This window comes from Capricornis sumatraensis, chromosome 8, assembly GCF_032405125.1.
Source record: "Capricornis sumatraensis isolate serow.1 chromosome 8, serow.2, whole genome shotgun sequence".
Taxonomy (NCBI): Eukaryota; Metazoa; Chordata; class Mammalia; order Artiodactyla; family Bovidae; genus Capricornis; species Capricornis sumatraensis.
In genome coordinates, this window is record NC_091076.1 from 21,343,208 (window position 1) to 21,464,949 (window position 121,742).

Below are 121,742 nucleotides of genomic sequence, written 5' to 3' on the forward strand. Positions count from 1 at the left end.
CTTTTAGGACAAGATGAAAGCGACCTCTAGAAAATTTCTGGAAAATTTAAATGAGTGCTTAACTAGAAAGCATTCTTAGGAACCCAGAGGGGCACCAAATACTGTAGTTTCTGTTTTGCACATGTGGAAATAAACTGCCTCATACTCTAAGTTATATGAGAAGGATGGAGAAAACCTGTTTCATTTCGTAAAGACGTGCCCTGGGTGTGTGTTTGGCAGCGTGTGGAGCAGAAACATTTATATTTCTGTAAAACGCACGCACGCATGCACGCACACACACACACACATGTGTATATTGTTTAACTTTCATGCAAAAACTCGGATATAGTATTTGGGAAATCTGTCTTTGTTTGAATAGTTTAGTCAACCAGGAAAATCAGTTACTGGAGGTACTGTGCTATTGTTTGTGTAGTAACTCACTTGGGACGCCTTGATTGATTGCCATGGTTCTCATCAGCCTCCTCTTCTGTGGAAAGTACTTAAACAGCTCTGCCTCTCCAGCCAGGAAGCACAGAGAACCCTTAGGACTTGGAGCATACAGATCTACCTTGTGTAGGTCGGCTTCTAAATCAGTGTTACTTGTCTTCTTTGCAGGTGGCTTGACTGTGCATGGAAGGAATTAAGTTCATTTTAAGAAAGGACACCCCTCCACCGTCCCATCTGTAAGGTATATGTAAAGAGGAAGTCTTTATGTTGGAGTAAGAACTTCTGCCATAGGGCTGGGCTCCAAGAATTTCAGGTAAAACTTGTTGACTAGTTCTCATGCTTTCTTTTTCTTTCCCCACTTTTGCCCTTATGCTTTTGCGACTTTCTAGATGATTTCATTAATGGTTTTGTCAAAATGGAAGTTGAAGTATAATATTGCTTTCAGAAATGTTTCTTGTGCAGACGTTTGGACTAAAAATCTGTTTGTAAGATATTTAGGTACTGTTTGTAAGTGGATCGGTACTGTTTTTAAGTAAAATACTAGAGAAATGATCTCAAGAATTAAGCCTTATTGTAGCAAAATCAGGCTGGAGATCAGAAATTTAAAACGATTAAGTGAAAAATTTGTTATTTTTTAATACATTTGTTACATTAGCTATTGCCTTGTAGTTAGCATTTCTACTGTGTAAGAGTGTAGCTAAGGCAACACATCAGAAGAGAAGCCTTGACGTCTACAGATAGTCTTTCTATAGACATATGATCTTACTACTTAGTAGAAACTAATTAGATTAGAAAGGAAATTTGGAGTCTGGTTGGTAAATAGATTGCTCTGAAGGACTTGATTTAATGTGGGTTTTGATGGGTGCTTTTTTTCAAGAAATTTTATTAACTTGAATTAGAGAATGTTTTATTGTTTGTATTTTAAATTTTACATTATACATAAACATTTCATTGATTTATAAGCACTCCATTTATAAATGTTGTATGTATGATACTGACTCATTTTTCAGGAGAACAGAAAGGAGATCTTGACTATCTTCAGTTACAATGAAGAGATAGTATATGGGATATATTTAATTTTACTTTAAATATATTGGATTACAATTAAATGAAAAACTGGTTTGTTGGTTTTTTTTAATCCCTCAAGTTCTCCCTCATTGTCTGTGCTCTTTCTCCCATTGTCAGGCTTAAAACATACAGTATCATTGTCATCTGTCCCCTGAATAATGGTCCTGAGGTGATATTATTAATGTGGCTTTTTAAAATCAAACTAATTATACTTGCCTAAAAGAGCCACATGTGTGTGATTCTAGCTGCCTGGTGCCTTTTGAGAGCCCTGGAGACAAGCTAGTGAATAGAGCTGAAAATTCATTCTGTATTTGATTAAATGGAACAGACTTGCTGCTCCTTACCCCAGCAGGGGCGATGAGATCTCTTGATCCCCGAAGCGGCTCCAAGACCCTGGGAATTCCATTAGCGAGCACCTGAGGAATTTCTGCCCTGCAGTGCCTTTTTTGTATGTGTGTATGTGTGTGTGTGGAGAGGGAGGGGAGCCGAGTGGTGATGGGGGAGGGGGGCGGGTGGGGTGGTAGTGGGCGTGGGGATGGAGAGAGGCTACGTTAGAAGACTCCATATGTTAGCGGATCTAACATCAAGGCAGGACTTAACAGCTTATCTTGTAAGAGAAGAGCCCAACCCATAGGCAGATTGCTGGCCAGGACTTTCTTACCAGCACGACTGTGGTGATGCGTCTTTACCCTGAAGTGCACGCCACTGTAAGTACAGAAAGTCACTTTTCTGCTTTCCCTCTGAAGCACAAGCATATACACGTTGCAGACCTGGTAAGTTTTCTCTGAATGATCTTTTGATAACTATGTAAAATCATGGTACAGTTCGGTCTCGCCTGTAAGGGCCGCTTTATTGTTTTAGTAACTTTTTCAGCCAAGAGCAGAATCAGACTTTTCTGTGAAGCAGAGTGTTTTGCAGAGATGAAATGCTTGTTTGAATAGGCATATTTGAGTTTGCTGTCTTGTTTTTATATGACTTTTATTGTGTTTTTGTAACATTATCACAGAATTTACCTTCGTGCAGGGTATGTCTGTCTCTGTCTGTTGTTTTTTTGAAAAATTCTCTCTGATTGCTAGGATTTTTTAAGACATCACTTTACACACTTGCCAGCGGCCACAAATAAATGAAAATATATCTATCAGAAATGTTCTGTAAAATCTTTGGAGCAAAATTTTTGAGAAACATCAGCATGTCTCTCCATTGCACCCCCGCCCCAGCCCTCACCCCACCCTTCTTCCCCTGCCCCTGAATGATTTTTGAATACACACGCTCTTTCAGATTATGAGCCCAGTTTGTTTCTTGTGTGTTTTTCAAGGAAGAGCAGTTCTGAATCTTGGACGTTCTACTTAATTAATTTTCATCTTCCAAGAATAGTTAAAAATGAGTGTGAATTCCAGTGTTTGTAGCTTTCAACTAGAGCAGAGAGCAGTAGCCTATTTGATGGTTAATTTGATAGATTTTGTTTCTGATTAAAATCTTGTTGTGTGTCACAGATCTCTCCATCCGATTCCTGTGTAGTCCTCTGCTAGAGCCTCCTAAATGTTTAACACTAAGTGTTTAAAAAATAAAGAAGTCTTTTAGAGAATATGTTTAACTTTTTTCTCTACCTTCTTCCTGGGCTTGCATTCTACTAGTATGGCCGGATTGAAAAGACTCTGGAATGAATGGGAGTAAACACTAAAGTTAGCTTTGGGCCCCTCTCTGTGCACAGTTGTTCAGGAACTTTGCTGTGTGGTGTATTTTGATGGCCAGAGATAATAAAAACTATCCCAAAGCAGATTTTGTTTTGCTACCTGTCAGTTGGAATGTGAGTCAGGACTTCGGTTCTTGAGAACCAGTGCTGTGCTTTTAACCATAAAGTTAGGAAATTGTCAAGTTCCTTACTACTTGAGAGGGGGGAAAATACACAGGTTATGTTACTGTACTGAGACATATTCTGCTTACATTTGGTTACAATATTTTTATATTCCTCTTGTGTAAACAGAATCAAGAAACTGACATATAGCTTGCTTTTCAGCCATTCTTAGATTAGCTCATCTCTTTTGATTTGTGTGAGTTGGGAAAGTGATTTTGATCGGAGCCTTGATTTCCTCATCCCTAAAATGGGGCTAATAACAGTAGTAACTGTTAGCGTTGTTTTTTGGATTACATGAGATACTGAAAGTAAAGCACTTGGCATATAATAAGACCTCTATGAATGTTAGCTGCTATTTTAGGTAACTCCTCCTGTACGCATTAGTCTGTTACTTTGATCCAGAAGTGATTTCTTTTGAAGATTAAATAATGAGGAATTCTCAGACATTAGTAATAGTGGGGGCACATGGAGCTGCTCTAGTTTCAGTATGCTACACTTCTCTTCATTTTGCAGTTGAGACTTAAAAGGCACTTGGAAACAATGTTGCATCCCCCCACCCCCCGCCGTTGAGGTATAATAGAAAAATGTACACAAGTGTACCGTTAATGTATACTGAGTGAACAGCCAGATGAAGTTTTATATATGCACATGTGTGGTAACCGTTACCCAGAACAAGATGTAGAACATTTCTTCATCTTGGAAGGCGCCCTAGTGCCCCTTCACGGGCTTGTCTGCCGCCCCCAGCCGAGGACAGCTATTTTGACTAGTCTCAACCATACGTGAGTTTTGCCTGTTCCTGAACTTTATAAAAATAGACTCGCATGATAAATATCCTTTATATCGGGTTTCTTGCACTGTTCCTTATGTCTGAGAGCCATCTCTGTTACTGTGTATGGTAGGAATTCATGCTTTTAAATTGTTTTAGCATCTTTTGCCTGTTTTGAACTTCATAGTAGTTCATTTTATTGGCACATTAGGTATGTGGTTATTGGGAAAACAAGAAAATAACCAACATCTCTTCCTCAGTCATTAGAAAATGAGATCCTAGTCACTATCTTAGAAAGAACTTACATTTGTACATGAAGTTGGGTTGAAGGTTCCGTCACCTCCAGTGACAGTTCCATGAACCAAATCCTTTGATAACTGCCTTCATTTGTATATGTGTTTAGAAAAGGAGAGAGGGAGGCTCAAAATAAGGACCATCTAAGGTAGCTAATAATGTTCATGCTTAGGCTTTAATGTCAAAGTCAATACTTAGCATGGTGCATTCAAGGAAAGCAATAACTAGCTCAGCATTAGTGTTATGTTCTCTTAGGAGAAAGCGAAACAACACAGTGGATTCTTGGGGGAAAAAAATCCACCCATAGTGAAAGAAAATGGAGCAAGGATATTGTTATTCTGCAGGAAATTTTTGAAGAATGGGACCCCACAGTTGATTCAGGAAGAATTTTAGTCACTAACGTTCTGAACAGTTGCTGTCAGTCTCTGCCTATATGTTTGGAATTTCTATTGGTATTGTTGGAATTCCCTATTACAAAATAAGTAAAATTGATTTCACCAAACAGTGAAATAAGAATACCAAATGATATGGATGAATCAGAAGTGTGTTTTTTGTTTTTAAACTTTGGAAGGGGCTGCAGCTGAGGTTAATAGTGTGTGTTTCTGTTCTTGGAAATGTTGATGAAGCATTTTCTGGGTGTTCTGCTGGGATGCAAGCCACTTCTCTCTCTGGAGACATTGTCTTTTTCAACATTTATAATTTTATTAAATCTTCTTTTTCATAGCTCCTTGACACCAGGTCCATCTTCACATACAGCCGTGTACAGGATGGGTTCCTTTGGACTACAGGGGGCAAGTGGTCCCCTTTTCTCTTAAATCAGAACCCCAGCAGCCAAGATTTCACTGGGGGTGGGGAGAGTTGAACTAGTGATATATGATTCATCTTTTGTCCCAGAGGGGCACTCGAAAGATGCAGATTTTGTTTCAAAAGAACTATTGACAAATAAAGCTGCCTCAGGATAGAAAATGCTCTTTTAAAGGGCGTGAGCTCCTTGTTGCTAGACATGTTGTAGTGGTGTTTGCAAAAGATGCTGCAGAAGAAATCTCTCCTGAGAGTTGGGACCTCATGACCCCCAAAGGCCTTTTCGGTGTGAGCCCATGAGACAGGCTTTCCTGAGGGGGCTGTGCTACTTAACCACCACATTCATTAGTCCCCCCTTACCTCAGGGATCACTTGCTGCAGTTTCATTTCCCTGGGATCAATCACAGTGCAAAAATATGACATGGAAAGTTCCAGAAATAAATGATTCACAAGTTGCAAGTTGTATGCTGTTCTCAGTAGTGGAATGAAATTCTTTCCCCCCACCGCTGCCACCCAAGGTCCCCAGAGCTGCAGTGCTGTCCTGCCGCTGACATCCAGCCATTCACTTCATCACGCCTGGGTGATCCAGGCTTATCAGGAGCTGGTGATCGTCCTTCTGACGATATGTCAGAAGGTCAGTACTAGATAATTCTACATCACAATGCCTGTTACTCGCCTCACTTCATCACATCCGGGTGGGCACTTGGTCACCTCCTACCGTCGTCATCATAAGAGCAATATTTACAACAGTGCGATATTTTGAGAGAGAGAGCCCACATTCATGTAACGTTTATTATAGCATATTGTTAAAATTGCTCTATTTTATTGTTAATCTCTTAACTGTGTCTAATTTATACATTCAGCTTTATCATAGATATGTATGTATAGGAAAAAACAGTATAACTAGGGTTCAGTACTATCCACAGCTTCAGACATTCACTAGGGGCCTTGGAATGTATCCCCTGTGGATAAGCAGGGGTGGGGGGAGGGCAACTGTACATAATTTTGGAGGGAAAAATTGTGTAAAGTTCCAAACAACCATTGGATAAATAAAATTTCTCAAACCAGCCCTAGTTTAAAGTTGAGGACTGCCTCTTCTTGTTGACGCTTTCACTTTAAATGTAATTTAGTTTATCAGTAACAAGTAAATGTCAAATATTCCTTTTTACTTAAAGAGAAAACGGGGCCCTTTCCAGTATTCTAAGTATCATTAGCAGAAATGAGAACACTTTACAAGTATCTACTACCTTTTTAGGTAGGTACACACCTGGGTTTACTTGAAGCTCCACCACTGGCCAAGTTAATTCTCATTCCTACCGAGAATTACGAGGCTTCCCAGATGGTTCAGTGGTAAAGAACCTGCCTGCCAATGCAGGAAACACAAGAGGATTCGATACCTGTGTCGGGAAGATCCCCTGGAGAAGGAAATATCAACCCACTCCAGTATTCTTGTCTGGGAAATCCCAGGGACATGCAGAGTCACTGATCTCACTGGATTTTTAAGGGCAGAAGTGTGTAATTAAGATTGAAAGAAAGCTTTGGATAAAAAAGAAAAGTTTAAAGTTAGAGATATTAGGACTTCTATCATCACATTATCACTGGGATGCTTGTCAAACATTTAAGATGTTTAATTTTGTTCTGTGCTGTTATTTTGTGCCCAGAGAGCTGATGTCAGATATTGTCTGTGTTTTAAATACGTAGTATTAGAGGAGTTTTCCCGGATTTCTGGCACTAAAAAGTACATTCTGCCTTCTGTCTCTTGCCAGGAAAATTTATAACAGTTATTGGCTTTTTAGGTATCAGAATAACAATAATTAGTATTTTCTCTTTTACTATCATTTGAAATCTGTTCAGTGAGTAATTGCATACACTGCCTGGTTGGAGGTGAAACTGGCAAAGGGGACGAATGTCTAATGGATAAAATACTACTTTTATCAGGCCATGAAATTACTGTAGTGACATCAGAACTTGGCAGCCTCTTGTATTCCAATAAAAAGAAAAATAGCATCATAAGCTAGGGATAAGATTTTTCTTGCCCATTTATTTTGGATTATTTTCATAGTTTTAGCCTCAGGGCGTGTGTGCAACAAAATAGCACAGTGAATAACAGGCAATAAGAAGCAGTGAACGTAGCTTCAGCTGGAACGGATATTCTGTTCTTCACTCACCTCTGTTTCAGTGGTTTAAAGTTCCGCCTAGATTGGTGAGTTTTAAGTCATGAGAGTAAGTATGAAGAATCCTCCTCTATGAAGTGAAGTTAAGCTTCATTATATTGAAAAAAGTTTGATAATTCGCTGTTGAAATGGTCATATGAGGGGGAATGTCTAAATGTGATTATGAGTGGGATTGTGTCAGACAAGTGCTGTTTACTCCAGTAAACACCAGTAAAGTGACATTGTTTGAATCTAGTGTTTCCTCCTGCCTGTTCATTCTTGAAATTAGGCTAATTAGGCTTTTAGATATTGCCATGATTTAATGACAACCGATGCACCAGGATTTCAAGTTGGTTTCCATGCATCTGAACGTGTTCCAGTAGATCTTGGGACTGCTGAATCCTGGGAAAATAGTTTTATGTTCCTTAATAGATTATTAAACACCCAAGTAGAACCACACTGGTCTTACCATGTGTTGTGTCCATAAATTACCATGTGGGTTCTCCTATTCTGATCACTTTTTAAACCAGGTCATTTTATTGTTTCTTCCATTAAGTCTTAGATGGTCTTCCAAAATGAAATTACACACTTTGTTTTACAATAAAAGAAGGATTATAGTACGGATGGGTTAGATTTTGGACCTAATTCTGCATTTTCACTCCTCCTGAAGAACATACTTTCAAGTCATGTTATAATCTGATTAGAATTGGTCCTGACCTCTAAATCAGTTCTTTTGATTCTATTTGTTGAATATTAGGCATACTTCCTTTACTACGGTCAAGTCCTTTTTGAAAGTAAAACAAAAACAGATCAAACTTCTACTCTGAATCCCTAATTCCAAGCTCTAGTTATTAAGTGATTCATGTTTTGACTGTAGATCCATATAAATGCCTTTCATAGAATTTTCTTCATACATTTTAGAGCCAAAGTTGTTTTAGCCTCATGGCTAAAGCCAATTTTGAATCATTCTAAGATGGGTTGTTAACTGTGGTCTCCTATTAGGTTAGCCAATGAAATTGTCATTATTTGTTATTCTTTTATGTTCGAGGATGCATTTTAAAAGAGCTGTTGTCACCGTGGTTAGGCCTTAAAATGATTTTATGTTTGTCACTGTGACAGAAGCTGCGGTGGGATTTTTAATTGTAAACAATACAGCTTGTGCAGAGATTTGATAATCTTTTTTTGCAGTATCAAATAAATTTTGGCTCAAGGATTTGACTCAGTACATCTTGTTAATGTTAATAAGGTCTTATAGCTAACTCCCAAAGTGAGTTTCTAAATATGAGCTTAGTAAGTCCAGGTTGTACCCTATCCCACAGGAAAGTAACCGTAGAAATTATTTGAAAGAAAAATTGTCAAGGTTTTACTTATTTGGAGATTTTCTCTTCCAGGTAGGCAGATTATTAGGAAAAATATGAGGAAACAATTGACCCTGTAGAACAAAGACAACCCTTGACCAGATCCATGTTTTCTCAGCTCGGTGTTGTACACATATACTGAATACTTAATGAGTTGTGACTGTAGATGTCAGCTGGGCATGGAATCAAATTAACAGACACCACACACTAAACTCCGGAGGCCTTCAACGATCAAGAATGAGAGATGGAGTTCTGGGTTTTTCATTTGTGCAATTAAGATTTTTTTTCCCCCTTCATGTTGAAATGTGAGTTTTCTGGAGAAAGAACCCATTCACTTGCCATTTCCTAGACAAACAGTCCCCAGTTGCTTTAAAAGTTCTTTCTAATTCACTGAGAAATACTAGCATCTTTGGTGCCTGAATCATCGAGAAGGATTTGTACTACAGGAATACTTGGGCAATTTAATAGTAAACAGTGTGGGGACAAAGGAGCAAAGTATTGCTTTGGTTAAGCCAGGGGCCTTGATTGAGTGAGTGCCCTGCAGACTTATCAGAGTGATGCTTCCAGAGGATTGGGGGGCGAAAGACGGTCTTGACACTGCATGTACAGACAAGTTGGGTGGAACCAGGACCCCCCTGGGCTCACTCAGCTCCGTGCTGAGGAATTGCTAGTTCAGTTAGACGCCTGTCCTGTGGTTCTTTTTATTCTATTTACAGAATATTTGTCTCCTGCCCTCTATTTATAATGGTCGTTATTTCTTAAATAATTCTGTAGAGTCCTTTGTACTTTGCAGAGTGTTTTAAAATCTTTTTTTTTTTCTGTTTGCAATAATGTATGAAATAATAAAATTTTCATAAGAAGGGAAGTCATGAGGAAAATAAAGATTGAGCATTGGTTTCATACACAGGAGTTTTTAATGTAGTTCAAAGTTGGGTTAAAATATCTCTAATGTTGGAAGAGGAGATTATTTGAAACTGCGGTCTTTGTTTCTAAGCTTAATTTAGATGATAAGTGCACGTTTGTCTGATTAGGAATAGAATGAAATAGTTAAATTTTAAGGGTTTGTTTTTTTATTTTTTGGTTGTACCATGCAACTCATGGAATCTCAGTTTCCCCACCAAGGATCGAACCCTGGTGCCCTGCAGTGAAATTGACTGCCAGGAAGTTTCTTGTTTTGTTTTTGTCTTTGACATTTGTAAACCACAAACTGCATCCTAGATTCTATTGACCTAATGGAAGATACTAAGATAGTGAGGTAAATTTTGCCCAAGGTAAAATTGACTCCCAGGTGTTTTGTATTTTTTTAAGCTCTTTCCTTTTTAAAGAGGTCTTTTAATTTTTATTTTTCCCTCCTAGCAACAAGGATCCTTACTTTCCAACACATTTTTTTAGAGCAGGTACCTGGATTCTTAGAAATTCTTTAATGGTATATTCCAGCTGAAAATGAAGTTTAAAAGCCCTTTCCAGTTACATGCCCAGTAAGGAGAATAGCAAAGGGGGCTTTTAGAAATAAATCTCATTTTACGTATACATTTTTGGTTGTGGAATAAATATCAAACCAAATTGAATGCTCTTTTTCTTAACATTGTTTCACGGTACCCCTGTGTTCTGAGCATGACAGATGAGGTCAATGCTTAATCTTATTTTCTGTTTCTTGGATATGTTAGAAAATGAATACAAACTTTGTAACTTTAAGTGATTCTTCTCATATTTCTTTTGCCAGTCATTAACTATTTCTTTTCTTTTTTAATTTATTTAAAATTGGAGGTTAATTGCTTTACCATATCATATTGGTTTCTGCTGTACAATAATTTGAATCAGTCATAAATATATATATATCCCCTCCCTCTTGAGCCTGCTTCCCAATTATTAGCTATTTCTTTTCTGTTTTATATCATTGTATGAAAGAAAGTGAAAGTGTTAGTCACTCAGCCTTGTCAGACTCTTTTGCAACCTCATGGACTGTAGCCCACCAGGCTCCTCTGTCCTTGGGATTCTCCAGGCAAGAATAGTGGGGTGAGTAGCTATTCCCTTCTCCAGGAGATCTTCCCCACCCAGGGATCAAACCCAGGTCTCCTGAACTGCAGGCAGATTCTCTGCCATCTGAGCCACCAGGGAAGCCCCATATCATTGTATAATATTGGCTAAAACAAGTGTTGATGCTATAGCATTTAAGGATAGCTTACTTGTGTTCTTTCATTGTAGATCAAACTAGTGTAATGAGATAGTTTAAAAGTTTTGATGACCAGATGGAGAAGGAAAGAAAGAAAAATAGGTAACTTACAGGCAAATCTTGCCCCTCCCCCGGGCTGGAGAGAAGCTGAGTTATAAGAGTGCGGAGTCCAGCTCCTAGTTTGAGGTGTGAGGCTGTTTATTTTCACTCTGGAGCTGTATATACTACAGAAGGAAGACTCTGGCCTTGCTTAACCTAAGCAAGTCATTACTTATCTACGATCTGGCAAGCGATTTGATTAAGGTTGACAGAGCTCATATAATATCAGAACCAGGCCCTCGTAATGATTGATGAAGCTTGTCTGTAAGTTTTTTTTTTTTTTTTCTTGAAAGGACAAAAACAGAGCAAGAATGAATACTTGTTCAGATCTCCAACTGCCCAGTATCAGCCAAGTCTATAATGTAATGTAGTTTTATCTGTCGGGGTTAATAGGTATTAATTTATATGTTATTTTTAATGGTATAATTAAATGGCTTTAAAAGAATATTTTTAGGTCAGTAGGTTAATTTGACTTCTACATGATTAAATTCTTGAAATTTTGGAGATCTTGCTTCACACCTTAACATTTTTCTTATGACTTTCTTTAATGTTATATATATATATATATATTCTTTTGTCTAGTGGAATTTTTTAACCTGTAAGGAATTTTCTTATTTATTTTCTAGTGAAATTTGAGTTCTTTGCAAATTTTTGGCTTTAACCTAAGGCATTTTTACCCTCTTGCTGTCTTACCATACAACCATGATTTAGAAATTTGTAAGAGTGTCACTGAGTGTCTCTGCTAACCTTTGCTACTTTCTTTGTTCCTTATTCTCCTTACCAACAGGTTCTCTGTATGACTGAAATGTGCCAGATGTTCTTTTTAATTACTGTTTTAAAATTTTTTAACTTTTTATTTTGTATTAACAAACAATGTTGTCATAGTTTCAGGTGAACAGCAAAGGGATTCAGTCATAAGTATACATGTATCCAATTCTCCCCCAAACTCCCCTCCCATCCAGGGTCTTGGCAACACTTTAAATCATTAGTCTACAGATAGTTCTGTGTCCAACCAAGATTTCTTGTGTTTTAATCCTTCATATGTTGCTTAGTAGAAATGAGTATAGGACCAGAAGAACTCTCTCCACCTTATTTTAAGTAAATTGACCATAAGGAATTTCCAGATGAGTGAAACAATTGAGTTGAGAATGAATTCATTTTCTGTAAATGGAATTTTCATAGCCTGGGAGCTTTCAGGCTGTTGATCATACAGGTTTAGACTACGGTAAACTCTGGAGTCACTGTGAGTGGGATCAAAGCCTGACCCCACCATCTTCTCTTGACAAGGCCTCTATATGCCTTCTTTTCCCTGTCAGTATAATGGGATCACCTCAGTTAATCCTCACAGAGTGATAGGTGCTTGATAGGTGTTTCTTGCATGTGAGCTGTTGCTGCTATTATATGATCTGTGAGCTCTGGTCTAATAGTGACAAAATATTATTGTGATGTTGCTGAATTCAAGACTGTCATGTCAAAATAAAATGAGTTGGGATTAAACTTTGGGACTGTAAATGTGGAAAGAAACTAGAATTGATTATATGTTGCTGTTATTGAGTTGGTTAGGACTTGACTTCCATCGCAGAGATTAGGTGAATAATAAAATAGCTGGCGGTGATTTTCCCACATCCCCAAATAGTTGAACGCATCTTAACTTTCTTACCCTAAATTTCAATTTTGTTTCCTTGCGATCTCCCCTTTCTCCTCATCTCCCCAGATTCAATAGAAACATACTTTAGTACCAGGAAAATAAAATTTTAGGTATGAGATGAACTTCTTACCTAGTCTTATTGACACGTTCTTAAAAGCAAGAGCTATCTATGGTTGAAACCCTTTGTTAATTCTTCTTGATAATTTCCCCCACCAAAGGTACAAATGTTCTTATCTGTGGGAAATCCCAGTGCTTTCTAGGATTTTGATGTATACGTACTTAATAATGAGTTTGGCTCTTACTTCTCTTTCAAATTACTTTTTTTCTCTTGGGCTTAGATATGGTCAGAGCAGATAAACACTTAACTGGGCTTGATAGCTTTGAAGACCACCAATAAAGTATCATTCCCAAGTTGTTTCTAAAAAAGAAATAGAATAGACATTCGATCATCTGATGCAGATGTTTGATTTGGAGGGAGGCCAGTGATGCACAGTCAGCCCCACCCTAGCCATGCCCTTGGGTGTTTCTCCCTGGATAAGCCCTCAAGTGACTGTTGAAGATTGAGATTTAGCAGTAGAGGGGAATCCAAAGAATTGGAGCCAGAAGTTGTGGAATCAGAACATGGAAAGGTGGGGGGCTGCAGGCGTCACTTTCTACCTGATTGTGGCCTGTCTGTCCTGGAGATCTCTTCTGTCATCAGCAGTGACAGTACTAATGCTTCAGGAAGGACATACTTTTCTGTCTTACTTTTTTGTTGTTGTTTTAAATACTCTTTTTAGTTAAGCTTTGAGAATTCATCTGTTTCTTCTACCTTACAGGTTGGCCGCATTATTGTATTTTTATTATATCACTGGAATCCGGGTTTTCAGGGAAGCACAGTAAATTTTGCAGCAATAATGAGCCTGTTTGCAGAAAAAAACATTGTACCATAACCCTAAAATGCACAGATGGGATAAAGCTTGGTTGAATTGCATTTATAGAATTTTCTTAAGGTAGTAGTCTTGGTGGCTATGGAGGTGGGTAGCATTTACAAGATTCTTTTAACCTTTTTGATTTGGGGGAATGTGAATCTAGTATTTGAAACTATAATTCTTGTCTTGTCACCCCCATTCTCAGTTGAGATTTGCAAAGATGTATATAATCAAGGAATAAGCTTTGTGTGTGATTAGTTAACGTCTTAATGGAGGTGATAATGTCCTATGTTTTGCTAAAAAGGAGTGGACACTTAAACTTGAATAATGTGCCACTTATCAAAGGGAAAAATTTTTATAAACCTCAATATTGTTTAAAAAATGTTATTATTAGCCCCATTTAATTATGTACAAAAGAAACTAGATGCAAACTTCTTATAAAACTAAATTTGCACATTGTGACAAAATCACAAAACCAAGGTAATTCGAAAGTGTTAAATCTGAAAGACTGTTTTGTTACGTTGTCAGTATTGAGTTGAATAATAGGAAGATGCACGTGTGCTAAGTCGCTTCAGCTGTGTCACTCTCTGCGACCCCTGTAGCCAGCCAGGCTCCCCTGGGATTTCCCAGGCAAGAATGCTGGAGTGGGTTGCCATGCCCTCCTCCAGGGATCTTTCCAACCAAGGGATTGAAGCTGTGTCTCTTATGTCTCCTGCATTGGCCGGTGGGTTCTTAACCACTAGAGTCACCTGGGAATCCCTAATAGGAAGACTTGACCTTTGATTTGATTCTTTGATTTTAAGCATGTTTAACAGTATTTTTCTTTTCTTTTTTTAAACCTTTCATTTTTATTTTAATTAATTAATTGATTTATTAATTTTTGGCTGCACCTTGAATGGAGAAGGCAATGGCACCCCACTCCAGTACTCTTGCCTGGAAAATCCCATGGATGGAAGAGCCTGGTGGGCTGCAGTCCATGGGGTCACTAAGAGTCGGACACGACTGAGCAACTTCACTTTCACTTTTCACTTTCATGCATTGGAGAAGGACATGACAACCCACTCCAGTGTTCTTGCCTGGAGAATCCCATGGACAGAGGAGCCTGGTGGGCTGCCGTCTATGGGGTCGCACAGAGTTGGACACGACTGAAGTGACTTAGCAGCAGCAGCAGCACCTCGAAGCTTGTGGGATCTAGTCCCCTAACCACGAATCACACCCACACCCCCTGCATTGGAAGCCTGGATCGTTAACCTCTGGAATGCCAGGGAAGTCCTCATTTTTTCTGTTTAATAATGAATTTGTTTTTAACTATTGGTCCAGTATTTTGTGGGCCACTTTAAAAGTACACTCTGATACATAATACTGAAAAAAAAAAAATTAGAATTCATTTGATGAAGTGCATGTATGCATTCTTATTTACTTATTGTTGATGAGCCATCATAATGTGGGATCTTCGTAGTACACGTGTTTCTAATGTTATACCATCTGCGATGTCATCTGCTTTTCAAGTTTGGCGCACTTATGCTGCCATGAGCTGGAAGATGATTTACGGTTCCTACTTTTCTTTTCACCTGTTTCAGAACTTTCTTTGAATGGTATTAGGTAACATCATTTGACCTTCACATGTCACGGATGTGATCCAAGAACACAAATGTAAACCGGGCATGGAAATCTCATGTCATGTCTTAATCGTTTGACTGATGACCTGGAATAAGATAACAATAATTCAAGTTTCAGCAGTGCAGAAACACAATGAAATTAAAAAAAAAAAAAAAAAGATTTTCATGCCTTCAGAAATTCATCTTCAGATTAAAACTAAAATAGAGAAAGAAAACTAAAACCTGGTAGATTTAAGCATCCTTCCAGAGTGAGAGGTGGCTGTGGATTCACAGTGAATTCAACGGGCATAAAAAAGAGACCTATACTCAAGGCTCTCCTTTTATTTAAGAAGCTGTGTGTAGAAAGGGTGAAGTGGAGGCCTGGGCTCACCCTGGGTTCAATCTCACCCCCATCATTTATTAGCTATGCAATCTTGGGGAAATTATCTGAGCACTCATTTCGTGCAGGTTACTTCGCAGGTGTTAAGACACACAGAGATGACCAAACTAGATGTGGTTCCCTTCCCTCATGGCCCTAATATTTAATCCAGTTCTGGTAGAAATTTTTTACATTTATATGCCCTATAGATATCTAGCTTAGTTCTTTATTTTCACAGTGTAATGAGTCAGGTAAAACCAGCTTCTGTGCATTCCCTTCAATATTGTTTCTTGGTTACCATTTTTTCTCAGGAAATCAGATACAAATGAAAATCAAAGCCATTGCTGAAGAAGGGAAGAAGTTTTTTATTTTATCTTTTTTAAAGATCTTATAGACAGGACCATCTTTATTTGATGTAACATGATGGTACATAGAGAAAATTGCTTTATAGAAGATTATAATAATTTATTATGGAAATGCTACAGATTCAGGTATGTACTTGTTCATTGATTAAATTTAATGTGCATTCAAGGAGATGTAAGGTAAGGTGAAGTCGCTCAGTTGTGTCTGACTCTTTGTGACCCCGTGGACTGTAGCCTACCAGGCTCTTCCATCCATGGGATTTTCCAGGCAAGAGTACTGGAGTGGGTTACCATTTCCTTCTCCAGAGGATCTTCCCGACCCAGGGATCGAACCCAGGTCTCCCACATTGTAGGCAGATGCTTTACTGTCTGAGCCACCAGGGAAGCCTTAGGGAAGTCAAGGAGATAATAGGGCTTCTATAACATAGTATTAGAGTGAGATTCCTTATGTTTTATCTCAGTAATTTCTTAAAAAAATTTTTTTTTTCTTTTTTGTAAAATTTTAAAACAAAGTTTGAAAATAGTCTGCAGAGAAAGTAAGAGGATAACAGGAGTTATGCTTCCCAATAAGGTCTAGAAGGTTGGCCTATTTTGGAGAGGAATATTAATAATGAAAAGTACAGGTGGTACTGGGACCAGTGGGGTCTTTTTGAGTGGCAGAAACCTGTCAGTACTGAGTGAAAATGCTGCTTTCGGGAGATTTGTTGGTTGACATTCAAGATGAAAATCTGAGGGGTGTGTGTGCTTAATGCTCCATTTAGAGACACATGATTTAACCTATTTTATAACCCAATGTTGGTGATGAGCTGTTATAACATAATCTACTGATTTATAAGACTGAAGACTTTAAAGTCCTGAGATTACTGTTTCTCAACATTGATCTTTAAACCAGCTTGATTTATAATGCAGATTTTATATTCATCTGGAGTGAAATGAGAAACAACCTACTGAAAGACATGGAGTGATTACTTCCTAAAGCCAAATTTATTCTAAAATTGCTTTTTGGCTCAGGTTTTGTTCTGTTCCAATGAACAATGATTGTAGATGGCAGTTCTTTTTTTTTTTTTTTTTTAACTTGGTAAATGGTTGGTATTCTTACATGGGACATACTGGTGTTTTGTTTTATTTTTAGGTGTCTCTGGTTATTGAAATCCAAAACTCTGGGAACCATTGTTCTAGATTAAATTTGGTAAACTATCAGTGTGCAGTTTTCCAAATTGAATATGTGGCGTCTTTGCTGTGTCTCATGCCGAATGTTTCTCCATCCGTAGTGTTTACGGCCATGTGTTTATGATGCATTAGCATCAAGTCGGATTCTCCCTCTGACCACAGACTTGAGTTGGCTTTCATCCTTCTCCAGCAGAAATGGCAGTGCCTCCCTTAGTTTTCATGTTCCTTCATTGTTCCATATACTGAGGTCAGGAGGCAAACACTTAGAGAGTCTCTCTCTATATAAAAGTTGCTTTTAGATGTTTTATTAGTCCTGCTGTTGGTTATTTTAATTACTTGTATGTTTTATTTGTACCCTGAGGCTGTTCAAGCAAAGAATGTAATTCAAATAAACAAAATAATATCTGAGTTTTGGAACACCCACACCTGCCAGCTGGGCCTTTCCTCTTAAGTTCTTACTCAGGTTGGCATGGAAGCTGGGCAGAGAAAAAGGAGGTGATTATGTAGAGTTATGAAATGTTTTCTTCAGTGTAAGCTCTTGGAAAGCTTGATAACTTAGTAGTTTTCAAATCAGCGGTGCTGCGTGCTTCATGACGAGTCTTTCTTTTGTAAGACAACCCTGAGTTTTCACAAGAAGGTCTGTCTTTTCCATTGAGTATATGTTTCTACCAGTGTTCCCAGAATTCTGTGAAAACCTCACAGATAATTTGACTGTAAAATAGTGGATGACACTTTCACAAAGCAGGGAAAATTTGCTAGGGAAATTTCTTCAGTTTCTTCGTTATTATTGTTCAGTCGCTAAGCCGTGTCTGACTCTTTTGGGACCCTATGGACTGCAGCCTGCCAGGCTTCTCTGTCTGTGGAATTTTCCAGGCAAGAAAACTGGAGTGGATTTTTCCTTCTCCAGGGGATTTTCCTGACCCAGAGATCGAAGCCCTGTCTCCTGCATTGGCAGGCGAATTCTCTACCCCTGGGCCACCAGGGAACCTCAGTTTCTTTACCCGAATACGAAGTAAAGGGTCAGCCTCTTCAAGTTCTTACAATGAAATCATAAACTTGTCTCCTGATTTTTTTCAACCTGTTTTTGTTTTTTTCTTTTTAAATAAAAGTGAACACAAGCAGTCTCTTTTTTGCTTGCAAACTGGAGGGCTGAACTATATGCTTTTGACTTAATTTTTAGAGCTGAAATTTTGTTGATTTTGGATACCTTTGCTGTTTTTTTTCCCCCTTTCCTCTTTCATTAGTGCAGTCCTGTTTGGAGTCTGCCAAAGATGAGGCAAAACCAGTGTAAGAGGTGCACACAGGCTTTTAAGTGCTTTTTCATTTAAACATCGCACTTGTAAAATGTTTGTCATAGAATTCTAAAACTGAGAGAAAATTGTGGGGGTTTTTTTCCCCCTCTATTTGCAGGCAGAACCTAAGCCACACTAATTTATTAAATGTTCTACCTGACTGAATCCTCTAGGAAAAAGAAATACATCACTGTAGACTACCAACTGTTAATTTTTTAAAAATACATTTTGAATATTCTTATTAAATACTTCAAAAATATGTTATTAAAAAATTCAGACTCTTGTCACTTTTGGAAGCTTTTTTTTACATTAAAAAAGTTTTAAATGCTGCTGTTCATATGTAATCCAGGAGTTAAAGATGTCAGAGATTTAAGAAATGAGGTCAAGGTCCCTGTTATCTTACTCTACTTCTGTGTCATCTCCTCTAATCATTTTTTTCCCCAACTGCTTCGAATATGGACGCTCAATACATTTTTGTTGCATAAATGAATTGAGAAACTGCTTTGTGTGTTTTAGGCTACAACTTTCAACTCTGCTCATAATGTCTTAGAAAATGGGTTAAAGGAAGAGATTTTAGAAAATTAAGCAAAGGATCCGACCCGCAGCATTCTTATACTTAAAAAATCCAAATTAATCAGCTGTCATTATATGAACAATCAAGTTAATAATTCTCTTCTACATCTCACCAAAAAAGAAAACCAAAAACTCCTCAGGTTGTTCTGGAGGCCAATAATAAGTCCTTAAGAGTTCAGCTACAAGGTATATGCCTGTATCAACATGTATGTTCTACAAATGTCAGCTATGATGTGAGTATAGTGTGATATGAAAAATATATATATCAGAACTATACCAGAACTTAAAATATCTAAATCAGAACTATGTCTTTAAAGAAGTCTGTTACCTTGGGAACCTGTATATTTATATTTAATATCGCATTGCTGTTATTGTACCGAGAAATTTGGTGTTCTTTTGGAATTGCCTTTACTGTTTATGGCACTTTAAAAATTTATTTTTATGTTCTTGAGTATTTTGGAACTAACCATTAATAAATTAATTGAGTGATGTTGATGGAGTTAAAACTATATGGGGTTAAAAATCAAGTGTAATCATAATCTAATGAGATTATTTTTATGCCTTGTTTATACATGGACACCAAAAATAATAAACAAGGGATTTTCAGAAAAGTTTTACACGGAGGAGCGTCACTGGAACAAGTTTATCTGTCTTCCTGGTCGGGTCTGTTCGCTGTTCTGGATTTCCGCTGTGGACTGTGGATGTCTGTGTGTATCTCCTCTATCAGTGTGTTCTTGAATTCTTTCTTTGGACCTTCCTGTTTCCCATTGTCCAATATGATGTCACAAAGCAGCTGCGGCTCTTTGGTATACATGCGTGCAGCCCAGCGGAGTTGTTCCAACAAGCTTTGTTTCATTTCTGGTGGGCACGATGGACCCACTGCTAAAACGGTGTCTCAGGCTCTCCCAGTTGGGCTAAAACTTCATGCAGTATTGTGTTGTGTTTAGAAAGATATCCCAATCTTAATTGATCCATTTTTCTATGTTCACTTCATCAGGACGTTGTAACTTGATCATTTCTTTGAATTTGTCTGTCTGTCAAAGCTTCTAGGAACGCAAGGTTTTTCCTACAGGCCTTTGTGCATTTTTACTTATCTCTGTATTTATCAGTCCATTTGTGGTGACTGTGCTAAGTGCACAGGAACCTGTGATTGACATGTAGGCCAGCCTGTGGAAGTGCTCGAAGGGCCCCATTCTCAACGCCTATGCACAGACGTGATGCTGCGACAGCAGCAAAGCCGTGTCTGACCATATCCCGTCACCAGCTTGAACAAACTGGGCCTCCTAAGAAATGTAGACCCCTTCTGTTATTTTATTCAGCTAGGTTTATTTATTTTTGGTTATGTTTATTTTGCTTTTAAAAATTTTTTTATTTGGCCATGCTGGGTCTTAGTTGCAGCATGTGGGGTCTAGTTCCATGACCAGGGATCAAACCCAGACTCCCTGCTTTGGGAGTATGAAGTCTTAGCCACTGGACCACCAGGGAAGTCCCTATTTTTTTTTAAATTGGAATATAGTTGTGTTACTATGTTGTGTTATAGTTTCTGCTGTACAACAACGTGAATCAGCATGTATGCATATATTCCTTTTCTCTTGAGTCTCCCTTCTACCCTCTTTCATCCCACCCTTCTAGGTCATCACTGAGCACCAAGCTGAGCTCCCTGTATTTTACACAGCCAAGTTTAAAGGTGGAAGAAAGTACTTGGAGACTAGTATCACTAAGTTCCAGGTCTCTAGGAAACTCATAATTCAGCAGGTCATATAATATAAAGTCATCCTGGTGGAGGTCCAGTGCCCAACCATCATTGATTCAAGTTTGTTTGCAGCCAAGATACTTTTTCTTAGATCTCTAATATATATTTTTTTGCCTTTTCCTCAGTATTTTACTGTGTACATTAGAATATATTACAGGGAAATGAGTCTCTCCTGCAGTCCTTATTTCCTCATTATGAAAACGAAATCTAAACCAAAACCCCATGAGGGTGTCTTTCATCATGGCCAAGGAAAATTTCATTCCATTTGGTAAGGTCTGAGCAAGGCATTGTCCTAATTAACAACTATGTTAATTGTTGTTAACACTTATCATCCAGAGCTCTTTTTTAAATGGCTTCACATTCCTCCTTCTCATTCTCCATCAAAGAACATTAGCCTAGTGTCTGTCTGGATCTTTTTAACATCAGCCTGTTCAAGTTCAGCTAGTTCTTTGCAAACTTAAAATTTTGCTTTTGGCCTTTTTTTTGTGGTTACCATTACGGTGTTACGTTTTCCCACGAAGCCAATTCCAATGACAAACCCAAAAATCGACTGAGAGTTGGATTTGTGGCAAGTGTTGATTTTGTGATGCTTGCAAGGGATTCAAGAATAATCTCCTTGAAACTTGCTGTATTTTGTGTTTTTAATGATCCCTCCTAAGTCACGCTTTAGAATTTCACTTGTCTGTATGCAGCTATGCTTTTAAATATTTGGAACACTCCTGTACAGCTTACTGTGGATGCCAGAATTATCTTATCTCCACAATTCTTGGTTTCCTGTGCTCTAGAAGCAGGAAGAAATAGCCTCTTTGAAAGAGAGTGGAACAGGAACACTTGACTTTAAAAAAAAAAACACACACACACAAATATGTGACTAGAACCCAACTCGGCCCCGGCTCAGACTCCTTCTCTTTTGGTGAGTAATTAAGACCACATTGGCCCCCATTGCAGCTGGCAGCCCCTCACTGGTGCCTTTTTCTGCTCATGACCTTTGATCTCAGTGACCTTTCTTGGAGTTAGTCCTAGGCCCTTTTCATTGTGTCGGAGCTGAAGGGGCTCATGTGCAGTTGATTATTTCTTTGCTCATTTGGCCTTTTTGGTGCCATAACTCCAAGTCACTTCCATTTTCTTCCTTGACTTTTGATGGTCCACAGTGAAAGGAAATGCTTGTGGAGGCAGCAGGTTGAGTGTGTCTTGCTCGGCTGACTTGACTGAGGCTCTGGAGAAGTGGGGGAAGGGCTGTGAGGTCTGTAGGTGTCAGTGGTTTAAAAAACTAGAAGCTCATGACTGCGTGATCCTTCCAAGCTCATGGAAGCAGATACCACCAAGAGCTGCGTTTCCAACAGCAATGGAGGTAGGGGAGTGGGAAAGGGCGGGGGGGAGGTTGTGCTGAGTTCTGGTGAAAAGAGAGGTCTGCCCATTGTTGACCTGGCCTACATGCTGGACATCCTGCATCTCTGCTTGCACAAAATTTATACACTCATTCTGCCCTCGAACTTTGCAGCAGGTCGCAGAATGCATCCTTGTCAACTGCACATGACTGCTGAAAAGGATGCTCTGGTTTCTAAAAGCACTGATTTAGCCCCCAGAGAGGAACATGCTGACTCTTACAGGCTGCATTTGCTGCCACTGGACTTAGGAGAGCTCTTTTTTCCCTTCTCCTTCCCTCCCCCTCCTCCTGCCCCTACCCACGCCTCTAGTCAGACCACTGAAGGATGCCTGCCAGCTGTTACTCTCATTTCTTGGGACCCCATGTGGGCAGCCTGAAGACTGTCACTGATCAAAGGCTCCAGGGAAGGAATGCGTCTGGTTACCCTAAACCGTGGTTGGTACCTTTGAAAGGTATACGGGGGCATGAAAGTCCAGGGATATTTGGAAACTCATTTTTAAGAAGTCTTGAGTGTCTGATTCCATCCCTGGAATATAATTTTCTGTCTTTTCCTCTTAAGACAAAAACCTTTTAATTAGTAGCATTGATCATGAGCGTTATTTTTGAGAGAGGAATGGGTACCCCTTTAAAGTTGATTTTATTTCATTTTTAGGCTTTAGCCTGAGACTCCTTCCCCCTTAGGGAATCACAGTTTCTCTGTCTGTCCTTGCCTCCCTCATCTCACTTAAGCTTTTCAGCTTGCCTGCTAGGTCTTTCCTAGAGTTTCTGTTAGCTCCAACTCAGCTTATTAGTTCCACACCTTAAGATGCATCCTTTTCATTCCCTGCTAATTCCAAACAGCAACAAAAAACCACGGAAAGCCCTGTGGTTTCTCATGCGATTCCTGTCTTAGTGAAGGCAGACATCCATATACTCACTCTTCCACGTCCGAAATCTGGACAGCAGCCTCAGTGCCTTTATTTATGGCCGAAGCCAAAGGGAAACAGAAGTGAGCGGATGATGGATTCCAAAGATGTCTAAGAGATATATTCCTTCCCAGGTCACATCGTTCACTACCCAGGTTCCATCAGTCCCACCTCCTAAATAGCTTTTGAACTTGTCCATGTCTTAACATTAAAAAAAAAATCTTTCACATGTATCCCCTGTTATTTCTCTAGTGCAGGTCCCCTTTCTTTTTCACAACAGCCTCCTAAACCCTCTTCAGCCTTACTCCCCATGGCAGGGTCAATGGTTTGTCAAAGGCACAAGTCTGATCTTGACTCTTGCTGCCTAAAAGCTGTTAATACTCGACTCGGAGGAAAAAAGCCAAATGCTATAACCTGATTTATTTTGTTTTTGATACTCTGGCATCTACTCAACTATGTGGCCTCCTTGTCTCCCTGTCCTTACTGTCCACTCTAGTCTATTCTTCCGAACTCTGTGTGTCTAATTCTGTGCACACACTCTTCCTTCTGCTAGGAATATGCCCCTCCCCTTGCTTTTTCTCCCTTCCCCCAAACTTCTCCATCTGACTCACCTAATCATTGTCTCCTCTGGGATGTCTTCTCAGCCTCTGAGTCTTGATTGGGTGACCCTTCTGTTTTTCCAGAAACACCTGTGCTTGCTTTATTTTGTGACTCATCTAATCCCTCCTTACCTACTTTAATATCCTAAAAGCCTTACTCCTTTATCTCCTTCTCTTTGTTTTTGGCCACACCCTGCAGCTTACAGGATCTTAGTTCCCTGACCAAGGATTGAACCACGGGCCCCAGCAGTGAAAGCACCTAATCCTTACCATGGACTGCCAGATAATTCCACTGAAAGCCTTGCTTCTTGCTGAAAACCATTTCCATTGATTTTGTTGGAGAAAAAAGTCATGACATGTTCCATCCCAAACCAGCAGAGCTAAAATATTTTCTTTGTGACCCATGGAGTGTAGCCCACCAAGCTCCTCCGTCTATGGAATTCTCCAGGCAAGAATACTGGAGTGGGTTGCCATTTCCTTCTCCAGGGGATCTTCCCGACCCAGGGATCGAACCCAGGTCTCCCACATTGCAGGCAGACGCTTTAACCTCTGCACCACCAGGGAGGCCCTTAAACTATTTTCACGGATAGAAAAGTAAATCAACTTACCAGTGAAAACCAGTTTGTGCAGGTGATGAACAATATTTTGAAAGCAAACAGGTAGTGTCTTCCTAAATATGTTGCAATGAGTTCATTTCACTTAGCAAAGGAGAGAGAGACTTGAGGGTGCTGGCTGGTGAAGGAGGGCTGGTGAGGCAGTCCTGCCAAGGTGGGGCCGTCGGGAAGTGGACTTGGAGACAAGAAGTCCTTTAAAGCATGTAGTTACCTTCCATTCACTTGGCACTTTAAAAGTCAGAGCACACAAAAGCACCTGATGGGAGAATAAAGGCTAAGCGTGTTCCACAGTCGTGAAGATGATGTACTCCTGCCCAGGCAGAAGAGTAAACCTTCACCGTCCTTTCTTGGTGTCTGTTCACAAAACATCCAAATAAATATAGCAGACCATTCAAATCCTCTAGATATTCTCTGATAAAACTGTGGCATCATATAAACTGGTGGGTCTATCTTTGCCCACAGCTGCCCAAGCCCCCTTATTTAGTTTCTGATTGTAAAAGTGATATAAAAGTTTATACCAAATAAAAAGAAGCCATCCACTTCTTAGATACAGCCATCATTTAAAACTGGACATTTAATTTCCAAACACATGGGGGTTTTAAAGTGTCTTTGGTATTAATTTCTCATTTAAATGCTTTCTTCTCTGCAATCACCCTGTGTTTTCTCACTCTTCTAACTTTATTGAGGATTTCAATGGTCAAGTCAAAGATCCCTCTTGGTAAATGTCACATCGCACTTGAAACTATGTCGGGTATTTTCAGATATCTTTTGATACTGACTTCTAACATAATTCCACAGTGATAAGAGGACAGACTCAGTATGATTTCAATATTTAGACCATGAAATTTTTGGATCTTGTTTCACATCCTTGGATATGTTCCAGTGTCTCCTAGTTTACAGTCTTTGGAAATTTGAGTAGAATTTGTATCCTGCTGTTGTGTGAAAATTGAATAAATCTTAATTCTGTTGAATTGGTTCATGGTGCTTTTCAGGTCTGCTGTATCCTTCTACTTTTCTGTAATTTTTGAGAGTTTGATATTGAAACTCCAATGAAAAATCTTAATACTTCAAATTAATCAGAATATATAGTGAAACTGTATGTAACTCTGTTTCGTCTTTTCCAAGTCTTCCGTAAATGTGTTATCATACTTTCATAATTTAAAAAAGAACGAGAAAACAAGAAACCATCCAGAATATGCAGTAACCTTGAAGCAGCAAGTTTATTGCTCTGTTGGGCGAATCGGTATTGGAGGGCTTCTTGAGTTGTCACCTGTCCTTACCTGATTTGAAGCATCTGGAAGGCAGTTGTCCTGCCGGTTTCGCCCCCGGCTGAGTTCGCAGGACAGCACAGTGCCTGACGTGGAGAAGGGAGGCACTTAGTGTCTGTCCAATGAAGGGTGGATTCCTCTGCTTGGAACTCTTTTAATACCTTTTACATTCTCATTTACTTATTATATTTTTCTTTATTTCAGAGTTAATTAATTCAAGCCCTCTTTTCCAAATTAGGCTGCAGTATCCTATAGCTCAGAAATTTTGCCTTCCTCATCTTTGTACCTCTCACAGAATCTTGCCCCAAGTAAATACCCTCCATATGGAATTAATTGATTGAATGAATATTTCTTGGAAAAAGTAAGATTCTCTGAGAAGTCTGTGCAGGAAATGTTGTTTGCTTAGCTAAATTACTCAGATATTCAGAATGAAGAAAACTTGGAGAGGAGATTCACAGTTGCTTGTGATTAAGGTCAAGGTGATTCAATGGGTTTAAGAAAAGGTTTTTGACTTCCGTAACCGAAATTGTGCAGAAGTAAGCAGTATCTAATAAAAAAATTTTAAGTAGACTTGCTTTATTTTTTCTTTTGTTTAGTTATTGCCAAAATACCATTTTTTTTCTCCACAGTTCAGAAATAGGATGCTTTGAAATAGTTTGAAAATAAGAATCTATCTTTTTTTTAGAAGAAGGAAATTATTATTTTATGAAGAAGAAGATGCCTTTAAAAAAGAAAACTAAGAATATTATGTTTTGAAGAACAGTACTGATCCCAAAGCCGAATTTTTTGTTCACAAATTAATCACAGTTATTCCCTAAGCCTCAAAGAAAACTCTAAGAACATCTGATATAGGAGTCTAGGGAGGGGATAATGCAGAGAGGCTGCTTTGATCATCCTTAGGAAAGCAGAGGCGTTCCTTCAAAAACAGAGGAATCAAATCTAGAAATTCAGGAAAGACTTTTCCCAAAGGATTATTCTGGCAGTGTGTTGAAAAGGGGTTATAAAAGCAACAAGTTCACAACCTGAACAATAAGTTAAATAAATGTTAGGGAACTGTTTCCTTTCTTATTCTGAGATGAGGCATACCTTTAGTTTTCCCTTGCCCACAGAAATTCTCTTAAGCCTGGGATGGCTTAAAAGTACAGTTTGTAATGCAAGACAAATCGCCTTCTCTGTAGGCATGCGGGAAGGGCTTAGAGAAAGCCCTGAAACTCAGAAGGTACCAGCTAATCTTTAGGTCAGGACTCAAAGAGCAGCACTGGGCTGTCTGTTACTCTTCTTGTGGTCAGGGATGTTTGTGAGGTTGGACCTAGGTTGCCCTTGGTGGCTGTTGAATATAATTTCAAGCTACCTGATGAGTAGGGCAACAGAATCTAGGTCCTTGTTCTGAATATCGCAATTCTCTAACAAGCTGAGCAGGCCTGCCAGGGATAAATATAAACCAAGTCAACAAATACTTAGTAACTGTTAGGGTTGTAATTCCTTTCCAACCACCCAAATTAACTGACAGAGTGTTAGCCTCATAGAAACATGGGCGTATTCCTGTGTGATAGTGTTTAGGTAGCAATAATGAGCTGTGACGTTTTAAAGGACAGCTGTAAAGTAACTCACTAGATCCCATGCTGGGGTTAAAGTTGACTCTGGAGTTTGTTTCACTGCTTTTCAATAAATAAATAGTTGAGGAAAGATTTGGCAAAAGGAAGAAACTCTCCTCCCTGTCCTCATCGTCTCAGAAAAGTGTCTGCTGTTAACAAGTTGTTTGAATGTTTACTTTGCCTTGACTGCTTAGCAGCGGTGTGTCAGTTCTTGCCCTTGAAACAGGGGAGAATTCAAATAAACCAAAAAAGGCTTTCACACAGCTGGCCCTTTCTGCCAATGCGTGGTACTGTAGTATTTTCTCCCACTTTTAAAAGAGCTCATCAAGGAAACATTTAAAAGGCAGTCCTTAAAAAAAAAAAAAAAAAAAGGCAGTTCTTGAACTGATAGTAGATGAACTTAAGTTTGCAACTTGGAGATTTTGGAGTCCATGGTATAGAGAAGAAGCAAGCAGATCCTGAGAAGTACTTGATTTATTCAGAGACATTCTTAAGATGCTTTGTATTGCTATACCCAGTTTTATTGATGGTTAGACTTAACCTTTCTTTTCGCAAATAAGTATGCATGTAGAATTCTCACTACTGAAATGTCATTAATGTAGCTTTGGCCTTACATTTTGTTGTGTTTTGTAGTTACAAATTCTGTGTCCTGGCCAAGGAGGAATATGGGAAGTGGAATTTGTCATCAAAATAACCACTCTTTGGATCTCTAGCATAGCAATAGTACCTGGTATACAGTAGGTACTTACTGTATGTTTGCTGATTTTTGAAATCATATCTATGAATGAATAGGCGAATGAAAGAATAAAAATATAGCTAGATCACATGGAATTCAATTGATATAACAGTTCTCACTAAAAAAGCCTCTTGATGAAAGTGAAAGAGGAGAGTGAAAAAGTTGGCTTAAAGCTCAACATTCAGAAAACTAAGATCTTGGCATCTGGTCCCATCACTTCATGGGAAATGGATGGGGAAACAGTGGAAACAGTGTCAGACTTTATTTTTGGGGGCTCCAAAATCACTGCAGATGGTGACTGCAGCCATGAAATTAAAAGACGCTTACTCCTTGGAAGGAAAGTGATGACCAACCTAGATAGCATATTGAAAAGCAGAGATATTACTTTGCCAACAAAGGTTCGTCTAGTCAAGGCTATGGTTTTTCCAGTGGTCATGTATGGATGTGAGAGTTGGACTGTGAAGAAGGCTGAGCGCCGAAGAATTGATGCTTTTGAACTGTAGAGAAGACTCTTGCGAGTCCCTTGGACTGCAAGGAGATCCAACCAGTGCATCCTAAAGGAGATCAGCCCTGGGATTTCTTTGGAAGGACTGATGCTAAAGCTGAAGCTCCAGTACTTTGGCCACCTCATGCGAAGAGTTGACTCATTGGAAAAGACCCTGATGCTGGGAGGGATTGGGGGCAGGAGAAGAAGGGGACGACAGAGGATGAGATGGCTGGATGGCATCACCGACTCGATGGACATGAGTTTGAGTAAACTCTGGGAGCTGGTGATGGACAGGGAGGCCTGGCGTGCTGTGATTCATGGGGTCGCAAAGAGTCAGACATGACTGAGCGACTGAACTGAACTGAAGGTACTTCTGGGAATTACATTCTATGAAGGTATTCCTTTCATTTTCAGAAACATCAAGTGCCTCTTTTCTGCTAGGGATTAGAGTTTGCAAAGTTGAGTATGACATCATTCTTGCCTTTAAAGAGGTAGCAGCTATGTGAGCAGATAAATTGCAGAGCAGAGCCGTGAGTGCAGCGGTAGGCAGTGGCCAGGGTATAGACTTAGCCCAGAGGAGAAGGAATAAAACGTATCTGGAGAATAGCGTGGGCCTTGTGAATATTCCTAATTTATTTGTTTGGTTTATTGTTCATCTCTTACACAGATGTAAGGTATACATTTTTGTCTGTTATTTTTTACTTATATATGTACTTAAGGTACTCTGACCCAAGTTCCTAGAATAGTACCCAGCATATAGTAAACATTCAAAGGGAGGTTCAAAAGGGAGGGGATATATATGTATATACCCATGGCTGATTCATGTTGAGGTTTGACAGAAAACAAGAAAATTCTATAAAGCAATTGTCCTTCAATTTAAAAAATAAATTTAAAAAAACTGTAAAAAAATTCAGTAAATACTTGCTGAATGAATGAATAATTTTCCTTTTGAAAAGAGTTTACCGATTTTATTTCCGCCAATGAGATATTATAGTGATTTTTACCCACATCTTTACCAGTGCTGGGTTATGTGAAACTCCTTTTTTAGCTTTGTTAATGTGTTTTAGAATTTCTATATTAAAAAAAAAACAAACCCACAAAACCCAATATTTCCATGGCTGTCATCCATCTATCCTTAGCAGTTCAGTTTTTCTGCTGCCATTTATAGCAGTGGGCTTCCCTGGGGGCTCAGACGGTAAAAGAATCTGCCAGCAATGTAGGAAACCCAGGTCTGATCCCTTGGGTCGGGAAAATCCAGATGGCCAAAGCATAGCTATTGAGCAACCTCTTCTTCATTCCCCTCTCTAGTCCTCCCGATTTCAGGAAATAGAACTTTATTCTGTTACATCAAAGGCTAAGAGTTATCCTTGACATCTCTTTATCTCGCCTTTTCTAGCCAAGCCCTTAGCAGATTCTGTTGGCTTACCTTTAGAGTCTGCTTTGAGTCTAGTGATTCAGTGGCTGCCTCTATTGTATCTGATGCACCCTCTAGACCGGTGAAAGGCAGTAGGCCCTTATTACATCTATATGTTTGGGTCCTTGGAGCTTGTAAAAGTTCTAGAAACAGTCTTATATTTTGAAAGAAATAAGGCAATGTCCTGATATAGAGCTTAACAATTAGGGCAGTATAGATGAGAGAATGCTTATGATATAAATGAGACAAAACACTAATTCTGTAAATGAGAAATGGGAAACCGCTCTTTGAATGAAGCAGCTTGGTCAGTTGAAAATTCAGTTATTCAGATCCCAGTTCTGAACCCTTACAGACACTGCCGTATGTTCCTCTCCCAACTCTGCTCTTCTGTGAGTCCAGGTGAGAAGAGAGAATGGCAGTTTGGGGGCTGAAGCTTTTCTTCATCTTAATCCCGTGAATCACTGGATTCAGTGGCTGCCCACCATTTTACACGCTTTATATAGAGTGCCCCCGATACAAGGCAGGCAGCCACTAACGCAGTGCTTCCACCAGCTCGTCCACACTCTTCCCTTCCTGCCCCACTTCAGTCTAGCCCATCCTCCAGTCAGTGACCTTAAAGCATAATGAGACCCCATTACTCCCTTCTCTAAGTCCTCCAAGGGCCCGCCGTTGCCTTGAGAATAAATGGCAGCATCTTCACCGTGGCTTTTGAAACTGGGTGGGGTCTAGCCTGGCTTTCCTCTGTGCTCTTTTTCTGGCTCATCCCACTCTCACCACAGTGATCTTTGGATGTTCTGCAGGAGGCTCAGTCCCCACCCAAGTCTGCCCTTAGTTTTCTCTGTGCAATCCATGAGTCCCCATCGGAAAAAAGGACGAAAACCAGGAGTCCCTAACTCAGAGTGTTGTTGCGAAGGTTCAGTTAATATGTGAAAACCACTGAGATGGTGTCTGGCCCGTGCGAAACACTGTATAAACGTTAGTTAAAATGTTGTTGTTTTTGTTATTGTTTGTATTGTAAGGAACGTAGAGAAGGAATGCGTTTTGGTTGAGTTTTAGATGGTTGTGAGTTGTACCAACAGAAATGGGCGAAAGGCCATAATGGATTCATTTGGAATGATTGGGTCTGTGTAAAATAAGTATCTTAGTATCTTGGAAGAATAAGTGGAACTTCTAACTTTAATGCCTACAGATTATTTTCTGAACTGGGAAGATGTGGATCATCAAATGCCTTGTATTTGATTCAGTCTATATAAAGCTTGGAAAAGGCAATGGCAACCCACTCCAGTACTCTTGCCTGGAAAATCCCATGGGTGGAGAAGCCTGGTAGGCTGCAGTCCGTGGGGTCGCTAAGAGTCGGACACAACTCAGTGACTTCACTTTCACTTTTCACTTTCATGCATCGGAGAAGGACATGGCAACCCACTCCAGTGTTCTTGCCTGGAGAATCCCAGGGACGGGGGAGCCTGGTAGGCTGCCGTCTATGGGGTCGCACAGAGTCAGACACGACTGAAGCGACTTAGCAGCAGCAGCAGCGTATAAAGCTTGCGAAATTGAAGGCAGCTATCACGTGCAGGACTCTGGCTCTTCAGAGAATAGATTTCGACTGTCTTTGCACTTTAGAATTTCCTTCTTCTTTTTTTTTCCCCCCTATGTCTCCTAGTGAGCCAAAGCCTGGTTTTTGCCTTGGAAGTCTGCCCTGGCCACTTCTGTAGTCTGGCGCTATGCATCCAGATTCTAGACCCTTACAGATGCTGTTGTATGTTACCCTCCTGATGCTGTGCGCTTCTGTGAGTCCAGGTAAGAAGAGAGAATGGTAACTTTCTGAAGCTTGGGCTGAAGCTTGTCCTCATCTTAATCCTATGAGAAACTTCAACTTTAATGCTTTGCCAGTAGTAATGGTTTATAAAGCCATTTCTAAGATTTGTTTCACCAGCGGAACAATTTTTAAAACTTTAATAAACAATTTAAGGATTTCTTAGTAGTACTTCTAGGCACTCACAGCCCTTCCCATCATTGTCCTTGTAATTTATTCCTTTTGTTGCCTTGAAAATAAATATTTTCTGATCGTGCTTTTTTTCCAATGAGGATATGTTACAGATTTCTGAATTTGGAAATTATAATAGGAATAAAGTGCTGACTACATACCACCGCAGAGGAGTTTTAGAATCAGTATGTAATAATACTCAACTTGAAATGAGAGAACTTGGTTTGAATCCCAGGTCTCATGACCTCGCCTAATTTATTATCTCTTTGCATTACTGAAAAGCTTTAATGTGTTTATTGTTAAATGTACATATAAGCCCAAGGCTGATACATGGCCCATATGCATTTCTTTTTATTTTAAATTTGTGTGAAGATTTATGTAGAAGTATATACAAATACAGTGATGTTTATTTATTAATGTCTATTTATTATCTTTGTTAAAAATACTGTATAATTGTGTTTGACTTAGTAAGGGAAAATTGATTTAGTGGTTTTATTTCTGGTTTTTGTTGGGCTAAATAGCAACCTCAGATTCAGTTGAGGCATTTCCCTTAATCTTTATTTCTGGTAAAATACCCTATAAAAGTAGATTCAGCAATTTATTGTGTTTTTTCTTTTAAGTATTTTATTATACCAGATTAACAGGATTCCTCCCCCATCCTCTTTTATGGGTGGAGGAGAGGGATCTGTTTTGATACTTGAGTACAAGAACCTCTCTCTCCCAAATTCCTGGAAGAACAGACATAACAAATGAAACTATTCCAAACACCAAATAAAAATGTTCAGAATGATACCCCGTTTATCCTTACATCCCAGAAAGGATAGGCTTTGTGTTTCAGTGTGGCTTCTTAACTTTCTACTTCTGCTTTCTTAGAAGTTGAACATGATGTATATTAAAGAGAATTAGTCAAGAAGTTGTTGTTATTGTTTAGTCGCTGAGTTGTGTCTGACTCTTTCGCAACTCCATGGACTATAGCCCACCTGGCTCCTCTGTCCATGAGATTTACCAAGCAAGAATATTGGAATGGGTTGCCCTTTCCTTCTCCAGGAGATCTTTCCAACCCAGGAATCGAACCCCTGCCCCCTGCATTGGCAGTCAGGTTCTTCACCACTGAGCCACCAGGGAAGCCCAATCAAGAAGTACCATAATCTTTATTGATAAAATAATTTGCTCTTAAAAGTCAAATCCTGTTGGTAATATGGAAGAGAATTCTCTTTATTTTGAAAGTCATCTTCTCTTTTTCAGATGCCTAATTTCCAGTTTTTAAAAACTGCTTCATTCAAAGAGCAGCTCACCATTTCTCATTTGCAGAATTGGTATTTTGTTTATTTAGATCATAAGGATTGTTATCTGTACTGCCCTAATTGTTATGTTCTATATCAGGACATTGCCTTGTTTCTTTACAAATGTAAACCTCTTCCTAGAACTTACACCAGCTCTTAAGGACCATAGCATATAGATGCAGTAAGGGATTGCCTTTTGTTGTGTATATGCTGATAAGTATATTAAATGTGCTCTTTTTCTCTCTCCCCTTATCTCCTCTTCTCTCCCATTCCCTCCCCCACCTCCACCCCTTTGTATACGGGGAGTGTTCCCTTGCAGACTTGGCACCTTATTTTGTTTCTGAGCCTTTGTCTGCTGTCCAGAAACTTGGTGGACCTGTAGTACTGCATTGCTCTGCTAAACCTGTGACTGCTCGTATCTCATGGTTGCATAATGGAAAAAGATTGGACAGAAACGTGGAACAGATTAAGGTTCATCAGGGCACATTGACTATCCTTTCTTTTAACCCCTCACTTTCGGGTTATTACCAGTGCGTTGCCAACAACAGCATCGGTGCCATCCTGAGTGGTCCTGCAACCATATCCACTGCAGGTGAGTTTAATTATTGTCCCTGTGATAGATGCTTTTTCCTGAAATTACTCTTGGTACCTGCGTTGTTTGAGTCGTGGAAGGAGCATGGGCTTTGGAGTAAGATACATATAAATTCTCATCAGGGAATGATACTTGAACCTCTGTGAGCCTAGCTTGGTGTCTTCCATTGTAATGAGGGATGTGAAAATTATTTTGTGCAGATTTAGGACAATTTTCTAACGTGAAACTGAATTTCCTTGTATTTTAAAATTCTTAATATCAGCAGCAACAGCTGTTGTCTGCTTTGATGCAGTTATTTCATGCAGTCCTTTATCTTTTTCTCAAATCTAATTGTTTTATTTACTTTGATTGCAGAGTGGTTTTCGTTTATTTAATTGAAACCAAGTTAAAGGAGTGGGGAGGGGGGAAAATAACGGCAAAGAAAGGAAGGTTGAGTATTGAACTTATGGAAAATCTAGACTGCGTGGTTTTCTTAGTACGTTTGAGCCATCTGCCTTTCAAATGGTGATGGCTTCCAGTAATGGAAAACGTCTTTGTGAGGGCACCCCTATTTACAGAACAAATCTGGATTCCCCAGGAGTAGTGAGTTTGTCATAACTGAGAAGAGTAAATGTTTTTGTAGAGCTGTGACCCATGGACAGTTCCAAGTCACTCGCTGGAGGGCTGAATTCCTAGGGGCAGGCTGCAAGTGCTTTCATCACTGGCCATAATAAAGAGCACTTCCATGCTGGCTCCATCTGCAGTAAGCTTAAACAGGGAGAAATTGAGACCTAGTTAGGGGACTTCTTTGGCAGTGGTTAAGACTCAGTGCTTCCTCCGCAAGGGGCCTGAGTTCCATCCCTGGTCTGGGAAACTAAAATCCCACACATACACACAAAAGTTAGAAAAAAAAAAAAAAAGAATTAATAGTATATTGGGGACTTCCCTGGTGGCTCAGACAGTAAAGAATCTGCCTGCAATGCAGGAGACTGGATTCTCTCCCTGGAAATTCAAATGATACACAGCTTTTTTTTTTTTTTTTCCCCCTATGTCCTAGGTTCATTCTTGTAAACCATTTTATTGCCATGTGAGTAGCTACAAACAGAATAAAGACGCATAGGGAAAGTGAGCTGTGATGAGAGACTGGATTAAAAAGGATTCGTCTTGATAGGATGGGGAACAGTTATGCTTTGTAGTCCTCCCTAATGTTTTAGGAACAGTTTGCTTGTCTTGTAGTCTCCTGGAAGCACTGACTTCTTGAAAAGGGCGCCATGACTAAGCTTCAGCCCTCAACCGTGCACCTCTATCCCAGCTGCTTACTGAGATAAAAAGATTCTGCTACTCTGGGAACTGGGATTAGCTGCCACACACAACTGTTGTGCCAATGTTGTTTCTGGTTTTAAAATGTCCTTTGGGGAAGAGAGTTCAAATTCGCATTTATCTATTAATCTGTCTACTTATTTACTTATTTATTTCAGTTCTTGGTGATTTTGGTGCATCCAGAAAACATGTTATTACAGCAGAAGAAAAGAGTACTGGTTTCATTGGCTGCAAGGTACCAGATAGTAACCCCAAAGCTGAAGTACGCTATAAAATCCGGGGAAAGTGGCTGAAGCAGTCCACAGGTGAGAACTCTGATGAAAAGCCAGTGGCACCCACGGAACAAACGTCATTCACCAGCTTCCTTTAAGCTCTGTGTGCTGGGGGCTGTGGACACAAAAATACTTGAGATATATTGTCTCTCCTCTTGAGAGTCAAGTGGAGGAGACTAGATCAAATAGTTACAGTAGAAGACAGAACGTAATATAGAGCACAGGATAGAAATGATTATAGGGAATTCCCAGGTGGTCCAGGGGTTAAGACTCTGGGCTTCCAACGCAGGGGGCGAGGATTCAGTCGCTGGTCAGGGAACTAAGATCCTGTGTGCTCAGAGGTGCAGCCAAAAAGTAAAAATTACAAAGAAATAATTGCAACCCCGCACCTCCAAGGCTCACTCCTTCAACCTGTTCGGGAATCTACTCAGATAATACTTCCTCATGGTCAGTCTCCTGGCTCTGTCTAAAGTGATAAGCCGTGTTTTCTCTGTCCCCCTTGATTCAGCTTCCTCTTTTCTGTGACGCTGTATTATGTCAGCGCTTGCTTGCTTTTTATTTGCCCCTTTCTTGGCTACCCCATCCCTGCACTGGAATGCTGGCCGTGGGAGTGCAGGGCTTGCTCTATCTGCCTCCTTCATTGTTGTATCGCTTGGGCCCAGGCGGTTGTTGGCAGAAAGTAGGCTCTCGGTACATGCTGTTGAGACGAAAGGAATGAAGATGTGAATGAATACTGGGTGGTCAGTGCTGTAGGCAGAGGTTTGCCCAAGGTGATAGCTGCGGTCATTGTGTCTTTGTCCAAATATGTTTCTTGTGCTTTCGATTTTTGCAATGACTGGTCTGTAGTCATGGGCTTGATTTTGTTACTCAAGTGCTGTTGACTGTTTTTTTTTTTTTTCCTGTCTTGGCTTTCCTTTTCCTTCATTTAATGTTCTTCCCCTGATTGCTTATCGGCTGCTTGTGTCATGTCTACGTTTAAAGCGTAACTATCAACCTTTGTAAATTTTAACTGGTGTCCTTCATAAAGAGAGAAGCCTAACTGCATTCCCCTTCCTTCCTCAGAGAATTATCTAATCCTTCCATCAGGAAATCTTCAGATTTTGAATGTATCCTTAGAGGACAAGGGATTTTACAAATGTGCAGCTTTTAATCCTGTCACACACGAGTTAAAAGTTGAACCCATTGGCCAAAAGCTCCTTGTGAGTCGTAAGTATTTGGGGGAATCATGGTCACTGGGGAGAGTCCTTGGAAGCATTCCACGTGAAGAGTTGGGAAATGGGACTTCATTTATCTTTCACATCCTGTTTGTTTATCATGAGAAAGTCTTATAAAAAATTACATGCCTAAATAGCATAATTCTATACATGTTTTATTAATACAAATATAATGGCTTTCCAGGAGAGAATTTTGGTTGAATTGACAGAGTAGAATTCATGTGGGGGACTCTGCCTTTTGCTCAGAGAAAAAGAAATTAGAGAGACTTCCCTGGTGGTCTAGTGGTTAAGACCTTGCCTTCCAATGCAGGTGGGGGGGCTAAGATCCCATGTGTCTCAGAACCAAAAAACCAGACCATAAACAACAGAAATTTATTGTAACAAATTCAATAAAGACTTTAAAAACGGTCCACGACAAAAACAATCTTTAAAAAGAGAAAAAAAAGAAATTGGAGAGCAAGTATCACTGTATATCAGTGGTAATCAAATTGGTGGCTGACTGTGAATTATGAAAAAATATTTCTCAGTTCTCTTTGAGATATGGTAAGTCATAGCTGATTTTTAGCTTAGGGTGGTCAAGTTGTGAGTAGATCAGTAGTCAAAGCACAGTGAAGGAGTGGTCCATGTGCTTGGTGTGAATTTGACATTTCAGAACTATTAATTCAGAAGTAGCACTAAAAGGTCCCCAAGTCTTTTAAATTTAATTCTCAACTGACAATGGCTTCGTTACCAAATAGGACCGTGTAGTGTTAAAAAGAGTAAATGGGAAGATGAGGACGCTCACAGCTTTGCTAAGGAAGAAAGTGGAAGTGGATACTTAATGATTTTTTTGCTTTGCTTCTTTCTCCAGGTCCTTCTTCAGAAGACTTTCACATTCTTCACCCCACCTTTTCACAGGCATTAGCCGTTCTTTCTCGTAGTCCTGTGACCCTGGAGTGTGTGGTGAGTGGGGTCCCGGCTTCTCACGTGCACTGGCTGAAGGATGGTCAGGATGCTGTGGTGGGAAGCACTTGGAGAAGGCTGTATACGCATCTTGCCACGGACAGCATCGACCCAGCGGACTCCGGCAACTACTCCTGTGTGGTGGGAAACAAGTCTGGAGATGTCAAACGTGTGACTTACGTGGTGAATGTACTTGGTAAGACGTTACTTGTTAAGTGTGTTTTCAAGTCAGGCTATTTTTCTGATCTAACTGATGTTTGAATGGAAAATCTATTTGTGAGCACTAAATGGAATAGAGACTATCTAGAGACTACCCCAGTAGCCAGAACAAGCTTCATTTCTCTAAACCACCACTGGAACTTCCACGGGGGTCCCTTGGTTTGAGACTTGGCATTCCCAATGCAGGAGGTGGGGTTCAGGCTCTGGTTCGGGAACTAAGATCCCACCACATACTGTGTGGTGCAGCCGCGGAAGAAAGAGGACTGCCGAGTTGGGCAGTATTTCTGTGTGGCACAGAGCCTGGGATGTTCTTGGAACCTCACCCCTAACCCGGTTACACAAAATGGAGCTGGTTCTTCCTTCTCAGTGACATGGAGGGAAGAGAGTGGAGCTCAACAGGATGAGGATTCTGGGCTGTATCGGTGTGTAGTGTCCAGCAACAGTAAGACAGAGTGCACGCACGCTCAGTTGTGTCTGACTCTTTTTCGAGCCCTGGACTGTAGCCCACCAGGCTCCTCTGTCCATGGCACTGCCCAAGCAAGAATACCGGAGTGGGCTGCCATTTCCTCCTCCAGGCTATCTTCTCCACCCAGGAGTCGAACTCACGTCTCCTACGTCTCCTGCATCGGCAGGTGGATTCTCTACTGTTGAGCCCCTGGGAAGCCCAACTAAGACAGAGTACTGACTAGAAAATGTCATCTCTAAAGGAAGTGGGTTTCATTTTATTTTCCCTTTTGGAATGGTTTCACTATCGCCGACTCATAAGATTTGTGTCATTTTCACTCACGTTCTGTGTGTGTTGTTTATTTCATTGACGTTCCTTTCTTCCAGCTACCTGTCTCACTGTCGTGTGTAGCAGCAAAAATGTTTTATCAAAACAAATTTTCATGAAAACCAGAAAAAAAGTTTCATACTAAATATAGTTTTTGTCAACTTTCTGTACCTGTTTACGTGCAACAATGGCCTGACGCAGGTTACCTTGTCATTAGTGTAAGTGTATGGCAAGCAGGCTTTAGAATTTAATGATAATGAGGACTAGATTAATATACATAATCGTTTAATATTGGCATATGTTACAAATGCCGATACATGATTTACTTTGTCCAAGTAAAACATGGCCTGATGGATACTAAAAGAAGATTTTTGCCCAGAGTACTCCTAACCTCAAAGCAGAATTCACCAGGAAAAAAAAAATTTTTTTCACTTCCAAATAAGCATTCTTCTATTTTGGCTCTTGTACAGTAAAGGAAACTATTATTTCAAAACAGATCATCTGAAACTCTGCATATGTGCATGTGTGTGTGCACATATGTTGGCTTGGGGGCTGGTTAATTGGGTGGAGAGATCTATTACTTAAAAAGGGACTGCAACATATTAGTAACATATGGTTTGTCCTATTGGAGGAAAGTCAATACATTTCTAATTTTTTGTTGATGATCACAGTGGATGGGAGAATATGAGGAAACAATACATTTTGGTTTCAACTAGTTATCGGTAGAGAGAGTTTGTATGACTTGTGTGAGGGCTAACTTTATATTTTTATTTTCATTTTTTATTAATTTCTATTGGAGTGTTAGATGATTTACAACGTTGTGATAGTTTCAGGTATATAGCAAAGTGAATCAATTATACATATATACATATCTCCACTCTTTTTAAGATTCTTTTCCCATATAGGTCATTACAGAGGATTGAGTAGAGGTCCCTGTGTTATACAGTAGGTCCTTTTAAATTATAATATGTTTTATTTTTAGAACATGCTTCAATTTCTAAAGGACTGCAGGATCAGACAGTGTCCCTGGGTGCGACAGTACAATTCACGTGTGAAGTTCATGGGAACCCAGCGCCCAACCGTACCTGGTTTCACAACGCCCAGCCCATTCGCCCTTCCCCACGACATCTAACTGTGGGAAATGGATTGAAAATCAGTGGTGTTACCATGGAAGATTCCGGGCTGTATCAGTGTGTTGCAGATAATGGGATTGGATTTACACAGTCTACTGGAAGACTTGAAATTGAAAAAGGTAGGCTTTTAGGTCATGTCATCCTAGGAAATTTCACTTTATAGATGGGACTTTGTTTTGATTAAAAATTAAATCATCTTTACAAAAAGAAAGTAATCCTATCACCATAACTGAGAACTGTGTTCATTTTCCACGTTCCTTTCTGCTTGCTGGTAGACTTTTCCATGAAGAAGCAACCTTATTTAATCAGGCTCATAAAAAAATTTTTGTTCAATATTTTTTAACAGACACATCGTTGCTTTAAAAAGGTATAATTTTAAAAGTATGTGGTAAAAATCTCATTCGTGTTCCCTAGCCAGTCAGGTGTCTCTTAGAACTAACAAGTTTTATAATTTTCTTGACTATTCTTGTATGCATGTATATGGTTAATTACATATAACATATGAGTTTGTGTGCATTTAATAGCAATATCAGTTTTTTTTTACACAAATGATGTTGAATTTCTCCTTTAAAAATTTCCTTGGATTTTACCTTAAAATTACCTTGATTTTTTTCACTCAACTTGTATCTTGGCCATCTTCACATATGGTACATTAAAGAATATTTGCATTTCCCTTAAAAAATGCCTGCTTATTCTTCTGTTGCATAGCTGTGAAGGTCTGACTGATACCTCATGGATGCCTGTTTCTAATCCTTTGCTATTACAAGCAGTCTATGATGAATGTCCTTCTACATAGATTATTTTGCACAAACGTGAATATCTTTAAAGTAAATTCTTAGAAATAAACTTGCTAAATAAAAGCATATATGCCTTGGTAATTTTGACAGATACCTTGCTCTCTCTCTCTCTTGTTATCATTTTACACTCCTACCAGCAATGTTTCCTTATACCCTCACCAAGGCAGTGGTTTGTCAGAAGTCTATTTAATGTTTGCCTATCTAATAGGTTTTTCAAAACTACCTTTTCATCCCTGTATTTTTTATTATTATGAGTGACGTTGAGCATCTCATCATGTGTTTCTGAGCCATTGAATTTGCTTTCCTGTGTATTGACTGCTCGTTGTCTTTTGTCCATTTTGTATTAGGTGGTTCATCTTTTTTATTATTTATAGGAATTCTTTATATATTATAGAAATTAAGCTTTTGCTGAGAGTTAGAAATATTTCAAAGAATCAGTATGACAGAGACCAACTCTCTGAATTTGCAGTTACTTTAGACTCTGAACTTGCTACTTTGATGAATTACTTCAGATGTTAATAATAAAAAAGAATTGTTAAATGGCATGTATTTGGAAATTTAGAATTATAGTTCTCAATGGATGGGTGAAAAAATTGTAATGGAAATTTAAAATTCAAAATGATAATAAATGTCAAAATCAAATTGTGTGGGATATAGGAGAGCGGAATATAAAAGGATTTATACCCTTAAATGCTTATTAAAAAAAAAAGCTTGTAAAACTAAAAATTAGTGGACTAAGTAAAATAACAGAATAGATTTAAAGAAAAGGGATAATAAAGATAAGGACAGAAATCAGTTAAATGGAAAATTAAGATAAAATAGATAGGATCAGTAGGGATAAAGATTAACCAAGGAGTTAGCCCCGTAATCAGTCAGAGAATTTAAAGTATTGTTTGGTTCAGACGGTAAAGCGTCTGCCTGCAATTCGGGAGACCTGGGTTCGATCCCTGGGTCGGGAAGATCCGCTGGAGAAGGAAATGGCAACCCACTCCAGTATTCTTGCCTGGAAAATCCCATGGACAGAGGAGCCTGGTAGGCTACAGTCCATGGAGTTGCAAAGAGTCAGACACGACTGAGCGACTTCACTTCACTTCACTTCTTCATCCAATTTAATGAATAAAGGAGAAAAATAATATGATGATCTCAATAGAAGCAGAAAAACCATTTGATATAATTCAGTATCCATGTTAGACACTCTTGGAAAAATAGAAATAGAAGGGAACTTTCTTAACTTGATAAAGAATATCCAATAAAAAACTTATAGGAAACTACTTTTAGTGGCAAAATGTTAAAGCATTCCCTTTAAAATATCTTTTAGTTGTCATCATAGTGCAGATTCTAACCAGCACAGAATGATAAGAAAAAGAAATAAAGATATTAGGATATAAGAAGGCAGGAGAAGAAGGGGGCGACAGAGGAAGAGATGGTTGGATGACATCACTAAGTCCATGGACATGAGTTTTCACAAACTCCTGGAGACAGTGAAGAACATGAAGTCCTGGCACGCTGCAGTCATGGAGTCGTAAAGAGTTGGACAGGACTTAGTGACTGAACAGCAGTAAAGATAAGAGAGAAAGAAACCCAGCTGTTATTAATGTTCTTAATTCACAGCTCCTATGGTTGTCATTGGAGAGAATCCTCTATAGTTTGTTGGCAAATTATTAAAAATAATAAACGCTTTAGCACGGTGGCTGATGAAGACCAATAAACAGGAATCCATTGCCTTTCTATGTACCCGTGTGTTAGCAAGTTTCTCTAGAGAAACAGAACACAACAGGATATGTAAGATACACATCAGAGGAGATTTACTGTAGAAACTGGCTCACACAGTTAAGGTGGTCAAGTCTGTCATCTGCAAACTGGGGAAGGAGGTAAGCTGGCGAAGCCGTTCAGTTGTGGGAGAAGTGATGATATAAGTCTCAACCTAAGCCCCGTAGCCAGAGGTCCAGGAGCACTGAAGTCCAGTGTCCTCAGGGCAGGAGAAGGATGACTGGGCTCAGAGAGAATTCGCTCTTCTTCTGCATTTTTGTCCTGCTGAGGTCCTCATCGGATTGGATGGTGCCCACCCACACTGGGGAGGGCCATCTGCTATCCTCAGTTTACCAATTCAGGTGCAGATTTCTTCTGCACCTCACAGACACACCGAGTTATCTGGGCATCCTTTAACCCAGTCAAGTTGACACATAAAACTAACCATTATTACTAACAACAGAAAATGTCATTTAAAAGTCACCTTTTTATATTAGAAACATCAAAAAGTTCCAAGTACACAAATATATAACAGTTCATGGATGCCAAAATTCAGTATCAACATACTCCTCAGGGCTTTCCAAAGGCTTTCTACAGACTCGTGCAATTTCATCTAAATCCTACCACTAGTTTGAGGACTTAGACAAACTAATTCTAAATCATGTGGATGATCAAAAGCCCAAGAATAGCTAAGGCACTCTAAAAGAAGAACAAGAATGTGGGGGGGCCTTGCTTTAGCAGATGTTAGAACATATACAAAAATGTATAGTAATTAAGATAGGTCTTCCCTGGTGGCTCAGTGGTGGCAAATCCGCCTGCCAGTGCGGGAGACTGGAGTTTGATCCCTGGCCTGGAAGGATTCCACAGCTAAACCTGTGTGCCACAACTCTTGAGCCTGTGCTCTAGAGCCTGGGAGCCTCAACTGCTGAAGCCCGGGCCCCCTAGAGCTGGTGCTCTGCAGTAAGAGAAGCCACCACAATGAGAAGCCTGCACACCTCAACTAGAGGGTAGTCCCCACTCCCCGCAACGAGAGAAAAGCCTGAGCAGCGCTGAGGATTCAGCACAGCCAAAAATAAGTGAACAAATAAATAAAATTATTATTTTTTAAAAAGACAGTGATGTATTATTGGTGCAGGAAAAGACAAGTATACTCTTGGAACAAGACAGAGACCGTCATGAAGGATATGCAAGTAAGGATTGGACCTAGGTGGCCCTGCAGATCACCAAGGGAAGGATATCCTTTCCAGGTTTCCACGTGGGATAACTGGTTATCCAAATGGAGAAGAAGAAATTAAATCTCTGATGCACAAAGGCTAATTTCCAGTGGGTTAAAGACCTATATATGAAAGGCAAAATAGTGAAGTTTTTCAAGAAAATATAGAAGAATATATGATCTAGGTAAAACTTTTTAACGAGAAATTTTAGGCTAATTTTTTAAGAAAAGATTGGTGTGACCACATTAAAATTAAAGCATTCTTATTATTAAAAGATACCATTAAAATGAAAAGAAAAACAGAAAATACTAGTAACAAATGTAACTCACAAAACAACAGTATGTAGTTACAAAGAATCCAGAACCATTATGAAAAAGATACAGGCCCCAGTAGAAAAAAGGACCAAAGGTATTTGACAGAGGAAGAAAACATGATAGCAGATAAACACATGAACAGATGTGCAACCTCACTGGTACTGAGGGAAAGGCAGGTTATGACCCCTGAGAGCATTTTGCATGTTCTGCTGCCAAGTCACTTCAGTCATATCCCACTCTGTGCGACCCCGTAGACGGCAGCCCACCAGGCTCCCCCGTCCCTGGGATTCTCCTGGCAAGAACACTGGAGTGGGTTGCCATGTCCTTCTCCAATGCATGAAAGGGAAAAATGAAAATGATGTTGCTCAGTCATGTCCAACTCTTAGCGACCCCATGGACTGCAGCCTTCCAGGCTCCTCCATCCATGGGATTTTCCAGGCAAGAGTAATGGAGTGGGGTGCCATTGCTAGGTGGACAAAAATTCAGAAATCTGGTAATTGTTGAATGACTTTGTCAAACGCAGGAAGTAGGACTAGAAAAGGAGAAAGATGTGCTGGAGAAAATGTCAAATGTCAATATTCTATTGTGAGGTTATGAAATATATGCCTCCAAAATATCTGGGACCAAAAGAAAGGAGGTGGTGCCACCTTAGTTTAGAAACAAAAATTTATTCATGTATATGGGCAGAAATACATTTATCAACTATAATTCAGAATAGGTTTTTCTCCCAGAATTTCTGTGATCAGATTTATGCCTCCTGGAACCAACTTTTCTTTTTTGAAGGCCTATTGCTTAGTCTTATACTTCTTTACACCTTTTTCATGGTAAAGTCTGAGGCTTTGGCTTCACATGTTCTGTGTTGGCAGTGATGTGCTGAAGATACCTGTGGGCAAGCTCTCTTCAGATGTTCTGTATTTACAGTGGCAAGCTCTCTTCACAGTTCTGTATTTACATTTATGCAATAGGATGAAATTATTTTGCATTGTAGATACTGTATATAATGTGCTTAATTTTTACATGTGAATCATTTTTCTTTAATAGGCAGTGGACTCAAGCCCATTATAATCAGAGCGCCAGCAAGTGTAGAGGTGGCCATTGGTGGCTCTCTGACTTTGTCCTGCAATGCCACTGGGGTACCAGTGCCCGCCATCCATTGGTACGACAAGCACGGGCTGATAACCAGCCATCTGTCTCAAGCTCTTAGATCTAAATCCCGAAAACCCCACTTATTAAGACCTGGGAGTTCTGACCCGGAGCCTTTCACATCCCGGCCAGGCTCAAGCTCTCTGTACATTCAGGCTGTTACTCGGGAACACGCCGGGAAGTACACCTGCGAAGCTGCAAACGCGCATGGCACCACACGGTCGGAAGCCGTCCTTACGGTTGGTGAGTTGTCATTAGTATCTTTTCCCAGGTGAATGGGTTTCTTTGATAGTAGGGGATAAAATAAAATATACATTTTTTAGAGATTATTGAACTTATTAAGTGAAAGTTGCTCAGTCATGTCCAACTCTTTGCAAACCCATGGACTAGAGCCTGCCAGGCTCCTCTGTTCATCGAATTCTCCAAGAAAGAATACTGTAGTGGGTAGCCTATCCCTTCTGCAGGGCATCTTCCCAACCCAGGGATCGAATCGGGGTCTTCTCCATTGCAGGCAGATTCTTTACCAGCTGAGAGGTACCAGGGAAGCCCAGACTTATTGAGATATACTTCAAACCCAAGTCTCTTGCATCTCCTGCATTGGCAGGGAGATTCTTTACCAGCTGAGCCCCCCCAGGAAAGTCCCCATCTATATATTTGCCTCATCCTTCTTCAAAGTTATTTTTCTAACAAGATGTATACTATTCTTTTTATTTTTACTGATGTTGGATGATAATGACTTAATTTGGAGTACTGGTATTTAGAATATCAATATTATTCAAATTAATTCAGATTTGACTTAATTCACAATCAAATCTAATATCAGTGGGCATTAGAGAAGGTGCCCTACTCATAGGGCCGGTGTGAGAATTCAAGGAGATTATATCTGTAAAGTGCTTAGAACAGTGTCTGGAAGTATTAATAGAAAGCCTTCAATAAATACTAAGTATTGGGTTATAATTATTGCCATCTGATTATTTTTAAGTTATAATTATCCCTTGTGCTTCCCTGGTGGCTCAGATGGTAAAGAATTTGCTTGCAAAGCAGGAGACCCAGGTTAGATCCCTGGGTTGGAAAGATCCCCCGGAGGAGGGCATGGCAACCCACTCCAGTGTTTTTCCCTGGAGAATTCCATGGACAGAGGAGCCTGGAGGGCTACAGTCCATGGGGCTGCAAAGAGTCAGACACAACTGAGCAACTAACACTTGGTGGTCGTGTTTAAGGAATGAAGAAATAGTTTCTGATTTTAGTAAACCTTAAAAAATCCGTAAGTATAGAAAAGTAGTTAAGTGTTACATAAATTTATACACACTTAATGGATGTGTATATGTATATATACCTGTGTGTGTCTATGTATCAGTCTGCCAAGCAAAAATAGGAGTGGCTCTGCTCAAAATTGTTAGCTGCAAGATGTATAATGCAGGCACTGCTAGGGTAGAGCATTTGGCTGAAGTGGTTATTTTATGTAAATAAGGGGAAGATGGAGCTATAGACATCCCAGTCATAGCTGTTGGGACACGTAAGTGGCTAGTTGTCTGAGTGCCTCACTTTACTTACTCATTTATTTACTTTTTAATTTTTTTGGCCATACTGTGTCTTGTGGGATCTTACTTCCCCCACGCGGGGATTGAACTCAAGTCCTCTGCATTGGAAGTGCAGTCTTAACCTCTGCACCATCAGGAAGTCCCCCTAATTGCCTCACTTTAAATATGAGAAATCTGAAGTACTTTGAAGATACATAATTTGTTTAGATAAGATATTTTTAGATTTTGAAGATCCCCCTCACCCCCAGGATTTTATATCTTGATAAATATTATTTTTTAATGTATAGTAACCCCATGAACCACATCCTGCCCGAGTGGTCCTCCATTGTCCCTTTAACATGCTCTACAATAATTATCAAAGTCTAGCTGAGTCTATCAAAGCTCAAAACAGCACATAACAACCCAATTCTTTCCCTGGAAGTCTGAGCCTATCATTAAATTCTAGCGTGCTGACAGCCTTTACTTTGTTTATTGTGAAGAGAGCAGTAAGCAAGATGAATCACTCCCTCACCTTTTTTTCTTCCCAGAGACCTTGGGTTTTTGAGGTTCTGGATGTACAAATATTTGTAGAGTGAGTTGTAACTCTTCAAAACTATAGTGAGAATTGGCCTAGGGTCCTAAATAGTTTGCGGTGGGGTTGCTGGTTTGAGTGGTCACAGTGGGAACCACTTAGGCAGATTTGGTTCTGTTCCCTGTTGAGTTGGTTTCAACTCAGAGTCATTTACTCATAAACATGACCACTGTCATAGTACTCAGAAAGCCAGGGTTTTATCAATCTCTTTTCCAATTCAAAAAACATTCTACCATAAAAAATGCTACATGTCTCTTTTAGATGACCATTTCAGAGTTGTTTTGAAGATAAAAAGAGTTGTTGTTCAGTTGCTATGTCCAGCTCTTTGCGACTCCATGAACACCAGGCTTCCCTGTCTTTCATTGTCTCCTGGAGTTTTTGCAAACTCGTGTCCATTGAGTCAGTGATGCCATCCGACCATCTCATGCTCTGTGGCCCCCTTTTTCTCTTGCCCTCAGTCTTTTCCCAGCATCAGGATCTTTTCCAAAAAGAGCTGCTTTGAAGGTAAATTGAGATCATGGATGTGAAGAACCTTTGGAAAGTACTGTGAAGGCTTAATGCATTGTATCTGGCATCTTGTGAGCACTCTAATTGTGCTGTTGGGAACAGTAGAAGAAAATTAATTGAATCTCCTTTTCAATAAAAGTTATGGAAAAGTCTCATTGCAGCCCGAATAACACAAGTGGAATTTTGATACTCCTGCAGCAGACACAGGCTGTAACATTGCATTCTTCTCATGCCTCTGTATAAACTGCGGCATCTGGTATTCAAACTCTTCTACAGCCAAATACCACTTCCCAGTGGTGACCTGCCCAGAGGATGCATGAAACACTAATGATAAAAAGGTCCTTCTCCACTACCCTAAGCCACAACTAATTGCCTCCACTTGCTAGAATCCATCTCTGCATGAGCAGGCTCCCAGCCACACCCTTCACATCCAGCCCTCATTCTGACTCACTAAGTAAACACGCCTGTTCCAGGAGCAATATTTGGAAGTTGTCTCAGTGAACTTAATTAATTTTCTTCTATCTTATTTTTCCACTAGCTTCTTGTTTTCTTTGATGGAGAAAGCTTCTGGGACACCTTTTCTCTCTTTTAAACAAACAGAGAACTGACCTCCCACTGTTAGCCCTGTTTTCTGGTTGGTTCTCTATGAAGCTGCAGTCATTCTAAAAATACTCCCCCCTTTTACCAGGAATCTGACTTCATTGTGGAAAAGAGACTCTGCTGTTGTTTCCTAGGCTCCCTTCCTCTGCAGAAGTAGGAGACCTTTCGTTGTCTGTATTAATAGCACTTTAGAGGGACCAGGCTGTCAGTTCTTGGGTTTTATTGTGTTGGCAGTTTATTTGTTTTCATAAATTGCTCTCTCGTTTTTTTACAGCAGCACCACTAACATTCTTCTGCCAGCTGTTGTCGCTTAATCTCTCAGAACACAAATTTCTTCATCTGTAAAATGGAAGTATTACTATCTTCCTAAGAATGTTGTTTTGAGAATTAAGTGAGATGATGGTTATTGAACGTCTGGCTCCATGCTGAGCACGTAATCTGTGCTCTGTAATTCTTTTCGGGTGTAGGCGACCTGTTTATTTTTTTCAGCACAAATAAATTATTTTTACCTTCCTCTATGTATTGTGTACACTCTTAGTAGTGAATATTAAGGCGGTTTTTAGATTGGCAGTTTTTAAAAAATTTATTTTTTGAAGGATAGTTGATTTACAGTGCCTTGTTAATTTCTGCTGTACAGCAAAGTGATTTAGTTATCCATATAATACTTTTGTCATATTCTTTTCCATTCTGGTTTATTTCAGTATGTTGAATATAGTTCCCCGTGCTATACAGTAGGACCTTGTTTATCTGTTATATATATAATACTTTGCACCTCGGCTAACGCCAAGCGGCTAGTCAGTCCCTCCTCCACCCCACTTTCCCTTTGGCAACTGCAAGCCTGTTCTCTGTGTCTGCAGATAAGTTCATTTGCGTCATATTTTAGATTCTGCATGTAAGTGATATCCTGTGGAATTTGCCTTTTTCTTATTGCGCTTACCATGATATAGACTGGCAATTTCTTAAGCCAACCTTCCATTTTATCCAGAAAACAAAAAAAAGGAAACAAGTAAATTTTTCCTTTACCTTTGCTAGTCTTGCTTCATTTCCTCCCTCTTGTCTAGGACTTGTCTTCCGAGTATAGTCGAGGTACTTAGTTATCTGTATGTTGTATGCAGTCAGTCTTGTCTGACTCTTTGCAACCCCATGGATGGTAGCCCACCAGGCTCCTCTGTCCTGAAATTCTCCAGGCAAGAATACTGGAGAGGGTGGCCATTCCCTTCTCCAGGGAATCTTCCCGACTCAGGGATCGAACTCAAGTCTCCTGCGTTGCAGGCAGATTCTTTGCCATCTGAGCCACCAGGGAAGCCCAGGTGTTAAGTTGTTCAGCTGTTGCTGTTGTTCAGTTGCTCAGTCATGTCTGACTCTTTGCAACCCCATGGATTGCAGCATGCCAGGCTTCCCTGTCCTTCACCGTCTCCTGGAGTTTTCGAAAACTCATGTGCATTGAGTCGGTGATGCCATCCAACCATCTCATCCTCTGTTCTCGCCTTCTCCTGCCTTCAGCCTTTCCTAGCATCAGGGTCTTTTCTAATGAGTCGGTTCTTTGCATCAGGTGGCCAGAGTATTGGAGCTTCAGCTTCAACATCAGTCCTTCCAATGAATATTCAGGATTGATTTCCTTTAGGATTGACTGGTTTGATCTTCTTGCTGTCCGAGGGACTCTCGAGAGTCTTCTCCAGCGCCACAGTTCAAAAGCATCACTTCTTCAGCATTCAGCCTTCTTTATGGTCCAACTTTCACATCCATACATGACTACTGGAAAAACCATCTTTGGGGGTAGTTATATCTGATGAACAACTTAACAGGTCCTTTATTATCTTACAGCTCAGTGGGTTAACTGGATAAAGTGGGCCATTCTGTGGGCCTTGCTTGGGGTCTCTTAGACCTTTGTAATCAGAGAGCACCTGGGGCTGGAACAGCTGAAGTGGCTCCACTCACACGTGTGGCATCTTTGTGAGGGCTGGACTCCACCCGCATGCCCTCCTCTCCCTCCCGCCCCCCTCCATTTCTCTCCCTTCCTCCCTCTGTCCCTTCCCTGGTCACTCCTCTCCGTGGCTAGCTGGGACGTCTGTATGTGGTAGAGCTCTGGTAGGCATGCCAGACCTTCTGAAGGCTTAAGCCTGAAGACCACAGTCTCTCCTGGGCTTGGCATTGGTTACAGCCACTCACGGGTAGCCCGATTCAGCATAGGAGGGGACTGCCCAAGGGTGCTGATACTAAGGGACCTTTGGGGACTAGCTACCCAGTAGGTAATGGTCTAACTCTTGATCTTTTCTTTGCTACTTACGTTATTTTGTTCCCAAGGGAATGCATTACTCAGTGTGTTTCATTTACCAATTAGAGTGAAAGTTCATCGTTTGCCAACTTAAAATCTTCAGAGGTTATACTAGCAAGTTGTTGTTGTAAAAGAGGGACTGCTAGCGTAGAGAAGGGGAAAATAGCATCCTTTCATATCAGAGACCTGGGTTCGATCCCTATGTTGGGAAGATCCCCAGGAGGAGGGAATGGCAACCCACTCCAGTATTGTTGCTTGAAGAATCCCTTGAACAGAATCTGGTGGACTATGGTCCACAGCGTCTCAAAGAGTCAGAAACAACTAAAGCAACTTAGCGCTAGTACTAGCTGCTAAACTACTGCATTGTAGAACTGCTTTTTCAGAAAATTAATTTGCTCCTTCGTGAGTAGTAGATAGCTACTGGAGATCAAACCCGTCAATCCTAAAAGAAATCAACCCTGAATATTCACTGGAAGGACTGATGCTGAAGCTGAAGCTCCAATATGTTGGCCACCTGATGTGAAGAGCTGACTCCTTGGAAAAGACTCTGGTACTGGGAAAGATTGAGGGCAGGAGGAGAAGGGGATGACACAGGATGAGATGGTTAGATAGTATCACCGACTCAATGGACATGAACTTGAGCAAACTCCAGGAGATAGTGAAGGAAAGGGAAGCCTGGTGTGCTGCCGTCCGTGGGGTTGCAAAGAGTCAGACATGACTTAGTGACTGAATGACAGCAATAGCAACTGGAGATGAGATGTCTCCACGAATTATAAGTTGAAATGTTGCCTGTTTTAACTACTAGGGCTCAAATTGTGCTAACATTGTGTTAGATGACAGCACAATGTGTGAGAGACCCTGAAATGATGAATTTCTTCAATCTCCTCTTTCTTTCTCTGCAGTTCCTTTTGAGACAGACACCAAAGCAGAAATAGTCACATCTTCTGATCCCACTCAGAATGATAAAGGTGATGATTCAGAAACTGGGTTATTGAGCTCATTTCCGGTGAAAGAACATTCCAGTGCCAAGGAATCATCATCAGAGAAAAACGCTAGTGGCACCTCTGTCCCTGATGCCCCCATCATTCTGAGCCCCCCTCAGACACACACACCAGATACCTACAGCCTGGTCTGGAGGGCAGGGAAGGACGGCGGGCTGCCCATCAATGCCTATTTCGTGAAGTATCGAAAGGTAATGTCTTGCCGTTTATGATCTTTCTCTTCTCACATCCTCGCATCCTGTGTGTAACACATGCTTGCTGTCTTTCACACTTGTGGAGTGGCAGGAAGCAGAGCAGGAGTATGCCAGGGCGATGGGTTTGGGAAAGAGTCAGCAGTCATGCTGGGTTCACCAGTCTTATAAAGACAGTAAGAATAAAGTACAGATAACCTCCCCCAGATTGGGATTTTAAGAACCGAGTGACTTGACAGTTGTTTTGTTGACCGTTCCTTGGGGTTTGAGGAATCTTATTTCCCCAACCAGGCATGGAACCCTGGCCCTGGCAGTGAAAGCCCCAAGTCCTAACCACTGGGCTGCCAGGGATTCCCTGCTTCCTGACCTTTTTAATCAAACATTTTAACCCCTTGGGTGTAAAGCTTTATAAACTGCTTTTTAAAAAGTAATTCCTTCCCTCTGTGAAGTGGCAGAAGACAGTTTATTTAGCAAAGAAGCAATTTCTTATTAGAAACCACTGTTTGAACAAAGTTGTCCATTATAATCTCTGATTAATATTTTCATTTCCAGTTGTCTTCCTAATTGTATTAATATTTTTCATTGTTTGGTTATTTGTTATGGTAAACGTTGGTCTGTCTCAATTGATTTTTCAGATGATATTTTTTATCCACAGGCTTATATTCAAACAAAATGAAAATCCTCCCCTCTGTTTAATGAGATTAGTAAATGAAATGGGAGGAGATGTACTCGTATTTAAAATAATTGTCTATATTCAGGATGTTTTGGTATCCATCATTTAATAGGAATATGTTTTTATCCTTTAGGTATTTTTTTAATTGAAGTATAGTATTCACAATGTTAATTACTGCTGTACAGCATAGGGATTCAGTTATTCCTATATATACATTTTTAAAAAATATTCCTTTCCATTATAGCTTATCATTGGATATTGAATATCTAGTTCTCTGTACTGTATAGTAAGACCTTGTTGTTTTTCCATTCTATGTATCAAAGCTTACATCTGCTGTTCCAGCCTCCCACTCCATTTCTCCCCCTACAGTAATATTTTTAATATCTGGAAAAATTGACATAATGATACTTGGAAGTTTATTCACTGTTTTTAACTTGATGATTCTAGATGAAGGAAGTTTCACTGGTAATCCTGTCCACATGGAAACTTCCATGAATGTTGGCTCTTGGTTTTATTAATGAAGGCATAACAGATTGGATATCTTTTTCTTTCCTTCAACTCAATAAACAGTATAAAAAAGTGAAGCAAGACTGTTAGAAATATATAATGCATAATTGCATAATTTATTCAGATGTAAACATGAACTGTGATTTATCAGGTATTGTGTATATTATATATTATCATTAATACATATTATTGTTTACTTATTTAATTCTCCCATTAATCCAGTAGGAAAGGAGCAACGTTTCCATTACCAGGAAAGGAAATGACTGGGTAATCAAGTAACTTCCTTGAGGCCATAAGTTAGTGGCAGCTGATGAGCAGTAGACTTTTTCAAAAACAGTGAGAATCCCAAACTTCTCACTACAGGTCACCTTATAGTTCTTAATTGGAAGAGGCACTGTCTCTTTCACTTTTGACGGTGCATCGCTTCCCCAGATTCATTTTGGAATTGAAGAACTTCTAGTTTTTATCCAATTGAAATGGAAAGGTTTTTCTGCCCTATGTCTCCGTTTTTGAAAAATGCCTTGTTTTTGCTTGGGTAGCTGGAGGATGGTGTTGGTGTCGTGGGAAGCTGGCATACAGTTCGAGTCCCAGGAAGTGAGAATGAGCTCCTTTTAACGGAACTGGAGCCATCGAGTCTCTACGAAGTTTTGATGGTGGCGAGGAGTGCCGCCGGGGAAGGACAGCCTGCCATGCTCACCTTCCGAACCAGCAAAGGTGAGTATAATCTTCCTTAAGAGGAGGGAGTTGGCTGTATTGATGTCACTTTTTAATAATTAGTGTCATTTTAGGGTAGCAAAATTTCTTATATATAAATTTAGTAAATAAACCTATTATAGTACCTCTTGGGGCCACATTTAGATGGTTGTATTCTTCTAGTCGGGTTCAATCCCTGGGTTGGGAAGATCCCCTAGAGAAGGAAATGGCAATCCACTCCAGCATTCTTGCCTGGAGAATCCCATGGACAGAGGAGCTTGGTGGGCTATAGTCCACGGGTCGCAAAGAGTCGGACACGACTGAGCGATTTCACTTTCACTTTCATTCTTCTAGTCCGTCTAGCATTTCACAGGTATTTTTGAGAGCTTATGATAGGTAAGGCATTAGGGTAAGGGACACAGGGAAAACAAGGATAATCAAGACAAGATCCATCCTGATAGAGCTTCTACTTTGCTAAAAAAGGTAAGACATATACATAAATGCCAACTCAAGGCAAAATTTCAGTTCAACTAATATTTACTGAATGACTTCTCAGTGCCAGGCTGTAAACAAAATAGATAATACTCCTTTGCTGTCATGGAGCTTCCATTCTAGTTGGGAGAAGTTTACACATAAGTTATCAGGACATTAGTAGGTATTGAGTGTTAACAAGAGAAATAAATTAAGGATGGGTGTAGCATGGGCTTCTCAGGTGGTGCTAGTGGTAAGGAATCCACCTGCTAATGCAGAAGACCTAAGAGCCGTGGGTTCAATCCGTGGGTCGGGAAGACGCCCTGGAAGAGGAAGTGGCAGCCCACTTCAGTGTTCTTGCTTGGAGAATCCCATGGACAGAGGAGCCTGGTGGGCTACAGTCCATAGGGTCACAAAGAGTCGGACATGACTGAAACGACTTAGCAGGCAAGCACGTGGGGTAGTAGCGGTTGTCACAGCTTGAACAGGTGGCCAGAAAACTGAGCAGTTGACAGCAGGGCAGAACTTTAAGGAGCTGTATGGAAACCCATGTGAGTATCTGGGGCTAGAATATCCCTGTAGAGAGGATAGCAAACGGGTGTGCTTGGTGTTTCCAAGGAGCACCGAGGGGCCACAGTGATGGGAGTAAAGTAAGTGGGGAGGGAGAATACTCAGGGAGATGGATGATCATCAGCACATTGTCCAACCTGCAGGGACACCCACTTCGACCCTAAGTGAAACTGGGAGCATTGGAGAGTTTTGAGCAGAGTTGTGACGTTGCCTCTTGTGTGTTTCAATGCTGGCTATAGGGCCATGCTGACTGTAGGGTAAGGATAGATTGGAGGAGGGCAAAGGGATAGGGAGGGACCAGATCTGACATGGTCTAGGCAAGACAAGATGCAGAGGACAGTCTTCTGTGGGGCAGCTTGTGAGGGTAGTGCTGGTGGTTTAGTCGCTCAGTCATGTCCAATTCTTGAGACCCCCATGGATTGTAAGCCTGCCAGGCTCCTCTGTTCGTGGGATTCTCCAGGCAAGAATACTGGATTGGGTTGCCATGCCCTCCCTCCAGGGGATCTTCCCGACAAAGTAATCGAACCCGGGTCTCCTGCATTGCAGGCAGATTCTTGACCGACTGAGCTACAAGGGGAGCCCACCCAGTTTGTGAGGGTAGCTTGATTGGAAAGATGCCATTTCAGGGTGTCACTGGTGGCTCAGTGTAAAGAATCCATCTGCCAGTGCAAGAGACATGAGTTCAGTCCCCGACTGGGAAGATCCCACATGCTTCGGAGCAACTAAACCCATGCACTGCAACTGGTGAACCTGTGCTCCAGAGCCCGGGAGCTGCAATTACTGAAGCCATGCACCGCAACTCCTGAGGCCTGTGTGCCCTGGAGCCATGAACAAGAGAAGTCAAGTCTCCACACCTACAGAGTAGACCCTACTCGCCACACTAGAGAGAAGCCTGTACAGCAGCAAAGACCCAGCACTGCCGTAAAGAAATTAATAAAATAAGCAGTTTCAAAAAGATGCCATCGCAGGTTGGCCATAAGTGAACAAAAAGACTTCTATGAGCAGAGACAGGAATTGGATACAAGAGTTTTTGGTGTGGCACAGTGTTGGCAAGGAGTTCTGATGATTGGAAAGAAATTGTCTATTGACTTTTGAAAAAGATCCTTTTATTTAATGACTGTGTCTGGACAAAAAAATAGTGAGTATTTCTTATTTGAAATGTATTTTGAGTTATTACCCATAATTAGTCCTTAGTTGTTTATACTGTCTGACCTGCAAATACTGAATAATGAGCATGTATTTCAGTTCTAAAATAATCGCTCAATTTCATTTTTTGCCCCTTGAAATTTTAAAACAGCATGACAGCTTTCGCATGAAGAAACTTAACCGAAGCCCTTAAATAATGAATTTTCTGCATCAGAATTAAGAAATATGTACAGTAAAAATAAAAGTGGGTGAATAGTTTGAAAACCTTTAGTCATTTGGCCTTTTCATTTGTGTCACTTTTTATGTGTGTAGATTAAAGCTATCCTGGTGAAGAGAGGCACATTTTTGTTATAGGTACTAGGAAAAGACAAAGTACCTTTTCAAGTTAATTCCTTATATTAGCTAAGTAATTACAATGTAGATTTTAAATTTAGACACTGTAACAGATAAGTTCATATATTTATATGCCAGTTGAATTTCATAGTATCTTTTCTAACTTACGCAGAGAAGCTGATTTGTATTATATTATGTTATATTATACCTTTCTAGAGAAAACAGCATCATCCAAAAATACCCAGGCCTCCTCTCCACCTGTGGGCATCCCTAAGCGCCCTGTTGTTTCAGAGGCTGCAGACAACTTTGGAGTGGTACTCACAGATGCCTCTAGGCATAGTGGAGGTAAAGAGAAGATTCTTCACTTACTCATTCTATTTGTTTCCAAATGTAACCTGTTTCAGGTTATTAGGGGGTGGAGTGGGACAGGATATTTATTATTCAAATTATATCCTACCATATAACTCTTTTAGGTTTTATTTCAACCATTTTAAAATGTCTTGAATTTGAAATCTTGAATACCCAGTACCATGATTGATATTCAAAGTAATAAACTCAGATTTCAAATGTTATGATACTAAGTTTTTATAACTCACAAAAAGGATTTTTCTGTCTCCTCTCTGGCATGGGAACCAAATTTACATTGGAACCCTGAACATCTGACTTTTTTTTTTTTTTTTTAATGATTTGTCAAAATATGTTACGGTACCTATAGTATGACTTACTTTTTTATTGAATGATTACATGTCATTCTCAGCTTTATTGTTGTGTCATGTTGATCTTAGAGTGTTTAGATGTCATAGCAATAAGATTTTTAAAAGACTTCTTTTTAGTATTTAATCATACATGAATTCTCTCGTTACAACATAATGTGGTTTTTGTGATCTAGGGAAGGCTTAGCATTTTATTTCTGAGCTCTAAGAATTTTCAAGCTTCTCTTCCCTATTTTTATAGTCTTCCATGAGTTGGTCTCAGACAGAAGCAAGTCATAACATTTGAACGCCTCTGTGGAATGCCTCTGTATCTTCAGTATCATGAGCTGCTTTTTCTTGAGTCCTTTCGCCTCTGAGATCAGAAGAACAAAAACCTCATGAACTGGCACGCAGTACTAAATGCTGGAGCAGCAGAGATCAAATGAATCTTGCCCTTGGAGAGGCTTACAGTATAGGAGATGATGCAGACAACTAAGCCAATACCAATATAGCAGGGAAGATAGACAGATCAACCAGCAACGATGGTTTTGATTCTACTTTGGAATCGAACATTTCACAAGAGGTTTATCTAAATCACTTACTTGATAGGAATGAGGCCCAGTGGCTGGCGATAAGAGATGTTCCCTAAGCTAAGCTTCGAAGACAAGAATGTTATAGCTGAATGAAGAAGCAGGAGAAACAGTTCTGGGCAGAGACCTCTCATGCAGAGACTGATGAAGGACATGTTCTATTTCATTTAGAGATTCAGAGATTTTATTTAGTCCTGTGGGGAATCATGCTCCAGTGGGGGAGGAAATCAGTTGCCTTGTTTGATGTCCTTAAAGATTCAGTCTTCCCTAAAAGCTGTGAAGAAGCCTGAAGGATTTTAGAGATGGGACGGGGGAGTGGCATCAGATGAGGCTTGGAAATACAGACAGTGACACTGTGGATGGAGAAGGACACAGACAAGAGATGAAGGGAACTGAATCCTCACTGAACAAAAGTGAGAAATACGGTGACTTGGGCAACTTGAACCATTTACCAAGATAGGTGATAAGAATTTGTTGCTGAAGGTTATGGATTCTGTGCTGGCAGTCAGGAGTTTGGTGTTATCCAAGCAGAGATAACCATAAAGAAAGGATTTATTTAATCTTCACAATAACCCTGTGAGGAAGGGAGCATCAGCATATTACAAATCAGGAAACTGGGACTCAAGGGGGTTATGGAACTTGCCTAAGATCACCCAGAGAGTGGTGGAACTGCTGTCCACAGTCAGATACTTAGACTCCAAGAGCAGTACTCTTCATCTCCTTTCACATGCTGTTTCTTTTAGGTATTGATGGTATTCTTCTCTTTAGGGACTTTCCCCTAATAATGTCCTTTTTCTGCTTGGTCTGTGGTATTCTTTGAGTTTTAACCTCATGTGAATCAACAGAGGAAGTTGTTATCTTCGTATTAAAAGAGAAATTCACTAACTTCTATTCATTCTGTTTCCATTGCTTTCTAACTTGAAAGGAATACAGTAAGTATCACGCCAAGTTGCCTGCTTTGAATGTGTTCATCTTTTCATCCATTAAACAATTTGTTTTCAAAATGCCACAAATTCCTTCATACAGGCACCATATGCAACGTTATTTTGTTATGTGTTTGTATTCAGATTGAAGAGATGTTGAGACAGAGAGGTGTTGGCGGAGGCCAGACCCAGGCTAGACAGAGACAGGGCTTCCTGAGTAATTCACTGAAGTAATATAACCATGGGGGCTTCCCTGGTGGCTCAGCAAAAAAAGAATCCACCTGCTGTGCAGGAGATATGGGTTTGATCTCTGGGTTGGGAAGATCCCCTGAAGAAGGAAATGGCAACCCATTCCAGTATCCTTGCCTGGGAAATCTCACGCACAGAGGAGCCTGGCAGGCTATAGTCCATGGGGTTGCAGAGAGTCAGACATGACTTAGCAACTAAAACAACAACAATGGAACCCTGGTCCAGAGCTGGTCTTCCTTGTTCTAGCTCTAGAAACATGACAGCGTGTGGAAGGGCAGTCGGTCTTGATAACCAGCTCATTCTGGAAAAGCTCACAGGTGATTGCTGTAAAGTGGGTGGCAGTTCACGACTTCCGAACTGTCGTACAGCCCAGGTTGTTTCTATCAGCACCCTTCTCTGTAGGGACCAGGTGGGAAGCCAGTTATAACCACCAGATTGCTTGGCCAGCAGTTAGGGACACGTGTTGGCTACACAGTTTGAGTGGCTGATGAACTTACTCCTGAGGTTTTCTCCTGCCATAGAATCGAGACCGTCTCGTCTGTGGGCTGGGGCATCCCTCTTCTTGGCCATGCTAACCGAGAGCTGCCAGGTGTTGGGTTCACGTGGATGATCACGTGGATCATCTGTTTCCTGAAAACACTTGTCTTTATTTAACTGTGAATCTGTCTTCCCACTTTCATCCTGAGCAGTGGCTCTCCCTTCCCATTTTTATCAGTATTGATTTTACTGTTTCAGTTTATCTCTATTTACTGCTTGCAGTCTGTTTTTTGGACTAGCATTCCTGTAGCCTTGAAGTGTGTTAAGATACTTAACATAATAGTAATAGCTACATTGCTGATTATTGACAGGCTGTGATCATAATAGGTAATAAACAGAACAATCTATAGACTGCTGGCTGAATATGTTTTCTATAGCTCGGTTGGATAAAGAAAACCATTTAAATAACACATCATTTTGAAAATTTACTGTAAATTATTACCACAGTCAGACTTGAAGCACCAAATAATAATTACTTATATTGTTTTAGCATGCCTCAGTGATCATACTTACTAACTTTCAGACTTTCAGAGATACTTATCAAGTTTATAAATTATCTCACTTTTCCTGCTACTTCCTCTATTTCATTGCACATTAACTTTTCAGAGGACAGAAAGAAAGCCATAATGTTATTAACTCTGGGAAGAGTTTTGGTGAAGAGCCTTTAATAAAGTGATGTTTGGGATTTATCCCTTTCAGTTCATTTGAGTAATTCTTGTCTCTGATGCTGAGGGTTATCGAAATGAATGTTTCCATTTTCAGTCCCAGAGGCGCCTGATCGGCCTACTATCTCCACTGCGTCAGAGACGTCTGTCTATGTCACATGGATTCCTCGGGCGAACGGGGGCTCTCCAATCACTGCCTTCAAGGTCGAATATAAACGGATGAGGACTAGTGATTGGCTGGTGGCAGCTGAAGACATCCCTCCTTCTAAGCTTTCTGTGGAAGTTCGTAGTTTAGAGCCAGGTAGTAATATTCAAACATTTTGTTTTAGGCCAGCAATGCTGACTTTAGATGCATATTCGTCTTTTTTTTTTTTTTTTAACCATGCCTACTGCATGCAGGATATTAGTTTCCTGACCAGGGATCCAATCTGTGTCCCCTGCATTGGGAAGTCTTAACCATTGGACCACCAGGGAAATCCCTAAATACATATTTGTAATAATCATATATTCTTCTAATTGTTAAAGTAATGTGAGCTTATTGTATAAAAAGCAACATTGTATTTGAAAGCAAAATATAAGAAGAGAATAGTCACCCCAAACCCGCGCATCTAGAGATAACCATTGTTTATATTATGTTGTATTTCTTTCTAGTCTTTTTTCCTTTCTAATATAAACTGGAATCACACCATAAATATTGTCTTGTGACCCCCCTTTTCCCATGTTATAGCATAATTAACAATTCTTCAGAACTCAGTGTTTAATAACTGTGTGTGTACGGTGGAAGTATACCGTGATTGACTTAACCTAGTCTGTATTTCTAGGCTTTAGACTATTTCTAACAGCAAATGAATGGAAGTAGGGTTGTGGCGACATCTTTGTGTGTGGTTATGTGTATGTTTTCTGCTATGAATGAATGTTTTAAGAGGAAGATTGCTTGTTATTTGACTACAATTGATCTGATGATGCCTCTTAGCGTGGTTAAACCCACTGCTTTGTTTTACGAATATGAGACAACATTCAGCACCTCTTTGTTCTGTTCAGTTTTGTTTCAGCAGCAGGGGAGCTTCTCCAGACCTCCTCTGTGCTTAGTTGCTCAGTTGTGCCTGACTGTTTGTGATCCCATGGACTGTAGCCCACCAGGCTGCTTTGTCCATGGGGATTCTCCAGGCTAGAACACTGGAGTGGGTTGCCATGCCCTCCTTCAGGGCATCTTCCCAACCCAGGGATCAAACACAGGTCTCCTGCATTGCAGGCAGATTCTTTACCGCCTGAACCACCAGGGAAGCCCATCCAGGCCCCCTAATATATGAAACCACCCATAAAAGAGAAAAGCACTAATCACAAATCAACTTTCTTTACTTCTGTTTGTTTGGGTTTCATGACTGTTTTTGTTGATGGACTTTTAAAATGTACTTTAGCAGCAAAAACCCGTGTTTATCTGACAGGTGACAGGAGGAGCTCAGGAATATGTAGGTACAGTTGGGAGAAGGTGGCTGTTTTAAATACGGGCAAAACTAAGTAACATTTTCTAGATAGAAAAGACTGTTCTCAGAAGCTCAGGGGTTATTTTTGAGCTTTTGGGAAACTTGCTTTAGGGGTCTAATTTATTCTTTACATTCGGATTTTCAGAAACTCACAATCCTTAGAGTTTTTGTTTTTTTTTAAGTTCTTAATATCTAAGCCAAACAAATACCTTCTGTTGTAGCTTAAATCTGATCTTTCTTATCCTCTTATTAGAGGGAACAGAGTGACATCTGTGATCAGCCACACAGTGCCTCTTCATAGCTGTATTCCCTGTGTTAAACTTCGCTTCACTTGTTTCTTTCAAAGTGAAAAAAAACCCTATTGGGATGGCCACAAAGTTCATTTGGATTTTTCCTATGTTCTTACAGAAAAACCCAAATATTCTGGCCAACCCAATAGTTTCAGCAACCCACTCCAGTATTCTTGCCTGGGAAATCCCATGGACAGAGGAGCCTGGCAGGCTGCAGTCCATGGGGCTGCAAAGACTGGGACACAACTTAGTGACTAAACACCACCATCATCACCACCAGCTAGTCCTGTATTTGATGGGTCTGACTTTAGAACAGGATGTTGAAAGAGAAATGTGCTCTTTCCTCTTCTCTCCTTGCTTTCTTCCATGAGGAACAGCATCTGTCTCTCCTAGGGACCCCTAGTAAGGTACTGGAATCTTGAACACACGTAATGAACACATGTAATACCAGTGGAGTGGCAAATGGGTTGAAATATATTCACTATCTAGGCTTTAGAGCGTGTCATTGTTATTGCAGAGAGATGCTTAAGTACGATTGTTATATTTTGAATATTGTCCCTTAAATTCTGTTTTTCTTTTCCCTCCCTTGAAAGGTTCAACATACAAATTTAGGGTAATTGCTATCAACCATTATGGTGAGAGTTTTCGGAGTTCAGCTTCTCGTCCATATCAGGTGGCTGGGTTCCCCAATCGCTTTTCTAACCGTCCAATAACTGGACCTCACATCGCATACACAGAAGCTGTCAGTGATACTCAGATCATGCTAAAGTGGACAGTGAGTAAAACATCTTCTCTAATGACAAAAGTTTCTGATGTGGCCATGTTAATTTAATATCAGGACATGATACTATGAATGGGAAATTTTTGAACTTTCAAGTAAGAGGAAATTGAGGGACACAAATTTGTGTAAGAGCATATATTATAAGAGGGGCAGGTTTGGTTTTGTTTTGTTTTAGTTTTTATTTTATAATGGAGCGTAACAGATTAGAGCTTCCCAGGTGGCGCTCTAGTGGTAAAGAGCCCACCTGCCAAAGCAGGAGACATAAGAGACGTGGGTTCAATCCCTGGGTTGGGAAGATCCCCTGGAGGAGGGTATGGCAACTCACTCCAGTATTCTTGCCTGGAGAATCCCATGGACAGAGGAGCCTGATGGGTTACAGTCCATGGGGTTGAACAGAGTCAGACATGACTGAACTGAAGCGCCTTAGCGCACACACACTCATAGCTGATCAACAGTGTGATAGTTTCAGATGCATAGCAGAGGGACTCAGCTGTACATACACACATATCCATTCTTCCCCCCAATTCCCCTCCCATCCAGGCTCAGGGGGCAGGGCTAAAAATAAAATGATTGTCTCTTCAGCTCTCATCCAAGTATTAACATAATCACCATTTCATGTGTTCTTGGTTTTGAGCCCAATGTACTTTTTTGTCTTTGAGCCTAGTGAGACATAGGGCTTTATTTTTGTTTAGCCCTGCAGTAAGCTAAAATGCTCTCAACACCTTTGAATACCTTTAAATTAAACTTTAAATGGCTATCAAGTATTTTTATAAAATGAAGCTCAAAAAATACTGCCACACAAATAAATCTTAATGGATGGAAAAGTTACTTTTATTTTGTCTTTGACAAGTCTTTGCTTCTCTTTTCTAGTACATCCCATCGAGTAACAATAACACTCCCATCCAGGGATTTTATATCTATTACCGGCCAACGGATAGTGACAATGACAGTGATTATAAGAGGGATATTGTAGAAGGTAAGTGTCGTGGACAAGCTAGAGTCTTAATAAGAGAGTTTTGGAGGAGAGGGTTTATAAATATTATGAAAACCATCCCAGGGTAAAATAGAGTAAAAAATGAAATGGTGTATAGACCCCTACTTTGAATTTTTTCCAAAGAAAGTTAATTTGTCCAATTTAATACAGTGGACCCTTGAAGAGTGAGGGGTTGGTGGCTCAGTATGTAAAGAATCCGCCTGCAATGCAGGAGCTGCAGGAGACGGGTTTGACCCTTGGGTTAGGAAGATACCCCGGAAGAAGGCATGGCAGCCCACTCCAGTATTCTTGCCGAGAAAATCCTATGCACAGAGGAGCCTGGCAGGCTACAGTACATAGGATCACAAAGAGTCAGGCCCAACTGACAAGATTTTGCAAGTATGCATCCTAGTTCAGTTTTGCGTGTGTGTGTGTATATGACATTATTTGCTTAACATTTGCTTTTCCCACTAAATGTTACTCTCCTAGTGGCAGAGGGCCTTCTTTCCCATGGCTGTATCCTAAGCCCTACACTGTTGAGTTGTTCGGTATTTATTGAGTGAATGAATGGGTGAATGCTCAGAGTCCAGAAAAGAATAGTGGAGTGTCTAGGGTGATCAGGTTGGAGAAAAGGCATCTATGGTAGCCAGCAGCAGAACAGCCGCCTTCAAGTTTCTGTTTTTTTAAATTTATTATCTTGGCCGCTCTGGGCCCTCATTGCTGGGCTTGGGCTTCCTCCGGTTGCCGCAAGCCGGGGCTGCTCTCCAGTTGTGCCGGGCAGGCCTCTTGCTACGGTGGCTTCTCCTCTTGCAGGGCACAGGCCCTCGGTGCTTATGGGCTTAGTAGTTGCGGTGCTGTGCTTAGTTGCTTCACAGCATGTGAAATCTTCTTGGGTGAGGGATCAATCCCGTGTCTACTACATTGGCAGGCAGATTCCTAACCACTAAACCACCAGGAAAGTCCTGTCTTCAATTATTTAAGGACTAGAATGTGGAAGAGGTACTCAGTCTGTTGAGGGAGGGAAGCTAGAAGGAAATCGTGTGAGGAAGAACCCTTTCATACCATATATCTCTAACATGGGTTCCCTCACAAAACAAAAAACTCCCTAATTTAGGAGTGTTCAGTAGAAGCTGGATACCTGTTTCTCAGTGGTAAGTTGCAACAGATTCTTGCTTTGGGAGGAAGGCTTCTTCTGAGGTCTTTTTTTCACTCTAAGATTCGTTTTTTTTCCGAAGTATTAATCTCCTAATGAATCATCTCACAAAATTGTCCCAAGCCAAGGTGACTTTCTTCTGACTTTTCCACATCCAATAGTTTTTTGTCGTAAGTAATCTTATAATAAGTTACTTTTAATAGGTGGTACCATGTTTCTTTAAATATTGTGGTTTTCTTTTTACTGTTCATCCATTACTTTTGTGATGTGATGAAAAATTTGTTATCTAAGTTTTCATACCTGGCACAGAGAAGGTGCTCCCTAAATATTTTTTGAATGATAGAGTGATTGTTTCTCTTTTCTTAATCTGGAAAAGTAGGAAAGAAATGAATTCCCCAAACCTGCCTTCTTCATAAGGAGTTGGGGAAGTGTGGAAAGATCATTGTTAGTGGCAAAAAAGGTTCAGGGAAGTCAGGATGGTAGCTTCCTGGAGGTGGCAGTGGCTGGAGGGAGCATGAGGGGACCGTGGGGGGCCAGGAACACTTGCTTCACCTGGGTGCTGGTCCCACGACTGCGGTCTGTGTGTGAACATTCATCTCTACAGTGATGGATTCTTTTTCATATGCATGTTCATGAAAGGAAATAGCGTCGTTAGTGACCGATCCACACTGTAGTCCTGGCTCACTCTTCATTTTAGTTTTGTCTGGGTTAGGCAGGTGGAGCTGTCTGGTTTTTAGTTTTAAACTCTTTTGAGAGAGGTTACACTTTCGTTAGGAGGTCGTTCTAAACAAGGCAAATATAAATAAAACAAACGTCCCTCTCTGTTTCCGTCAGTATCACTCCCTCCCCTCCCCTTCCCGGTTCAACTCTAGAAATCCGCTGAGAAACACTTCTCTAGCTAAATCTTTGAACATTTGCAGACTTGCCTGTTGCGCCTGTGGGGTGTGGAGCAGGGAAGTTCCTCTAAAGGAGCTTGTGTTTGTATTACTAGCATCTGTACATGTGAGCTCTGCCTTGTGGTTCACAGGGAACTTGTTTATGAACGTAATAGAGCAGTTAGCTGCTTAAGTGGGCTTCACTGTGCTGTGTAATTTGCTTATTCCTTATTTTCAAGTTTATGCACTTGAAATTCTTTTTGTGGCAGTTGGAAACTATTGGCTTGCTCTCCCGAGCTGAGAAACAGAAGTATTTATCCTTTATATGTAAAGTTTTCTTTAAAGTTAGATTACTTAACGTATATCAACGCAAAATTGTTTTAAGCTTTGAAATGCAATTACATTGTTAAAGAATACAGTAAGAGAAGAGCAATTATACTGGTACCCTACCTTTTGAATTAAGTTCCACGTTTAGATAAGCTGTAAACGTTTTGAACATACCAGTGTTTTTGTGATGATTATTTAATCTTGTACATTAATTGAGTTCCAAGAAAATCAGAGTATGTCATCCTGATCTTTAAGCCTGTGCTTTCATTTTTTACCTTTTCTAAAACATTCTTGGTGAAAAAAACTGCTTGCTGAGCAAACAGCATCCTGGTTGGTTGATTATAAACCTAATAATACACTTAGGTGTCTTATTTGTCAATGACCTATAAAACCTTTCCGGTGATATTTCCTATAATTGGAATAATTTCAATAACAATGGGATATTATTCTAATAAGATATGTGTTAGTTCATTTTCTCTTACTAGTAACTTATCAGAAGCTTAGTTTAATTCCATTTTTACTAGTGCTATGAAAGGAAAACTTCAAATCTAGTGCAATAACTATTCAAGTGAATGTTGATAAGTGAGTGGGGAGCTGGGCCAGGAAAGAACTAAAGATAGAGAAAAAAGTGGAAGTCTTTTAGCAAAGTTTTTGGAATTTAAAAATAGATCTGTTCCTATCTCAAGTAGATTTTGAGTCAAGTTTCTTTTAGGATCCTCTTTACACTTATAAATGGGGGCCTACTCACAAGTGGGGAACTCACAAGAATCCCCCACTTGTGAGTTTTTCCTAGTCCTTCGATCCTAAAGTAAGCAGATTCTCTTCCTTGTAAAATATGGAACTTGTAAAATATGAATGAGGGGCTTTGTGTTGGTGGCCTGGAAAGGGGTATGTTTCTGGGTTGAGATGTTTTTTGTCTGTGTTGAATCAGGAAGAATCCCGGAGCCATTGGTTCTGTCAGCCAAGTCGATTTGACTTGTGTGGATGGTTTTGTTTCATTTATTTTTTTTCTTCTCTCTCTTTAATTGACTCTTAAATCAGTTGGTGGTATAGTTGAGTTTCTAAGAAACAGTGAAAACAGTTTGAAGAGGTATTTTCTAAGAAGGATTAAAGGTGCTTGAAGATTTCATTGAGTCTGGCAGACGTGTCCCTGTTTATTAAAGTTTGTCACAGGTCCACGGAAGTAAAAACAGAGAGTGATTTATATTGAAGTTGCTCACTTTAGAAGTGTTTCTAAATGAAATGCTGGCTGTGTGCCACGGATCGCAGCCTTATTCTTTACTTGTGTGGTTTGGAGACCCGGATTCAAAAGGAAAGAAATGGCAGGAGCAGTAGCCAAGAGCTTCCCAGAGTAGATTTTGCTCTCTGAGCATTCATTTATACGTTGGAGGGCTTCCCTGATGGCTCAGGGGTAAAGAATCTGCCTGCAGTGCAGGAGACACAGAGACACGGGTTCCATGCCTGGGTCAGAGAGATGCCCTGGAGAAAGCAATGACAACCCACTCCAGTATTCTTGCTAGGAGAAGTCCATGGACCCAGGAGCCTGGCAGGCTACAGTCCACGGGGTCACAGAAAGTCAGACATGACTGAGTGCGCACGCGCGCACACACGCATTGTGTCCCATTAGAGTGGAACTGAGAGTTTTGCTGAGGTCTGTCTTGTAATGGTCACTTGTTCTGGGTAAGACATTGTTTTCTGACTTCGTACATGGCATTGCTTTCTGGTGGATGAACAGAGTGGGTTGACTTGCTCGCTGAGGTATAGGGTCAAAGGACTTGAGGGTTTTCTTTTAACTTATGCATAAAATTAATATGTATTTTATGAAAGACTTCCTGCTAATTACTTGTAATGAAACAAAGTCTGAATCCCCATAGACAGGTTTAGTTTAATTCAATTTCTCTCTTCTCTTTACCATTTCTTTTCATACTATGCAATAGAAATGCTATTCATCTGTCACGTATTGCTAAAAATATAAGGACATTTTTATTGCTCAGACTGACTATATGGTGATGGCTCCTGCTCCAACTTCATTTTGAAATCACTAAATAATTTTATTGACTCTGTTGTTTAGGTTGTGGGGTATTTAAAGCTTGTCTTCTATTTTTCCTTTCTAGGTTCAAAGCAGTGGCACATGATCGGCCACCTGCAGCCAGAAACCTCCTATGATATTAAAATGCAATGCTTCAACGAAGGAGGAGAGAGCGAGTTCAGTAACGTGATGATCTGTGAAACGAAAGGTAGGAAGGGGTGAGAATTAGTAGTTCTTCCCTGCACAGAGCTAGGATTTTGAACTCTGGATTCCTTCTGACTATCGATGTGCTTCCAAAGATACTTTGGACTGTTTTCTAAGTACATCCACTTAGACTGTCTCAACAGTCTAGCCTTATGTCAGCTGGAGCAGCAATCCCCAACTTCATTGACACCAAGTGCTGGTTTTATGGAAGACAGTTTCCCATGGACCAGGGAGGTGAGCAGGTGGTTTGGAATGATTCAGGTGCATTACATCTATTGTGCACTTTATTTCTATTATTATTACATCTGCTCCACCTCAGATCATCAGGCATTAGATCCTGGAGGTTGAGGACCCCTGGGCTAGCAAACTTGCCTTAAAAGTAGTTTAGATAAGTATACCTCGTAAATTTCTACATGCCTCTGGGTAGGTCACTTCCCTTTTTCTTTTTGGTCCTCCATGAAGGAATAGAAATATTTGCTGACTAATTTCTGAGATTGCTGAGAGAGTTAGAATGCTTCCCAAGAGAAGGCGCTGCTTATGTTTAAAGTGGTTTTTGAATGACAGATATGTATACTACCTACCTGTTCAGTTAAGTGTAGTAGTTAAGTTCAGAATTAGTTGATAATTCTAAAATAAGATTTCAACTGCTTGCAGACATAGATTAGCTGTAAAATACTACAAGTGTTGAAAACAGAAGATACCACACTTGAGTAACAGAAGCAGCTGAAGTGGAAACTGAGGCTCAGAAAGGTTGAATTCATATGCCAAGACTCAGCTTCATCGTTTAATTCTGAATCATGTCTTTCTGCTTCAAAACCCACATGTTAAATTCACGTTTAAACGTTTATACACACAGACCTGTAGACTAACCTTGAATTTCATTTGTTTAGCAATATATTTGAGTACCTTTTTGTACTGGACACTAACATATTAATGAACATTTCTCACTTGCCTCCAGATGCTGTGAAACTCAGAACACAATTACATACAAATGAAATTTCTTGTCTCTGCTCCCAAGACTTTTAAGAATCTAGCCAGGCAGAACATAAAACACAGACAACAATGTAATAACTATATTGTTTTTAATAGTCTTATAGTATACATCATTAATTGACTCCGCTGGGGAATCAAAGGTTCCAGCTATAGACTTTCAGATCAGAGAAAAACAAAAACCTTCTTTAAAATGTTAATTGGCACTTCCCTGGTGGTCCAGAGTTTAAGACTTTGCCTTACAGTGCAGGGCGTACAGGTTTGATCCCTGGTCAGGGAGCTAACATCCCACATGCCTCGTGGCCAAAAAAACTGAAGCAATATAAAACAGAAGCAATATTGTAACAAATTCAATAAGGACTTTAAAAAATGGTTCACATAAAAAAACGAAAAATCTAAAAAAATAAAATTTTAACTGTTCACGCTGAATGAGTTTCTAAAATGTATTACACAATCCTCAGCCTGTTTAAATAGAACGTTGGATGCATGAGTTCACCTTTTTAAAGAAATGACTCAAGGTTCTTATTGTGAACAGCGATTATCTTATCTTAGCAATTCAGTACAGTTTTCTCGGGAGTGACACAGGGCTGGAGGCCAGCCACTTCCCCCCACTGTTAAAGATGTAGACCATCGTGATTTTTATTTAGTTCTCTGCTTCCTCTTTCTGTTTTGCCCCTTACCTTGCTCATGTCACGCTCTTGGCTCTCTCTTCTCATTCACATCCGTGGGACCGACCGTCTCACCCACTGCAAAAGTTTTTAAGTTCAGCAAGAGGTTGGCAACCGCTCATCAAGCTTGGTGGAATTATGAATAAATTCAGAGTAAATGAAGAGTGAATAAACCTGAAGGACTTCCCTATGAGTAATTGTGGTCTTTCATGTACAATCTGTAACATCCATTTTGCCTCAGAAACTTGTTTGTTGTCTTAGGAATTGGCAGGGACCTTAGAATTGTATAATCCAACATACCACCCAAAGTAGAAATTTCCTTTAGAGTCTTTGCCAGGTATTCTTCTAGCTTTCAGTGATGCAGAGCTCTTTCCTTGGAAAGGCAGCCTCTCCTTGACTGATTTCCAGCCCTGTTCTGTAGAGTTGAAGTTGCTAGAAAATGGAACCCCAGTATAATATTCGTTGAAGTAGGTTTGTTTTTAAAGATCACTCTGCTCCTGTAAGTAGTTAGGAACCATAACAAAAAATGTAGAATAATAATTAATGACAGTAACAAAAGTGATTGAACACTACCACGTGCCAGGCTGTAAGCCGAGAGCTTTTTTACATGGATTAACTCATTTATGCTTTTATGATTTTATGTATTTATTCTAATTTTTTAAGAAGTGTTGGCTGCTCTGGGTCTTCCTTGTGGTGGGAAGTCTTTCTCTAGTTGTGCGCGAGTGCGTCTCTTGTTGTGGCACGCGGGCCTCCCAGTGTGGTGCACGGCTTCTCTCTCTTGTGGTTCGCAGGCTCTGGAGCACACAGGCTCAGTAGTTGTGGCGCATGGGCTCTCTGCTTGTGCCATAGGCCCTACAGCCTGTGGACTTATCTAGTTGCATCTCGAGCGCTCTCTCTAGTTGTGGCCTGCAGGCTTAGTTGCCCTGTGGCATGTGGGATCTAAGTTCTCAGTTGTTCAGTTGCTGAGTTGTGTCCAACTCTTTGTGACCCCACGGATGGCAGCACGGCAGGCTTCCCAGGCCTCCGCTATCTCCCAGTGTTTGCTCAGGTTCATATCCATTGAGTTGGTGATGCCATCCAACCATCTCATCCTCTGTTGCCCCCTTCTCCACCTGCCCTCAGTCTTTCCCAGGATCAGGGTCTTTTCCAATGAGTCAGCTCTTTGCATCAGGTGGCTGAAGTATTGGAGTTTCAGCATCAGTCCTTCCAATGAATATTCAGGGTTGATAGCCTTTAGAATTGACTGGTTTGATCTCCCTGTTGTCCACGGTGCTCACAAGAGTCTTCTCCAGCACCGCAATTTCAAAGCATCAGTTCTTTGGCGCGCAATCTTTTTTATGGTCCAGCTCTCACCAGAGATCAAACCGACATCCTCTAATTGAAAATTAGATTCGTAACCAATGGGCCACCAGGGAAGTTCCCTCATTTACTCTTCATTACAACCTTATGATGAAGCTGGCATTATTACGTCTATTTTCCACATGCAGAAACTGGTTTATGGAAGTCCAGTCATATGGCTAAAGGGTGAATGGTGGAACAGGATAGAAACCCAGACAGTCTGGTTCTAGAGACCAGGCCATCAACCACTATGCTGTCTGCTGGTTATGTAACACGTAGAGCATGAAGAGCATGTTTTCTGGGGACAGAGAAAGTGGGGTTTATGTGCCACCTGTTTTTAGCTTTTGCTCTTGCCGTTATCCAGAATACTAGTGAATTAGGTAAAAGGACTGTGTTTACGTAGACCTCAAGAGTTCTTGGTTTTGGAATGTTTAGTATTCTGTGTGAAGTTTTTGGAATTGTATATTTTGTTCTAGTAGTTCAGAGTCATGTCTTCTAATATGATTTACAGGCAAAAGGCATAAAATATGTAATCGTGAGTCTCATTCAGCTCAATGTGTATCAGACAGAAAGGAGTTTTTGTCCCATCTGTAGGTTAAAATATTTTTATTTCAGCTCTTTGGGAGTCTTCCGCCAGTGCAGCTGAGCAGATCACCGTATGGCAGCTTGGGTTAGACCAAGTGCATCTGTGTCTCTGATCTGATGATTTCTCTGGAATTTGTGGCCTAAAACCTTGGCACATTAGACTTTTAAACTTTGGATCCCTCTTTGTGACTCATTGCTGGTCAGATCATCTCAGTCACAAGTGTAAACAGACTGGCTCGCGTTCCTAAGCAGACCTCCTTCGGAGAGTAAACCATTTCATAGAGACTGTCTTCACCCTGACATCATGTTTTCCTTTCTGTTTTTCAACTAGTGAAACGGGTCCCTGGAGCTTCTGAGTATCCCATCAAAGACTTGAGCACCCCTCCGAATTCCTCGGGGAGTGGAGGGAACGTGGGCCCTGCCGCCAGCCCCACCAGGAGCAGTGACATGCTGTATCTGATTGTCGGCTGTGTGCTGGGTGTGATGGTGCTCATCCTCATGGCCTTCATTGCCATGTGCCTGTGGAGGAACCGCCAGCAGAACACCATACAGAGTAAGCCATTCACCGGCATCTCCTCCTCTTTTTTCTAAAGATGGGTAGAAAAATATTGTCAGAATAAATATTGATTTCTAACACGTTTGTGCATGAGTGTTACGGGATAGAACACATCAGATGCTCTTCATTCAGTGGAGATGACTTTAAGATGGTGCTAGCTGTCAGCCAAAATAAGTGGAGCATCCAATTAAATTGCCCAGGAGAAATAAACAGCAGAGCCCAAACTAAGCAGGTCTCTAAGTAAATAGCTGACTCAGTGTTGGGAAACTCTGGTGGTGTTGGACCACCAAAGAGGCTGAGGAGTCAAAGCGTGGAGCTTTGAAATTGCTTCAGGAATCCCTCTGTACTGCTCCAGATCTTGTCAACAAGGAATGAAAAAGGCATGATGGAAAGGAAGCTAGTGAAGACTGTTCTAAGTCACTGTCCTGGGATGACACAGATGAAGACACCATGCCCCCGATTTGGCACTTCATGTACCGAAACAGCTCCAGAGTGGTGTCCCAGCCCCTCAGACGTGTCCAGGCGCGCTGGAGCTGTCAGTGATGGCGCTGTAGTAAAACATGTAACCTAGAACACTCTTCCCTTTTCTTTCCTCTTTTTTCATCCCCTCACCTTCTTACCATTCCTCTTCCCCCAGCTATTATAAAAGAGGACAGTCAGATCAATCAGAGGCTTTAGTCTCTGCCGGGAGGAAGTATTTCTGTTTCCTCTTTGGCCCCAGAGTAAAGAGATGAAACAACAGCAAAGACGCCAGCAGTGATAAGCTCTCAGCAGCTCTTAGCTGGTTCCTGCCTCTGGTCCCTTTTTAGTGAACAGCTCATGGGGGAGAAGTGATTTATTTTTATCACCTTGTTGCCAAGAGATAGGCAAGGTGAGAAGTGGTGGAGATGCTGATGGTGGTGCCAGGCTGGAAGAGCTGGCTACCTTTTGGGTCTTTTTCTAAATGTTTCCGATGTCATTGACTTTGGTTGTGTGAGAGTGTGCTAAATCACTAAGAGTACTGATGTCTGAGCAAAATTAATCTGGCTAAAGTTACTTTCCTTTGTGACTTGATGATACGTTGAAAGATGGGGAATGGTAATGTTCATTGATGGAAATGTCCATTGAGTCATTGATTCAGAAGACAGTCCTTGTGGCTGTCAGCTCTGTGCCCCACACTGGTGGGCAGTGCAGGCTTCATGCCTTCTTCATGTGGTTTAGTGGAGAAGAGAAGCACTGACAGGACACGCCTGTGCTGTTAACACACCTGTCACGGGAGGAGGGACGGCCACTCCAGCCTTGGCACTCTCCCCCAGTACCTTTGAAGAACTGATCAAAACTCTGACAACAAATCCGGTGCAGTTTAGATAATATACATTCTAAAGAACAGTTCACGTTTTCCAAATATATCTGGTAGGTGTGCTTCTGGAAATCAGATATTTGAGGCAGCTATGGAAATACTTTTAATGTAAGGAAAGGGAATAATTAGCCTTTCATGCCCCGCAATTTCCAACTTGGCTGTAATAACCAAGGACCTGTATGAATAGTGAATGTTTCCCCAATCCTATCCTTTTACTTAAGTGGTGTTTATTGCTTTTTGAAATATTCTACCTAAAGTTAGCCTTTTGCTGGCGTTTTATACAATTTCTTTCAGCACTTTGAAGCATCGGGGAATTTAAACACATTTTCTTAGTGTTGCCGGTACTTTGATAGTTGCAACTTGCACAGTTTATTCATTCTCTTTTGAGCAATTTCTCTCTGGTTGATTTCTCTTCCCATTAAAAGAGTTGTAACTAACTCATAGTTCCTGGCTGCCTCTACACCGTTAAGGAAATAACAGTAATAACTTGATTAAAGCAAATCTCACAAAGAAGCTGTAAGTGAACACTTTTTAAGAGTGTATTTTAGTACAGCTATAGTTTATTAGGGATTTAATTAATAAAACTTCCCAAACAAGAAGAATTGTCTCTTTCAGTCCCTTACCCTTTCTGTTTGTTTGTTTGCTCTTTTTGTTCTCTCTCAACAGAATACGACCCACCAGGCTATCTCTACCAAGGGTCAGATGTCAATGGGCAGATGGTGGAATACACCACTCTGCCCGGCACAAACCGGATAAATGGAAGTGTTCATGGAAGCTTCAGCAATGGCTGCTCGCATCTGCACCATAAAGTCCCCAATGGAGTCAGCGGGAGCTTAAACGGAGGGCTCTACTCCGGGCACGTGAGCTCTCTAACCAGAACACGTGTGGATTTTGAACATCCTCGTCATCTAGTGAATGTAAGAGACCTACTTATAAATAAAAGCCTCCCTATGCCCCACAATGTCAGGGTGCAAGAACATGGTCAGCCCACGTGCTTTTCCCAATAAAGAAACCTTACAGGCTCACTGGTGTACCTTGTGTCACCGGTAGCCCCTTGATCCAGTCATCTTTGGAAGCTTTCTGTTATCAAGCAGTAGTTGTATTCATCAGTCTGAATTATATCTAGAGTTATTTAGCACTGAAAGTGCAGGGCCAATTATAAACAGACTGGAAGTTGTTCTTGAGATGAAGCGGAAATACTGTTGGCCATGGACCAAGCCACATAGTTTAAATTTGATTTATTTGTAGTCTAAAAGCTTATACGCTTAGAGGAGTCAGGCAGATCGGGAAATTGAGTGAAACGAGTTGGAGATGAGACGGAAGTAGTGGAGGTATGGGAGAGCCATGTAGAAGCAGCCCTGGGGGGCTTCCCTGGTGGCTCAGTGGTAAAGAATCGCCCTGCCAATGCAGGAGGCACAGGTTCGATCCCTGATCTGGGAAGATCCACATGCGGCTAAGCCTCTGGGCCACAACTGTTGAGCCTGTGCTCCAGAGCCTGGGAGCCGCAACTACTGAACCCACACGGCCTAGGGCCCGTGCTGTGCAACAAGAGACGTCACCGCAGTGGAAGCCCACACATCACAACTAGAGAGTGGCCCCTGCTCGTTCGCTGCAACTAGAGAAAAGCTCTTGTAGCAATGAAGACCCAGCACAGCCAAAAAGTGAATAGATAAAATTTAAAAAAAACAAGAAGCGGCCCAGGTTCAGCACCTGTTGTCCACACACCCTGTGTGGCCAGGTCTTCTGAATTTTCACATCTGTAAATCCAGGTGAAAGCTAGATTTTTTTACATGTTGGCAACTAATTACGCTTTTAGAAAAAAGCCTTGTATGGGCCATACATAGCATGGCTGTGTACCACCAGATTTTCACTTCTGACCTCCTATGAGGTTTTCTTGACTTGTTTTGCCCCACGTGTGTTTTGTGGTTGCCTGTAGGATTTTTATATTTTATAAGATTAGTGCCCTCTTGCCACAAGGAGTGATAAACCTTTAGTACTACTTTATTTCAGTACAGTGTAAGAGACCCAGGCTCGATCCCTGGGTTGGGAAGATCCCTTGGAGAAGGGAAGGGCAACCCACTCCAGTATTCTTGCCTGGAGAATCCCATGGATAGAGGAGCCTGGCAGGCTACAGTCCATGGGGTCACAAAGAGTCTGACACGACTGAGTGACTAACACTTTCACTTTCAACCAGCTGATACACTTTCATTTTTGAAGTGGGAATAGAATGACTAATGTATTTTAGGTTTGTACTGGTTTAAGAGATTCTCTGCACCAGGAAGCTTGATTTATTACATTGTTTGGATAGTCAGCCACTTTATTTTCAACCACATAAATAAAATGTTTAGTTGATCAAATTAAACACTCATTTACATTTTTGTCATTATTTCAATTACAGATAAATTTGCCATAACCTACAATGTGCTAGAAATGAAGAAGTTTATAGAGATTTTTTAAAAAATCTTAAACAGTAGTAAAGATTTATTAAAATCTTACCTTTGGAGACCAAAACTATGATATATATTTGTATCTTAAAGCTAGAAATCTAATGGCTTTCCTGTGACCTAGCTTTAGTATGTTGTAGAAAAAATATTTAATTTGCTTCAGTACATCATTACCAAAAGTGAATAATGATTTCATTATTTTGTATGGAAAGACATGGCTTATATTCAGACTTTCTAAACTTTTTTTTTGTCACCATTCCTAGTCCAAACTACTAACATTGTCTAAGAAATTGAAGGAGAGAGCATTACCGTTTGAATAGCACATGCTGTTTCCATAAGAAAAAAAAAATAAGTCTGATCTTTGCTTTAGTATTTGAACACAGTACTTTGCGTTTTTTGAACAATGAGTTGCTATTTAAATAATAGCTGCCCCAGTAAGTGTGCAGTTTTAGATGTTATCCTCTGTGATATTAGCTCATTCATTTTCTTACTCTTCTGGATATGTGGAAATAAGGGCATTTTTAAAACGGTTTTGATCATAAAATGATTGAATTAACTTTAATATGTTTGGTGAGTCCAATAAATACACTATCCTGTAGGTTCTTAACTTCAGGTTTTTCTAAAGCTTTGGAGTTTATCCTCCTGGACTGAATATAGCATAGGGATATTCTTTCTCTCAATGTTTTCTCAAAAGCTCCTGTTGCTAGTTGGGTCAGGAATGTTGGGAGAAATTTTCAGTACTTTGGGTTTGCTTAGATTCTGGCTGTTGTTATGAGATGAATGGAAATGGAAAGTATTCTGGGAAAAACAATTGCCTGAACTTTTCCTAACCTTGAGGGCCTGTTCTGGGCTTGGGGAGCAGTGTAACAGCCTCCTCCACCCTTATCAAATTCAGCTCTGCTGTTTTGCTTCTGAAAGCAGAATTTTGACTCAGACCATAAGGTTGACTCAAGTCTTAAACCATTTTGAAGAACTCTCGCCATTGTATATGTGAACATTTTACAGTGAGGTATGTGTTAATCTGGGCATTTTTCTTAATTGCTGGGCAGTTTCCGCCAAAAGCAACAGCACAATATTAATACTCCCCTCCAAGTCATCGCTGGCTGAGAATCTACTCCATCTGGAAAAATATAACATGTTTTAAGACTTCATGGAGTCAAGTGAACAAACCTAATCGAAATAATTACAGGAAAATGAAGATGGGTTTATCTTGTGACATCATTCAAACAGATTTCCACCCTGTTTCTCCAGCTAGCATCCCATAAAAATTTTCCATGACTGCTAGGAAAGTAAAAATGAATAGGAGGTTATAACGTATAGTGTATTTTGGGCCCATTAGATTTGAAACACTGAAGGGAAATGACTAACCTTCTCCCTTCATTTATTTCCCTCTTTCCAGTACAAACATACATGCAAAAACCCATGGTAGTTGAGTTTGGGGAGAACAGTTTTAGTATTATGCACAACTCCTGTGTGAATATAGGTAAATAGTGATAAATAGAACACAGCTCAAGGAGATGGTTAAAATATCCCACGTAACCATTTATTGTAGGTGTGGCTTTACTTAACTTTAGAGATGATCTGATTACTAGTCTGTGACACCTTCAGCACTCTCTTTTTTTCTTTTTCCCTCTGCTTCCTTCCTGACAAGGGTGGTGGCCTGTACACAGCAGTACCTCCGACTGACCCGATGGAGTGCATTAACTGTCGGAACTGTCGGAACAACAATAGGTATGTTGGTGTGCGTCTGCGAGTTATGAGTAGGGGTGTGTGACTCCGTTTGTTATCCTGTGTTCAGCAGCGAAAGCTCTTGCAGTTTTACCTAAGTCATGTATAAATCTCAGAGTATGGAGTCTTAAGTTTAATGTTGTTACTCAGTTGTTGCCCCAGCTTTACAATTTTTAAAGCTTCGTGCTTTGGTTTCTTTTGATATATTGACGACATAAAGGCTTTATTTCTCACTGAGATAGTGTTAGAAGGTTTGATCTTTTTGAAACCTTTAAATCAGTGTCTTTCTCTTTAGATAGACTCTATCTTTTCTCACATATTCTATTTTCAGTAGACTTTTCTGTGCTGTGTAGACTTTTCTACTCCTTATTGTAGATGACAGCCTGTTTGAATGTTAGGGGGGAAAAACCCTGTGTGTATGGTAATGTTTTTTCATGGTGACATTACTGAAATTTTCTTATCAGGTTGTTAACCTTAAGATAATTAATAATTAAGTAGCACAAGCTGCTTTCTTTTAATTTCTGTTTTTTTTTTAAATTAAGAATTATATGTGCTCATAATATTTCAAACAAGATAGGAATATGCAGAGTGACATATACATTTAATTTTTGATAGAATAGTCAGAAAGCTTTCATGCTTCTTCTTTGTATATTAATCCTGAAGGATTATCAGATATTTTGTTGTATTAAAGTTACGACTGTCGGAAACCTCAGTTCTTTCTTTTTCATGATGATGGTGTTTGATTACATGGTCTCAAAAGTCCTTCTCCACTCTAAAACTCTGCCATTTAGAAATCATATTACAGTTAGTACATAAAATACCTGGAGTATTGGACTAGAGTTTGGATATTTCATTATTGAAATAGGATTTGGCCCATATTTTAAAAATGAATTATGAAATTAAAAGTTGCATCTGGGAGCTATCAAAGCCAGAACTTAAAGAAGGATCCAGTCAGTCATTGAATTAAAATTACATTGTTTCATCTTGTGTTTTGAGAGTTGCCGAGCAAAAGCCATAAAGCTTCCTAGAGATTTTTTTTTTTACCATTTGCTTAACCCATTTTAGGGTTTCTGTATTAGCAAAAGCCATCTGCCTGTTTTGTGTACCAAGATTTGCTTGTTATATTTTAAAATGCTGTATGACCTTAACTAAATTTTAAGATGCTTGTACCAGTAAAGCCACATTTTTGTCCTGAGTTTGTTAAAGGCTTTATCACAACTTGTTAGGAACATGCTAAAGAATCAGTAAAGATAGTTCATATGCCCAGTAAGTAATCAGATGGATTTAATTAAAACATATCCTCTGTGGCTCCTGTGGCCAGCAGCAAATATGATTCAACCCAGACATTAGAATGATGTAGCAAGAAGACCTCAAGTCCAAGAAGAAATCAACATAGGCTTTGCCGCTGATTAAATCTATGCTCTTGGGAAAGTTATGTAATCTTTCTGAGGCTGTTCCTTATCTGAAAAATGGTGAATTGTCCTAGATGGTGTAAAATTGCTCGCAGTGTACTCTGATTATAGCTTTTGGTAATTTGCTGCTAATCATCTTTATAATGAGGTATCATATCCTGGTACCAGAAATATATCCCATTCCTTAAAAGAATTTGAAAGACTTCTGCCATCTTGTATTCACTGCCATTTTTGTTTGTGTGAGCTTGTGTGTGTCCGTGTGGTCTTTGGGGTTTTATTATACATGGTTTTCTCCTTTAAGCCAGTCAATATTTCTATTGATTTTCAAGTTAGTGACCTCTTGTATTTCATGTTTGGGGTTTTACTTTGATCTGGAAACACAGATGAGTTCTCTGCAGCCTTAGAAAGCCAGCTTCAGTTTCTCCCTGGCCCAAATATTCTTCCTGTCTCAGAATCTCCCTATTTAGGGCAAACCTTCAGTTTCCTGCCTGGGCTCCGAGGTTAGCCAAGTGGCTCACCTGGCTTCTTGGAACACTTATGTGATTCTGATACAGATTAACATCAATAAGTACCTGTCTTCAACTCTGCAAAATTGGAATCATTAAATCTAAAGGTTTCTGACTCTTTTTAAGATTGTAATTGAAAACAGGCATCTCCTCTCAAGATCCTCAAGATGGCAAAATTTGTAATAAGCTTCAAATACTGAGAAGTAGATGATATATCATTTATTCCCCAAAATATGCACAATTTTAGACAATTTACACTTCTAAAATATTGACATTATTGCTAAGAATAAACTTGCATTTCCTCATGCCAACTGAAAAGAGTATGTACACAAAAAGAGGCATAATGTCAGTTCAGCTATATGAGGGTATCAAGAGGGCATTTTGGAGTTTTTGGCTGTTCAGGCAAAATGAACATTTATTGAGTCCTAGCCAGGCACTGGAGTTTCCAGGCAGAAGGAATCAAGTCATGGAAGGAGGAAAGATAACACTTACATGAGGGTAAATGGTCTAGTTCAGTGGTTATCAGGCTTTTGCATGCTCTGAAATTGCTTGGAGCACTTGTAAAAACAAAATTATGAAGCTCTATTTCTAGAGTTTCTGACTCAGTAGATCTAAGGTGGGGACTGAGAATTTGCTTTTCTAGTGCATTCCAGGGGTGCTGATATCTCTGTTTGTGGGATCATGCTTTGAGAACGACTGGCATAATTTGGCTGGAGTAGCCAAGTAATGAGTACTCATGAACCCCTAACTCATTTTATGAGCCTCTAAAGAATCCCCCTGCATTGCAGGAGACCTGGGTTCAGTCTCTGGGTTGGGAAGATCCCCTGGAGGAGGGTATGGCAACCCACTGCTGTATTCTTGCCTGGAGAATCCCCATGGACAAAGGAGCCTGGTGGGCTACAGTCCATGAGGTCACAAAGAGTCAGATATGACTGAGCGACTAAGCACATGCTGCACATCAGGGGCTGAAATTCAGCCCCTCAATAAAGTACGGTCCTCGTGCTCAGTCATGTCCGACCCTTTGCGACCCCATGGACTGTAGCCAGCCAGGTCCCTCTGTCCATGGAATTTTTCAGGCTGGAGTGGGTTGCCGTTTCCTCCTCTAGGGATCAAACCTGCGTCTCCTGAATTAGCAGGCAGATTCTTTTGCCATTAAGCCACCTGGGAAGCCCATAGCAGGCCATAAATCTGAAAAACCAGACTGAGTTTATATCATGGACGATCCTTACTGTCAGGGTTTAGTAGTTCATTTAATCAACATTTATTGAGTGCCCACCATGTAGTAGGCCTCCCTCCAGAGAGCTGACAGTTAATAAGAGGGATTCACAGACAGAACTAGAAGTATGGTGAGTAGAGTTTGAAGAAGCACGTTGAATCTCATCGTTTTATATTTAAGGAGTAGGAAAAGTCCCCTTGTTTCTGTAATGTAAAATATAGGAGAGATATGAGATTTTTGCCTTAATCAAAAAGGGGGGACATGGGTTAAATGTTGAGACACACTGGGCTTAGTGGCATCGCGATTCTTTTGAAGATGTTTGAGAAAAGGAGCCAGCTATGCAGAGATGTGTTTAGGCTGGTTAATGGTGGTGGGATTGGAGGAAGACCAGTGTGACGACTTGTGTAACGAAGGCCTTAGCTTCATGAAAGGAATGAGGCTAGAAAAGGAGAGCTGAGTTAGATTCTAGAGTTAGAATTTTGGGGATTAGCCATTGACTGGAATGCACTGATAGGAATCTAGGAAAAGGTTCTAATGAATAGAGAGTTTCAAATGTGAATGGCCTGGTAGATGCCATGGTGATAGTCATAGAAACGAGAAACTTAATGAAATGATATATTGAGGGAAGGTGATGATATTGGTTGGATGTTTTTAGAGTTTCAAGTGCCAGTTAAATGTCTAAGTCAAGCAGACAGATGAAAATGCTGGTCTTGGGTTCAGGGAGTAGATTGGATTAGTGATCTTTATATTTACAAGTCATTTGTATCAAAGTAATAGAACTTAAAGATGGGTTGGACATTTTGAAGTTCTCTACCTGCATATAAAAGTCGACCATTTTAAAGATATCTGGTGGTGGGGCAGCGGGGGGAGGATTTTTGTTTTATTAATAAGACATTTATTTGGAAATGCATAAATATGTGTATATGTATACACAGATATATATAGAAATTGCTATTTTTGTAGGATAAAAGTGTTTGAATACCACCAATTCCATATTGCCTAATAAAACAAAGTTTGAAAGAAAAGCAAGTTTAAAAATAAGTGGGAATACTAATGGAGACAGTAACTTTGGCTGATTGTTTTTATATATTTAATTTTTAAAGGCTTTTATTTCTTACATATTTGACGTAATTAGACATTCTTTTCATAATCCTCTCATATTATTATTTTTTTGCTTACTGCCTTGATATATTTTCAAAGAGATGAGGCAAAGGGAGTGATAAAATCAGGAGAGCAAAAATTAAAGAGGATTCAACCATTCATCATTCACTCAACAGACATTTTTTTGAAAGTCTTCTGTGGACCAGGTGCCAAGCTAGGTCCCAAGGCTACAGTTATGAACAAAACGGGCATTGTCCTTGCCTTCACTGAGCTTATAATTTGATGGGGAGACACATCTTTTTTCAAAATGGCATAAATAAATCAAAAAAATGAATAAATAATTCAAACTGGGTGCTTTAAAGACAATGTAAAGAATGCGTTAGAAAGGAAAGACTTCACTAAGCAAGTGGCACCTTACGTGAAGAATTTGTAAAATTAGGTCAAAGAGAATGGGGATAGGTTTAAAGCTTTCCAGGCAAAGGCAAGGTACTATTTATGCAAAACCTTTAAAGCAGAATACTGAAATCCTGGGACTTTCCTGGTGGTCTAGTGGTTAAGACTACACTCCCAATGCAGGGGGCCCCGGTTCAATCCCTGGTCAAGGAACTAGATCCCACGTGCCATACTAAAAGATCCCATGTGCCCCAACTGAGACCCAGCACAGTCAAATAAATAAATATTTCTAAAAATAAATAAATAAGTAAATAAAAAGGGACTTCCCTGGTGAACCAATGGTAAAGACTTTATCTTCCTACGCAGGGAGTGAGGGGCGTGGGTTTGATCCCTGATTGGGTAGCTAGGATCCCACATGCCTCGTGGCCAAAAAACCAAAACATAAGACAGAAGCAATATTGCAACAAATTCAATAAAGACTTTAAAAATGATCCACATCAAAGAAAAAATCTTAAAGTCATTGGTAATAGATACTATAAGCTATTAAAAGAACGCTGGAATTCTTACAGAATCAAAGAAGGCTAATGTGGCAGGAACGTAGTAAGGGAAAGGGCCAGAGGTAGATGAGTGATTTAAGACCATATGGAGCCACAGTGAGTCAGCGAAAGCTAGCATGATAGAGCACTCTGGAGGATTGAGTTTGGAGACTCCATTGGATGGCACAAGAAAGGATACAGGGGATCAGTTGGATGGCTGTGGCAGCGGTCCAGATGAGAAATAATGCACTAAGAGAGCTGTAGTAGATGCAGAGAGAGGTAGGTGCTTTGGAGAGACTTAGGTGCAATTTTTTTTTTTTTGAAAGATATGAGTAACTTATATCTTTTTTAAAAAAGATATGAGCCCACAGAGGGGAAGATGTCAAGGATGGTGTCCAGGTAATTGGATGTACTCACTGAACGAGGAAACACTTCGGGAATGCACTTATGCCCATCCACCCCTCACACACCTGGGAGTCATCCCCTTCAACCCTAGTGGTGCCTCATCAAACTCACCTTGACCCAGGGCAGGTCTCTTACGCTGCAGGTTACTGATGAGTGAAGAATTGGTGAAGGCCTTTCCCCTTGGAATCTACCCGCCCTGTATCTTGCCGCCCTAGCTTTTTTTTTTTTTTTCTCCCCTGCCTTTTTAGATTTAAACTAGAATGTATTTCTTGGAGTGGCCTTTTAAAAAGCAAGTCATTGCCATCCTTAAGGTCCTTTTATCATCTTTCTATTTCAGTAATAGAAAACTTTGCCTTTCTTGTCCAAACTGGCATATTGACGTGAAAATTTGAGAACAGGTCAAAGGGGAGTGGACGCAACAGATATGCGTTTGAGCAAACTCTGGGAGATAGTGAAGGACTGGGAAGCCTGGCATGTTGCAGTCCATGGGGTCACAAAGAGTGGGACACAACGTGGCAACCGAACAACAACAAAAGGGGAGTGCACACTCTAGCAATCGAGAGTTTTATTTGCGTCTAGGGCTTTGGTAGCATTTGTAGAGGACTGCCTGCCTCACTGCGTTCAGTCCGTTTGAACGCTTTTCAGGTTTAAGAGCTGCATGTAATGACTCACTACGAACAGCTGGAAAGAAACATATTTAATGTAGCTTTGGGGGAGCCAGCCCCCTGCATGAACGACTCAGTTGAGAAATCCTTGTGCGTTTCAAGAGTTAAACAGATTTTAATCAAATAAATCAATAGCTTTCTACCCTTCTCTCTTCAATTCAGAACACAGTAGTGCCGTTCTGGATATGTCATTAAATGGGGTTTTTCAGTTGCTTGGCTAGTTTAATGGGAAGGGATTGACATTAAACCTGCTCTGTTTACCATCAGTCTTGATAATTTGTAAGAGAGGACACTGATGAAATTCACAGATGAATGAACTGAGAGGTCCCATCAGGAAGGAACAAAAATTAACTTTAAGTGTCCTAGAGAGATTGGAAATGGGCAGGAAGTTGCCAAGTAAAAATCAACTTGGAAAAATGTATATAATCCATCTGGGGAAAAAAGTATGAGCTATACATGGCTGGTGGTCAAGAGGAGAAATAAAACTATGGGGAATAGTGCTTTAGAAAACATAGATATTATAAATGACCTCCAAGTTTTTATGTAGTGATCACCTTAAAAGTCTGAGTATTGTTGGGTTTGAAGGTACTCCTTCACCGACTTGAAACCTTCCACTGAGTCAGATATACTCAGATAAACATAAGTGTGTAGAGATGAATATGAAAACATTCTATTATAATAGTAGATCTTTTAGGTGGAGGGTTTCGTTTACCCAATTGGTTTGTGAAATATGAAAACAACTGCTTATCTAAAGACAATTAGACTCTGCTCCACCAAGATTTCCCTGGTGGCCCAGAGGTTAAAGCGTCTGCCTACAATGTAGGAGACCTGGGTTCGATCCCTGGGTCGGGAAGATCCTCTGGAGAAGGAAACGGCAACCTGCTCCAGTACTCTTGCCTGGAAAATCCCATGGATGGAAGAGCCTGGTAGGCTACAGTCCGTGGGGTCGCGAAGAGTCGGACACAACTGAGCGACTTCACCTTACCAGCAGGTTAATTGGTTAGGATTCAACCCATCTCCTATCCCTGACCACTCAGCTACTTCAAAACTAGCCATAAAACCAAAGGAAGGAAATACACAGAGCCCAAGATTTGGATTCTCTTCCATCTATGGTAATCTCCCTGATTCTCTGAGAAAAACATTCAAAAAACTGGGTCTAATTTCTTCAATTGATCGGTTACCTTCCTTTTGGGGGGAAGTTACTTATATTCTACTTTTGATATGGAGACCTGATCCTGTTGTCAAGGAGTAACGTGGTTAGTATACAGCATGCTTTTGGTCTTTTATTTGTAAGATTGTGTGTGTGTGAGAGAGAGAGAATGAGCTTGCCACATTCAGTAATGCATTCTGTCATTTATAGTCACCCAACATATATTTAAAGGGAGTGTTAATTGCTCAGTCGTGTTCAATTCTTTGCAGTTCCATGGACCATAGCCCACCAGGCTCCTCCATCCATGGAATTCTCCAGGCAAGAATACCGAGTGGGTTGCCATTTCCTTCTCTAGGGGATCTTCCCAACTCAGGGATCAAACCTGCAGCTCCTGCATTGCAGGCAGATTCTTTACCGTCTGAGCCACCAGGGAAGCCGGAGACGGCTGAGTGACTGACACCAACATGTATTGTTGGCTGTTCTGTGACGGCCACGAATAAACTAGTTCCCAAAAGGAAACTTCCCCTGTGTGGCTCGGGTCACTGCAGCCTACAGCAAAGAGTGTATGGTGAGAACAGGGGACCTCCGTGGCCCCAGAGGAATGTCATCAGGGTTCTGTTGCAGGGTAACTGATGACCTCCTCAAGATAAGGGCCAGGTCAGCAAAGTGACAGACACAGTGGCAAGAGGAAAGAGCAAGGGTGAGGAGAACATTAGAGCAAACCGCCACCGAGATGAGACGGTTTCAGGAGATATTCGTGGAACACATTCATGAAAATAAGTATCACACATCCAAGAGGTTTGTGGGTAGTTAGTCCCTGCCCTCCAGGGATAATCAGAAGAGGAAACTTAAGGCAAAATGTATACAATTATCTAATCACAGAAATTCTGTACATAATCATGCTTAACAAATATTCAGCTATGTAATCAGAAATTGGATACTTCTCTGCAAAACATTTCAGAGGTGCTATGTAGTTTTGCTGGAATGTCCAAAATACGCTTAAGTAAGTAAAGTGGCTCAGTTGTGTCCGACTCTTTGCGACCTCATGGACTGTAGCCCACCAGGATTCTCCATCCGTGGGGTTTTCCAGGCAAGATTACTGGAGTGGGGTGCCATTGCCTTAGTCAAATACTAATGCAACATATTCTTCCAAACACAATGCTGCGCTACTATTGCAGTTTCTTATTTCTTAGTGTGTGCTATTCAGATGGCTGCTTCAAGAATATTTTATTTTTTATGACACTATAAGAGTCATTCTCCTATCTTCTGCTTTGGTCAGACAGCCCTCTCCTGTTTCCTGAAAGATACCTTAGTGATAAACTGACAGGTCCCAGAGCACCTGAATTCTTGCAAAGCAGCTCAAATCTGTATGTGGCAAGATGCACGGAGTTCTGTTTACTCAGTGTTTTCAAAGTTAGGCAAAGTCATTTCATTGAGCTAGAGACAACCCATTGAAAACTGTCATTCCACCTTAAGCCAAGAATAACTGCAACTGAAAGATTATTTGAGAAGCCTGAGACAGATAAGAAATTACAAACTATGTGTATTGTATAAACTGTGAAATGTGCATTGTAAGAGCATGTTAATAATGTTATAAATATGCAGACATTTGCCCTTTTCTCTCTCTCTCTCACTACTTGTAGATTTGGGCCTCTTACTTATATACAGGTACTATTTTTGTAGTTACCTGGTTGCTTTAGAAATTTTAATTAAAGCATCAGTAAAAGAATTGTGTCACTTGTTACAGGCTTAATTACATTCAGAACAGGTATCATGTTTCTTTTCTGTAGACTATGTCTTCTGTGTTTATATCTTAGCATGTAACCCCCAGGTTAAAGCCATTTTTATGCTGACCCATGCAGACAACCAAAAATGAGCTAGAAGTAGTGTGACTCAATTACTTATATTTGGTTTTCTACATCAGTGGTCCCCAGCGTCTTTAGCACCAAGGACTGGTTTCACGGAAGACAGTTTCCCATGGACCCAGGTGGGAGGTGGTTTTGGGATGATTCAAGTGCGTGGCATTCATTGTGCGCTCTATTTCTCTTGCTGTTACGTCAGCTCCGCTGCAGATTGTCAGGCATTAGAACGTGGTGGTTGGAGGCCCTGCTCTACATGGTTAATTACTGACGATTATGAGTCAGAGTTCACTGTACTAGAACATTTAAACGAGTTTGGTTTATCGGGTTGAAATTTGGGTGATCATCACTTTACCAGTCTAAGTCACATGATGATTTTACTGTAAGCACCACCCTGTTAACTGAGACTCAAAGTTTGGAATAAAAGTATGCACTGCAATGGTTTTCTATATCACTTAGCTGAAAGATAGATGCTAAAGAATATCCAACAGGAAATTGCACTTTTCTCCTGCTAAATATCTGTAATTTCTTTTAAAACATACGTATTTACTTGTTAACTCCCAGCTCATAAAACCAGATGACAGTATCAGCCCTCTAGATGCTATTCACTGTAATTGGCCCTGGCGCCTCTATCTTCACCATCCTCTGGTCCTGTCCCATCCATGTCGTTCACCTTCATTATCACAAGAGTACTGTATTTTTTTTTTTTTTCCCACTATGAAAGAAACTAGTTTATTCATTTGGAAAATGTGAAGCCTTGCCACTTGTTTTCATCAGTGAAGGCGGCATCAGAACCACATCTGCCATATTGTAGCAGCTCTCAGGCTGGTAGCCAGTGTAGTGATCAAACATCTGTGAAATAAAATGTTCGCAAAAGTGCTGTACACTCAAACTGTTAGACTGCCCTTAGAGGTCCTTTAAAAATCTCATCCGTTGCTTTAAATTAAAGAAATGAGCAGGACAGAAGAGAAACGAAAGGGGATAAAAGACAACAGAAGACCTGAAGGCATCTTATCTGGTGAGTCTTCATTATTTTGTGTTCACATTATGAAATTTCATTCCTGTTAGCTCTGTGAAAGCCAGTTATTAACTTACAATATCTTGTTTTTTAGGGAACTGCCCTGGTGTTTCAAAGTCTGGCAGGTATATTTTTTTCCTACACCTTATCTTTACTTCTTTAAATGAAAGTATCTCTTTCTGACCTGATCCTTCCTTTTGTCTTTCAGGTCTCAGGTACCTTTGCCTTACTTACAGATTCCTGCAGAAGCTCATTTTGTTTGTTTTACGTCATGATTGGGGATTTCATTAAGTGCCTGACTGTGCTCTGTGTCTCACTGATCTAAGAGCTTTCTCTGACACCAAGAACAGACATTGCCCATCCTCCAGAAGACTGACATTTAAGTCAGATAACTTTGAAGCCAACAGATAGAAAGAAAGCTGAACAACAGAGCCAGTATGAACGAGGACAGAGACAATTTCTATTGTGGTACAGAAATCTTCAGGGGTAAGTACATGATTCGTTCTCACTTTTAATCTATGTGTCTCAGTTTTGGGTGTGATCTATTATGAGATATCTTGACCCATTAGTTTAGTTGTTGCTCTTTGATAATAGTTTTGCTTGCTTACAGAAAAGCTTATTTAAAAAGTTTGATGTTCGATGTTTATTATGTATCCATTCACCATTTTTGCTGAGGCCCTACTATATGCTATTTACTATGTGCTTGGCACTGGACGTTATGACCTTCAGTTCAGTTCAGTTCAGTTCAGTTCAGTTCAGTCGCTCAGTCATGTCCTACTGTTTGCGACCCCATGAATCGCAGCACGCCAGGCCTCCCTGTCCATCACCAACTCCCGGAGTTCACTCAGACTCACGTCCGTCGAGTCCGTGATGCCATCCAGCCATCTCAGCCTTGGTCGTCCCCTTCTCCTCCTGCCCCCAATCCCTCCCAACATCAGGGTCTTTTCCAATGAGTCAACTCTTCTCATGAGGTGGCCAAAGCACTGGAGTTTCAGCTTTAGCGTCATTCCCTCCAAAGAAATCCCAGAGCTGATCTCCTTCAGAATGGACTGGTTGGATCTCCTTGCAGTCCAAGGGACTCGCAAGAGTCTTCTCCAACACCACAGTTCAAACGCATCAATTCTTCAGCGCTCAGCCTTCTTCACAGTGCACCTCTCACGTCCATACATGACCACAGGAAAAACCATAGCCTTGACTAGATGGACCTTAGTCGGCAAAGTAATGTCTCTGCTTTTGAATATGCTATCTAGGTTGGTCATAACTTTTCTTCCAAGGAGTAAGCGTCTTTTAATTTCATGGCTGCAATCACCATCTGCAGTGATTTTTGGAGCCCCCAAAAATAAAGTCTGACACTGTTTCCACTGTTTCCCCATCTATTTCCCATGAAGTGATGGGACCTTAATTGGAGTCTAACATGCATTAGTACTTTTATTAGTACTAAAACAGCAAAATATTTTAGAGCGTTTTAACTCTAGGTTCTTCTCCAGTGCTTTGTTATTTTTTGTCATGTAGTTTAATGCTATAAATATTTAAAAACTTTTAAGACAATACAGTTCCTGTTTTTCTGCAATGTTTATTCACAATTCCCAACATTATCTTTGTTGCTATTCTCTCCTGTCTTTTTTTTTTCAGTTAATTTGTATTGGAATGTAGTTGATTTACAACGTTGTGTTAGTTTTAGCTGTACAGCAAAGTGAATCAGTTATACATTGCTCTTTGATAATAGTTTTGCTTGCTTACAGAAAAGCTTATTTAAAAAGTTTGATGTTCGATGTTTATTATGTATCCATTCACCATTTTTGCTGAGGCTCTTTTTCAGATCCTTTTCCCCTATAGGTCACTACAGTGTACTGAGTAGAGTTCCCTGTGCTATACAGTAGGTCCTTATCAGTTATCTGTTTTATATATAATAGTGTGTATATGTCAACCCCAATCTCCCAGTTTAGCCCTCCCTCCCTGTCGCTTTCCCCTTTGGTAACCATAAGTTTGTTTTCTACATCTGTGAGTCAGTTTGTGTTTCGCATATAAGTTCACTACTACCTTTTTTTTTTTTTTTTTGATTCCACATATAAGTGATATCATGTGATATTTGTCTCTCTCTGACTTACTTCACTCAGTGTGACAATCTCTGTGTCCGTCTATGTTGCTGCAAGTGACATTATTTTGTTTCTTTTTATGGTTGAGTAATAGTTCATTCCGTATATGAGCTTTTCTGTATGCCTCTTATGTCTCTTAAGCTTCTTTATATATTTTCCATCCTTGTGTGTCTTCAGTCTGAACACACTTCACGTTCAGTAAACCTCTGGTCTTCTGTGCTCCATTTCCATGGAACTCCATGAACGGAGTTCTTCATTTAGGTTATTCTACCGTTCAGTTTAGAAATTCCAAATAATAATTATTATTAGATGCTCAGTCTCTGTTAAAATTCTCCATCTTGTCACCTTTTTTCTTGAATATAATCATCCAGTTCTTTTAAAGTCATTGTCTCCTAACTCAATATAAGCATCACTTATTTTTCTTTTATTTCTGTCTTCAGAAATGCCTGGTAATTTTTTTATTGAATTCTGGACATTGCGTATAAAAACTCCTAGAGGCTCTGGAAGATGTTTTCTTCCCCCAGAAAGTATTTGCGTTTGCTTTTGGCAGGCAGTTAGGCCAAGGACCAGATCATTTTAACCCACTTAGAGACTGAGCTGATTTAATGCTGAGTTTCAAGTCTTTTTAAAAGCCTTGTCTCTTCCTGCTTCACCTTCAAGGGTCCCAGTTAAAAGCCTGGGGTGTTTACTGGGCCTTTTCTCTTTGGCAGATTCTGAACTCTTAATTTCTGTCTTCCCAGCCCTGTGAAAGTGCCAGAAGTTCTCCTCAGTTCCTCAGCTGCCACTGCATGCTTGACGCCTCAGTGTTCCATCCTGCACTGAGCTGGGCAGATGCCTTGTCAGGACAAGCGGTGCTGAAACTCACTTTTACCTTCTTGCTGGAATCTTAGCCGCTTAAGTGCTGGGTAGCTCTCCGATGACTCCAACAGATTTAAACTCCAGTGTCTCCATCTTTTATTTTTTTTAGTTGCTCTTGGCAGAAGAGTTGTTCTGATATAAACTAATCAGTCATAGCCAGAAGCCAGGAACGTAATTTTTAAGAATTATTTTCAACAAATCATGGTAGTCATATAGATTCCCTTGACCAGAGATATTTCTGGTTTTTGGAAATCAGAATCTTTCTTACTCTCTAATTGTCATCTAATTTAATTTCCTCAATTATAAGACTCTTGAGTCTGAAAGAGCATGAAAGGATATACACTAGTCTCTAGTTGGAATGCAGAAAGTACCCTACTCTCATCAGCCATACAGCCCTAACCCATCTCAAAGCTGAGAGCTCCCAGTGTCTTATATCTTGTACGTCATACTCACTACTCTATAGTATAACCATTTGTTTATTCACTCTCCTCTGCTAGACTGGGAGCTGGAACCTGCTGTATTTATCTTTATGTTTTCAGTGTCTACCACAGTGTCTGACGTTTAGAAGGTATTCACATGTCACATGCTTTTGGAATAAAGGGTTCTTCTAAGTTTTTTTATATAGATATATAATATTCAGTAAATTCTCACTAGAAGTAATTTGAATACAGAAAGATTTTTCCAGGAGTTCCCTGGAGACCCAGTGGTTAGGACTCAGCACTTTTCACTGTTGTGGTCCTGGATTCATTCCCTGGTCAGGGACCTAAGATCCTGTAAGCCACATGGCAGGGCCAGAAAAACAAACAAAAAATTTTCCCCCTGACCTTGCCACACATTTTAGGTGAATACCCTGCTTAGACTCTAGTTTCTCATGAATTGAATACATTCAAGAGAGTTTTCAGATTCCCTGGGTATTGAGACAGCGGAAGAGACTCATGAAAAGAGACTGGTAACATGGACACTTTTAAATGGATGTCAAGAGATCTGTGTTTACCTTTGTTGGCATCCCGGCATCCCAGAAAAAAGTTCCGAGTTGAGTGAAATGTCCAGCAGACCCATGAGGCATGCCCTGCTCTCCTGGAGTCATGGTCCGCTAGCCCAGTGCTTTGATCCTGACTCCAACAAACTTTCTTCCACACCAGTGCTTCGTCTGCTTTTTATTGCCTTAACACTTGCATCAGAATACAGATTTTCTTTGAATCAGGGATGTGTTTTTTTTCTGATAGTGTTAAAGGTTAGGATTACAGTCAGATTAGATTAGGCTGCAGCCATGTTTCTCTGTGCAGATGAATTCCTAACAGATATACTTTGCTTTCATGCCAGATGACTGATATCTGAATTCCACTAAGTGTATAGTCGATGTGTTTCTCTCTTTGAAATTAAAGTTGAACTTATTTAAATTAAGGATTTGGTTTACTGACAGATATCTTATTCTCTTTCAGGTTCCAAGGCTTCAAGCTTAGCATTTGTTATTTCTAGTAACTAGAACCAACAGAGATGCTGGTGACAGTTGTGTGGACTTCCTTTACTGATTTTATTTTCCAGAAACATACTATCCCGTGTTAAAAGGCTGGAAGTCCAAAGAATTCTTACCTTTATTCCCTAACATGCTTAACTCGAGCATACTTGTGTATTTCCTACCTAACCTTCCCGACCAAAGTCACATGAAATGTCTTCACTTTTCTCACTCCTAATTTTATAAATAAAAAATATTTTTATTTTATATGTAAATACTCCTGGGTCTCCAGTCTCCAGTTTCTGTTAATGATGGAATAGCTTATCATCCACAGGTAATAATGATGGAATCTGGGCAATCTGAAAGTATTATAGAGTAACAAGAAACAGGCAGAAACTGAATAAATCTAACCTTGAAAGACAGTGGGTACCATCTGTCTATGGGTTTTTGCCTGAGGACATTCTTCAATCTAGGATTAAGAACACAAACTGAAGGTATTGAAAGATGGAATTTGAAGTCAACAGAACAACCGGAAAATCAGAGGGAAAAATCCAGTTTAAAAAAAGAAAGTTACTATCCATGTAAAAAATAGGAAAAAGTGATACTTACTCAAGGGAAAAAAATTGTCAATAGAAACAGACCCTGTTACAAATATGCTCAAGGACTTAATGAACAACACACAATGCTTTCACGTGGGGAATTTCATCTTAGAAACAGAACCTATAAAGATCAAATGGAAGTTCCAAAGCTGAAAAGCATAAATAACTGGAATGGAGAATTTACTGTTTGGGCTTAATATCAGATTGAAGACAACAGAAGAAAGAGTCAATAAACTAAAAGATCAATAGAGATTATCCAATCTGAAGAACAGGAAGGAAAAGTTAGAGAAAACACATATTTTGGATGAAGACAGGAAGTAAAAGTAGGGCAGAATTGAAGTGAATGTTTAGTACTAATAAATTCTAGCAATTAATTCTGCAAAGAAAAAAAAATTGAAAAATAAACAAAACTTGGATTTTGAATGTCTAGTTCTTATAGTGTTTCTTCCAAGAGTGAAAGGGAACATAGCTGGTTTCAAAACTGTGTTTTTGTTGGCTTTCATAAGGTCATTTCTCTCACGTGGCCATAAGTTTCCTAGCGTTCTGTCCTTTTCCTCTTTTTCTGTTTCGCTCCTTCCAGCATGAATGGCCTTTCCCTTCTGTGTGCTGTATTCAGGAGCTAGTTTATTATGAAAGACAACTTCTAACAGTGGACTGAGGCAAAAGATGCATGTGATGAGTCATCGTGTACCGATCCATAATTCATTGGTTTGCATTTTGATGCGTTCTCCTTTGTATTTCACTTTAACTGTAATTTTTGAGATCTTGCTAATTCAAATCATAGTGAATCATTTAGTTATTTTTAGGCACCAGTCTTCCTTAAGAATCTGTGGATACAAAATACCAAATAATATTTCAAAATAAGTGAATTTTAATTCTTGATCCCTCTAGACCCAAGTCTGTCTCGTTTGGTTTAACCTTTGTAGGTGTTTCACCAAAACCAGCAGCACTTTCAGCAGCAGCCCCCTTCCTGTGGTCCCAGTGATAGCACCTTATCCTCAAGATGGTTTGGAAATGAAGCCCTTCACTCACATGAAGATGCCTGTGTGTCTCGCTTCCACGGTCCCTGATGGTGTTCAGCCACCTGAGGAGGGCATCAAAGAGGATGAGACACCAACGCCTGCTCAGCCGGTTTGCTGTCAAGACAGTAGAGATGGGGCCAGTTGCGATTGTGTGGAAGATACAGCAGAGTTCCACAGAGGTACAGCAAGACGTTGTAAATCTCAAGCTTCTAAACAGTCTTCAGTTAGCTAAGAACTGTATCAGGAGACATGATGCTTTCAGAATGCTCTCTCTGTGATCAACTCATATTTCTCAGATTATTGGGTAGGGGTATTGGATATGTCAATAAAAGTTGACTCTGTAGAGGATTCTTTGAAATTCTTGGGTGTTTGGGGATATTCTTTTGTCGGCGTGTTTTAAGTTTTTGGCTACACCGCATGGCATGTAGGATCTTAGTTCCCCAGCCAGGGATCGAACCTGTACTCCCAATGTATGGAATCTTAATCACTGGATTGCCAGGGAAGCCCCTGAAATTCTGTGATACACATCCTTCATCTCTGATTGTTCATTCTATTCCATTCTGGAAAATAAATCCAAATAGGCTTTGATTCAGTTTGTACACGAACAGTAGACTTGCTGGAAGGATGCGTTTTGTAATCCTAGGCTGCTTTTCTCATCTGAGTTGATTCTGGAGTTGTAGTGGTTCTTGAACATGGTTATTTGGGGGCTTTTAAGGGGTTTGCTGTAACCCTTAGATGAATCGTGTAACTGTCCATGAGAGCTCAACTTTATCTTAAACCTCTGCCTCCCTCATATTCAAACATAAACATAACTGGGCTCTAATTTTCCTCATGGTTCTTTCTTTATTGCTGAAGGTAGTGTTTTTAGACTGCTTTGATAAAAATCAGGCTTTCTCATTTCATGATGCTTCCAAACCTTTGCTTTTCAGGAGACAGCTGTGTGTCTTCAGAAGCTGAGAACAACATTTTAAGTTGGAATCCTCTGATTTTTCCACCTGTCGCAAAGGACTGTACTGAAAAGACACCATGGTCTCCTCCCGGCACTCCTGTAGACAGTCCTCCCGGGGTCCTTCAGCAACCCCAGGAGACCTGAGGATGCGTCAGCCCCGTCATGTTCCCACTGCAAGCCAGCAACTGCACAAAACAGCCCTGGGAGTGGGCTGTGTGAAGGACATTAATTCAGTTCAGAGAAAGATCATTATTTATTTTTTGTTGTAGTGATGTCATATGAATGTATCTTAAAATGTGTGCCCCTTTATGTTATTTATGCCTGAAAAGTTTCCCTCCCTCTTCCTTCCTCCCCCTCGTCAGTAAACAACCTCATTTGGCACAGTTTCAATCACCTGAGACCATGTTGTCCAAGAGCCTCAGCGACAGTCAGAGCCCCTCCTGCAAGGATCCTGCCTGCTGGCTGATTGAGCTAAGAGGGAATTGCACAGGCCATTTGGGAGTTTTCAGATGGAAAGCTTGTCTTTCACTATTGCATTGTCAGACTGTCTGAGAACATTTGAAATCAACCACAGTTGATTTCACACCTGATGTTTATAATAGATGTCTTGTGAATTTGACAAGTGCCTTCCACGGAAGTGATGGTTGACCTGTAGGCTGTCTGCATGTGGGCACTGGTTACATCCAGTTTTCTAGGCAGTAATCACAGTGTTGTGGACATGATGGAGGTTAAGTCAGTCTGGTTGGGTTGTTGCAGAAGGCAGAAAGGGAACCAGGACCAGAGAGAAAAAGAATTCCCCCAAATCCAGTATCATTTAAAATCACATTTATTTATAACCTGGTTACCATGGGGCTCTTTTTGACTGTTTCTAAGAGAAAAATAAGACTTTCAAATGGTGACTAGAAGACAAAGATCCATATTTTAAGAAGAAAGGGAAGGTTCCAGGTGGATCATCTTGGCGGAAGCTCTCCCGTTAGTATAGGAAGTATCGTGGTGCAACACCCCCGAAAAATCCGTATTTTCTAAGTTCCAGCTTGGGCAATACCTGAAAGATGTGAGTGTCAGAAAAGAATCTGGAGGTTTGAAGTTTCCTGACGTTTTTCCTGAATGTCGTCATTGCAACAGGCACCTATAGCTTTGATTGGCAGAGCTTGTAAATCACAGTTATTGCTGCCTCTGAATGACAAGGACGTTTGCAGCTGCCGTTGAAAGGCTTTTCTTCTCCACGTCTGAAACAAAACACAGCACTCTGAGTGTATTTGATAGCTTGACTCAAGCTCTATGGATCACTGCTCTTTTTTGGATTGTGCATCCCTTTGGGGGAAAAAAAAAAAGCAACAGTTCTCTTTATGGAGAGTCAAGCGATTCTAGCATAAGTGAAAATATTTTTACAGTTTCCCAACAATTGCAGTGAAATAGAGTAGAATACTGTATTAATCGACTTTCTATGTAAATGCATCCATATTCCCTTACATATGTCTATATATTTTAGAAATAGAACTGCTAGTGGAATGTGCCATGTGAGCTGGGTCACTATGCAAGGATTACTTGGAGTGGAATGTAGTGGATACAATTTCATAGTCAGGTATCATGGATGCTCCAGAGTCAAATTCTCCATTTCAGACATCCACACCTATAGTGTACTGGATTTATTCTTCATTGTTGCCTAGATGTAGTTAGCTTTGGAGGGAGTTAGCTGTATCCTTTTCTTTTGTGGCCAGCAAAGGACAAAGTCCTAGCACACGGAATATGAAAACATACCCTGTGTCTGCCAGTCAGGTTATAGTGCTACACTCACAAAGGGAGTTTTAGAAAACTGGGGAGTAAGTGTCTGTAAGCAGTCATTTTGATTCAGGAAACAGAGGTGTATTAGCGTGAGCCTTAGGTCATAAACTGCTTTTAAAGATTGAGTTTGAATATGGGATTTGTCCACTAGGAAGAGAAAAATGACTTTAACTGTAGGGCGATCTCGTTGTGGACTGCTTTATTTATATTAATAGTAACGCTGTTTTAAGTGTTATCCCTTTAACTGTATTTTATTTATAAAAAATGCTTTTATATATTGAGAAATATAAATATATATATATATAATTGCCTTCATGTTTAGGAGTTATGAGTGCTCTCTAACTATGAGTTGTTCTGGACTTTTATGCTCTGCACATTTACCCAAAACAATCCTACCTAATGTGTTTGCCAGGAAGTCAGAGGACAGGACAGCATGGGCAACGGCTCTAACATTTGTGGAGTTACTGTTATATACCAGACTGCTGGTGCTTGCTACTACTATCTCAAATCTTCCTGCTAAGACACATCTACTAAGTAGGTGATAAAGTCCCCAGATCACACGCATGAGCCACAGAGCCTGAATCTGAACTTATCTGGAGCAGGAATCTGAGCTCCTGTTTTTCCAGACTGCTTTCCAAAACCATTGCGGTTCACTCTGCTGATGGAACCCGTTCTGTAAGCGCTTGGTCCTCCCCAGCACAGAATTCCTCCGATGCTCTAGCTCCACAACTAGAGAGGCTGCCCCTGTGCCCCACGGGCAGAGCTCTGAGCTTATTACCTGGTCTCCCCGGAGCCCTCCTTTCTCCTTGTGACCCCCCCTTGCTACCTCCCCTTCCCCGGAAATTTGACCTTCTCTCAGTGTGATAGTGATCCTGTAATCCATCAGACCTCTTCACATCCCTTCTCTTCTTAGAACTCTGTGAGTCTTTGTTTTGGCATCAAACTGCCCCTTCTGCTATATCATTTCTCCAGCTCCTTTTTTTTCCCCCTTCTTTTGGTTATGCACTGATCCTCTGATGATGGGCGCTGTACAAAATGTAAGTGAAATGGCAATGTTTTAAACCTTTTGAAGTGGTCTTTAAAAACAAAAGGCATTTCTTTCTGAGTTTTGTTTTTGTCAAATGAATCTGCAAAGACAGATACAGATTACTAAGCTGATCGTGACGCAAGTCTCATTCCAGCTACAGGACTGCCAAGAAGTCAGCCTTCTAACTGAATTTCACCTGTGTTGCTCTCTCTTAAAGCAGTGATTTTCAGATGCATGTTTTTGTATCATATGGAAAAGTATGTTTTATTTTCTTTAAAGTTGTAATATTATGTTTGAAATTGTATATATTTTAAATGATGTAGCTTTGACAGGTTTTATTTGGTCGATATGATTTTCTATTAAATGAGAATGCTGCTTTCATGTAGAGTAGCTCGTGAAGATGCAGGTCTCTGATGCTCCCTGCCTGTGTGAAGCTGCTTATAGCTTGTGGTGGAGATGGGTGCATGTCTTTGAAAAGTTTTGGACCTGTCCTTCCTTAAAAACCTCCTCTGCACAACTTAGAGTCAAGTGAATTAATCCCTTCTGATCTGACTACAGAGATCCAGGCCCTGAAGGAAAAGGATCCGGGACAAATACATTATGTGTGGCTGGGAAAATATCTGCAGCAAGGAGCTCTGTCAAAGCAGATACATCCCCTTAGGAGGCTTAGCATTTCTTCGGAAGGAAATGGGGGCAGAGGAGAGTGAGAAAGAGGGATCCCTTCTCAGACCTTGTCTATTTTTACCGTTAATCTAGAGCCATGTCCATGTGAACCCCAGAAATTTAGTCTTAAGAAGCAGCTTAGCTTTACTGCCCTGAAAAAAAAGTGTCTGCGGTGGGACTTCCCTGGTGTCCAGTGGTTAAGACTCCACGCTCCGGGGGCCCAGATTCAATCCCTGATCAGGGAACTAGATCCTGCAGGCCACAACTAAGGTCTGGCACTTCCCAAGTGGCTTTTCTGGTGGCTCAGACAGAGAGTAAAGAACCTGCCTGCCAATGCAGGAGACACGGGTTCGATCCCTGGGTCAGGAAGAGCCCCTGGAGAAGGAAATGGCAACCCACTCCAGCATTTTTGCTTGGGAAATCCCACGGACAGAGGAGCCTGGGGGGCTACAGTCTATGGGGTCGCAAAGAGTCGGACACAACTTAGCAACTAAACAACAAGATCCCGCACAGCCAAAAACAAACCCAGTGTCTGGGCTGCTTCTCCCAGAAAGCCACCAGGGACTTTTGCCTGGCGTGGGCCCTGTCGCGCAGCGATCCCCAGATTGAAACGGGCCTGCCTGAACCTCAGCCCCAGCCCTGAGAGCTCTGAGGGAACCCGAAGCCCTCTTCTCGTGGAGAGAGACTGAGTCCGTGAGAAACTTAGGAGAGCGCCGTTCCTGTCAGCGTCCGTTTCCTTTCAGGCGCCACTTTCCCGATTCCTGGCAGGACCATCCCTTGGCCGTCTGGCTGTTTGTTCTCTTCTGCGTCCCCCGCGGAGGCAGGCCTGCCGACTCGCGCAGGCAGTGGAACAAGCACGCATTTGTGTTTCACCCAGATGTCAGACACACGCTCGGAGCCAGTGAGTCATGCCGGCGGCTGACAGAGTGTGACTCTGGCCAGCCCCGGGCCGCTGGCAGCCAGCTCCCCCAGCCTGGTGGCAGGAACCCCTGTCCCGTCTTGTTGGCACAGACTCTCGAGTCCGGCGCCTGTGAGCCCTTTGAGCACGGCGGGCTCTGTGCTGTGCCTGCACGAGAGGTGAAAGGGAGACAAGGGCTCTGGGCACCTGGCTCTGCTACCAGCCCTGGTGCAGCTTGTGTTTGACGGGGAAGGAGCTGGAAATTGGGAGAGAGCCAGAAGATCGCGTCTCTATGGCCCTACCATCCTGAAGGCACGGGATTTTATTTGCTCGGAAGCTAAGCAGGGTCAGGCCTGGTTAGTACTTAGATGGGAGAAGAGCGCATTTCTTGCCACAGTTGCATGAAGGGAACACACACACACACCTGCCTATCTCATTTCCCATCTCCTAGCTTCTTCCCAGTAGGGAAACTGGGTCCCGACTGAAGCCGGTCAGCTTCTCCCCATGGGAGCTGCAAATGGAATAACCCTCCACCAGTGAGAGCATCACGTGTGATTTATTGAGAGATTATTCAGTGTGCAAACTCAGGCTGGAGGCAGGAAGCTAGGTCAGATGGCTCCAGACACCGTTCCCACACCGTGGTTCTCACTTGCCCTCGGACAACCGGTGATCTTCTCCACAGTCGTGTGTCTTCCTGGTTTTTCCACCTCTGTCTGCCATGAGCTGGGCCAGGACTGGTTTCATACCCAAGTCATTAGAGGCCCTGCAGCTGAGCCTTCCTCTGGCTGTGAAAAGCTGCTTATCCAGCAGGAAGGGGTAGTTAGGGTCTTAGCTACCTTGTCTTTAAGATTCAATGTGACGAGGGAATGTCCCATCCCCCCACCGTCTCCCCTAAGCCTGTTGGCACCTTCCACTTGGGGCCTCATGGTGTGGCCGTTACTGAGATGGTGACATTTACTGGGGGCTCCGTGGATTCTAGTGCAGGATCTGAACCTGGGGTGGTGGGGGATGGTTCGGTGCCTACAGAGAATGGACACAAGCAAAGGAAAGAGAGATGCCTGGGGACATCCCAGGTTGTTCCCAGCGGACGAGGGAGACTGAGCTTTATGGGTAACTCATGACTATGCTCCCGAGTTTGGGGGTAAAATTGGGCTTACCTGGTGTTGTCTCAGGGCCACCCCTTGAGCCCTGATATTGGTGACTTTGCTCCCTGAGGGTGAAGAGTAAAGTTATACTCCCAGCCTTCCTGTCCAGTTAGAAGAAAATCCTGACCTCCAGAATGATTGGGCTTCCACACCCACCTGGGAATGAGCAAGCGCCCAAGGCCTGAAGGAAGAAAAGGAAGAGATGTGTTTCTTGAGCAACCAGCCTAGGTCCCGGGAGAATAACCCTCCTCTCCCCAGGGTCAGGAACCTGGAAGGGGGTGGCCCGAGATGCCCAAGGTTCAAGGTTGGAGCCCTGATGACTTCTAGCTTTGGGAAGAGGTCACAACTAAGGAAGAGCCTAGATTCTTTGCCCAGGGGAGTCTACGAATTGTGTGCTAAGTTGCTCAGTTGTGTCCAACTCTTTGCAACCCTGTGGACCATAGCCCACCAGGCTCCTCTGTCCATGGGATTCTCCAGACAAGAATACTGGAGTGGGTTGCCATTTCCTCCTCCAGCAGATCTTCCCTACGCAGGGATCAAACCCAAGTTTCTAGCGTCTCCTGCACTGGCAAGTGGGTTCTTTACCATCTGAGCCACCAGGGAACCCTGTCTAATATGGGGCTGCCTCGGGGTCAACAGCCCAGTCCTTGAGCTTCGCACTCACAGGGGAAGGTGTCCGGGTGCCGGGCAGCATACTGGAACACCAGCAGGGAGGCCACTGTCGCCACCACCATTCCTGTGCCTGCCGCACCCAGCACTGCCGCGTAGGCGCTGAAGGGAGGGTCCGCTGGGAGAGGGTGTACAGGGCAGGTTTAGAGCCACTGCTGAACTCGGCAACAGTGGCTCTGGGGCATCATGCAGGCCATGCCCTGCTCCTCCGGTTGGCCCTCCACCTGGGGGTTGGGGAATGGGATCAAGAGCAGGCCTCGACCTAGAGATTTGGGAGACCAGGTCTCTCCCCAGGAGAGGGTGCTCAGCCTGCCTGGGCTCCTGGGGTGTTGAGTCCCCAGCTAAGGCCCCTCTATCTGGCAGAGCAGGCAGTAGTCTGGGTATCTCGGCAGCCTGGTGCGGGAGGGAAGGAATACCCAGGATGGAGAATGAACAGCGGGAAGCCAAGAGCCCACCTGTGCCCCAGAAGGTGAGACTGAGGCGCAGAGCTGGGCCCTCACCCTAATTCAACTACCGGCAACTACACCTCCTGTTCACTATTTCTTCTGATCTGAGCTGGACTATGGTTCCCGCCGCTAGGCCCAGGCCTCCAGAGACTCTGGGAGGGACAGAAAGACAGCAGTGGGGTTACTTGAGATGGGGCGGGCGGAGGAGAGGACAGAGACTGGGGGTGGAGGGGCTCAGGAGGAAGGAACAAAGGAATGCATGCCCTGCAGAGAAGAAAATGACCCGGGCTGGGTTCACTGGAGAAAAGCAAGTCTCTCCACGGCACAAGCCCAGGCACCTGGTGTCTTCACCTCAGAGGGATGGCCAGCCGTGCGATGATTCAGAGCCAGGACTCGGAAGCCATAGCGGACCCCCGGGTCCAAGCCCCCCAGCCGCCGGCCCCTGCTCTCCGGCTCGATGTCACCAGCCACGGTCTCCCAAGCCCCTGCCCCTGGGCCTGGGAAGCTGGCCCTTCGCTGCACCAGGAAGCCCGTCAGGTTGCCGGGGCCTCGGACGGCCCATTGCAGCTGCACCTCGCTCCGGTGTCTCCCGTAGGTCAGGCGGCTGATGGTGACGTTGGGGGAAGCTGGGTATCCTGGGGTGAAGGCAGGGACACATACAGGCGTGTGTGTGCATGCATGTGTGTGCTCGAGGGCTTCTTAGGGTTTTGTTGAGATACAGCTGGTGGTGTGGGGATGCGGAGATGGGGGTGTAGCCTCGACCACTTCTGTGTAGTTTCAGTCTTTGTTACCCTAGACTTACACACTGGCCTCAGTTTCCTCCTCTGTGAATGGAGGTGTGTGTTAATTGCTCAGTTGTGCCTGACTCTGCGGCTCCATGGTCTGTCCATGGGATTCTCCAGGCAAGAATACTAGAGTGGGTGGCCATTCCCTTCTCCAAGGGAATCTTCCCAACCCAGGGATCAAACCCGGGTCTCCTGCTTTGCAGGCAGATTCTTTACCGTCTGAGCCACCAGGGAAGCCGCTTGTAAATGGAGGAAAAGGAGGTTATTCTGACTACGTGGAGCACTGTTTGCCTGAACTTGAGGGTATCCGATTCACGTACATGTGGGATTTGTGTTTTTTGAGGGTCCATCTGTGCCTGAGAAAGGTAACACATCCAAGGTTTGAAACAGGGAGTCCATGTGCCTTTCCACCTAAAGAGCAGTGGCTGGAGGTTCTCCATCCCCTCTGCGTCCACACACACACGTGCACACCACCCCTCACTCACTCAGGACCTCCAGCAGGACGCTCCGACTGCTGTTGCCCAAGGCATTTCGGGCCATGCACTGGTAGGTGCCCCCGTGGCGGGCTGGGTCGGCACCTTGGACACTCAGGCGCAGTTGGGTCCCCTCAGAGTGCAGCGTGAATCCCAAAGTGCCTGGCTCCACCTGCCGTCGCTGAGGGCCCAGCCAGAGGAGCTGGGCGGGTGGCAAGCCCGCCAGGAGGGCACATCCCAGCCAGGCCTCATCCCCCTCCAGCACTGACACCCGGGGCTCAGCCACTGCCAGTTGAGGGGCTTCTGCAGGGACAGAGAGGATAAGCTGAGAAGGTGCCCCCTGTGCTGGTGGGGATGCTCAGAGGGGAGGTGCTGACCAGTGGTGGAGGGAGTGGGGAGGGGAGAAACAAGATGGGAGGGCTGTAGAGTTGAGAGTGAAGCCTGCCTTGGCCGGGTCTGCCCCCTCTTTCAGGCTTTCATTCTATGCCGCATTCCCAGCACCACCTGCTCCAAGTTTTACAGACAGTAGTTGTATTTCATGATGCTTCTCTCCCTCCTGCCCCCAGAGCAGCTCCTACAGGTGGGCCCCTGCCCTACTTACCTCTGCATTAACCACCTCCTCCCAGCACCTGGCCCAGGGCCTCCTATCCCCATCCCCCAAAGGCCCACAACGCCTCCACCCCGGGCACAGTGGGCCCGGCCCACAGCAGGTGCTGTTTTTATGGACTAACTCCTAAAGACCCAGGGTTTCAGGTGTTCATGAATCTTCTATGATGGAATTTCCAGTCCTGAGGCTGAGTAACAAGGGAAAGAAATATGCTGAGTGGTGGACCTCCCTGAAAACCATGCTAGTCACTCGGCCTTTGCAGACCAAGACGTGAAGCATTTTGTGAGAACCGTTCTAGGTGACGGCTATGCCGTTCGCTTTTCTCAAATTTTTACTCCAGTGTTTAATTCTTTGTTCATGAGTTGGCGATAAGCAAGACTGGCATGGCCAGATGAAGACAGAGAAAGAAATCAGACCAAGAACAGAGGGAGTGGGAGAAGCAGAAGAGGACTTCTGGTGCCTGATTCGTTCATGCAGATCAAGAAGACAGTTTGGCACCTCGTGCAAACTGATGAAAATGAGGGCGACAGAATCCCTCCAAGTCTAGACCTTGCTGTCCAATAACAGTCCCCCTCCCTCACTGCCCGGCCACGTGTGACAATTTAGCACTTGAAACGCAGCCAGTCCACATGGAGATGTTCTGCCGCTAGAAACACACACATTAGATTTTGAAAGCAGCATGAAAAGAAAAAAGAATGTAAATATCACTGATAATTTTATTATTGCATGTTGGAATTAGTATATCAGTGTGTTGTGTTAATCACTCAGTCGTGCCAACTCCTTGTGACCCAATGGACTGTAGCCTGCCAGGCTCCTCTGTCCATGGAATTCTCCAGGCAAGAATACTGGAGTGGGTTGCCATTCCCTTCTCAAGGTGATCTTCCTGACCCAGGCATCAAACCCAGGTCTCCCACAATGCAGGCAGATTCTTTACCACCTGAGCCACCAGGGAAGCCCAGTGTGTTGGGTATATCAAGCTAAATAAAATGTTTCACTGTTTCTTTTTTACTTTTTTAAAACGTGGTTACTAGAAAATGTTAAATTCTATCTATGGCTCACATTATATTTTTATTGGGCAACACAGACCTAGACCAAACCCCCTAAATTTATGCATCAAAAAACTTGAATCCCTGGGAGGGAAGGTGACACAGGGTCTTGACTCACTTTGCATTTCTCCTCAGCTGCCAACCCCCAGAGCCCCTCACCCTGATTCCAGAGAGCCGCTCCTCCCATCCCACCCCAGAAACAAGCCTCTAGCTCTGACTCACCTAGCCGGAGCCGGCAGAGGGGGTCAGGGGCCCTGAGTGGGTGAGTGCCCCGGCAGGTGAACTCTCTGCCAGCCAGGTCTTCCTGGGCCTGCAGGAGGTAGACGGCCAGGGAGGAGCTGCTGCTGCCCAGAGGCTGCTCCTGCTCATCAAGCCAGCTCAGCACAGCAGGGGGCTCGCCTCCGGGCCACTCGCAGCTCAGCATGACGAACTGGTCTCTGATTGTGGCCACGGTCCAGCAAGTGGGGCTCCGGAGTGGTTCCCCTGGGTAGGGAATCATGGCTCAGCACGGCGCTACAGGAGGAGAAAGGGCTGGCAGGCCTACCCATCCCTTCACTCTTCATTAATTGCTTCACTCACTCATGCCTCTGCGTACACAGTCACTCACTCACTCACTCACTCATTCATTCATTCATTTGACGTTTATTGAAGGCTGACCATGTGCCTGGGAAAGAGTGGGAACAGAGAGCAATATAATCTGATGTGTGCTAGAGCATAGGTAGAAAGACAAAGTCTCTGGGCCTTCAGGGGGGAGGACTGAAGACAGGATGACATATGAACTCGGCCTTGGTAGATGGGTAGGAGTTTCCAAGGTAGAAAGAAAACTAAAGGCAAGTCTCAAGGCCAACATGCAATAATTGTTGTTCGCTGTTCAGTCACTAAGTTGTGTCCAACTAACTCTTTAAGACCCTGTGGATAATGCAAGTGTGCAAGAATAGACCAGTAAAAATCAGGTCCTCCCTGGGGGCTGGGAGATGGTAATGAGGGTGTCCCGGGGCTCTAAGCCAGACTTAAGCCACCGTGTGGGTGGAGACTGGGGCTGGAGAGGAGAGAAAAGCTGGAGGTGGGGAGTGAGCCGTGCTGCCACCTCCCCATTAAGCGGCAGGTCTGGGAGACCGTGGTCTGCAGCCCCTTCTCCGACCCCATGGCCCCAGTGGTCTGGGCCCTGGCCCCCTGCCCACTCCTCTGCCTGCACTGGCATGCCCTGCCATCTACCATATCCACTCACGCAGCGTGATCCTACAGAGCATGGGCAGAGCCAGAGCTGGGTGCCTGCCAGTGCAGGTGAAGGCGCTGCTGTTGGCAAGCTGGGTGGCTGCATAACTCCAGGTGACATTGCTGAGTGCAGTGGGGCCAGCTCCCTGGGGTCCGGCCCACTGCAGCTGGGCAGCTGGAAGCCCTCCAGGCCAGGTGCAGACCAAAGTCAGTGCCCCAGGGGCAGGGAGAACAGTGCAGGAGGGCCGCCCCTTGGGGGGATCTGGGTGGAGAAGCGTGTGAGGGCAGGGCTGGAGCAGTGTGCCACAGCCCACCACCCCCGCCACCCCCCACCAACCTGGGAGCCTGGAGGCCTGAGGTGTCAGGGGTGGAGGAAGTAGGGAGAAGTTGGTGAGCTGGGAAAGAGTGAGGGGCTGATAAGGGAAAGGCATAGTTCTCAGGCCAAGGGCAGAGGCTGGGAGAGGGGTGGGTATTCAGAGTCCGTGAGGAATCCCAGAGCCCCCCTAGTCCCCCACCTGGGAAGTCTCCCTTTCTCTGCTTTGCCCCACTCTCTTTACCCTTCTCTGTGCCTCAGTTCAGTCCCCAGGGTGAAAGAACTGTTCCCTGGGGAGGGGTCTACATATGGTCGTCCCATCTTCCCGCCCCTTCCCACTTTGGAGGGCTTTTATAGACCTGCTCTGACCACCTAGCAACTCCATCTGGTTTCCCAAGTGTTCCCTCCCAATCCACGTCCACACCAGGGCCCCTGGACTCTGCCTGAGCAGAGGTCCGGGTGGCTCCTGTTGCAAGGGGCCCCTCCCCACACACTCACAGTAGATGGTGAGCTGGACACTGGCCTGCGTGTGGGTGTCCAGGCGGCTGTTGCGGGCCAGGCAGGTGTACAGGCCTGTGTGGGCACGGCCGGCACTGGCGATGACGTAGGTGGGCCCGGCATGCACCTGAGTGTGTTCATGAAGCCACACGTAGAGGCTGGGGGGGTTGGATGCAGCCAGGCAGCTCAGGGTCACCTCTTCCCTCTCACTGGCCCCAAACCCCTCTTCAGTGAACCCCAGTGGCTCCACGGTGATCACAGGATTGTCTGGACCATCTGGAGGGCAAGGAAGGCTTGTCATACCTTCCAGCCTTCATTTCTTCAGTCACTCGTATAGTCATCGCTGAGTTCACTCCCTACCCAGTGGGTATCTATGATGTACCAGCTGTGTCAACTACTGTGCTAGGCCCCCAGGAACTCAAGGAGCAGGGGCCTTTGGCACAGTCCAGTGTAGGTGACCAGGGTTGGTGCAGGTGAGCACCCTGGGCTGGGGGAGCTCAGGAAGGCAGCTGTGACTGTTGTGTGGCTTCCCTGAGGGACTGCTGGTTGAATTGGGGTGTGGGGATGGGCAAGACCCAGCTGGGCAGAAAAGAAGCAGAGTGCCCAGTCCTTCCCTTCTGCCCTGGATTGAGGGGTTTCTTGGAACTGGGGCAGTTGATCCTTTTAGACTGGAAAGGGATGAAAACAGGGTGAGAAGATGCCCTGAGCATAACCCTAGCAGCCAGCCCTCCTCACTGCCCCTGTCTCCTGGGTCCTTTCTCTCCCTGATTCCCAGAAAGGACTGAATTCTCTGCCTGATTCATTCTGCTCCTAATTCTTTCCCAAGAACTTCTCACCTGTCTCCCCCATGCTCCTCTGCTGACGATTTCCACAGGCCACCATCATTAGTGGACATCCTTAGGCAGAGTCCTAGCTCCTTAAATGTACTAGACCAGCACTGTCCAATAGGCATATGTGAGCCACACGTGTTAAATTTTCCAAGTCTTAGAAAGGAAAAATAACCAAACCCAACCAAGTGAAAAAAACACACCAATTTTAATAATATTTTGTTGAAACACATACATGCAGAATATTATAGTTTCAATGCACAATCAACATAAAAAGTATTGGGACTTCCCTGGCTGCCCAGTGGTTAAGACTGTGTGCGTCCACTGCAGGGGACATGGGCTTGATCCCCAGTTGGGGAACTAAGATCCTGCATGTCATGTGGCATGGCCAAAATTTTTTAAAAAATAAATCAATAAATAATGTACAATTAGTCAAAATCATTTTTAAAAAGTATTGATGAATATATATATATAGGTATATATAAGTATAAATATGGATGTGTGTGTGTGTTAATCACTCAGTCATGTCTGATTCTTTGCAACCCAATGGACTGTAGCCTGCCAGGCTCCTCTCTCCATGGGATTTCTCAGGCAAGAATACTGGAGTGGGTTGCCATTCCCTTCTCCAGGGGATCTTCCTGACCCAGGGATCAAACCCAGGTCTCCTCCATTGCAGGCAGATTTTTTACTGTCTGAGCCACTGGGGAAGCCCATATATATGCACAGATATACATACTTATTTTTAGATTAAATCTTCAAAGTCTAGCGTGCATTTTACACTCAGAGCGCATCTCAGGTTCAGCCACATCCCGAGAGATCAAAGTCACGCAGTGGCTACCCTATTGGACAGTATAGCGCTAGATTATCCTAGTCTTCATCTTTCACACAAACCACTGATTTCATTTTTAAATTTAAAAAAATCTTTTGAAAAAAAATTTTAGAAGTTAATTTGCTACATGTGTTCTCTTTACTGAAATAACTGTTTTTGTCTTCGGTCCACTTTTGTACAGATTGCTGCTTCTTTCCTCACTTGTTTTGGAGCTCTTTCTAATCCTTTGTTTGCTATTGGTGCTTTCAAGACAAGTTTCTGATTTCTAATTGCAACCTCTCAGCCTCAGACTTAGGATCAAATTGCCACCCTCTCTTTTCACTGAAACTCCCTCCCTGTTTCTTCAGGGTTCAGTTGGTCAAAAGCAGAATTTCTGAGCCACCCCTGAAATTCGGGTAAACTGACTATGAATGTATGAACATTTTCCTGGGAACAGAGGCCCTCGACCTTGAAAAGGTGAAAATACCTTGTACTAGAGCCATCTTTGACACCAGTGGGTACAATGCCTTGACTCCCGCCTACTGGAGCCTCTTGGAGGGCTAGGGTACTCCTGGGGGTCCCAAGATGTGTCAGGAGGCCAAGCCCAGGTGGGTAGGTGGGTGCCAGCCCTGACCCCTTCCCCTCGGCCACTGGGACTCACAGATGACGTCCAGGAAGGCTCCGTCACTGCTCAGCTGGTTGACAGCGTTGTGGGCAGTGCACGTGTACCAGCCCAGGTGTGTCCGGTTGACAGGGTCCAGCTGGATCAGACGCTTTGTGACCCCCATGAGAGCCTCTGCAGGGCCCCGGGGTGCCTGATGCTGCCAGGCAAAGGTCATGGGCTCTGTGCCCTCCAGCACTATACACGTAGCCACCAAGGAGGCCCCCTCCACTGGGGACGGGTCACTCAGCCGCACCTGAGGCTTCGATACGGGCACTGGCCAGAGGAAGGAGAGGCCCTGTGTTTGTTATCGCAGACCCAGGCCATGCCCAGTGGCCCAGCACTTGCTGGCAGGCCCCTGAGCATCCCTTCCCATGATCCCAGGTGTCCCTGCTCCCAGGAGGAGGGCCCCACAGAACCCGAGCCCAGCAGAACACGACGGGCAGCACATGCAGATAGACTCCAAGCAGCACGCACAGCGGCTCAAGCCCGCCGGGGTGCCCGGCCAGGCCCCTCACCCAGCACGGCCAGAGCGAGGGAAGAGGAGGTGGCGTGGAGCTGGCCGCTGGCCGCATGCAGGGCCTGGCACAGGAAGTGGCCGCGGGCCCCCTCCTGCAGATCCCACAGCACCAGGCTGCTGTTTCGCAGACTCACGGCCCCCAGAGCTGAGGCGCTGGCCTCCACCTTGAACTCCCCTCCACTGGCGACAGCCACGGGCTGGGGCATCAGCGAGCCCAGGGGAGTGAAGCTCCAGAAGACCACCAGGGGGGCAGACTGGGCGCCACAGGCCAGCTCCACTGAGCCGCCTCGCACTCCCTGGATGGAGGAGGTCTCCCTGGGGGCTCCTCGGGTCGGATGGGGCTGCCCTGGAGACAGAGAGGCAACACAGAGTGTCGGGGCCGGTCTGAGGTCTCCTGCTCCCCGGTCCTCACCCACAATCTCTGTTATCGGTGGTCTGCAGGGTGGGCCGGCCCGGCAGGGTTTGATAGCGAGGCATGAGCCCTTCTGGATTTGGTGGACAAGAGACGGTTTCTGAGGGGCCCACAGAGCTTCCTGTTGGGCTGTGCTGTATGAGTGGGTGGGGTTAGGGAGCAGAGGTTCCCATTAGGCCTTTCGGAAAGCTTGATAAAAATGTAGATTCCTGGGCCTCATCTCGGAAGACTGAGTCAGAATCCCCGAGTGGGGAGAGGGGTGTCAGTGCCCAGGAATCTGTATATTAACAACCATCCAGAAGTCAATCTGATGACCAGCCAGACAATGACCCCCGAGGCTCAGGACGTGTATGTGACCACTGGTAACCCAGGCTCTGGAGATATCTGCATAAGGACTCCAGGGGATTCCAGACTCACTGCAGCAAAGGTGAGATGATCCCAGCCTGCCGTCAGCCCACCCAGCACCCATTCATTCATCAGCTGTTAATCTGGAGCGCCTGCATGGGGCCAGGCATGGGCTACCGTGACAAATGAGCCCTCCGTCTCTGCCCTCATGGAGCTTCCGGTCCACCAGGCAGCAGACAGCAGCGATGGGGGAAGGCAGATCCAGCAGGCAACCTCACGCCTGCCTGGGCACCCTGTTCTTCTGTCGCTTGTGGTCAGCATGCTGCAGGGAGCCTCAGCAAACTTAGGAAAGATAAATGCCTCGGGGACGACTGATCTCCAGGGCTCCCTCACACAAGCTTCTGCTGACTGCCGTGCCTGCCCTGAACTCTTCCCCTGCTGATCACCTACTGATCTTCACCATAACAACCATGGCATACCCTCCCCAGACTCAGAAACATGAAATCACTTCGTCTAAAACCACGCGGTACATGGAGGAGCTGGGGTTGGAGCCCTGCCTAATCCCTGACCTCAGATTCTACCCACTGCTGTCAGCTTCCCCAGAGAGAGAAGAGGAGGAGACGGGCGTGGAGTTGGAGGGACGGGATCAGAATCAAGATTCTGACGTTCAGCCGGTCAAGGAGAAAGGCATTTAGTCCAGAAACTGGTTCTTCCCAGCCCCATGGACCTTACTTTGGACGCTATGAGCATCTCCCGCCTGGACTATTGCGAAGACCTCCCAGTGCCTCCAGCTCCCTGAAAGCTGTCAGCTTTGGAGGGAACGTCCCGAAGCCCAGGTCTGACCGTGTCACACTAAGCTCACACCCCGACAGTGGCCCTCAGCACAAGCTGTTATGACTTCTCAAAGATCAGAAGAGCAGAGCACTCTCGGTGCTCTGGCCCTGCCTCCCGACCTGGCACGAGAGGTCACTCGGCGCACACGGGCTGGTGTCTGGCAGGTGGATGAAGTTAATGGACTTCACTGAACGGCTACACAAGGGCAAAAAAGAGGATCCGGAGGAAGAAAGGGGAAGAAATAATGGGATGTGAGTAGGGGTGGGCTCCTGTGGAGGGCGGACTGAGCATCACTCACCCGAGGCCCTTGGATGCAGAAGGCAGAGGGGTGCCAGCAGCAGGAGGCCGAGGGGGCTGAGCAGGGCCCCCTGACCCGCCATGGCCCCATCTCCCTGCGTGGCCACCCCGCTGAGGTTCCTGCCCGCCTCTCAGGCTCCCTCTCTCCAGAGCAAAGCCCAGCCCTGGAAGGTTGGGGGGCAGTCTGGCTCAGGTTGCCAACTGGGGGCCCTCCTGACACATCCACCCCAGATCTCCCGTTACCCTCACCGTCCTGATTACAGGTGAATTATTTACCAGATGATTCACTCCATCCATAATGCAGAGTTGGGGAGGAGAGACCAGGCCAGGGGAGGACCTGCACTCCCTGAAACTTGATTTCAGTAATATGAAATCAGAGAGTGTGAGCATGGATGTGGCAAAGGCCCCAGCTTCGCCAGGTCCAACCACCCATCCGGTGCGGGACCCCTGCGTGCAGCCCTCCAGACTGCGGGGATCAGGAGGTTCACGGCGTCTGTGAGCTCTCGTGTTTTCCTCACATTTCGGGGGGAGACGCTGGTGGAGGGTTGGCCAGGAGCCCTGGAGTCAAACACGGTCCGGAGTTCAGGTTTGACTGATGAACCAAAAAATTTTAGGACATTTCTGAGCCTCTCTGAGTGTTAGTTTCTTCACAGATGAACGGGGATAATAACACCTCCTTTCTTGTAAAGATTATTGTGACTACAAACGAGAAACTTACACTAGCGTCTGGGGGGCTTCTTGGGTGCTTGTAATGTCCTATTTCTTGACTCGGGTAGGAGTTACAGTTCATCAAGCTGTATATTCATTTTGTATACATGCTTGATACAATTTACACACACGTGTGAATGGTGCACATAGTCGGTGCACCAACATTCAAGCTCCTGGCTAGATCTGGCCTGCAAAGTCAGGGCCCTGGAGGTGGAATGAACACCAGCTTGCTGGGCTGGCCTCTCTGAAGCCCAGCGCTCTCTCTCCCCTCTCTCGTCCTCAGCGTGTCCTGCTGCTGTAGCTGTCTCTTATGACAAGCTGACTTAAGGTCAGAGTTTTCCATTATCTGATGGCAGGGCTGGGGGGAGGGTGAGATTCCTGGACCCCAGTGAGATGAGCTTTGACGTCGGGTATTAGGTTCCTTGGGGCTCAGCCGGGACAGGGGATGTCAGAGCTGATGCCAGGCAGGGCATCGCTAGGCCCAGAGATGTTGGCTGTGGTACTCTCGGCCTCTCAGTGGCTGTAGAACAGTGAAAAGAGCCCTGTCCTTCACTCAACCCATAGCCAACGTTCTTCCCTGTCTTCCACAGGGTCTTTAGCCTTCATTTGTTCCTAACTGAACTTTGAGTAGAATGGCAAATGGTTCCTGGGGTTTGGGGTCACATGTAGTGGGGATAGGTGGGGCAAATAGGGTACCGCCCCCTGTTTGCCCTCCCTGTTGGCTCTATGGCCCTTCCATTCTTATGCCCCCATCCTAACTGGGGGAGCGTTAGACAGTCCATTAGCCATTTTGGGGGGAGCAGAGAAGAGGGATCTGGGCTTGCCATCCACCCCAGGTGGCTGGCACCCCCTGTATCCAGAGAAAACATGAGGATCCAGACAGGGTGAATCAGAAACCCTTAAAGTAGGTGTCCCCAACCTCCGGGATCTAATGCCTGAGGATCTGAAGTGGAGCTGGTGTAAAACTAACAGAAATGAAGCACCCAGTATACACAATGCACTTGAATCTTCCCCAAACCACCCCCTCAACACACACACACACACATATACACGCACACACACGCACACACATTCAGCATCTGGTAAACCCCCGTCCCACAGTGCATGTCCAGTTAATGTCTCTTTCTTCCCTTCTTTGTGTTTGGGTTGAACTGGAATCTGCTTTTCTGACACATCTGTCCTTGGGGTTGAGTTCTTCCAATGAAACTTTGCGAAACTATTCGAATCCCTCTTTCAAATGCTGCTGCTCCTGCTAAGTCGCTTCAGTTTTGTCCCACTCTGTGTGACCCCATAGATGGCAGCCCACCAGGCCCCTCTGTCCACAGGATTCTCCAGGCAAGAACACTGGAGTGGGTTGCCATTTCCTTCTCCACTTTCAGATGAAAGGCATTCAATATTTGCAGCAGCATACCCAGCCCTCCTCTTCTCCGCCTGAGTGGTAATCAGAGTTCCCGTCCATTGACAGGCCTGTGCTGGGTGTGCCGGGTGTTCTCAGCCAGCCAGGAAACAGCATTGCTGCCTGCATTTCACCAATGAGCTTGAATTCTCTCCATTTCCCCCGCCTCCAATGCCTTCATTTCCCACCTGGCTCCCTACCCCTGGGCCTTCTTCAGTTTGTCCCCACCCACCCAGGGCTCCGTCCCCTCTGGGCTGGCTAGGGGTCCACGGAACTGCTAAGTTTCTTCTCCCTAGCAAGAAGATCAATATCTCTCTCAGTGATGTACTGTTAGGGTTTTGCTTATCCATCTGTTGTTATTCAGTTTCTCAGCCATGTCTGACTCTTTGTGATCCTATGGACTACAGCACGCCAGGCTTCCCTGTCCTTTGCTATCTCCCAGAGTTTGTTCAAACTCAAGTGCGTTGAGTTGGTGATGCTATCCAACCATCTTATCCTGTTACTCCCTTCTCCTCCTGCCCTCAGCCTTTCCCAGCATCAGGTTCTTTTCCAACGCGTTGGCTCTTTGCATCAGGTGGCCAAAGTATTGGAGCTTCAGCATCAGTTCTTCCAGTGAATGTTCAGGGGTTGATTTCCTTTTAGAATTGACTGGTTTGATCTTGCAGTCCAAGGCACTCTCAAGAGTCTTCTCCAGGACCACAGTTCAAAAGCATCAGTTCTTCTGTGCTCAGCCTTGTTTATGGTCCACCTCTCACATCCATACATGACTACTAGGAAAACCATAGCTTTGTCAGCAAAATGATGTCTCTGCTTTTTAATACACTGTCTAGGTTTATCAAAGCTTTTTTTTCAAGGAGCAAGCATCTTTTAATTTGATGGCTACAAGTCACCATCAGCAGTGATTCTGGAGCCCAAGAAAATAAAATCTGCCACTGTTTATCCATCTAGTAAACACTGACTTCCTGGCCACCATGTACCAGGGTGTGTTGATTCCACTGCTTTGCGGGGCCCACACCCAGGCTCATGAGCAAGGCTGGATGGAACTCAGCATGCTGAGAGGACACAGCAGCTCCATGGCACTCTCCAAGCTCTGGAGGAGGGAGCAGTGTGGCTGTAGCCACTATCCAGGTTTCTGGCCACTGCCTCACTTTCCAGGAACCTCTGCATTGCTGTGGGCAGTATCACGCCAGGCTGTGACACTTGTTCAGCTTCGGGGCCAAGGGACTCTCATGCCAGTCTCTTCCCGTCTTTCCCTCACATCTCTGCTTCTCTGAGCCAACCTGTAGGCCCCTCATTCCGTGCTATGGTTTTAAGCCAGCTCACCAGCCTGTCACGACCATCTTGAATCTGATGCTGAAGCCCCAGGCCTCGCTCGGAAGGAGCAGAGTGTGGAAGGATGGGGACAGCTGGGCTGGAGCAGAGAAAGCAGATGCTCCTAGAAATAAATGGCTTTTCCATGTGTATCCACGTGGGCTTTGTTGGAGGCCAACTGTAGGCCCTGGGGACCCCCGCAGGAGATGAGCCGAGGGCTGGAGAGGAAATGGGCCAGAGGCTTTGCGGTCCACACGGCTCCCGCTGAGTTCACGGCTGAGAGGAGGGGTGGGTGGGGGGGTGGCGGGCCAGAGGGCCAGAGGGTCCAGCAGGGGTCACCGCTTAGTCACTTTGTAAACTGCTCCTTGGGGGCCAGAGAGGAAATGAACAAGGCCTAGGTGGAGGGGTGAAGAGAAGGAGAACCACAGAGCTAGGGAGGAAGGGAGGGGAGGCAGAGGCCGAGGTGTGACCCTGAAGGCAGTGGCTCCTCGGGGCCTGGGGTCTCTGCCGGCTCTGCCTGGGAACAAGCCCTCCTTCCTTCTGCTCAACCACTCTCAGTGGTCCCTTCCTGGGCTGCTGTGCGCAGGACAGCCCATTTCTCCTGGCCTCCATTTCCTGATGGATTAACAATGTGGTTGTCATGCCCACCAGCTACTTCTGGGGGTTGTTGTAAGAGTGTAGTGAAGGAGGAGAGGACTGTAAAAAGCATAACAACCACTGTACAGACGGGGGCGTGTGACCAGGGCAGACTTTGGAGTCAGATCAGCGTTCAGATCCTGGCTCCATCATCCACTAGCCGGGCGACAGCAAGAAGTCACTTACTCCAAGCCTCAGTCTTTCCCGTACAAAAGGAGGCTGCTCTTAGAAAAATTGTTGGTTTTGTTATGTGTGACAACAGTTGTGTGTTTATATAAGATCATGTTTCTGTTCGTCTTTTAGTGAATACCAAGACATGCAGGGATGAGATGTAATGGTCTCTCTAGCACACTTTCGTGAACCTAGAGGGGTTGGATGAGGGATGGGAAGGAAGCTCAAGAAGAAGGTGTTATATGCATGTGTGAGTGCTAAGTTGCTTCAGTTGTGTCCGACTCTTTGCGACCCTATGGACTATAGCCCTCCAGGCTCCTCTATCCACGAGATTCTCCAGGTAAAAATACTGGGGTGGGTTGCATGCCCTCCTCCAAGGGATCTTCCTGACCCAGGGATCGAACCCATGTCTCCTGCATCTCCTGCATTGCAGGTTCTTGACCACTGAGCCACCGAGGAAGCCCCAGATATATGTATACATACAGCTGATTCACTTTTCTTACAGAAGACACTAACCCAACATTGCAATTACACCCCAATAAAAAATTAAGTGTTAAATACAACTACTATTAAGAATCCTGGAGAAGGAAATGGCAACCCACTCCAGTATTCTTACCTGGAAAATCCCATGGACAAGGGAGCCTGGGGGGCTACAGTCCTTGGGGTTGCAAAGAGTCGGACAAGACTTAACAACTGAGAGTGCACGCGCTATTGAAAGGAAAAAAAAACCTACATGAAAATAAAATCAATGAAGCATCTTCAGCCAAGTCTTTAGTTCCACATCACTTCAGGGGTTTTTACAGGGCAGATGCAAAACCTGCTTAACACCAAAGTTGTTGTTTAGTCACTAAGTCGAATCCAACTTTCTGTAACCCCATGGACTGTAACCCACCAGGCTCCTCTGTCCATGGGATTGCCCAAGAGTGAGTTGCCATTTTCTGCTCCAGGGGATCTTCCCAACCCAGGGATAGAACCTGCATCTCCTGCATCGGCAGGCAGATTCTTTACCATTTGAGCCACCAAGGAAGCCTGACACCAAAATTAGCATTCCCCTATTTTTGTGAAGCTCAAATTCATTGAAAAGTCATGTTAGGTATTCTCAGTGGAAGTGATGAGTAGGAGAAAGGAAAAAGCATTTGGAGGTAGAGTGGAGAGGGAGAGATTTTTCTGAGTTGAGGAGAGGTCACAGGTCCCTGGGTCCCTGGAAAAGGACCAAGGTCAGGGCCATGACTGCTGGGGGTGGAGAAGTGGAGAGGCCCCCAGAGGCTCAGGCTACAAGGTCAGGAGCAGCCCCCAGGAACCCGAGGCTCGAAGCGTCTCTGCTTTTGGTAACTCAGGAACCCCTGGGAGGGGCAAGGACTCCAGTATGGAATCCACTTTATCTGATTTTAGTGAAATAAAGGAACAGACACTCTTGCACATGTCAGTTTGTGGAGTGAGATTCACACCCTGCCTACTCTTGTTATCATCAGTGTTGCTGTTATTGCTATTATGAAATTGCCTGGAGCCTGGGCCCGGACACCAGATTTGAGAGCATATTGAATGCTGCTCCAGTAGAGGGTCCTCTCTGAGAGAGGTTCCAGGCCCTTCCTTGCCCCAGCTGGTGCTGGTGCTTCTATCATGCCTGGAGTGACGGTGCTAAGACAGCTTTCCTTGATTGAGGGCCTGGTTGGAGAACTTAGCCTTGGCAGGACCCAGTGAGCATCTGTCTGGACAGGGCCGTTGAGGAGCCAGGCACCAAGGTCAGCAGAGAAAGTCAGGGCTCAAGGAAAGCTCTTGCCTCTCTCTTCATCTTCAGGCCTAGGCTGCTCCCCGCCGCCCCCTCCCAATCCCCTGCTCCCCAACCTGGCTCGATTCTCTTAGTTCCCTGGCTGGGGAGCTGGAAGGAGAAGGGAGTTTCCAGAATGTCTCTGTAGAGCTCCAGGGGGAGGCTTGGCAACTGGAGATTGTCAGCCGTCTCCTTGGCAACTGGCAGCCAAATAATTCTGGGAATGGAGGAGGGGGGAGTGCTCTGCAGGGCGGCCAAGAGAAGCAGATCCCCAGCCTTCTGAAAACTTTAATTCTTCATTACCTGTGTCAGTCAGGGTCGAGGCAGGAGACAGAAGCCACATCAGTCAGTTGAAAAGAGAATTGACTATAAAGAATTGGTAACTGGGTATAAAGTTGCTAATTAGGTAACACAAGAGCATGCTTGGGTGTCACGGAGCTGGCAACGGCAGGGGCTGGGAAAACAAAAGAAGAGGCTGGAACCATCAAACCTTCAACATGGCAAGGAGGGGGACCCACAGCCTGGGACTCAGACCCCTGAGGAGGAGGATCTGGGCAGGAAGCGAAGACCCCTGGGCTTGTGCGCAGACCTCAGGAAGGGGCACCTGCCAGCTGGTGCTGGGTGCTCTGGGGCAGGCGTGTGGGAGTGGGTGGTGGATGATGAAGCTGTCAGTGTTGGAAAAACTGCAAACTGCATTCAGCCACTGCTTCAGGGTGGGCCTGCTGCTGCTGGGGTGGAGAAGTACGGAGTGAGGCGTATGGGGAACACACAGGCGCAAGGAGATGCCCACCCTTCTTTGTCCATCCTGTAGCTTCCCTTTAGCGGCTCCTACTGGGAAATCCGCGAAGAAACAGCTAGCAAAGCAAAAATGGGGTTCACAGGGCCCAAGGTCAGCATCGCAAAGCAGTGGACAGAGGATGGGTCTGGACCTAAGACGTGAAACCCTTAGAGTCGGGACTTCCTTGGTGGTCCCGTGGCTAAGACTCCACACTCCCAATGCAGGGGCCTGGGATTTGATCCCTGGTCACGGGGCTGGATCCCACAGACCACAACTGAACTCACATGCTGCAACTAAAAATCCAAATGTCTCAATACAGACTGAAGATCCCAGTGCTGCAAAGAAGACCCAGCACAGCCAAATAAATAAATAAACGAGAAGAAAAAGAGCAGCGTCCAGATCTTTACTTCTTTGAATCTCTTACACAAAGTGCAGGGCCCAGCCTTATAATTGGCACTCAATAAATGTTAAACTGGTAATTATGCCTAGCTTTTACTAAGCACTTTTAATAAGGCCAGGCAGAGTGCTAAGCAATACTGAGCATATAGTCGATACTAATATGATATCTGGAGAAGGCAATGGCACCCGACTCCAGTACTCTTGCCTGGCAAATCCCATGGACGGAGGAGCCTAGTAGTCGGCAGTCCATGGGGTCACTAAGAGTCAGACATGACTGAGCAACTTCACTTTCACTTTTCACTTTCATGCATTGGAGAAGGACATGGCAACCCACTCCAGTGTTCTTGCCTGGAGAATCCCAGGGACGGGGGAGCCTGGTGGGCTGCCATCTATGGGGTCGCACAGAGTCGGACATGACTGAAGTGACTTAGCAGCAGCAGCAGCAGCATCTAATATCACTGTCTGGCCTCTGTCTTGGTTGGTTCCTGAAAGGGCACATGGGCCAGCCTTCCCTGGATGGACTCTGGCTTGTCTTGAAGAGTTACTGACATTCACAGTCTCTGACAGCTGGAAGGAATTTGTATAATGTTAGAGATGAAAACAACATCGGTGAAGAAGTATTTAGGTAAAAGTGGCCTTAAGAAAGCAAACTATAAATCACTGTGATCAAATCATACATTAAAGGTAAAGGACAAGATAAATAGATCCAGGGGATGGAAATAGAAACCAGTCAGGAAATATAACCCAGAACATGTGGACTATAGTATAAGAATAAAGGTGGTATTTCAAACCAGTGGGGGAAAAGGGTAGTTTATTTAATAAATTGTATAGACACAACTGGCTGGCTGGCTGAAAAAACAAAACAAGGTTAAGCTCTCTACCCCACGAGTTATTAAAACCAAGTTTCAAATAGATGAAAGATTTAAATGTATTTAAATTTAAACATTGAAAACAATTTAAATATTGGTTTTTATATTTAAACAATTTCTCAAGGAAATATTTAAAACAATTTAAATATTTAAAACAATTTAATGAGGAAAAAATTAGGAGAATATTTATACAATCTAGGGTTTGAGGAGATTTTTCTAAACAAAGCAGAAAGTCCAGAAGCTATAGAGGAAAATTTTAAATGTTTAAATTTTGGAAGAATAAAAGGTAACATATACAAAATCAAAAGACAAATTATATACTGGAGCAAATATTTCAATTACCACCAGTAAAGAGTTAACATCTATAATACACAAAGAGCTCTTATACACAATAAGAAAGAGAAAAGACCTAGTTGAAAATGGACAAAACAAATGGTCAGTCCATTTATGGGAAGATGCTCAATCTCACTAATAGTCAAGGATATGCAAATTTTAAGATGTGACATCACTTTTCTTTTATTAGAATAGCAAAGCTGGAAAAGAATGATGATAGCTACAGCTGGTGAAGACATGGGAGAGACACACGCTCAAATACAGCTGGCGGGTATGTGAATTACCTTGGACTTTGGAGAAACTGATCTGATAACATATATAAAAATTAAAAATATGCATCTCTTTAATATAGTCATGTCATTTCTGGAGTTTATCCTACAGGGGAGTAGGAAAAAACTCTGACAAACTCCAGTACACAAGGTTATGGATACAAAAAATTCTTTATAACATTTTTTTGTGGTAGGTTTTCCCACCACACCAATACTATAACATTATGCAGCTATTCAAAATAATAAATTGCATAAAGACAAATGCTATATGATTCCACTTTAGATACATCTCTAATAGTCAAACTTATAGAAGCAGAAAGGGTGGTGGTTGTCCATGGCTGGGGTAGAGGTGAGATGGGGAAATGTTTAAGGGGTATGGAAGTTCAGTTTTGCAAGATGAAAAAGTTCTAGAGGTTGGATGTACAGCAATGTGAATACTTTAACATTACTGAAAGTTACACTTAAAAACGGTAGAGATGATAAATGTTGTGTTATGTGTGTGTGTGTGTATGTTCTGTCGTGCCCAACTCTCTGCGACCCCATGGACTGTAGCCCACCAGGCTCCTCTGTCCTTGGGATTCTCCTGGCAAGGATACCAGAGTGAGTTGCCACTTCCTTCTCCAGGGCACCTTCCAGACACAGGAATCCCACATGCACCTCCTGCATTGGCAGGCGGGCTCTTTACCACTGAGCCACCTGGGAAGCTATTTTACCATAATATAAGAAAAAATAAATCAGAAGGATTTTCATTAGGCTTCCCTGGTGTCTCAGACAGTAAAAAGTCTGCCTGCAGTGTGGGAGACCTGGGTTCAATCCCTTGGTTGGGAAAATCCCCTGGAGAAGGAAATGGCAACCCACTCCAGTACTCTTGCCTGGAAAATTCCATGGATTGAGGAGCCTGGTAGGCTACAGTCCATGGGGTCCCAAAGAGTCGGACACGACTGAGTGACTTCACTTTCTTTCTCTCTTTCTGTCATGAGGTTGGGTGAGAATAGCGACTTGCAGAGAAGTTGGTGTGATATTTATGAAATAAATAGCAATGATTGCAAATAAATGTCTGTCAGGTAGTCAAGATCTGCTTGGCCATGACCCGTGTCCTCTGATTCCAGGGCATTCTCTCTTCTCCTCAAAGCCCAGGATTCTAGACTAGCATTGGATTAAGCTCACTAGCTCTGTCAGCCTTTCAGCGGCAAAGCACCCTTTAGACTTTTGCCCTGTCGCTCCCCCATCTCAACCCTCCCCCTTCAGGTCCCCACAGGCTCTGGCTCTACCTGGCACAGCTGTTTCCAATATTCTGCACAAACTTTACTGAAGGAGAAGCCCCGTTTATCATCCTTCAGGCCCCAGCTCCTCCTGATTAGGTACATATGACCTGACCTGTCAGCAGGGCCTGAGCCCCAGTGAAAGGGGAAATTGTTCTGAGCTGGGAGGTGAGAGGGGCGGGAACCTGGGGAGCTGAGAAGGGCCCTGAGGAGTCTTCAGCCAGCCTGGAGCAGATGTAGGTGTTCTCAGGCTCAGGGGAAGGGGAAGCTGAGCTGAGAAAATTCTTTAAGGGCCCCTGGTCTGCTCGTCTTCTCCAGCCATATTTTCTGTCTCTCTAGCCTCCAAGTTTAAGGTGTCATGGTGATAAGTTTAGTTGCTAAGTCGTGTCCCACTCTTGTAACCCCATGAACTGTAGCCTGCCAGGCTCTTCTGTCCACAGAATTTCCTAGGCAAGAGTACTGTAATGGATTGCCATTTCCTTCTCCAGGGGATCTTCCTGACCCAGGGATCAAATCCGGGTCTCCTGCATTGCAGGCAAATTCTTTACCATCTGAGCCACCAGGGACGTTCCCTCTAGCCTCCAAGCCTCTTCCAAAGTATTGGAGTTTCAGCTTCAACAACAGTTCTTCCAATGAACATTCAAGACTAATTTCCTTTACAATAGACTGGTTGGATCTCCTTGCAGTCCAAGGGACTCTCAAGAGTCTTTTCTAACACCACAGTTTAAAATCATCAATTCTTTGGCACTCAGCTTTCTTTATGGCCCAACTCTCACATCCATATATGACTACTGGAAAAACTATAGCTTTGGCTAGATGGACCTTTGTTGGCAAAGTAATGTCTCTGCTTTTTAACATGCTGTCTAGGTTGATCATAGCTTTTCTTCCAAGGAGCAAGCAACTTTTAATTTCATGGCTGCAGTCACCATCTGCAGTCATTTTGGAACTCAAGAAAATAAAGTCTGTCACTGTTTCCACTGGTTCCCCATCTATTTGCCATGAAATGATGGGACCGGATGCCATGATCTTAGTGTTTTAAATGTTGAGTTTAACTTAGAGATCACCTAAGTCTCAACTAACTTACTCTCAATGTAGAAACTCTCTCAATAGTATCCTTGACCAATGGCCACGCCAGTTGATGCTTGAACATTCTAAGCAATATGGCCCAGTAAGGTAGTCCCTAGCCTCATGTGACTCTGTGTTCAGTTGTTCAGTTG

General features: G+C 42.7%; 2 protein-coding genes across 2 annotated transcripts; one reads left to right on the forward strand and one right to left on the reverse strand.

Moving 5' to 3' along the window:
- The first annotated feature begins 673 nt into the window (after window positions 1-673).
- CDON (cell adhesion associated, oncogene regulated) lies at window positions 674-94,495 on the forward strand. The gene is made up of 20 exons (XM_068978238.1): window positions 674-739; window positions 31,345-31,481; window positions 33,271-33,543; window positions 35,001-35,147; window positions 36,177-36,320; window positions 37,179-37,466; window positions 39,244-39,513; window positions 44,510-44,854; window positions 51,008-51,297; window positions 53,017-53,191; window positions 55,907-56,035; window positions 59,444-59,647; window positions 61,714-61,895; window positions 62,772-62,877; window positions 67,344-67,466; window positions 71,375-71,596; window positions 73,605-73,855; window positions 77,034-77,113; window positions 93,307-93,581; window positions 94,332-94,495. The coding sequence occupies exons 2-20, from the start codon at window positions 31,406-31,408 to the stop codon at window positions 94,493-94,495; spliced, it is 3,744 nt and encodes a 1,247-aa protein (XP_068834339.1). The 5' UTR covers window positions 674-739; window positions 31,345-31,405.
- Window positions 94,496-99,646: 5,151 nt separating this feature from the next.
- On the reverse strand, window positions 99,647-110,708 carry VSIG10L2 (V-set and immunoglobulin domain containing 10 like 2). The gene is made up of 11 exons (XM_068977331.1): window positions 110,627-110,708; window positions 108,736-109,083; window positions 108,218-108,493; window positions 105,922-106,197; window positions 105,124-105,372; window positions 104,118-104,378; window positions 102,255-102,545; window positions 101,323-101,619; window positions 100,534-100,656; window positions 99,997-100,050; window positions 99,647-99,744 (listed from the first exon to the last, which is right to left on the reverse strand). The coding sequence occupies exons 1-11, from the start codon at window positions 110,706-110,708 to the stop codon at window positions 99,647-99,649; spliced, it is 2,355 nt and encodes a 784-aa protein (XP_068833432.1).
- Window positions 110,709-121,742: the final 11,034 nt, after the last annotated feature.

Excerpts from the sequence above, each read along its gene's own strand:
- CDON (XM_068978238.1), top strand. The coding sequence starts at position 31,406 with ATGCATCCAGATTCTAGACCCTTACAGATGCTGTTGTATGTTACCCTC. Across the intron at positions 33,544-35,000 it reads TGCAACCATATCCACTGCAG|TTCTTGGTGATTTTGGTGCA; the intron begins GTGAGTTTAATT and ends TATTTATTTCAG. Across the intron at positions 56,036-59,443 it reads TGCCTCTAGGCATAGTGGAG|TCCCAGAGGCGCCTGATCGG; the intron begins GTAAAGAGAAGA and ends TTCCATTTTCAG.
- VSIG10L2 (XM_068977331.1), bottom strand. The coding sequence starts at position 110,708 with ATGGCGGGTCAGGGGGCCCTGCTCAGCCCCCTCGGCCTCCTGCTGCTG. Across the intron at positions 109,084-110,626 it reads TCTGCATCCAAGGGCCTCGG|GGCAGCCCCATCCGACCCGA; the intron begins GTGAGTGATGCT and ends CTCTGTCTCCAG. Across the intron at positions 104,379-105,123 it reads GCTCTGTAGGATCACGCTGC|GGGAACCACTCCGGAGCCCC; the intron begins GTGAGTGGATAT and ends TTCCCTACCCAG.